The 144179-nt window shown below is 34.0% G+C and overlaps 4 protein-coding genes across 6 annotated transcripts; all 4 read right to left on the bottom strand.

The window, feature by feature from the left end:
* Positions 1 to 22097: 22097 nt before the first annotated feature.
* LOC129951980 (histidine-rich glycoprotein) lies at positions 22098 to 23339 on the bottom strand. The gene has a single exon (XM_056064382.1). The coding sequence runs from the start codon at positions 23337 to 23339 to the stop codon at positions 22527 to 22529; it is 813 nt and encodes a 270-aa protein (XP_055920357.1). The 3' UTR covers positions 22098 to 22526.
* Positions 23340 to 97013: 73674 nt separating this feature from the next.
* On the bottom strand, positions 97014 to 98121 carry LOC129949872 (uncharacterized). Of its 3 annotated transcripts, XR_008782063.1 has the most exons (4): positions 98104 to 98121; positions 97965 to 98033; positions 97408 to 97588; positions 97014 to 97339 (listed from the first exon to the last, which is right to left on the bottom strand). XR_008782063.1 is itself a non-coding variant. In XM_056061566.1 (2 exons), exons 1-2 carry the CDS (start codon positions 97561 to 97563, stop codon positions 97187 to 97189), a joined length of 309 nt encoding a protein of 102 aa, XP_055917541.1. In that variant the 5' UTR covers positions 97564 to 97588; the 3' UTR covers positions 97014 to 97186. The 3 variants fall into 3 exon arrangements, 1 of the variants encoding a protein (XP_055917541.1); XR_008782064.1 differs by lacking the exon at positions 98104 to 98121 and having other exon boundaries at positions 97965 to 98051; XM_056061566.1 differs by lacking the exons at positions 97965 to 98033; positions 98104 to 98121.
* A 7436-nt stretch (positions 98122 to 105557) lies between these two features.
* Positions 105558 to 108200, bottom strand: LOC129949990 (V-type proton ATPase catalytic subunit A-like). The gene is made up of 4 exons (XM_056061747.1): positions 108062 to 108200; positions 107914 to 108005; positions 106156 to 107831; positions 105558 to 106091 (listed from the first exon to the last, which is right to left on the bottom strand). The coding sequence occupies exons 2-4, from the start codon at positions 107987 to 107989 to the stop codon at positions 105999 to 106001; spliced, it is 1845 nt and encodes a 614-aa protein (XP_055917722.1). The 5' UTR covers positions 107990 to 108005; positions 108062 to 108200; the 3' UTR covers positions 105558 to 105998.
* Positions 108201 to 122127: 13927 nt separating this feature from the next.
* LOC129949363 (V-type proton ATPase catalytic subunit A-like) lies at positions 122128 to 135558 on the bottom strand. Its single transcript, XM_056060766.1, has 4 exons — positions 135392 to 135558; positions 124487 to 124578; positions 122729 to 124404; positions 122128 to 122664 (listed from the first exon to the last, which is right to left on the bottom strand). The coding sequence occupies exons 2-4, from the start codon at positions 124560 to 124562 to the stop codon at positions 122572 to 122574; spliced, it is 1845 nt and encodes a 614-aa protein (XP_055916741.1). The 5' UTR covers positions 124563 to 124578; positions 135392 to 135558; the 3' UTR covers positions 122128 to 122571.
* Positions 135559 to 144179: the final 8621 nt, after the last annotated feature.

Raw genomic sequence — 144179 nt, 5'->3', positions numbered from 1 at the left:
CAAAAAAGCCAAAAATTAAAAACTACCACACGTGAAATTTTACAAATAATAATGACAAATTTCCTGCAATTTTTCTAGAAAATTTTCCACTTTCCGTTTTTAGATTTTTATGACTTGCAGCGTTAATTTTGTGTTTGAGTAAGGTGTGTGTGCCTAAATACCTACCCGGAATACCATGTACAGTGTACAGCCCCTATAACAACAGGAAATGTATGTTTTTAGTCCGTATAGTGAACCGCCAAACAATTTTTAGTGGACAGCCAAAATATAAGCGTTCCAATTTTTGCAACACAATAACTCTGACAGGAAGAATGTTTGTTTCTATCTCGAATGCCAATCTATATTGAATATACAAATACCTCGCTATAAAAACCTCCCCTAAACCACCCTCTGGTATACACCATGTTCAGACTTCCCTTCCAATATGGCCGAGAGGCGAACTCGTCTACATCTCTCTATTTGCATATCCGCTATCGAATTAGAGTTTGTAGAACATGATGTAGGGATGTGCAATACAGCAGAGTGGATTAAAAGTTAGCACCAACGAACCATATGTCCTAGCGTGGTCCGGTCCGAATTGGGGGCACCCCCAAAGGGCTAAACACATGGTCGATGTGGTGTAGGTTTGGAGCGAGTAAGGGAAGGGGATTGGAACGAGAGACAGAAAGGGCTAAAAACTCCTAACTATCCATCCGGAATCGGATGCTATGTTTCACAGCGTGCGTTTTGCAGCATCCTGTGTCTGATGCTGGATGTCCTGTGGGATGATGAAAAGAAGGAGGACTTTTTTTCTACCATGTCAAGCGTTGGGGTGTGTTGTTTTTGCATTCTCACTTATATTTCGGATATAGGGGAGAAGTTCTCCCTTTTTTTGTGTGTTTCTTTTGTTTTAATTTGAGATAGAGAGAAAAAGAAGAAAGGACCCAGTGAACATTCCTGATGGTATAACAATGCTCCACGGTTCCCTACAACAACAACAAAACAACCAAACAAGACACACACACAGAGAAAAGAAAAAAAGGATACGAAAACTCGAGATTACTTGAAATTCGTTTTTATGGTTCAACTAGTCTAATTGGATATGTTCGAAGGAAGATGGGAATTATTCCGAAATGCAAACGGAATTTTAGGTTTAGGTACACAAAGTGCAGCGAAGCAATAGTTAGACCGTCCTCCGCCATGCGGCAGTCCGTCACCCAACGCCCAACGCAATTGCCATACCAAGGATTCATAATTGGCGGACGGATGAATATGTGTGTATATTTCTTTCCTGTTTTCTTTTTTTACAGTTTTGGAATCTGGAATTTTTGGTTGAGGATAGGATGAACTATACATAAGAGAAGGATTAGCTAGCTCTAGCCATGGAGCTTGAGATAGAGATAGAGATGGAATGGATAGAGTTATTTTTTTTTCGTTTGATTTCAATATTCAAATGGAAGGGATGCGCGAAGCGTTTTGGAGAGGCTATATATATGCGAGATGGTTTGTAAGAAAAAAAAAGTTGAATTTTGATTGGAAACATGCAAACGTTTTGATCTTTTAGTTGTTTTATTTATTTATTTTTGAAGTTGGATTTCTTAGAATCTAACAAATTTGCACATAGAGAATTTGAAAGGTCAAGACTAAGGGCAGAAAAATGTAACGAATTATTCACATCAGTTGATTGTGTTGGAGAAAGACTTTTAGAAGTTGCTTTTTGTATTTGGTTTGCTAATAGAATAACTTTGATAAATAAATCACGTAACTTGATTTTAACTTTGATTTTAAAGTTCACGGTAAGATTAACCTGACGCGACGCCTTAAACTGTATTATAAATAAATTTTGCAAAAATCACTCCTTAGGTCTCAAACAGAAAAACTTTGGTGTGTTTTGGGAGACTTTTTATTTTCCATGGGTGCAAAATTGTTGGAAATATCCGAAGACAATTCAATGAAAATGTGAGCCCTTAATATTAATATTTAGAACTCGTCCACGGAGTTTAAGAATTTCTTCTCATTCAGTGACGTTTTTCAGATTTTTTCAATATTAAACGTTTTTGAAAAGTGTTGATTTTTCTGCCGTATCTCAAAAAAAAATTGCATGACCCAAAGAAGGTTACAAAGATTGTATGGAAAATTTGCTTTTCAACAAAAGGTCATTAGCATGTTTGAAACTATCTAAGTTTTGATTTGAGGAAATACCTTATGAAGAAAATAATTCAGTAAAGCTTTGAATTTAAACAAATAAAATGAGACAAACAGGAACCGTGGCATCAACACCTCGAAAAAAAGTCTTTTTCAGAAGATCTTAAAAAAAAACTTCTAAGTAAATTTTCGATAGTATTCTGATATTTTTTCATACAAAATTTGTTTTCTTTACCTATAACGTCATTGTCTTGAAAAGTCAGATTTTTTTGGTCACCTTATTTTGAAATAATAACTGAATATCTTAACCTGCTAAAAATATTTCAATTTAATAGAAGTTGTACATTTGTTTTTTTTTTCTAGAAGAAATCTGTTTATTGGATTAAAAAAACAACGTTAACATATTTTTAGAAAACATAATAAAATTGTCAACAAATTATCACAGTCGAAAATTAAGTTTCAAAAAGAGACCGAAATTGATACCTTTCTTCGTTCTTAAAATATTTTAATTTTTCTAAAAAAATTAACTAAAAGTTACCAATAATATTTTGCATATAATATAATTAATTTGATTTCAATATCTGCTTTTGTTCCCGAGATCATAAGTGAAAAACTTAGTGTTAATAATTTTAGTAACACTTTTTAAATGTTCTAAAACTAAAATACAGATTGGATTTTTCTATAAAAATGATCTTACTTTTACAACAATATTTTTCATCGAGAAAACATAGTTTTGAAGTCAAAACTACTCAAATGATTTGTTTGAAAGTCTTTTAATACCTTTTTAGAGACCTTTGAACATCGAGAAATGTCAATATTTTCAATTCAATGGGATGAATTTGCTAGCGTTAATTTAAAGTACAAGATAATAGCGTAACCTATTGTTACGTGATAAGAATTTTACTACTCCGGAATTTGAAAATCTTAGCAATTTTCTTGGTATTCTTACATGGTTTTAAATGTCTTTAAGACTGGTGAACTTGACGACTTCTAAACAGTACAAAAATGAGGCAACAGTGTGTTGAGTATCAGGGTCTACTGACTTACAAATTTTAACCATTCCTGTGTGCAAATAATTGTCAGGGATGGAGGGGACCTACAATTAACTTGAGAAAGCACTTTTTCATGACAAGAATTACTATTCGAAAATTTGTAAATTCCTCGCATAAGTCAATACCAATGAAAATAAACTTTAGATAGCACAGGCAGGAATCAAACCTTAGACCTTTGGCATGACAATCCAACACCCTTTTTTTAAATTCATTTTTATTAATTCATTCTTAAACCTATCTTAAAGTTAGACGAAAATTAGCCTAATTATCCATAACTGACAACTAACTTACTGGTGCCATACGGACACACTAAGTTAAACAATAACACTTAATTCTAATGCTTTTCGGCTCTAAGATCTATTTTATTTCAATTTAAATTTTATTTATTTTTGTATTTATTAGAAAATTTGAAAAAAAAAACTAATATCAAGTTCCTTTTTATTTGTACTTAAAACTGCTTAAAATAAGGTCCTTAATATAAAACTTAAAGCTAACTTAAACTACTATTTCTATTTTGTGCCACCATGCCTATTCTAATTAAAACTAAACCAGAAAACTATAAAAACAAGTTTGTAATCCGACCAAGGCTTAAAACTCCATCCCGACTACCCACTATCAAGTGCCGATTGAATCCACCATAACTGGTTCTTCTGCTTCACCCTACCAGTTCGGTCCCGGTTGGAAACAGCCCTACTGAACCGAAGGAGCTCTGCTCCGCCTTGTGCCATGACGTCCCGATTGTATTGGAGTCGCCTATCCACGGCTTCGTCTAACGTGGTAGATTAGCGGAACTGCCAATCTATCCTGTATCAGACCGCATCTATGTAAAAAGAGGAATGCCTCTATTGGAATGAAGCCACTCAAGCGTGCATTTTCAAAATTATCGTCGTTCGGATAGAACACCGCAAAAATTTAATTGTTGGTCAAAAACATAGCTCTTGCAATGTAACCTCGAACGAATTTCACCACGAAAATGTCAATTCTGTTGATTAGAGCCCCGTTTTATAGGACCTCGTTGGAATAGTAATGCACATAAGAAGATTCGGCTGTTCGATATAAGCCGGTACAGCGTCGTAAACACTGCCGCTCGAACACCCGAAACTTCTCCATCTGGGAAGGGGCAACGTTGAACCACACAGGACAATCATAAACGATCATCGGCCGTATAAGGGCCATGAAGCAAATTACCTTCACTCTGGGGTCAAGCCGACTGCTGTAAAACAGCCGTGTCTGTCGAAATATAAATACTGATCTAACCAGTTACCGAGGTACTTCACCACACTTTTGCTCGCTAATCTCTGCCCGTGAAGATCAACCATGACCATCTTACGCCAATTCTTGCACGTATCCCTCGTGGCCCTAGAATTGTCTTCGATTTCTGGTCATTTATTTTCTGTTTCCAGTCGTCGCAATATCACTGAATCTTATTGAAATTACGCTGCAAGAGAATTCTAATAACATCAACCTTTCAAGCCGTTTGTAAGACAACCAGATTGTTGGTGTAAATGCTGAAGAGAATCGGCGAAGACAATTTATAATTAAGAATGTTGTTGTGCAGCCAGTCCGCAGTGATTACTGTCCTACTCGACTGTCTGTAAGCAGTTTCGAGGGTGATAACCCAATTTATCTGTAACGTTTTATCTGGTGTCGTACAGAAAAAGATCCAAAAATTAGCCGCTTCTTGGATACGATGGATTTTCAATAGCCAGCAAGTCGACGCCATATGCAACAAATTAAAAAGATGATTACCTCTGGGATTACTATGTTGATTTCTCCAATCTTGATGTTTTGCGTTCAAACTACCGCCCAAGATGAAATAGTTTTCTTCCAAGCTCACTTTAAGTTCCCTAAAAAGAATCTCAAGTTCTGAAGCAAAGTAATTAACCTGCGGAGTTCCAGCCGCATAAGCCGCAATCATATGAGATTGAGTGAGAGAGATGATTACAACGCAAACTTCTAGCGTCTTGAGCTTCCGCAATTCATTGTTGTATATGACTTTATAATTAAGTTTTCGTATAAAGAGAACGAAACCGTCCCCTTGAGTGGTGCCGGGCCGGTCTCTTCTTACGATATTGTAATTTTTATGAGTAAATTTGTGTTTGTGGTTAAGCTTAGTTTCGCTAGCCATAAACACATCGAGACTGTAGTCTTTCAACAATTGGAACATTGGCTCTTCGTTCAATCCTAATCAGTGAATTTACATTCACAGCTAGGACACTAAGGCGCGTGTCCGGCAGCGCGCCCATTATGGTCTTAATTGTGCCAGGCTAGGCAACAATGAGTAGAGATGATCTAGCCTTTTGCTTTGCCCTGTATCTGACTTTGCAGCCCTGTTAGTTGACCTTGAATGCTCAACAACAAGGCTACAATGTCAGGCTGCACTTCTGGTGCCTTAGGCACAATGGCTTTTGGTGCAACCGTTGGTGAAGCCTCTCTCGTGATCAAATTTCCTGACACCATTTGGGCGTTGGAAAATTTGCTATTCACGAATTTTTCTTTCGGCTTTTTGAATGGCCTGTTTTTGTTTAATTTTTTAGACCTTAGGGCAACCCCTATAGCTAGCCGGGTGCCCTTGGTTTCCACAAAGGACACACTTAAGCTGGGTCAAATCATCAACACTCTCATTTCCCAGCTTGCATTCTCCCTTGATGTGGGTTTCGAAGCACCTCACGCAGCGCAACTGCATATTGCAGTTGGCTCCGGCATGGCCAAACCTCTGGCACTTCGTACATTGTAAAATGTCGTCGGGCCTTTTCAATGTACGGATTGATAGTCGAGGGATTCGATTTTCCTCACACTTCCAAAACTACTTTGGGGCGACAATGTAACTAGGAGCATTGGCAGCCTATAACTGCCTCGCCTGGACTTCACCGTACTGAAAGGCTTGACCCCGATAAAATCGAGATGTTCAACGGCTTTTTCACTGATCTCAGCTAAAAGCACCTCGGGTTACGTGTAGGAACTTATGCCCTTCAGAAGGGCCGTCTTCTTATATTTTTCGCTTTTAGGCGTAAAGCTGAAGAACTCATCTGTAGCCTTTTAGTAATCCTTTTACTAAGTTGTATTCGTCCAATCAAAAACACTGGACCGAATAATTCTTTTCTTTTTCCTTTAAAAGTTTTATGGCAAATTTGCCCTTAGTGGCCGACTTACATACCTGTTTTGTGTCGTCCAGGTCAACTCTATGGGTCACTCCAACGCCCTTACCATTACGCCACGAGTTCTAGACTTCTAAACAGTGATAATTAGAAATCTCAAAAACTCAGCAGTTACATTCATGTTACATGGTTAAATGTTAAGGGGTATTAGGATAATAAAAAACTAGCAAATTAGTAACTTAAGATTTTATTAATCATCATGAAATAAAAAATATACCAATGCAAATACATTTGGAGGGGGCACGGGTAGGGTAGAATACTCCAGAATGTATAAATACCTGCTTTCTTAAAAGAAAAATAGGTACCAACTTGTTGTTTTTTAAATTTCTTTCTATCTTCTTAATAACTTTAATTTGGACCCTCGAAAAATGTCAATGGACCCTATTGTTTTATGATCGTAACTCCGTTTGGTATTAAGTTAATAAAAAGGCAAAATTGCTGAATTTTAAAGTCTTGTGTGCATCAACAGGTGTGGTTTCTGCCTAATTTTTTCGATATTTTACCGAACAGTATTTTTGGATTTAAAAATCCGATATCTTTCTAAATTTTAAGATCAAATGTAAAACTTAAAAAAAATATGTTTTTGTCAAAAAATTAGGACTGAGTCACAAAAACGTAGATTGGGGCAATTTTTATTGAAAAACGGATTCGCAAACATTCAAAAAAAATTATTTTGGAGTCAGTGTTCTTTTCTTCCAGTTTTTTATGAGCCACGCCTAGTTTCTGAATTTGTTTTATATTGGAAATTGGGACGTGTCAAAAAAGTTGAAAGGTTATTAAAATACCGTCATTTTTTTTTTTAAACGAACAAAACTAACCCCTGTGCCAATTAACATAATTCTTAAAAGAAGGACACGTTAAACATTATCTCTAATTATGTCTTAATAAAAATTAACATCTAGATAGTAAAATAAAATTCCATTTCAGGCAACAGTTTTCTTATTATTTTAATATAATTTCATATTTCAGATATTTCGTTTTTTTCTAAACCACTCGTTGACAAAAAAAAAACATACATACACTTCGTGTCACATGAATAGGGACAAGCTTTTTTTTGACAATATTTCTTAAACCCTTAGGTTTGTTTTAAAAAATTAAAATTCGGAATGAAAGATATACGTATTAAGTTTATATTGAAAACAAACATTTTTTGAACTAAGATGATGAATACAACTTTTACTGGGGTTTACCAAAAAAGGTCATAAAAGGTTCCTGTTTTTTGTGTCACATGGATCTAAATTTACCTGAAAGACCCTTTAAGATAAAGAAAATAACAACAAATGTTATGGTAATCTTATTATTTTGGATATATTGGATGGATCAAAATAATTTTTAGTAATGTGTGCTGCCGGCTGATTTCTGAGTTACTTCAAGTAATCTGTCTTCTATGGGTTCATAGATTGCTGTCAGATAATTGAGCGGAATTTGGTCCTAGGACCGTTTTATGGCTTCATTTGTTAGGAGAATATGAGGGCCATGGTATTAGGTTCACATTTTGCCCAATCAAGGATTTCGTTTTCCGTGCGTTATATTTCTTTGCATTATCTTGTTCTATCTCGTTGTCGTCAACAAACGAAGCAAAAAGTAATGGGCTTAAAATACAGCCCTGTGGAACACCTGCAGTTGTTTAAAACCATTCTGAGAAGTCCGTTCCATCCTATACAGAATATGCACTATATGAAGCAAGATGGATTTTCTAGCAATGCTTGTCAAAGCAAATATTTGATCCATGGTTGAAAAGCCTGACCGAACACCAGCTTGGAACATACTTAAAAGGTTTTTTTCTTCGATCCATTTGGTAAGCCTTACGTATAGAATCGAAGTAATCTGTAGTTTTCGTGAATTGCAAAAATAACTGATTTGCTTAGGTTGTGTGGTACATAAGAATCGCTGTATAATCTGTTGATGTATGATAGAAGGTAATTCTTAAATTGAACTGTGCTATTTTTGTAGAATTCTACTGGAATTCCAGCTATGCCAGGAGCTTTATTGTTTTTCATCTTATGAAGTGAAGAATCGAGTTCGAACAAAGATATTGGACAATCCAGTTCATCAACTACAACTTTGACACAGAAAAAGTAGCGTTTCAGCTAGACACCCAGTTCACGAACGTCATTCCAGAATGTTTTTAAATTTTTGGATTCCGAATTTTGAATAAATTTGAAAAAATCAGGTTTAAGAGTTTACGAGTACTTCTTTCTGAGACCTGTAATATTGTATGATATGATTTTTAAGTTTTTAAATTACAAATATTGTGGCAGACGACAGTTTCCCCTCATTGTGTAACCACCCTTGCTACTTGTCACTTATAGGTGGCGCAGGTTCCGGCTTAAAGTAAAAAGAAAGTAAAAATGGTTGATTTGAAACTAGAGCTAACTTCACAATACTATCGCAAGAAAAAAAGACGATCTGTCACCAAATAGTTGATTGATAAGTATGAATTCTGTTGAAGTTTTGACAACTAACCCTCGCGAGAATTTGTAAGCAGAAGCGTGGTTGTTAATTTACATCTTGTCGCCTTTCACAATGATTTTCGTGTTCGGGTTAATTTCTAGAAGTTTATTTCTATATTGAACTATTGTTTGTCTCTTCTTTCTGTAGATAATAGACTGCTCTCGGAAGACGCTTATCCTTGAATTTTGAAGCAGATTTCGGCAGAAAGAAGTTTGAGGATGACAGTTCCGCGTTGTGCTATCTTGTTGTGGATTTCGCGGGAACATTTAGTTTGAAAATTATCACCTTCCTGTAGCTTAAGAAGCCCCTTGCAAGTCTGTGAATCGAAATGAGTTGCATTGGTTTCTGCGTTTATAGGAAGGTGTTCTACACTTGAACTTTCATTTGCCTTTCGTGAGATGATTTCTAGCTGGTTTTCTATCAGATCACATCTTTCCGTCATCAAATTTAAATTGTGGTTAAGTTGTTCATTGACTGCAACTGTGAAGCCTCGATAAATCGTCTCTTGTAGCGAGATTCTTTAGCTTTTCCGCAAGGATACTATTTAAAATGTTTTTTAATTCGTCGGTAGTTAATTTTCTTACTTCCATTGCTTTATCATTATCAAGGTGAAGTTCCGGTTATATTTCTCTTTTTATGATTATTTTTCAATACCAATACGGTATTGGCGGGATTGGAAATTTGTTCAAAGAGTCTTAAAAAACCTTGTGCATTGTATTTTAACAGATAAGATTTTGTGTTTAGAGTTGAAAAGTGTTTCAAGAAGAGGATTTAATACTTTTTGTTTAAATGTAACTTTTAATTAAAAAAAGGAAAGAAAATATACGAGAGCGACTAAGGCACTTAACTTTCACTTTTGACAGTAGAAATGTCAAAATGTCAATGCCCACCGCCTCTATTGTTGTGCCATATTTTAAGTAAGATATTTTTCTTTTTTAAATCATCATCAAATTAATTTTTTTTTGTTTCATCAGAAATAGGACGACGGTATACCACGCTCAATTTCACCTAATTTTATTTGTTGCAAAATTTAGGCGTTGGCTCTTTAGTGCAGCATTCAATGGTGGTTTTACGTTAATTTTTTAGTTTTGTATATGGTTTGCTTTCTGTATCACATGGGCAACAGTTGATCTAATAGCATTTAACACAGCTTCAGCCTTGAAAACCTTCAATTTGAAGCAGCTCTTACTAACGCCCGCTTTTACTGAAATGATGTGGCTTTCTTGACTCTTCCTTTGTTGTTTTTCCATACCTCTCTGGGTACTTGAGGTAGTTGTATACAACATTTAAACTTCTTCCAATTTTGTCTGGCTATAAAACGGATGGCTTTGCCGAGAACCCGGTAAGCTCAAATTTAGCTGATTTCCACTTAGATACTCGTACTAATCTCCCAAAGAATCATAGCATCCTTTTATCTGATTTAAAAACATGCCAACAGGTCCCTATTCATGTGACACAAAAAACAGATAATTTGTATGCCCTTCTTCGGGAAAACCTGTAAACAACTTTTATTTATTAACTTTATCCAAAATTTTTGTTTGGAATATAAACTTAATACGTACATACCTTATTCCTTTCACATTCGGGTTTTCCAAAAAATTTAAGGGTTTAAGAAAATCGTTAAATAAAAAACAAAAAAAGGTTGTCCCTATTCATGTGACACGAAGTGTATATCTATCCTCATGATGGGGCAAATTTTCTTCTATAAGAGATAAATAATATAGAAAAAAGTAAGTATACTTAGATAAGAAAAAAATTACTTAATTCCTGAATATAAAGCGAAAAAAATGTCTTCTTCTTCTTTCTGATGCTGCTGTTTTCGAAGAGACGTTTCGCTGACGGTCTATCCTCGACTCGTCGTCATCGTCGTTGTAGTCTCCGTCGACGACAACGCCGTTGCTATATTTTTATATTTTTTTCGAGGAACGAATAACCAAGGACAAACCCACAACCCAGGAGAAAAATAAATTTTTCTCTTATCAAATTCACTAAACAAACCATACCAAAACCCAAATGCATGCATATGGATGCTCGAATAAATTTTCAACATCTCATCTCCAGAGCCACACAAAACATATCTTCCCTTCTTAGTTTGTCTGTTTTCCTTCTTTTTTTGTTTTGTTTATGTGTGTTATCCTGCTGTTCCTAACTTAATGCATGATGAGGGTAAAAGGGATTTTCTTGTATAGGGTTACCATCAAAATATTCGTCCTTCCAGGACGAAATGTAAGTTTCTGGAAACTCAATTTGTATGTTCAAGAAAAATATATGGCAACCCTAACATAGACTCTTACTACTAGAAAATCCACACAGAAAAAATACCACATTCCATATCTGGAAATGCACACACATTAACTAAGCGTTAGGACGAGTAGGTCTCATCTCAAAACTAAAAGTCCTCGCTGCGCCATCATCACACCCAGATCTTTAGCAATTCGCTATATCATTACCATTTATACCCATCTCCTAGATAATCCCCATACCTCCATATCCTTCAACCCACTTTCACATCCTCCACCCCCCCCCCTTAACTCGTACTCAAACTACTTCCTCAGCATGATGGCGTATAATTAATTTATCTCAAGTGCCATGAAAAGAAGAAGAAGAAGAAGAAAAAAAGAGACTTCTCTGAAAAACTGTCTGTCGGACTTGTATTCTTGTGGCAGAAAAATTTATAAAAATTTCAGAAGCAAACTTGAAAAGTGCAAGCTATCATTCTTTGGGTGATACTCCTACTCCTGCTCCTTCGAAAGGAACCAAGGATATGATATGTGAGTTGAATATGGTAACAAGGCGGTAGCAGCAACGAAGGTGCCATACAGACGGGCAGCAGGATGATATGGTGTAAAACACTGTGTGTAAGGGATCTTTCAAGAGCAGATTATGAGATGATGAGGGTTCCATCATCACATCACCATCATCCATTCGGAAAGACATTAATTGCTCTGTTACTAGAAATTCAAGTATAATACTTATTCCATGTACACGTATGCACACATTACACACTGTCGACTAAGAATTGAAGATTCCAAAGCGTTTTTCCAACTTCTTCTTTTTTCGTCCTCTTTTTATTTTTTAAATGCCGTAAGTATGTATGGGAACGAAAACGAGTTTAACATAAGATGCACGAGAGTGTTTTTAATTTGCATAAAGTGACTTATTTTCGAAATTAAAGTAAACCCTCAACATGAATTTTGTATAAAAGGAGATATAAGCCAGTCAATTGCATTATGGTGTTTTTGAAGTATTGGATAATCCTCAAAATCGTATAAGAGGCTAGATCTTGACTTCTGGTGGCATTTCGACTTGACTTCTAAGAATTTTTAAACAAAGAAATTGAAAAAGAAAAGACTCAACACGTTTTTGTTTGAAAGTAAACAAAAATTCATGGCACTCAAATCGATTTCAATATTTAAAAACAACAGAAGTCGTTCCACCATTTAGATTCTTTAGCTAGGATGAGATTTTTGACAACTTACTCAGTAATATTAAAAGAAACAGCAACAATTACAAAAATTAATAGAACAGGTCAAAGACATTCTTCACATTCACATTAGACTATTTGGTGGTTATTCATTTTGACAACTCCTAATTTTGTCTCGCTCTTTCTAATTTTGTTTTAAATTCAAAAATGTCTGCCTCACATTTCAGCATTAAGTGACAGCTGTCAAAAAAAACAACTACGAAAAAAAAGTATTGCATGATTAAAAGCCACCATTCTAATAAAACTATAATTAATAACAGGACGTCAAAATGAATCATCACAAAATATTCCAATGCAAAGTTTGTCATTAAACTCAACTTAGGCTAGTCCTTTTGACGTTCAAATATTTTATCCCGATCACACTCGACGAAAGAAAGCGATAGATAAAAAACAATAGTAGTAGTAACTTGCTTTAGTTAGATCTAAAAGCAAGTTTTTCTTCATATCAGAATCTCAACTGTCATTTGTTTTAGAAGACTTTTTAATTTGTAGTATTGGAAAGATTTTTCCTAATAATAACATGACATTTTCTGAGAACAAGGAAACCCTACACAAATGTTTCAATTCAGGATCCAAACCCAAAAAAAAATGTGTCAAATTGCCAACATTTATTTTTGTGTGTGATTCCTGAACGCAGCTTTCCTAATCTATAGAAACACTGGAAAGGAAGACTTTATCCAGCTCTCATTTGTGATAGAGAGTGACAGCTGCCAAATATCAAATACTGCAGATAAATTTAGCAATATTGTATTGTACGACATATTTAAACTTAAAATGAATACAATCAGATCAGGTCCCTTAATGACCATCTGTCAAAAACTTAAATTATATGTGAAATTGTTAAATTTATGAATTCCAATTCTTTTATTTTTATTGTGCCGTTGGGGTGATTTCCTGGCCACGTTAAAGCTTTCATAGTTGCGAAGCACCAACAAGCCTCGGAAACGGACGGATTTACTGTTGACAACAAACGCAAACGAATTAATAACAACGTACTTCGGATATGCACGGGGAATGTAAGGTCCCTTAACATGCCGAAGAATTAGCGGATGCCCTAGACGTAGACCGCTATAAAGCGGACATCACCGTTATCCAGGAAATACGATGGGATGGGCCGGGCAAAAAGAGGATGAAAAACTGCGATATTTACTATGGTGACTGCTACCGCGAAAACCAACAGCGTTTATTCGGATGCGGCTTTGTCATTGCCAGAATTAGGCAAGAAGTCTTGAGCTATAAGTGCATCAATGATCGCCTCATGACCATACGCATCAAGTATAAATTCGGCAACATTAGCATGATGTACGCGCATGCCCACACAAAAGAGAAAGACGACAACACCAAAGATATGTTGTTCGAGCTTCTAAACAAAATGAGCAGTGCTCTAGCTACGATATTAAAATAGTCCTGGGCGATTTTAATGCCAAGCTAAGAAGGGGAGACATCTTTGGTGGAATAATCGTGACGAAAAGCCTGCACGACAACACTTCTGACAACGGATTCAGGCTCATAGATTTTGCTGCGGGGCGAAACGTCATGATAGCCAAAACGAGTTTTCCACACCTCAACATCCACAAAGAGAAACATGGACTTCTCCAGATCAATCTAACGTCAACCAGATTTACAATATTACGATCGACGCCAGACACACTTCTAGCATCATGGATGTCCAAACTTTCCGAGGACCTAACATCGACTCGGAAAACTACCTCGTTGAAGCCAAGGTAGCACTTTGGATTTCCAGACCCAGGGCATAAAAGGGAGGTGCTGGGAGAAGGTACAACGTCAAACGGCTAAAATCGCCAGAGATCGCCAAATCCTTTTCCGGCATAGTTACAAGTAACCTCTTTCGTAGTTCTCTGCCGCAAACACAATGTATCGAAAACCAGTATCAACATTGCCAAGATGCAATCAGAGATGCCGCCTCTGATCATCTGATGTGCTTGGTTTCAAACAGTCACCAACAAGGAACCCTTGATTTGATGAGGAATGTCGGCAAGCAAATGCAGCCAAACAACAGGCACACAAAGCGGCGCTGCATAAAAGGACGAGAGCTGCTCATGAGCTCTATGAGCAGAAGAGTCGAGAGGAACGCCGACTTCTCAGAAGGAAAACAAAGAGGGCATGAGAAGCGTGCGGTCGATGATGTTGAAAGGTTTAAAAGCAGGAATGAAGTTCTAAAGTTTTATGAACGGTGAAACGAAATTCACAGGTACATAAACCTAGAACCGAAGGCTGCAAAGAAAGTGGAAACATCATAGTGGAACCGCAGTAAATGCTGAGGATATAGAACGACCACTGTATAACGGCTATGACGAACCGAATTCCACTGTTAAGCACGATGATCCATTCAACATAGACGACGAAAGCCGACAATCCCGGCCTTCCGACTTAGACGAAGTAAAAATTGCCATATCTAGGCTGAAGTCTAATAAAGCCGGTGGAGTAGATGGCTTAAATGATGAGCTCTTTAAAGCAGTGGAGATAAGTTGGTTAGGAGCATTCACCAAGTTATCTGTAAGATATGGTCGGTAGAAAGCATGCCCGATGGATGGAACCTCAGTATTGTATGCCCGATCCTGAAAGGAAGACCCTCTAAACTGCACCAACTATAGAGGAATCAGTCTACTTAACATCGCCTAAAAAATCTTCTCTGCCGTAATATGTGAACTTCTAAAGCCCATCGTCAACAAGCTGATAGGTCCTTATCACTGACCTTTTGACCAAGAGTCACCATCGAACGACTTAACTTTGATTTAGTCAAGGACTTCGTCTACCTAAGCTCCGCTGTAAACGCAGAAAACAACACCAGCGCTGAGATCAAACGCAGAATAACTCTTGCTTACTGCTGTTTCTTCGGACTAAGAAAGCAATTGAGTGGTAAAGTCCTCCCTCGAGGGACCCAAGTGTTACTATATAAGAGCCTTATCATCCCCGTCCTGCTATACGGTGAAGAAGCATGGACTATGACAAAAGCGGATGAAAGCACCTTGCGTCGCTTCGAGAGAAAAGTTCTTTATTGTGATCTAGGTCCCGTATGCCCAGTAGGGGAGTTTAGGAGAAGATGAAACGACGCGACGAGCTGTACGGGCTGTACAGGGACGTAGACTTAGCCAGAAGCTAGATCACGTAGAGCACATGGAAACCAATGCTCCGACCCGGAAAGTCTTCGAATCCAAACCCACATTACAGAGCAGTAGAGGAAGACCGCGGATCAGCTGACCCAACACATGGAACATGAACTTGAAAGAACCTGAGCATTGATTTTAAGTTGGTTTAATAAAAAACCGATGAATTATTAAAATTATCTATTAAAATTTGTATTTGACAATAATTTTCGACTTCAAAATTTATATTTTTGACTGCTTTTTAAAAAGATAAAAATAGTTTTTATTTCTTGAAATCTATCTCAATTTTTCTATCCATTATCAAATATCAAAATAATTATACCCAGTAAAATCTATCAAACAAATTTTTGAACGCAGCCACTTATTCCAATGTGAAAACTGAACACCACCCATAACAGAAGAAATGTCAACTTTCTATTAAGTTTCTGTCAGATTTTGCTGTAAAATAGGCAGTGTTCACATTGAACTCTTTTTAAGGCTACTCATTTTGATGTCTTATTATTTCATCTTATTTTTTACTTAATAATTGAAAAAAGTAAGTAGGGACAGGATAAAATTATGGTACGTCAAATTGAAGAGCCTCGAAAGAATGGATAGCAAACTCTTTCAAACTGAACATTAATTTGTATTTTGTATTTTGTTGACTCAAAATAAGAGTGTTTTCATTTATCACTTATCACTTACCACTTATCAGAAATTTTGGTAAAATTACATGTTTTTGATTTTTGGAACTTGAAACAATGTTGTTTCTGAATTAGCTCTGCTGTCACTTATATTTGTGCCAAAATACACTTCAAACTTTTCATTATTGTTTGTGACGTGCGTACTGCGTAGAAGGAATATAAATGAAATTAGTAAAACTATTTTCAAGATCGCAAATTTTTACAAATCACTGTCTTTTTAAAAACTAAAAGGGAAATGTAATTGACGTTTAAAAAGCATTTAATCAAAAGAATTCAATTCAGGTAAAAAAATCAATGCAACGTCTCATTTACTTTAATAATTTGTCGTTGAATGCATTCATCTTTTTGACACATAGTAAAAAATGGAGGAACAGCAATATTTTTAGGTGATTTAATGGTCGAGTTCTTCAAGTGAGAAGGTTATTTGTATGTTCGAAATAAAATTAATTAAATATGAATATGTTATTTGAACAATTTAAAAAGTCAAAAATCGGAAGAATGAACTCAATAACTCTCGAGGGTACAAAAAAAATGTTATTCTTGAAAATCTGGGAAGAATAATTTTCAAGAAATCAAACTTAATAATAAAAGAAAAAATACATTTAATGAACCATCTGCTAATTAGTGTGATTTTTAAAATTTCCTCGATGTTTAAAGGCAAAATTTAATTAAAAATTTCAATTCCAATAATTCTCTTCTGAATCCGAGTCTTTTTCTTTGAAAGAAACAAAATTTATTCTCCAAAACTCCACACAAAAATTTGCCACAATTAGTTAGTTATTCGTTGAAATTAAAATTACACAAATATTAATTTCCTCAACTTTTTGTTATTCTACTTTTTCAAACTTAAGGTTATTACGTCCAATCTACAATACCGTAAAAATGCACGTTATTTACATGTGTAGTGTAGTACTTTTTTTAACTTAAATTATTTAACAAGTTCGGTTGTATCCTGAAAACTGGAAGAGTAAGAGGTAAAGTATCTTAAAATTCATATGAACTATACTTACCCGAGTTTACAGTTCCTCGCTCACCCCAAGCGTAATAAAATCACCAAGAGTTATTCATCTTTCGGTTTACCAGTCAAAAGTCATAATTCGTCCATTTTTTTTATATTTTTTTTAAATTTTGTTTCTAGTCCTTTAAAATACATATATTCAGAAAAATTTATAAATAAAAAATGTTTTTCACTCATATTCGTTGGCTGCACAAAGTTTACTCTGGGTACACATTAATGAATGAAATAATATCCTTAAAGGTATATAAAGTTTGTATTCTGAGTGAGAAGGAATAAGAATGACTGCGAGAAAGAGAGAGAAAAAGAGTGTATTAAAAATAAAACAAATCCTTCACAATTTACGTGCTTGACGGGAGTGTGGTGGCGTTAAATTTACACTCGTCAGTGTATTTTTACACTGGTACCTACCCTTAGCTGTTAGTAGGTTAATTATGCCTCGAACCCGCGATTATACATACATCTACCCCTCCCCTACGTACTTGTGATTTCCATCTCTGGAAAACAAATGTTGACAAAAAATTTGGAGGTATATTTAATTTCAAAGAATTTTATGCTTATTCTAGCACTCATTTCTCTATATCCATTAAAATCAGCAGCATCCAGTTCCAGTGTTTGGATTTATGGAATTTTTTGTTCTTTAAAAATAAAAATGGTGGAGAATTTAACTTAACTAAACGCATTCCTCTGAAGAACAGAATACACATATTTTTTGTAAAGAAAACAAAATATTGAAATTCTTTTACAGGATAGTTTTTTTCAGTTGAAATCAAACATTACCTAGAACTGTCAGATCAACTGACATGTAGAACAGTGATGTCCATTTAAAAATATTGAACACTATTTTTTCTATCAAAATTATAAATAAATTTGCTATTAAAATAATGAAATTCTTATATCTGTTTTTTGTTTTCTTTATTGAAGTTTTATTCTATTGAAAGAAACTAACCTAGAGCTGTCAGGGACAACAGTGCTATTAATTTAGTTTTTCAAAATTTTAGATTTTTTTTATTTCTAAAAAATTAAAATTCTTAAAAAGGTTGTTTCTCTCCATTACACAAAAAACCACAGAAACAAACTGACCTAGCTCTACGAAGTCAGCTGTCATAATAAACCATGCTGTCAATTTAAAATTCTTAAAAATACTTTTTTAACAACAAATGTATATTACTTCACTTCTGAGACATTTAAATTCGTATACATTCTTTTTTCAATTGAAACAACACATTGATTTAAATGGAACACAAACAAAATTGAACTGTCAAAACAGCTGTCATAGGGAACAGTGACACAAATATCTTATTCTTATCCCAATTTTATATTTTTTCGACTCTATTCCTGGAATTTTTAATATTTAATATTCAACGTATAAGATGCGAAAACAAAATTAGAATTTAAGATTTTTCCAATTGCAATCTAACATATTAACAAACAAACCTAGGACTGTCAAATAAGCTGTCATAGAAAACATTACAAATTTTTAAAATTACCATTTTTATCGAAGTTTCACATTTCATTACTTCTAAAAATGTTGGACTGTACTCTAGAAAAACTTACTAAATAACAATCAAACCTGAATCTGATTCAAACTGATTGTCTGATTTGAATGCTGTCACAGAGAACAGTGATGCCAATATAGAATTCATAATTTTATATTTCTTCTCTATTTATCCTGGTATTTTCCAACAAAGATCAAAAGGTATTTAATATAAGAGTAAGCTAGGACTGTCAAATCAGCTGCCATAGAGAAGTGTAGTTTCAATATAGAAATAAACTTGAAATTTTCCTTCAAAGCTCAAACAAAATTACAGATAACAAGTCAATTTCATAATCTTAATAAATTAATGCAGGCTATGTTTTTAATTGAAATCAACTTCGACCTGTCAAATCAGGTGTCTTGAAAAACAGTGCTGCTAGTATTAAATTCTGACTGCAATTTTCTTTTACTAAAAACAAACGAATCTCGAGCCAAATAACAAAATTTTGAATGTAATTTTATGTGACATTGTTTCTTATACTGAAATTCCTTTGCAAATCTCAAAAACAAATAATTTTCAACTGTCAAATTTGCTATCATAGAGAATAATACTGCCAAATAGAATTTACCGTGGAATTTTTTTTAAAATGCTTAAATATAATTTAAGATATTATTTAATTTACAAACCAAGAAAATTTTTAGACGCCGATTTTACAATTGAAATCACATACAGAAACAATATAACCAGAACTGTGAGATCAGCTGTCATACAAACCAGTGCTTTAAAGCACGTATTAAAATTAAGTTTTCCATCGAAATTTTATATTAATTTACATTTGAAGTATTGAAGTTCTTATACAGAGTGTTTTTCATGTGAAATCAAACTAACCTCCAACTGTTTGATCAGCTGTCATAGAGAACTGTGCGACGGTATAGAATTCTTATCGTAATTTTATATTACTTCGCTTTTAATGTAGGAACTTCTTTACAAAGATTTGAGATACAAAAAATTTAATTTATTTGTAAAGCTTAATCTATCTATAAAGTTTTTTTCAATTGAAATCAAACACAGAAACCAACAAACCAAGAAATGTCAATTCAACTGTCACAGAAAACGGTATTATAAACTTAAAATTGTTATAAACGGTTTTCATCTAAACTTCATCTTACTTTATTTCAAATATATTGTGTATTATACAATATGTCAAATAAGCTGTCAAATAAGCTGTCAAATCAACTGTCATGAATATAGAACTCTGACCATAATTTTATGTTATTATACTTCTCGTAAGATAATTTCATTAAAAATTCTTTAAAATATATAATGACAATTAATTTAAAAAGCTAAATAAATAAAAACGGGGTGTTTTTTAAATTTAAATCCAACACAAAAACAAACTAACCTAGAACTGTGAAATTAGCTGCCATAGAAATCAGAGCTGTCGATGTAAAATTCAAAAAATAAGTTTGTATATTACTTCAATTCTATAATATTGCAATTCTTAAACAGGGTGATTTTTTAATTTAAATCAAACACAAACACAAACTAACCTCAAACTGTCAAACTAGATGTCATGCAAAACATTTAAAATTCCTAAAAACATCATTTATATCGGAATTTTATATAATTTTGCTTTTAAAATATTGAAATTATGTATGTACAGGTCGTTTGTTTTTAAACAAATCAAATACAAAAATCAACTTTCCTAGAAACGTCAAATCGGTGCCATAAAAAAACAAATTCAGAACTCTTAAATCAGCTGTCAAATAGCACAGTGCTGCATAAATGCAATTTACTCCAAATTTGCTTTCCAAAATTATTTATACAGAACTTTTTTTTGTAATTTTATATTGCTTTGCTTTTATTCTGAGATTTTCTAACATAAGGCATTTTGAAAATAATTTGGAGATAAGATGACAAGTATTTTTTAAAGCTAATAAATATATCGCCAGTGAACCGCACGTGTTCCTTAAATGTCCCTTATGTGATTTTTTTGGTTCTACACACAAACTACACACGAACTGTCAAATCAGGTGTCTTGAAAAACAGTGCTGCTAGTATTAAATTTTGACTGTAATTTTCTTTTAATTCAAAATCAAGCTAAAAACAAACGAATCTCGAGCCAAATAACAAAAATTTATAAACGCCGTTTTTCCAATTGAAATCACATACAGAAACAATATAAACAAAACTGTCAGATCAGCTGTCATAGAAACCAGTGAGTTATAGCACTTATTAAAAAAGTTGGAATCAAACTTACTTTCAACTGTTTGATCAGCTGTCATAGAGAACTATGCGACGGTATAGAATTTTTTATTTTTATATTACCTCGCTTTTAATCCAGGAACTCCTTTACAAAACATTTAATTTATTTTTAAAGCTTTTTTTCAATTGAAATCCAACACAGAAACAAACAAACCAAGAACTGTCAATTCAACTGTCATAGAAAACGGTTCTATAAACTTAAGATTGTTAAAAACGGGGTTTAATCTAACTTTACTTCAAATATATTGTATATCATACAAAATGTTTTTTTACAACTGTCAAATCAGCTGTCACAGAAAACAGTGGTGCCAATATAGAATTCTGACGATAATTTTATGTTATTTCACTTCTTATAAGATAATTTTATTAAAAAGCTTAAAAATGTTTTTAAATATATAATGACAATTAATTTGCCAAGATGAATAAATGAAAGCAGGGTGTTTTGTTTTAAATTTAAATCAATCACAGAAACAAACTAACCTAGAACTGTGAAATCAGTTGCTATAGAAAAAAGAGCTGTTGACGTAAAATTCAAAAAACAAGTTTGTTTATTACCTAAATCAATTCTAAAATATTGCAATTCTTAAACAGGGTGATTTTTTAATTTAAATCAAACACAAACACAAACTAACCTCAAACTGTCAAACTAGATGTCATGCAAAACATTTAAAATTCTTAAAAACATCATTTATATCGGAATTTTATATAACTTTGCTTTTAAAATATTGAAATTATGTATGTACAGGTCGTTTGTTTTTAAACAAATCAAATACAAAAACCAACTTTCCTAGAAACGTCAAATTGGCGTGACATAAAACACAAATTCAGAACTCCTAAATCAGCTGTCAAAGAGCACAGTGCTGCATAAATGCAATTTACTCTAAATTTGCCTTCCAAAATTATTTATACAGGGTGTTTTTTCAATTGAAATCAAACCCAGAAACAAACTACCCTGCAACTGTCAAATCAGCTGTCATAGAGAACAATGCTGTCATTATAGAACTTTCTTTGTAATATTATATTGCTTTGCTTTCATTCTGAGATTTTCTGACACAAGGAATTTTGAAAATAATTTGGAGATAAGATGACAAGTATTTTTTAAAGCTAATAAATATATCGTCAGTTAACCGCACGTGTTCCTTAAATGTCCCTTATGTGATTTTTTTGGTTCTACACACAAAAATTCATCCATTCTATTCTATATTTTTTGTTTTTATTGTTTATGTTGTTTGTGGTTATTAAATAAAACAAATATGTTAAATTCCTTGAGCAGCTTTATTAAAATAATTCAGCCAATACCCAAACCCATGTCCATGTCCCTGTTCCTGGTGTCTTTTTTGCAAGGAAAAAAAAAAGATAAACGATCCATTCTCTGTTGGGGACGTCTAACAAAGCCCCTGGCAGCTGAATCAAGATTATTATTTACGGACTTGGAAAATCCAAGCAAACATCACAAGAACACACATCCACTTTACCCAAAACGAACAGAACCAAAAAATAAAAGGGGGAAAAAATAAACATACAAAGTAGGAAAATATAGAATTTGTACACTGGCAGCTTCGACTACGACTTCGCCTTCGACTTCCACTTCCACGACGACGAACACAACACATTGACTTCCTTCCTGACCATCGCCATCATCATCCTTCCTCGAAACTCGCTCGCCCACAATTTCTATAGTCATATTAATATCCGTGATGTCCTTTTTTATGGGAGCTCTTCTTATGGAACTCATCGCCACCCTTTTTGCCATGCTCTTCCTCGTGGCCCCAGTGCTTCTTTTCTTCGTGCTCAGCCTTGTGTCCTTTGTGGCCGTGATGGTGGTGGCCCTTCTTGGCGTGGCCCTTCTTGCCGTAGTCGTCTTCGTGGTGGGATTTCTTGTGATGACCCTTCTTGTGGCTTCCGCCCTTTTTGTGTTTCTTTTCCTCCTTGTGGGCACCGTGCTTCTCTTCTGAACCTTCATCGTGGCCCTCGTCGTAGAATTTCTTCTCTTTTTTGTCCTCGTTCAGTTTGTGTATATGGTGTTTGCCCTTAATGGAGTGACCCTTCTTGAAAGATCCGTGTTCCTCGAATTCGTGTCCTTTTTCCGCCTTGTCGCCTTTTTTGTGCTTCTTATGGTGACCACCTTCGTTCTTGTGTTTTTTCTCGTATTCATCTTCCTGCTCGTGTTCGCCTTTTTTGCCCTCCTTGTCATGGTGACCCTTCTCACCCTTGGCATGGTGTTCGGACTTCTTTTCGCCCTTCTTTCCCTTCTCACCCTTATGCGAATGATGCTCCTCGTGCTCTTCCTCACCATCACCTTCTTCCCATTCCTTCTCTTCGTCGTCGTGGTCATGCTCGTGTTCATGGTATTTGGAAGCAGCTACTTCTAAATCATGTCCAACCAAAGACGAGGAGTCACCATGGACTGGGTCACATGCCAGTGTGAACAAGTACAAGACACAACACGATATGCAGATCCATGTTAATCGATTTTGTGGCAGCCGCAGTGGTGGCATGTTCGTTGTGCTAATTTCTTTTGGGTACAGACACCGAAGTGCGTGTCGGCGGAGGCTTTTAAACTGAAATTAATGTTACGTCGTCGTCATCGTCGTGGTCTAACGTTGACGTTGACGTCGTCGTCGGTCGTTGGTCTTCGTCGTCATCACCATTGAGGCGGAAGTTAGGTGGTCTAGTTTAAAAAGCAAATCGATGCTAAGTTGTAAAAAGTAAAATTGCTTTAACCGCAAAGGTGTCATAACTTTGTTGCGTTTTAAGCCTAGTCAAGCCACCGAACATAAAAGACTAAGTTTTTAGCGAAAGAAATATACACACTTCAGAGTCAGCGGTGCATAAGTTACTATTGTGTGTTGCAGTTCCGATCAATGAGGCATGTAAGAGTGGTCACTATTAAACGAATGAATGACTTGATGGGGAAATACAATATTTACCTTTCTTTTCAAAGGGTTTCACGGAATTTCGATGTCTTGATTAAAAAAAAATTCTCTCAGTACGTGTCTCGTCTTTTAAAAGTTTAATTTTTGCCATTTTTGCTTTTATCAATAAAACTTACAAAATATTTCAAATTTAAATCAGAAAGATGTGTAAAGGTCTGGAAATGCTTCTCCATACTTAGCGTGGACCGTTTTACAGCATTATTCTCCTCACTAAAGGAAAATATGTGGAAATACTAAGACAAAAACTTCCAGAAAAAACTCACTTACAAATGGTTCTAGGAAGTTATCCTTTAATAGTAATTAGGAAGAGTCCTGAGTCCCACAGACGTTAAGTCTGCTGTAAGGGACCAACAAATCTTAAATTTGTTGATTTGATAGGGTTTGGCTAAGGCTCTTTTATCAAAAGTACGTGCTTTCGGTTTTCAGGAATCCCTGCTTCATTGGATTAGTAATTATCTTTCGAATCGTTCAATACAATTTGTATTGGATGGATTCAAGTCTTAAAACCATAAAATAAATGCTGGTGTGCCCCAGGGCTCTGTTTAATCTCCAACACTCTTTCTCATTTTTAATAATTATCTCCTGTCCGCAACATCTAATCCAATACATTGTTTCGCTGACGATAGTACTCTTAGGTTTTCATATTCGTTTTCAGACTCACATCCCTCTTCTTCGGATGTGGAACTGCAACGACAAAATATGATAAGCTCATTAAATTCCAACCTTAACAGAATTGTTCAATGGGGAATTAAAAACTGCGTGGAATTAAATGCTTCGAAAACGCAATGCTGTCTTCTATCGTTAAAGCAAGATATACCTCATTGCCATTATCCATGTATGGCACTTGCATCTTGTGTGTGTCACCAATCACCTATTGTGGAACGATCACATACGCAATGTCGCCAAAAATGCCACAAGGTGTTTAGGTTTCCTTAGGCGATGCCATAAATGTTTCACACCTTCTGATCTGGCTGTTATCTACAAGACTTACATACGTCCAAAGCTTGAGTATAACTCTCATCTCTTAGCTGGTGCTCCTGCAACTTACTTAAGCCTCTTGGATAGTATTGAAGTTAGCGTATTTAAATAATTGATAGATGATAACATATCATCATAAGTTCATTTAATCCACTTAAACATCGTCGTAAGGTCTCTTGTCTGACCCTTTTTTACCGTTATATTAACGGCTAATGCTCTAGTGAAATAGCCAGTTGCATTTCTCCCCTTAAACAGTTCAACCGTAATACTCGTGCTTCTAGGAATGCTCATCAGTATACCCTCGAGCCCAACTTTGGCCGTACTGTCATGTACAGAGATTCGTTCTTTAGCCGTACTAGCGAATGTGGAATGCTTTGCCACACTCTGTCTTTTCTAATCATTGCAATATTCAGGAATTCAAAACCAATGTACACCGACATTTCCTTTTAAACCCTCTCTCCTCTTCCTAGTGCTCACACTGTGCCTCTGCACAGTCCCCTTAAGTGTGTGTTTATTATAAAAAAATAAGATATCCCTTAATCAGGCCTCTTTCTATTATTCGACTCAATATTTTAATGGATTTCATTAACTTCTTAAGAGGTTAAGAAAAAACTATATTTTTTTACTTATCGGCCGTGTTTTAATCCCTCTGCTCTGCCGAATTTTTTGAGTTGTAGAGTTTTGGGTAGCTAGATCCATTTAAAATTTTAGGAATGTTGGCCGATCTAAAGTTACATTTCCAAGATGTTTTTATCGGTATCCTCTAAATATGGGGCACACACCAATGAAGTGGTAAGTATTTTCTGTCGCATCCTGATTACATAGAGTGCATCGGCCAATTGGAGCCGATGCGAAAAGCTTTAGCATTTAAGTTCAAAAGACCGCACCCTGATTTGAAGATTAAGCTGATCATGTTACAGAATTATTATCTTCGAAGTAATTCGGGACTTCCGCATACAAAAGATTGCAATATTCGTCGTGAAACTGTGACTGCATTGCATTGCTGGTAAAATCGCCCCGATGCTTTTCTACTAGCTTTGTCAGCACCATCTGTGCATTTGATTCCATTCTGAAACTGGAGATTCGGGACGGAAATCAATCTCAGTGAGCCCAGTTGGAAGTTCTAAGTCTGGATCGTTTAGGAATAGTACAAACAGAAGGGCACTTAGTACGTACCCTTGTTTGACTCCTTTGGATGTCTGGAAGAAGCTAGACGTACTAGTTTCATCCCAGACTGTACAATAAACGTATAATAGACACCAGTTTTGTAGAGACACCTATCTTTGATAATTTGTAAAACAGAGCTTCTCTGTTAATGTTGTCGAACGCTGCTGACAAATCTACGAAGAAAGTGTAAAGCTTTTTCTTCTGGCTCAGTTGAAGTAGGACGATACAAGAAAGGTTGTAGAACTCATTAGCCTTGATTTGTATTCCAATGTTCGTTCAATTTCCACCTTTTTCTTTTGATATTTTCCACCATTCTTTTGCCGAATTCACAGATGTAAGTTGTGGAGAGATGTTTGGTAAATATTTATACTGTTTTGACGTAAAGAGAGCCTTATAATTTTTTTTTGCTGCGGCATAATTTTTTCTACTAGCTTCCAGGTTAGGAAGTCTTCAGATGACTTTAATTTTAGAATTAAGGTCAAGTGGTCAGAGTAAGGCTTACAGCCTACACAAAAATCTGCAATTATTCCTACCGAATTGTAAGATGAACAACAATAGTCAATGACTGATGATCCTTTACTCGATACGAATGTGAATTCTCCACTTGTATCACCAAATCTTCTCCCATTAAGAATAAACGCACCAATATCTTCCAGAAACTCAAGAAATGCATTGCAGTTTCTGGCTGCAGTGACTGACTGCTGTGGTACTGTCCCAATATCTACTGAACCCCAAAAACTTTTAAGTATTATTTTTGGTTGAAAAATGCCATATTTGTTAGGATTTCTTAAAATTTCAGTTCTAAAAATAAAAGAAAAGTAAGTAAGAAAGGTTTGGCCGAAACCACCTCACTTGTAATGTAACCTAATATTTAGTTATATTTTTTAGCTTCGTATAAAACCAATTAATAATTTTGAAGCACTCCCTTATTAAGGAGAACTTAAACTTTTTTTTTAAATTTATTTTGAAATATTAAAGATAAGAAAATGTGATATCCTATAATATATATTTTAAGTTTGAAAATTCTAAGGACCGCTTTTTAAAAATACTTTCCTAATTCGAAAATATTTTTCAACCACGAAAACGTTGATTTCAGTTAAAATGATATGTAATAGAACAAAACGAAAAATGTCCTGAACGCTTCCATTAATTTTATTTTTCACCTTTACCACATTTTCACCACAAGAATGATTCAATCTCCTATTAACTTTGTCACATACGTTTTTTAACATTTTGAAAAAAATTTAAAATGTTTGAGTTTGCTTAAGTGAAATGTATCCTGACTTCTTCCCTTAAATGAATTAAGCAGAAAATTGAAGAAAGAATTTGACATTATGTAACTAAGGTGAGAATTCCGAATACTGGGCTCAAAAGTTGTTGCATTTCATGTTAACAGAATTTTTGAGTTCTTTTGTTCTTTGCTTTCATCGGAACTAATAGAGTTTCATAAATTAATTTTTTTTTTTTTATTCGGTCAAAAAAATTCACCACAATAAAAAATACTCGTACTTCCTACTCTATAAATTCTGAATACCAGAATAAAAAATAGGATTATCTGAAGACTCTTGAAACTAAACTCTCAAATCTCGACAAAACCAAGTGGGAGCTCTTCAATTTCGATCTAACAAAAGACCTCATAAAAGCCTCCCCCTCCCCGCCCCTTTTAATAAAGTTTCCAAACAAATGTCACTATAAAAGCCAAACGATAATAAAATAGGAAGCAAAAAAAAAAACAAAACTTCAAAATTCCAAAAAAATACCACTCATCTAAAGCGCTCTGTTTTCCTACAAACTACAAACAAATGTATAACTATAAACATACATACATTCTAACCTATGTATTTATAGGTACCCTTTAAAAAACACTAAAATCCCCTAAAGCCAAATTAAATACCGCAAAAAAGTCAATTAAAATGCATCGGAAAAGTTTGTGCGCCTCCGCACTCGAGAGCGTGAATGCCATTTCCTTTTCTGCGAGCTAAGTTAAATTTCATTTCATTTGATTTCTTTTTTTCAAATTTTGTTTGTTTTTTGTTTTTTGAAATTGTATTTCTATTTTCCGTTCCTTGCCATCATCCATAGAACTTACCGTACCGTACATAGTATAGAGAGGTCTCGAATGAGCAATTGTTACAGATTAATGGTTGTTACTATAACTTTTGGAGTGGAAGCCTCAAGTTGCTCCCGCCAGCATCATCAGCGCCCTCTGCACTATCTACGAGTACAACCTGCCCACCCCGTCAGATAACAGTATATGCATGTTAAATCATTACCACAAAAACCAAATTCATCAGCAAAATCCAATATCCCCATAAGGGGAACGACGACGACGATGATGATGACGGCGGTGCCGGTGCCGTTGCCGCTGCTGATTCCGATGCTGATGACGCTGATGATGGCGACGTCGAATGAAGAGGTTTGAAATGAATAGATGTCTTTGTCTAGATCCGTTTTTTTGGGCAACCATAGTGTTCTCTTTCCATTTTCATCATCATCTCAATTTTAGGGGATGCATTTTGGGAAAGCCTCGCGTTTACACAATTACCATCAACATCATCAGCAAGTTACTTGGTGGATTGTTGGTAGAAAAAGTTTTGGACTTTTTTATATTTTTTGTTATGTTGTTGTTTTTGGAGTTTTTGGGGGTAGATGAAATATTAAACGAGGTGAATTTCAGCAGCATTAAATAGTTTTCATAATTCCTAAACTGTCAAAATCTTGAAAATCCGATATCATTCCAAAAGCCACTTAATCCAAAAATACCTCAAATTTAGAAATCCCTTACCACAGAAAACTCCAAGTTTTTAAAACTTCTAACCCTGAAGTATCCCATAATCATAAAAGTAAAAACAATGTAACACAATAAACCCTAAAACGACAATACAGAAAATTCTGAATTCAAAAAACCAAAAGTCAACAAATTGTAATCCAAGAGACCTCGTGTTTCTGAAAATCTTGAGCAAACAAATATCTCAAAATACAAATCAAAATCACAAATACGAACACAACATAACCAGAAACCCCAAATTTCTAACGCCATACATATAGAGACCCTACCAGAAAACTACAGATCCAGTCAAACACGATCCAGTGATAGAACGAAAAAAGGGTGAAACCCCTAAATCCAAAAGTCTAGTCCCCAAATAGAGAAAAAAAAGAAACTATCGAAAATCTCAGTTTAAAGTATATTTCTTTCTCAAATCTCTTAGGAGAATACCCAAAACCCTACCCTAAAAGAACATAACTAAAAATGTATAAAACAGAAAATAAAGTTAACAGAAAGTGCAAAGCCTGAATTTAAAAATCCCCAAATCCAAGAAGCTTTAAATAAACCCAATACATCTTAAAAAAAAAAAAAAAACACAACAATAAAAATCCCAAAAAATTTAAATCTCTTAGACTATAAATATACCGAATATCTAGAATATAGAAAAACCTAAACCCTATATCTGATTAAGAACAGTCTTAATATTGAAAACCCAAAGTCAAGTAAGCCCCAATTCCAAAAGCTTTAAATTTGTAAGCCCCAGTTTAAGAAAACCCAAGACCCCATTTACGAGAAATCTCAAATGCATAATAATACTAATCCGGAATACCCTAAATCCATCAAAGCTTAAGTTTTGAAAACTCAAATAAAGAAAACCTTAAATCCATAGAATATCAATCTGGAAAACACAACTTAAAAAAAAAAGGAAAAAAAAACAGAAATTCGGAAAACGTCAAACGTCAAACCTAACAAAATCCCAAATTCAGAAAATCGAAACTAAGAAACCAAAAACCAGATAACTTCAAATTTTTAAAACCTCAATAAACTCAAAGCCATTAGGCACAAGTCTATAAAACCCTTCCCTGGAATTGAGTCAGCCCAGAAACCCCTTAAACCCTAAAACTAGAATAGACTGAATAGTAGAAAAACCCAAAGCCACATAAGTTCAGAAATTCACAAATCTAGGAACACGAATTCGGAAGACCCCTTAATCCTTCGGCTCCAAAATCTAAAAATTTAGCACCCCATTTATTTTACTATATTTTTTTCCAAATCTCTAAGAAGAATACCCAAAACCATAAAGCAAGAAAACTAAAAATTTATAAAATAGAAAATATAGTTAACAGAAAGCCAGAATTTAAAAATCCCCAAATCTAGTGAACTTTAAATAAACCCAATAAATCTTAAAATAAAAACCCCAAAAAACTAAAATCTCTTAGACTATTAATATACCGAATACCTAGAATATTTAAAACCTTAATAAACCTAAATCCATTAAGCACAAGTCCATAAAACCCTTAATCTAAAAATTCAACAACCAAATTCCCTGGAATTGAGTCAGCCCAGAAACCCTTTAAACCTTAAACTGAAATACCCTGAATAACAGAAAAACTCGAATCAGAAATTCACAAATCTAGAAACTCGAATTTGGAAGACTTCTTATTCCTTCGACTCCAAAATCTAAAAATTAAACACCCCAAAACCAAAATTTCAAAAAAATCAGAGAATAAAATTATCACAAATCCAGAAAACCCCAAGTCAGAACCTCAAATTACAAAAAAAAGAAACATAAGCACAGAAAATAAAAAATCAAAAAAAAAATAGAACTCAAGTAACCCCCAATTTAAGAAGCCCTCAAATCTAAAAAACCCCAATTCCAAAAAAGTTCCAAAATTCAGAAAACCGAATCTTGAAATTAAATATGAACCAGCAAATATTTAAAACCCTTAATCAAAAAATCTAGATTCCCTGAAAAACCCCAAACCATAAAACAAAAACATCTCTTAAACCGCAAGTTAAGAACAAGATTTCCTACCCGAAACTTTTAAACCCCAAATCTAGGAAGCCCCGAACCAAAAAACTAATAGTTTTGAAAATTATTTAGTGCCACAAAATAGAAGTTCCACCCAATTTAAACATTTGTAGAAGTTTCACTTAAGAGAGACTATATTAAATAGCTTAGCAGATTTAGAGATAACAATTAAGCAGGTATTTCGAGTAACTTTAGCCCCATTTTAGTATTTTTGACTTTCCTAAAAAAGTGGACCATCATTATACCAAGCCCACTGTTTTGGGAGATAAATTACAGCATTTTAAAACTTTTCACATGTGAAGTTTTACTTGTTCCCCTTAAAATTTTATGACCCTACCCTATTTATTAACAAACTAATTAAAAGACAAGATTAAAAAAACACAAAAACTCATAACTTTTGGTGAAATTCACATTAGGTTTATATTCGAAGCACATTTTGATTCTTAAGAGCTGGTCTTGGGTTATACATCTCGAACCTCGAACCTTATCGGCATCGTGGTGTGGAAATCGGTCCCCCAAGAACTGAAGCTGCATGTTCAACGTCTATATACACACACATATAAATACTTATACCTAACTACTGTTAGAGAAACTCTTGAGTGCTTTGCAAATAAATTTCATTCGGTGAAAACTTGCTCCTTCGGAAATCAGAAGTGCATTTCGAAGGGAGTATTGTATACATTCATATATACCAGTTAAGGAGAACAGGCTTATAGCTTTTCACAAATAACTGTATATAGAAATAGTTATAAGGCTATTTGTTCCCATACGTATATAAAGGGGTTAAGACGGAACTGGCATAGCATACGAAAATCGGAAAATAGAATGTGTATAAATTCTCATTAATTCAATTAACACCACCCGACTCCCTGCTCACTTCTTCCTCTTCCTTTAATTTATTTTTTCCTCTTTACTTTTTTAACAACCCTCAAATCGAACTTTTGGGGTTTACAATAATTGCATAGAAATTCGAAAGCGAAGACGTGGAGGCAAGAAGAAAGATTGCATCCAAAAGCGACGAGGAAGAAGAATCGTCATCATCATCCTTCCTCCATACCAATGAGAGGTGATATGAAACCCATCTTCGTCTGCCGCCATACCCCATCAACGATTAGAATTATTGAAAAGGTAAACTCTTTAAATCAGGGCTTGAAATCTCTTCCTTTTAGGTACCTTGCCATATACTCGTCTCTTAGGTACCTTTACCACCTAAACGAGGACAATGTAGTAGCTATTTCACTTGAGAGAAGTGGAGCAGCCAAAGAAAATACTTACATAAAGAGAAAGGAGCTCCCAATGCGAAATAAGAAGCCACATTAAGGACTCTCCAGTTTCTCGTCTCCCTAAATTCACCAAAATCAAAAAAAGGACGAACAAGTAAAAAAAAAAAAAACAAATAAACGAACGTGAAAGGACATACCAAACATTCAATTGAAAGCCACAAAAGCGAAAATCGTAAGCTTTTTTGTCGATAATTTATGGCATTCGACAAGGATCCTTTCTTCCAGCTTTTTTACTAAAAGGAACGACTTACCTCAAGAAGAGGAATAGGGAGAGAGGAAGAGTGGAGTTGAAGTGCAGGTATATGTAGAAAGGTATGATGTCAGGACGAAGGAGTGGTGCTGAATGGCATGGAAACGTATTCAATTTGAGATTTATTATCGACGACTATGTTTGTACCTACATATATTCGTTTGCAGGTAAAGAAAGTAAAAGATATGGAGGCCAACAAGGACGAAAAAGGATTTTCTACCCGTCGTTCGTTTGATATTTTAATGAATGGGGCACTGAGGCGAACGTGCACAGCAGCAGCAGCAGTAGCAGCATAGCACACATTTGAATTTTCGATTCGCAGTTATAGGAGCTTCTGGAGTATAGTTTTTTGAAAAAGCGAGTGTGTGATTTTGTGTGTGAGAAAATTTTCCAAATAGTATAGCAGCCACGTTTTTTAAGATGCAAAGGAACAGGAACAGGAAACAGGATTAAAAAAGAAAATACCATCACACGCATTTATAAGAAATAACATGGAATGTGATTACATTTTTATACATCACACAGACTATTAAGTAGGTAAAAGGAAAAATGCAACCTAAGTTAGAATGAACATCATATGAACATCATCTAGAAAGAATCTCAAGAGATTCAAAAGAAAAAAAAATGAAAAGTCCTTCGAAGTATAAAACGAACCTTATGTCAACCAAAAGAGAAGGAATACGGAGCATTCATAACTCTTGTAATAAATTAAACTTCAAATAACATATTTACCTTTAAATATACATTAGTATAAGTTTGTGAGTAAAAGAGTTTTTTTTAAAGGACTTATGGATGCATTTAACGGTGTTCGGTTTATAGAGAGGAATATGAATTTCTTATTAACATTTATTTACATTTTATGTGGAATAGCGCAAAAGGAAGTTGATTCATGTGTACAGGAATCATTTGATTTAATCAAACATACCTCAAAAGTACTTTTAAGGTAAATTGTCTAATTGAAAAACTGATTCTTGAGAATATTTGTTTTTGTATTAAAATCGGTCCTTCAAACTCATTGCATCTGTTTAAGGGGTACAATATTAAAGCTATGTAATGAGATTTTCCACTATACAAGCAATATTTGTTGGAAAATTAAATTTGTTCGTATTAAAAATAGTGCGAATATAATGTTTAACTATTTTATTCTTTTTGTTGTTATTTGTTTTAAATATCAGCAGAGCCTCTAAGCCGGTCTTTTTACCAATTTTTCTAGAAAAAGACTCGTAAATGAAATCAATTACAGTCACTAGACAGAATGAGAACGATAATTAAATTGAATTAATAACAAAAAGATCAGACTATCCAAAGCTTCATGAGATCTTTTCCAAAGACCCAATTGTACCCAAACTAATTTAACAATTCCTTCATTTTCAAAACACCTAAAAATTAGAAGTTTGGTAAATTTCTTCAAACCATTGTAAATGAAAAATATAACTATCATCATTTTTTTTAGGGTTTCTTCTAGAAATTTAATCGCTCTATCAAAAGCTAAAATTTAGTGCGAAATTTTTCAACAAATGTCGAAAAGACTACAAATTAGAAGAAAAAAACGTATTCATGACAGATGTCAAAATTGTTTAGCAAAAAAGAAATCACGCCACTCAAAAAACAACAAAAACACACCAATAACAAAAAATGATAACCCACTCACCACAACACTCCACAGTGGGTAGGGTACCATTTCATCCTTACTTTCCCTTCTTCCACAGTTGCACAGCCTAGTTTATGTATCAATTACAATTGGAATTGGTGCATTTGCTAATCTGTGTTTCAGCGATTATTTGAATTGAATTTACTGTTTTGCATCACAGGGTCGGATCGGTTCTCGTCACTGCAAAGGCATAAAACTATTCGGTGTTTCAATTCAGTGAATTTTATTTCTCAACTCTATCTGTACTGGTTTTCGGCATTTTTTTATTTTGCATTGACTGGACAATTCAGAGTAGATTATTCTAATATTCGTTATCTAAGGGCAAATTTTTTGTTGGCATCCCCCCCCATACAGCCCAGCTGTTTTGGCACTAAGTGAAACCTAAGAAGGTCATTCTGAATTTTTTATTCATGGGTATAGCTTGATGCCTTTATTCACCCACCACCATGGTCGGCCTCGCCATATACATTTGGAATGATGTTGCTTATCAGCTCTTACCACAATGTGGTCTTTGCACCGATTCCTTTTTTAATTATATGTGGTTTAAATTCTCCGTTAATAAGCAAATCAAGCCCAAATTTAGATGCTTTGTCTGATTCCATCCAAAGAATTGTTTCGTCCTATCCTCGCACTGAAATCGTTGTTACGGGCAAATTCAATGTTCACAATTCTTCATGGCTTCAACACTACACTGTTAGTGTTCTATCTCCTCTAGACACATCTGACCATTGTGTTATATCAGCAAATTTCTGGTGTCAAAACTGTTCAGTTAAAGAAAGAGCTCTTAAGAGAACCGTTTGGCAATATGAGAAAGCCAACTGGGTCTCAATAATTACTTCAGGATCTTTAACTGGTAACTATGCTATCTCGATTCTCGATAGTGACGTTGACGCCAGAGCTGATATGATCACAAGTTTAATTCTAATGGGAATGGGGACTTTTATATCGAACAGAGTTAAAAATATCAGACTCAAGGAAAACACGTGGTTTGGTGGGAGCTGTAAAGAGGTTATTAGGGCCAAAAAGGTAAGTTTCCGTTGCTATAAAGCCAGCCGTACTAAGGAAAGCCGGAAAAAGTTCAAACAAGATAGAAAGGCCTGCAACGCCCATATTCGACTGACCAAATTTTTACATGACCAAAAGTTACGGCAGTAAATACTGCAATGTCCCAAAGGCATTAAAAATATTTGGTCATTTGTAAAAAACATGAGGAATACCTATTCTTCATCGGTTCCCACGCTCGTTGTCAATGACACTCCTTTTGTTAGCTCTTTAGAGAAAGCTAATCTCTTTGCTAAGCAGTTCGCCACCAATTCTACGCTGCAAGTGAGTGTAATGACTCCAATTGTACTTGAGCGAGTTAGTGATTCTATGGGACCAATCTTTTTTCGTACTCGTACTGTGGCAAGAGTCCTTAGAGATCTAAACACACATAAATCCGCTGGTCCGGATGGTATCCCCACTATTGTTCTGAAGAGGTGTTCTTCAACGCTAGCAAAACCACTGCGTAAGCTTTTTCATCTGTCCTACTCTTCAGGTCTCGTTCCGAGCGGATGGAAAACTGCATTTGTCCAGCCTATTCCCAAAAAAGGCGAATCTTTCTCACCCTCTAACTACTCATGGAAACGCTGATTAAATATCAGCTCAAGAAATATCTTGAAGATCGAAAGCTTCTTAATAACCGGCAATACGGCTTTCGTAGCAATAGGTCCACTGGTGATCACATGGTTCATCTCACCGAACAGCAGATCTTTACATCGTTTTGGAGAAAGTAAGATTATTGCGCTTGATATTCCAAAAGCATTTGATAGGGTTTGGCATCAGGCTCTCTTATCGAAAATCCGTGCTTTCGGTTTTCATGAATCCCTGCTTCATTGCATTAGTAATTACCTTTTGGTTCGTTCAATACAAGTAGTATTGGATGGATTGAAGTCTGAAAACTGAAAAATGCTGGTGTGCCCCAGGGCTCTGTTTTATCTCCAACACTCTCTCATTTTTATTAATGATCTCCTGTCTGCAGCATCTAATCCAATACATTGTTTCGCTGACGATAATACTCTTAGCTTTTCATATTCGTTTTCAAAATATGATAAGCTCATTAAATTCCGACCTTAACAACATTGTTCAATGGGGATTAAAAAACCGCGTGGAATTTAATGCTTCGAAAAGCCAATACTGTCTTGTATTGTTAAAGCGAGATATACCCCATTGGCATTATCCATGGATGGCACTTGCATCAATGAGGCTGAACACCTTGATATTCTCAGTATGTGTGTCCCCAACCACCTCTTTTGGAATGATCACATGCGCGATGTCGCCAAAAATGCCGCAAGTTGTTTGGGTTTCCTTAGGCGATGTAAGAAGTATTTCACCCCTTCTGATCTGGCTGTTATCTACAAGATTTACATACGTCCAAAGCTTGAGTATAACTCCCATCTATGGGCTGGTACTCCTGCAACTTACTTAAGCCTCTTGGATAGTATTGAACGTAGAACATTTAAATTGGTAGATGACAATATCATCATAAGTTCATTTACTTCGCTTTAACATCGTCGTAAGGTCTCTTGTCTGACAATTTTTTAACGCTATTTTAACGGCTTATGCTCTAGTGAAATAGCCAGTTGCATTCCTCTCCTTAAACAGTTTAACCATAATACTCGCGCTTCTAGGAATGCTCATCAGTATACCCTCGAGCCCAACTTCGGCCGTACTGTCAAGTACAGAGATTATTTCTTTAGCCGTACCATACGAATGTAGAATGCCTTGCCACAATCTGTCTTTCCCAGCTATTGCAACATTCAGGAATTCAAAATCAATGTGCACCGACATCTCCTTTTAACCCCACTTTCCCTTTCCTAGTCCTCACACTGCGATAGTATGATAAAAAAAATTTAGAGCTGTTATCGACCAGTTATTCAAAGGAACAGCTTTTTCGCACATCCGTAAAACTTATTGCTTGCAATGATCACAGATCCCCAACTCCATATTTGTAAATTAGCTGCTTGCCGAATTTTAAAAGCTAGGTCAACAACTTCAAAAATATTTGGCCTGTTCCAACTCCCGAAGGTAAATTTCAATGCTTCAACATACATATTACGATATTTTGAGTTGGCAAGACAAAATTACTGCGCCAACGATATTAAAATCCATAACCGAAGAAAAGTCAGAATGTTTCTTGAACAAAAAGGAGATGGAAATATAGATGGGATGCGCCTTCCTTGTCACACTCAAGCTATTGAACGGGCAGCAAAAGCTGTGACTGAAGCTTCAGTTACTTTGTGTGATAGCTTAAGCAGACAAGGATTCATCAAAACACAGATGGAAAGCAGAAAATCTATGCCAAAATTCGAAAGCCAAATGGAACTTTGCCCGTTGAGAAATCAAACTTTTTTTTTCTCCATACAAGCTGGCCCGTCCTAGAACACATGCACTCAGCATATTACCTAGATTCTTGAAACCTTGTAGCGTCGAGAAGTATCAAAATTTTCAGTTGAAAATTGGGATTTCATAGCAGGTTTTTACATCTCTCCCGTTATAAAATGTATATCTTCTAACTCAATTTCCTTCCAATCTCAAAAGCCTGTTGTAAAATCTCTCTCTTGGTATTTATATTGTTGCGAATATGACTTAGTCCACCATAAAAATAAACAACACAAACAGATCTTTTTTTCTGAACTCATCAAAAACAACGTTGCTGCGAAGTGTCAGATGAAGGTGAACGGCCGATTAGTTGAGATAGAAAGAGACACCTGTTTATTGCAAAGAAGACGATTGCAGGATTCAAAAGGGAATTTTCGTGGAGACTTCGGAAGGCATAAAAGGCGCGTGTTTCTTTCTGGCAGATCCCTAAGCAGCAACCACACTATCCCAATTTATCCATACAAAAATATACCTCTCGGAAACCAGAGGTTTTGAAATAAAATTTATTTTAAAGCTGCAAATTGTTTTATTTATTTCCAAGGGTTCTTTCTTTCCTCGATTCATACGTTCTCGGCGATTTTTGCTACAATATGTTGGGTCTAGGTGCATATTACTTTAACTTAACGCTGCAACCAAACAAAAAAAAAGTTTCGAATAAAAATATTGAAAAAATAATCAAAAAACCGACTAAACCTCATTTAAAAACCATTTTCTCCTCGAATGCACTTTCTTCTGTCTGTGAAAGTTTTGTAGTTTTGTAAAAATTGTAATGTCATAAGATCCTTTAGTCCTTGCCGTTTAGTATTTTATGTTTTGTTGGTCTTGATTTCTATATTGTACGAGTCTTTTAACATCGTTTTGTTTGTTCCTTTCATCTCTATCGTCTGCCTTGGTAATAAAAAAGGAGAACGACATCAGTATCAAACAAACAAAAATGGTTCCAATTTTTCTGCAACTTATATTTGTGGCCCAAAATGTGTTTTAGTTTCTTTTTTTCCGTCTTCTATATATTTTCATGATAATGTGCCTCATTTCACGATTTTGTTCTTTTTTCTTTAGTTGTTTGTTGAAAGCTTGGAACTGTTTTTGATAGGTTTTTCTTTTTGTGTGTTTTTCAAATATGGGGGTTTTGGTACGTTATTATTTGACTAACTCGTACCACTTCTAACAAAACAATTCCTATTATTATACCCTTTAGCTATTGACTTCATCATCCAGAAGATAGGGGGTGTGTGTTTTAGTTGGGTGGCATTTTGACTATAGCTGGAGTACAATATTCAACTTTGTCCTTCGTTTTAAAGAGCCTCACCCATCATCAGCGTTGTATGGGAAAGCAACCACAGCATCAGGAGGCCGAGGCAGCCAGCCAACAGAAGCAGCAGCGGTATAGTGGCAGCGGCAACTATACAAATATGTGCGGTGTGCGCTTTGTGTGAAAAATGTCCTTGGCGAAATAATATACCTACCTACCCATATCCTCGAAGTCGTACTCCTATACTCGTACCCATACATACATCGAGTCCTTCTTACATAATGCGATGATATTTTTGTAGGCGGATAAATTTTTCATCGAGAGGAAAAATATAGGTTTGTTGTTAAACAAAAAAAAGAAGAGTTTTCTTTTCCAGCACATCTCGAGGATTCCCACTTCGCGTGCATTATTGGTCCTTGAAAGTTGTCGTCCCTCTGCAATATGTGAATTTTCTCATACGTAACTTACATACAAACACCCCCTTACCCTAACTCTTTTGCATTTATGTATGTATGTATATAATAGGGCGGGATGTGTTGACTTTGCGCATTCAATTACATATTTATATGTAAAAAGAAAAAAGAATTCAGATTGCCAAAGTACACATATTTGCGTTATACCATCATTTGTAAGGAGGAAGGATGCGGGACCTCTCACATTGAATGCAATATAATATGCTCTCGAATTCAATCGAATGTGAATATACTTTATAAGGATAAGGAATTTCAATGGTAAAAAGCGCGGAGCTTTTTTTAATGATGTAATTATTTTTGGTTTTTCCTTTTTTTTTGTAGATATGTGGTTGACGTTATATACAAACATATGAAATGGTGTGTCCTTGTCAAATGCACAAGAATCATAAGTTAAACTCTAATTTGAAAAAAGTTAACATTAAGTACCAGGTCTTTATAGTGAGCGACTCCATACAATAAAGTGGCCATGACTTTTGATGAGCAATGAAATTTGCTATTTTAGTTTCCCATATTGGGTTTTTAGAATGTTTTCATTTAAGATTAAGCGACATTCAAAAAGGTTAAAAGGATACAAATTTATCAAGATATTACAAAAAAAAGCTTACTAAAGTGGATGCAAAAGGAGATGGCTGGCAATGAAAACTGCATTGACTGTATCAAGATCACGAGAACCAAGAAGCCACAAAAGGAATATCAGATAAACAAGATATAAGTTATATAACCTTCTAAGGCACTTTATGTTCTGCTTACTGTTGAACTTTTAACCAAATAAATGAAGATAATATGTTACAATAATTCTTCCCTGTCGTCGATTCCTTACCGACTAAACTTACAAGGGTTTTCCAAACGTAACATAGTTTCAAGAAACGTGACATGGATAACTTTTAAACATTAATAATAATCCAAAATGTAAGTTTCAAATTGACGTATTGTCAAATTGGCACTAAGTGTCCCCAAAAGTAACCCTGGTCAGAATCATGAAACGAATTGTTAGAAATTCTAAACACAAGATGTTCTGACCGTTATAAGCAATGAACGTATTCAAAACAAATTAAAAATGAACTAAAACTGAACGCATACAAAGCAAATTATAAACGAAAAGCATTCACCGGAGACTAAAAAGCAAATTTACACGTAGACTAAGAGTGAGTTTACACCGACGGCGAGGTGTGATGATTAAAAACCTACAAGTCTTATAAAATAAGGGTTTCCATTTGGAAGTCACAGATAGTAAGGCGCCAGTTATAGCTATCATTGGCTTTCATCAATGAAAACGAACATTGGAATTTTTTTGACAGATCATTTATAGCGATCTTTGAAAATTTCTGTCAATAGAAATTTCTTGCAGTGAAATAAATCAAATGAATTGTATTTGTTTGTTTCTAGTGTTCTCAATAAATAGATTGCAACAAATGTTAGAAAATAAGAAAAGTGTTTTTACAAAATTATGAACGTACAACAAAGAAGGAAATTATTGTTGCCTTTGGCAATATTCTATGCATTCAAAATTAGAAAAAGTTGCAGTTTTCGAAGACGAATTTACCAAGGACATCCTTTATATCGTGCCCGAAAACTTCACAAAGAATATTTTACATTATTTTTCAGCGTTTAGAAAAATACTCAATGATATTTTACGAATATTTTCGCATGGCTAAAGAACAATTTTAGTTTATTTTAAATGAAGTCCAAGATGATATTGCACCAAAGAATAATCTTTTCCGAAAAACGGTGGACTTTATAAGCTCAATGGAAAAACTTTGCCTCACACTACGGTAAAACAAATTGTAGGCATATTTTGTTAAAGAATATTTAATTTCTTGATTTACTAACAGATTCCTCGCTACTGGAGCCAGTTTTGCTTATTTGTCATTCCGAATTTTGATGGGGAAAACAACTGTTCGAAATTGCATCAATAATCGTCTCAAGAAAATCTTTATGTTTATGTGTCAGAATCCGAAGGAATGGCAAAATATCGCGGATGGCTTTTTAAAAACCTGTAACTTTCTCAATTGCTTAGGAGCACTTGATGGCACGCATATAAGAATTTTCGTTGCACAAAACTCAGGAAGGTTCAATTTTAACTACAAAAAGTGTTTTTCGACAATCTTTTATTGGCCTTGGTGGACGCAAATTACAGATTTGTAAAGGTTAGCATTGGAGCTCATGGGTCAAATTCAGATTTAACAGTATTTTCTTCTTGCTATTTTGAAAATCACGGGATAAGTAACCCAGTTAAACTGAAAGTACCAGCTGATACTCCATTACCGGGAACAACTGAGCCACAACCATATGTACTTGTTGGTGATGAAGCTTTTGGTTTAAGATATAACATGTTTACACCATATCCGGGGACTTCTCTGAGCCAAAAACATCTAATTTATAATTATAGGTATTCAGTATTCATCTATTAGAAAATTATAAATTTGTAGATACAAATTAATTACGTTGTTGTTTTCAGACATTCCAGGGCTAGAAGAATAGTATAGAGCACATTTGGAATCCTTGCCCATACTTGGAGATTTCTCTTAAAACCCTAAACAACAATCAGTTGCGAAGATTTTGATATTGTGCTGTTGCATTTTGCACAATTATTTGCAATCCGAACCCACAGCCTATGAGCATTGCGACTTGCCACTTGTTGATCATGCAACAACCAGCTTCAAGTGCTGTTAACATTAGAAATACATTTTCCAACTGGATTATTAATGAAGGAAACGTACAGTTTCAATACCACAAAATTTTCTAAAAATGAAAAATTCAATCCTTTGCATACATACATATATAAAAATAATACAAAACTAGTAAAACAAAATTAGGAACTTCATTTTCTATAAATTATTATTAAATAAAAAAATCACTTCTTGAGAAAAATACAAAAATATCACAGGGTTTTCAGCTATTGCTCATCTTCCAGAAGCTCTTCAGCCAACAAGTATAAAATTTGTCTATGAAAATTATTTTGTCGTCGTTGGTCGAAATGTTCCACTTGCTGAGCAATGCTCTGGAAAATATCCCCATCGGCTTCTTCTTTTCGCTGTTAGGACCCGCTAAATCGGTTCACCCACGGCAGCATCAGAGTATCGCTTCCTCAGTTTTTTTCTTTTAGAGGTCGAAGCTTCGGAATTTTGAGGACCTGGATTGGAACAAACCGGCAAAGTTTTTCCTGGTTGAAATGCAGCTGAAAAATTTTCTGACAGAAATCTGTCATTGGAATTGAGTGAAATTGAAACACAAATCATTGGAACTATTCGTTCCATTTTTTGACATAAAAGAATCAGCTGTTCAGGAAAATTAATTTCCGTCCGGAAAATATGTAGAAAAATAAATTTTTATAAAAAAATAAATGTGCAACTAAACTTTTGTTCTCAAACAAAATTCTGTGTGTAATTTCCGATCGATTAGTATGTAATTTTCATTTCTAATCAAGGGGAAACACCGTCAAATATCGATTCAAAAAAATTTCCGGATTGATTCCAATGATTGCTATAACTGGCGAAATTTGTTTTTATACCTCCTTTTTGTCATTTTAAGCTCTGTATCAACCCCTTCGGTCTTTGGGGTATCGCTCGTTAGGTTCATTTTAGATTTTTTAGATTAGATTTTGATTTTATTTGATTTATACAATCAATATAATGCAAGGCATTGCCGTCTGCAGTTTAAGATTAAAACGCTTCATTTAAAATTTGAAGTCTATATGTAAGTAATGTTTTGGAATATGCATATAACTTTGTGACATCCATTTCCTCTAGAAGGCGTATGGTTTCAGTACTTGAAAGAAAGTCACTGTCTAGGAAGTCTTCTTATTTCTCTCTAATATCGCACATCGCCCAACAAAATGAAAAACATCCTCGCGCTCTTTCAAGTTCCACAAGTTGCATAGGATCGGTCAGTCTTCGCGGTGAGGAATGTAGTTCAGATTAAGGAATTTTCCTCACGAAATTTGTTCGATTGTATAGTTTTCGTGGAAGTAGTTTCTTTCCTGGAGATCGTTGTCTAGCCTACTGCAAATCATGCGATGCAGTAAGCTTTTGGCTTGCTCCGTGTATTGGCTTCATCCAGACGAGCTATTAGGCGATGTAAAGTTGTAGGTCAACATCAACCTTTTCGGCTAGTTCTATCCAGTCCTTAAACCATCCACTTCCTGATAGGATTGTTTGAAGAACTATTTTTTGGGGAGACGATAACTTGGAATATCCAAAGCTTTGAGGATATAATCAACCTACAGCTTGAGTGTTTTTATAAATAACGTGATAAACCCGTTTCCAAAGTGATCATGTAGTTTGGCGTACCCGAAGGAAGGTGGAACATCCGTTTTATGTAAAATCTGAGCAGTTTTTCAACTTGTTCATATTTTCGACCTCCCTAAGCTTGCGCCGCATAAAACATAATTGATTCCGATACAGCTTCGAAGAGCCTGAATTTACTGATATGCGTATAATGTCCTCATTTTTAAAGCTTTGCTTCCATGCTATGTTTATAGCTGCTTTCAGTTTGTCAGTGAGATGTTTTTCCATGCTCAAATTCTTAGCAAAGTACACTCCTAGATATTTGTATTCTTTCACCAACTCTACTCTTTCACCATTATAGAGCTATTGCTCACTTGCACCCGGTCTTCCTCCGCCATTCTTAAAAACTATCACTTTGGATTTAATTAAATTTACCTTTTGCAATATTCAACAAGTTTATTTATCATTAGCTGATAAGACTGCGATAAGACTGCGGAGCATTCGCAAGCAGAACAATGTCGTCAGCGAAAAGAAGAGCCTTAATTTTAAGTGCAAACAAGCTTGGACTGAGTACACAGCCCTGTATAACTTCTGATTGTGTTTGGAACCATTCTAATAAGCATTGACCATTCCACACTGATGCGTTGGTAGTATTGTATAAATTTTGCAATACTGTACCGAACTTAAGCGACAATCTTATCTGGAAAAGCTTGATAAATAGGGCGTTGCGATCCCCGGTGTCGAAATCAGCTTTGAAATCAACGAAAAATGCAAATAGTTTCTTATTTCTTAATAAAAACGAGTCTGCAATCGAGCGAAGTACAAAAATGTGATCGGTGGTGGAGTATCCCGATCTGAAGCCAGCTTGGAACTCACTAAGCAGATTACTATTAGAATGTATCCATTCATTTAAACGACTGAGCGGAATTGTTGTAAATATCTTATATGACAAGTTCAAAAACGAGATTTTTGTGTAGTTTTCCGGAACTTTAGTGCTTCTCTCTCGTTAATTATAAAAGATCGAAGGTCATTTTGTATTTTCATATTATGAAACATGGGTTTGCGTAAGTTTTTGACTAGATATTTGTTGATAAGCTCCAACATTTCCGAGATAAAGATCAAGCCTCACTTTTCTAAAAACAAATTACACAATAGTTTTCTTTCAAATGTAATAGATTTTAACTTGTAAATCGAGTTTTATTTTAAAAAATACTAAATTAGTTACAATATGAATATATTCAAAAAGAATGGCAACAGCTCTAAAGGAATAACTTTATATGACGTTTATTAATTTTAAAATTAGATAATGGCTGAAACACGAACACGCTTCAGCTTCAGCTTCGCCTGACGTTTACGAGTTCAGCCAAATTAATTCAATGCATACTATCACAATGCAGCTTCGACCTCATGTTTCATTTGACAATCGTTAGTAAAAGAACGTAATATTACGTAATAATGTAACTCCAAACGGAAGCTCTAGTTCAAGTTTGTTGAACACTTGCTTTGTCTGACAGCTCAACAGCTGAAAAAAAAGTCAACAACCTTTTGGAGGGATTCCCATTGGTTATTATAGGCTGTGTTAGCTGCTTTCGCGAAAATGTAATTGTTTCGATTTCAAAACTAATATTTTTTTAAATTGATAAAAAATAACAACAGCTAATGACAGAAATGCCATTTTAGAAATGTCATATTGGAAGTGTCATTCAAAGCAACCTAGAAGCATGCCCAACGTATCGCAGACGAAGCCGAAGCTGAAGCGTGGTTGTGCAAGGTTTGGCCGCCTAGTGACGTGTTTTAAAATCATAGTTTATTTTGACATTTACAGCTGTTTTTTATTTGAATTTTTGTTTGAAAAACAGTATTAATCCGCAGACAAATATTGAAAACTTTTTTAACAAGCAAGTGAGTTTTAACATGTGACACATTGGAACTAAATGTCGGCTTGATGTCTCGATGTTAATTTGAATTGCAGCTTTTTTAAATGTAACATTTTGTATGTTTTTCCTGAAGACTATAAAAAGTTATCAACTCACTTGTAGATTCCTTTCCGATTTTACAGAAACATAAAAATTATATACATTGTGTGTTTTGTATTCAAAGAAAAGGAAAAATCAGTAATCCCAACCACAATCTTTATTTGAATGACCTTTCATGGATGTCCAACTAGATAATCAATTCAATCAATCAGCATTCCCTCAAATCACAAACAATTTTACAGAATTGCTATCCTGTCCCATCAAAATGTCATGTCATCTGTCCAAAAGCCTATCACTCGATGTCCACAGGATATCACCATCCACATATACAAATATACGTACGTATACCAGCACGAGTCGAGCGTAGGGCAGTGTTATGCCTCAATATTCTTCTAAATCCTTGCGTTCAGTATGACGTCCATCATCTAACGTTTACCAAATTTTACTTTACAGGGTGGATCATAAGGAACTTCCTATAATAGTAGGGATAGTAAATTTAATAAATACATTTTTTTTGTGTTTGTTTTAAAATTACAAAATGTGATTTATGGAGATGTATGTCCTTCAAAGGAGTGCCAGCATAGTGACTTACAAAGACGGGCTCTTTCCCGACCGTATTCCACAAAGCTTTGAAGGACATCAGATATAGAAATAATGATTTCTTTAAATTAGGAAAACACTTTTAGCCCACCCTGTATTCGGCTAAGTATGTGTTGAATGTGTATTTGTGGGTATAAATCCTTAACTCTCCAAAAAGGACAATGAATAAATTAACTGCGAAACCAAAAATGAATTTGAATAAACAATTAGTTTGGAAATTGTCCATCATCAATGTTGTACCTATACATGTTTTGTGTTATAGTATATGTATCTACATGTGCAAGTGTGTATGTTTATATGAAAGTGTGTGTGATGCGTAATAAATCGCTTCCGATCTGGAAGAGAAAATCATCATCAGACGCATCAGTGAATGCTATATATCAATCTATAGTTGTCCTGTCCTGTGCTGTCCTGTCCCATAGGAATATACAACATAGAAGGATGAATGCTTCTGTTTAGCAACATATAAACCCAATCAATCACATATTCATCATCTCTAGATTCTATATATACATAGGTATGTATGTGTATAGGGAGAAAGAGGAACCCTACTTCAATGGATTGAATTGATTTTACCGACCAATAAACATTTGAATTTATTATTCTAGTCCAGTTAAGGTTTCCAAGGATATACTCAACTCGTGTACGGTTATTGGACAGGATGCAGTGCGTCGAGTATGATGCCTTATTTTAGAAGGTTATGGTGAATTCTACTTTATTTTCTGTGAGGTTAGTTATGACAAGTTAGTTTTCAAAAATAAGGAGTGTTTTATATTTGGAAACCCATAAGTTGGTCTTAATTTCTTGAGATAATTCTGATAGAATAATAGCAGTTGTTGGAAATGTTCCGTTTGTGTAAATCTAATTGCACTATTTTTATGGGTTTTGATGGTCTTATTTCAGATACGACATTTGAAAACGAGTATTTTTAAAATTTTATCAGAAAGTAAATAAAATTGAAGCTGGGGTTCTAAACTTCAAAACCTTTTTGTCATAACTATGAAACAATACAGTTATAGGTTTCTCAAAAAGTTGACGACTTATAACTTACGAGAATTTCCAAAAGCTTATAGTAAGATACTAAAATTACTTAAATTTGACTAAGATCCATCATCATAAAATTTATTATTAATTTTGACTTGGAAAACACCAAGTTTTCGAGTGTCGAATAAAGTCTTACTTATATTTTGTTTAAATTTTTTTATTTGTGGGTCTGAGAACGACATTTTTAAAACATTTATAAAAATGGTAAGCATATTAATTTCAATATTCAAAGTTAGGTAGAAGACACCCAGAAAATTCAATAGAAAACATAAGTCAAGGCAACAGTTACAATTTAAAACAAATGCTAAAGAAATATTTAACCGAAATCACCCCAAATCGTTATGGAGTTACGGTTCTTAAGATTCTACTTTATTTTCTAACCATCTTTGCATATGAATAAGATTTATCTGCCAAATAATTCTATTTCCAAAAATTTTCATTCCATGCAATTTCTCAAAACACCCAATTTATTTTCAATATTTTTCTTTTTGCTAAAATCGCTAGCGCCTTTTTAATTTCCCATACGAAGTTATTGTAATGGGTCCGATTTGTCGAATTAAAAATTTTGACATTTCTCGACGTTTCCTAAAAACCCTAATCTAACCAAAAAAATTATTACCAAAAATTGGTTTTCGACTAAGAATCTCGTTTACGAATATATTTTGATATAAGACTATTTAATTGTATGTTAAATACTTACTTCCTTAAGATGGCGCTACAGTCCTGTGTGTACTAGGGCCTCACCCAACAAACTTCTCCATCTAGCTCGGTCTCTAGCTAGATGTCTCCAGTTTCACGCTCCAAGTTGGTTGAGGTCACTTTCCACTTGTGCGCGCCACCTGATCCGCGGTCTACCTCTACTGCGCTGTCCGGTAGGTATGGACGAAGCCTTTACGGGCCGGAGCATTGGTTTCCATGCGCTCAACGTGACCCAGCCATTTCAGTCATTCGACTTTTACCCTTCTGGCTAAGTCTACGTCGCTGTACAGCCACTCCCCTTTGATGCATACCGTATACGGGACCGTAGATCACACGAAGAACTTTTCTCTCGAAGCGACCCAAGGTGCTTTCATCCGCTTTTGTCATAGTCCATGCTTCTGCACCGTATAGTAGGACGGGGATGATAAGGGTCATATATAGCAACACTTTGTTCAATCGAGAGAGGACTTTACCAATCAATTGCTTTCTTAGTTCAAAGAAACAGTGGTTAGCAAGAGTTATACTGCGTTTGATCTCAGCGCCGGTGTTGATTTCTGCGTTTACAGATGAGCCTACGTAGACGAAGTCCTTAACTACTTCAAGGTTACGTCTGCCGATGGTGACGTTTTGAAAAAGACATCGGTCAAGTAGGTCCTATCTTGAAGACAGCGTGTACTTTGTTTTGCCCTCATTAACCGTTGAACCGATTTTTGCCGCCTCTGCCTCAATACTCACAAAAGCCCCATTGACATCACGCTGAGTTCTTCCGATTATGTCAATATCATCAGCATATGCTATTAATTGGAAAGACTTTTGAAAGAAAGTGCCTCTAGTGTTAACGTGTGAGCTCTGCACTATTCTTTGTAGCACGATGTTAAAAAAATCGCATGACAGCGCATCATCTTGTCTAAAACTTTTTTTGACATAAAAAGGTTCTGTTAAGTTGTTTCCTGTAGATGCTGTCATATGCGGCCTTGAAATCGATGAAAAGATGGTGGGTGTCGATTTGGTGTTCTTGGGTTTTTTTTAGGATCTGCCGTAATGTGAGTATTTGATCGACTGTGGACTTATCCGGTCTAAAACGACACTAATAAGAACCTATTAGGTTGTTGGCGATGGGCTTTAGACGTTCACATATTACTGCAGAGAAGATTTTATAGGTGATGTTAAATAGACTCATTCCTCTATAGTTCGTGCAGTTTAGAGGGTCTTCTTTTTTCTTCCTAGCCAACTTATCTCCAGCTGCTTTAAAGGGCTCGGAATTCAAGCCATCCACTCCAGCGTCTTTATTAGACTTCAGCCTAGAAATGGCAAACTTTACTTCGTCTAAGTCGGGAGGACGGGATTGTTGGCTTTCGTCGTCTATGTTGAATGGATCATCCTGCCTGACAGCGGAATTCAGTTCGTCATCGCCGTTATACAGTCTGCAGAAGTGGTCCTTTCATATCCTCAGCATTGACTGCGGTTCCACTATGATGTTTCTACTTTCGTCTTTGCACCCTTCGGTTCTAGGTTTATGTACCTGTGAATTTCGTTTCGCCTGTTCATAAAAGGACTTCATTCCTGCTTTTAAACCTCTCAACATCTTCTACCGCATGCTTCTCTTTTTCCTTCTGAAAAGTCGGCGTTCCTCTCACCTCTTCTGGATTTTGCGATCTCTGGCGATTGTAGCCGTTCGATGATGTACCTTCTTCCAGCACCTCCCTGTTTTTTCTAGGGTCTGGAAATCCGAAGTGCTACCTTGGCTACAACGAGGTAGTGGTACTTTTCGATGTTAGCTCGTCGGAAAGTTCATACATCTATGATGCTGGAAGCGTGTCTGGCGTCGATCGCAATATGGTCAATCTAGTTGACGGTTGATTGATCTGGAGAACTCCATATTATTTTGTCGATGTTGAGGTGTGGAAAACGCATACTGGCTACCATGACGTTTCGCCCGCAGCAAAATCTATGAACCTGAATCCGTTGTCGGAAGTGTTGTCGTGCAGGCTGTTCTTCCCGATTATTCCACCAAAGATGTCTTGCCTTCCTAGCTTGGCATTAAAATCGATCAGGACTTTTTATATCGTAGCTAGGACACTGCCCATATGTTTTGCATATCAGGCTAATATTGCCCAATTTAGCCTTGATGCATATGGTCATGAAGCACTAAATGATGCACCTATAGCTCAAGACTTCTTGCCTAAGTCTGCTCCAATGACAAAGCCGCATCCAAATAAGTTGCATAAGCAGTCACCATAGTAAATATCGCAGTTTTTCATCCTTTCTTTTGCCCAGCCCATCTTATCGTATTTCCTGGATGGTGGTAATGTCTGCTTTATAGAAGTTTAGGACCTCCGCTAATTCTTCAGCTGCACGTACACATCCGAAGTTTGTTGTCCTTAATTCGTTTGTGTAGGTTTTAAACATTAAATCCATCCGTATCACAACCTCCAACCTGGAGGGCCATATCCTTAGTATAACTCCAAGGGCGGTTAGCCGGATAAAACTGCTTTTTCTAGGCCTGGGCTCTGAATAATTCGTAGAAGCCCTATGTGTTCAATAAGTAAGTAAGTTCAACCTTACTGAAACTGTAGATACCACCGTTGATTCCATCTCGGGAATTCCTCCGCTGCCGTCTGGATAAGGAGAGGTGCCTTAGTGGAAACACCTGTCTCCCCTCTCTCGTTTGCTGACACCTATGCTAAATAATGTTGGTAATTTCGAAATTTTCAAGAATAATTCAACTGACCACTTTTTTAACACAACACGAAAATCTACAAACTTTTAAGCAAGACAAATCAACAGACGGGATCTGAAGTTATCAGTGTAGTTCACATTCCATCCTCTTTTTTTAAATTAATTTTGTTTCGTAATGCTAAATAGTGTGAAGGCCTTTTAAAATCTGGACACTTTTTATCCCGAATCATTATCGCTTTTAAGTTAAAGCTGTTTTAATGAAATTTTGGAAAACGCCTTATTTTACTCGGGCTTTCAATGTTTTTACCATTTTAAAATAACCAAGTGTCTGTAAAATTAATTTTTTTAAGAAATATTTTTGCTAAGCTGTTATTTAGTGCTTAAAACTTTTATTTCCAAACTTGAACTCAAACTCGAGTTCCGTAAAGACCCTAGAAGTTGCCAATAAAAATGTTAAAGAATTATTGGTTCGCAAGAACTCCCCCAAAGGCTTGTGACCTGATCCAAAAAAAAACATTTCCTTCTAAAAACTTAACTTTTTTAACAACTTAAATAAAGCATCGGAAGTTCAGGAGACATTTTTATCATAAACAGTTGTTTTGATTTTGGCTAGTATATTCCATACTATTGAATCCCACTTCTGAAGCTGTAACTCATAAAGTAATGTAAAACCGAGCGGATTCTAAGATTTAAAAAAACAGAAGGCTATTAAGATAAAGTTCGCTTCGTTTTTCAGCTCCAACCACAACACTGTAAAATTTATTAACAAATTTTAAGTTTTTACAAACCACAAAACTTTCATATTTTTCAAAACAACGTATAGCCATCGTTGTGCCAAAAATTCCGGTGGCAATGTGTTTTTATTGGTAGGCTCTCGTTAATTAAATATGGGCTCCCATATAAACATTGTGGTAGGATTTTATAAACCTCCCCTTTTTAACCTTTTTGGTTCCCCGGTTAAAATAAATTTAAATGCTGCGAAGAGCTGTTGCTGTGGTCCGATATATTGACGTTAAACGATGCCTCTGTGAAAGCTGCGCTGCGGTGTTTATTTTATTAGCATCGCTCTTCTAGCAAAATTTAAAAAGAAGAAGACCTCCAACAATCACGCTCGGGAGCTCTGGAACTAGTTTTCCTTCCATAACCCAAAAACACATCCAATTCCCAAAGGCTATGAAGACGTTATCCTTGCGATTCCTTCGATATACTATATCGTTTAGTTATGGTGTTGCAACTTAGGCAACCAACTGCAACGCAAAGAACCAACCTTTCTTCTCCCAAGGGAATTGAGTACATTTGAAATGCTGCTCTCGTGTTGCTTCAAATTAAACTTCTATGCAAAGTTCATCGCTAACCAAGTTTCATTTCAAGTAATTAAATGTTCTTCGAATGTTAGTTCGTTCGCTCGTTCCTTGATTCTATTCGTTCTTTTTTCTTGTCTTTAAAAACTATGCCGATCGTTTTGCTTAGTTAGACAAGTACCGTACCTAACTTATGCATATGTTGAATCTTTGGAGAAGCCAATTTTGATGCTGATGCAGTTGAAATAGCGAGGCAACAGGCTTTGGGGAGCATCATCACCAAGGTACCATCCAGCCAGCCAGGAGCACTGCACTACACTCTTATTCTATACCAACATCTCGAGTATTCACCTTTCTAGAAATAACTGTGCAAGTTTCTGGTACAAAAATTTATTAACCCCAGCTGAAACTACATTTATGCACCAAAAGGAGAGGAGGAACTTTTTGGCCAGCATCAGAATCTGAAGAAGATTGTTTTGCTAAAGTACTCCTATAGCGTACGTAGAACGAACGTTCCTAGGTATAGTTTTTGGAGTGAAGATACCTGGAATCACGCAATGGAACAGTCTGTTGTTGGCGTAGTCATAAATTATTCCATATACATTTAATGTACGTACCGTACCGTACGTATGTAGGAAGTAGGAACTCTCGTTCTCGAGCGACGTTTATGGTTAACGTCGAACAGTTTTGAAAGTTTTCTTCTTCTGCTTTTTGTTTTTGTTCATCTTATATTTCTATATCTCTCTTCGGTTCGCTTGGAAGAACAGAGAAGAGTTTAAGGTATAGGTACCTATAGAAGAAGATGAACTAAATAATAAAGTGAAACACATGGACAGGGACACGTGTTTAGCAAAGTACCCACATCCTTTTTTTGTTTTTTATTGCAGTAGAAAACAACCTCAAACTATAAGGACAGTACAATAAGGACAAGGAGTTGTGTTGTATCCTAAAATGGGCTGTCATGTTTTGTAAGTTCATGGACATTGAGGCTTCTGCTGGCTATTTGACACCCTACATTTTATGGAAGGATTTGTTTTAAACGAAAAACTAGATTTTTCACAAACATACGAAAAAAATAGTTTTGTTGAAATGAAGTTTATAGATTAAATACACATTTTCAGTCTTATTTAAAAACGCTGTATAGAGCCTACATAAAGTTATGTTATCTCTATAATGCCTCTAAACGCAAAAATGCTATTTATAAAACTTATACAAGGTTGCATAGTCCCATAATAAGCTAAACGCGTTTTGAGGTTGAATAGAGCCTACATAAGGAAATTATTGTTATTATTATTTCGTAAATGTCATTTTGATTTCTCTCCTCTCTTTTTGAAATTAAAATAAAAACAATATTGCCTCTCGAGTTTAGCTTGTGAGCCGAAGAAACGAAGAATCTAAAAAAAATATAGATTTTCGAAAGAGAATATCATACAAATAATTGGAATTATTTTGTTATATTTTAGTTGCTATGACAACTAGCAGATTTTATAGTACTTTTGGCACTTTTTTTGATATAAGCATTGTATAACTAAAATTTATAGCAGATTTTTTTATAAATAGGAATTTTTGCAACGTTACATAGAGCCTACATAAATCCTTATTCACTGTATAACTATTCATCTGTTTAGCGAATTCTATTAAATAAGACTGTTTATGTTTTAAATTTAATTTTTTGAAATAACTAAGTGTAGTTGAAAGTAAAGTCTTACATTTTTTAAGTGACGTAATTGTTTCGGTTATAGTTCTATCGCCTATCATTTTCAAAGCTCTTTTTTGGATCCTGTCCAAAATACTTTAATTTGTTTTAAACGAATGAAAACTTTGTAAATTACAGCCTGATCAGAAGGGGTGAAAAATTTCTTGCACCGTGGGAGAAATCCTAAGTACCTAGAAGCATTTTTGTCAATATCAAAATGTAATCATTCCATAAAAGGTGATCTGTGATACACACACCGAAAACTGATAGTTGAATAGTTTCCTGGATGCAAGGACCACTCATAGATAGCGGCATCGGGGGTGGGTTACGCTTTAACGACATGAGACAGCATTGAGTTTTCGAAGCATTAAATTCTATACCAATTTTTCTAACCCAACGAAGAAGGGATTCATCAATAAGAGAGCTTGGTGCCAAACTCTATTCAATGAATATTGAAATATCAAGTGCAATAATCTTACTTTCTCCAAAACGATGTAAAAATTTGTTCCACTGTTCGGTGAGATAAACCATAAGATCACAAGTGGACCAACCGCTTCGAAAGCCATACTGCCGTTCATTAAGAAACTTTCGTTCTTTAAGATATTTCTTAAGCTGATAATTAATCAGCGTTTTCATGTCCTTGGAAAGAACCGGCTGGACAAATGCAGTTTTCCATCCACTCGGGAAGAGGCCTGTAGAATAGGACAGATGGAAAAGCTTACGCAGTGGTTTTGCGAGCGTTGAAGAACACCTCTTCAGAGTAATAGGGGGAATACTATTCGGGCCAGCGGATTTTTGTATGTCAAGGTCTCTCAGTACTCTTGCAACTGCACGAGTGCGAAAGAAGATTCGTCAAATAGAATCGTTTACGCTCTCAAGAACAGGAGGACTCATGACATTCTCCGGTAGAGTCGAATTAACAGCAAACTGTGCTGCAAGCAAATTGGCTTTATCGATCGAGCTCACATATTGAGTGTCATTTTGGTCAAGCGTTGGAAAAGAGGATGACATGGTGTTTCGTACGTTTTTTACAAATGACCCGGAATTTGTACTACCTTTAAGACATTGTTTCTGGTCATGCAAAAATTTAGTTCGTCGAATGTGGCCGTTACAAGTCTTTCTAGCTTGTTTGAACTTATTCCGGTTTTCCTCAGTGGGGTTGGCTTTATAAATCCGAAAACTTACATCTCTGATCCTAATAACCTCTTTACAGATCGAATCAAACCATGAGTTTGATAAATTTTACCCTATTGGGGACAAAATTTCTCATTCCACAAAGAATTAAATTTGTAACCATATCTACGCTAGAATCTACGTCAATATCGAGGAAGCATAGTGACCAGTTAAAGTTCCTGAAGAATTCATTGAGGCCGTCCCAGTTGGTTTTCTCATATTGCCAAACGGTTCTCATAGGAGTTTTTTCTTTAAATGGTTTTCTTACACATGAGAAATTTGCATTTACGATACAAAGTGTAAAAACTAAAATAATTATAAGACCCCGTGCACACTTGTATCATTTAATAAGCCGCAGGTGGTGACGATTCTGTGCCGCAGTAAACCAGGGCACCGGTTCGGGTTTTTGTTACAGGAATCAATATGCATTTCACGTTTACTTGCAGCAGTGAACGAAACGAGTAATTTTAACAACTTTAATGGCCTTATAATAAAAAAGTAACAAAACAATGAATCATGAATAATGAATAATGAATAATGAATAATGAATAATGAATAATGAATAATGAATAATGAATAATGAATAATGAATAATGAATAATGAATAATGAATAATGAATAATGAATAATGAATAATGAATAATGAATAATGAATAATGAATAATGAATAATGAATAATGAATAATGAATAATGAATAATGAATAATGAATAATGAATAATGAATAATGAATAATGAATAATGAATAATGAATAATGAATAATGAATAATGAATAATGAATAATGAATAATGAATAATGAATAATGAATAATAAATAATGAATGATTCTGCGCAACCGCATTTGTGGCTACGTAGTGATCCTCCAGAAACCACCGAATTTTTTTTCAATGCAGAATGACAGCAGCGTCCAGAATGACAACATCGTAAGCCAAGCACCACTGAATTTATTTGTGAGTACTTTAAGAAGCCACGGGGGCGGTGCATCTGCAATACCGTGCTTTAAAATGACTCAAGTGTATACTAGGGCTAAAACTCTTTCCATTGTGTCATGCATCAACTTCAGTAGTAAAGCAGTGATAGTGATGTGTCAAAAATGCTTCAGTGAGTTAACAACACAGTTGCAGAGCTGGGAATCAGATTTTATGTAAAATCTGACATAAGAAGAGTTGCCAGTTTGACTATTTTAAAAATAAAAAAGTGAGTTTAATGCAATTAGCATTTGCTACCCTGAAGTACACTTAAATTTTAGAAATAACAACCAACAAATATAATAGATATAAATAAAAGCTTTTGCTTTTTTTTCCTAAAAAAAACCCTAAATCATATTTGATAATTCATAAAAAAGTTTGTCACTTGATGCAAAATGTATCATTTTAATTTATTAAACAACGAAAACGATTGACATTTGTTTTGACAGGTATTTGTACGCTTTGGCGGATTTCATGTAGGTCTCTTTTAAGGGGACTCACTTTGACGTTTGATTCAATAGCATAAATTAGACAAACAAGTGTTATCCATATAATTGCTGAAATGTCAAAACAAATCAATTTAGAAGAGACTAATGTTAACACTGCGCCTTATAAAACACAAATGTCAGAGTTTAATTGACGTTTACCGCCATTTGTACAAATTATTTAGCCTTTCGGCAGGGTGATAATTTTTTTTACCGGTTGTTTAAAATCGTGACATTTATTAAAAAAAATAACGTTTTTGTCGTTAAAAAAAGGTGGGATCTGCTATAGTAAAAGTATAACACAATAGAAAAAAGATCTGAAATAAAATGCAGTCCTCTCCTTATGTACACACCTTCATGTGTATATAATTCTTTTCCAGAATCCACAATATCCACGACTATATACCAAAAGGTACTAGGTATATCCCAATTATGGTAACTGCCACAACGCGGAAAGTTTATCATTTTTCCATTTTCTCCTGTGACATTTTCAATGGATTCCAACTTTTTTTGCCAATCTTAAAAAAGTGGCAACAACTTTTCATGAATTTTTGTCTACTTTTTTTGGCTTTTAAATATTTTTATATGTATAAAGCTATTTTAAGCTTTTGGTAAATATAACAAACCCAAGAACCAACGTGAATTGCTATAGAAAGAGGAAGAGAGGAAAATCTTTTAAGTATATTCACTTGGATTTTACACTTTGTAGTTCTTCATTGATGTCAATACCTGAGAATTTAAATATCTTTTTAATTCAGCCTTATGTCAAAATGACAGAAGTGACAACGTAAAAATATGTTTTGACGTTCACAGAGATTCAAAGTTCTGTTGACAAAAACAAAATGACAAATGACAATGACAAAACGTTGACAAGAGCTCCTGCAAATGTTGCTTCCGTCACTTACGTTGTTTTGTCTAAAGTAAGATATGTAACGCAACATAATCATTAGATTCTATTTTTTCGTTCTGGAGTACTAAAACCGATGCGGCTTTTTAAGAGAATCAAGAGAAGAAAAAATAAACTAGTAAATACAAAATTTGTACCAAAAAGTTGCGACTTTAAAATTGAATGTATTAATCAAGTGACACGCAGTGTTTATTCTACTGACTGACGACGGAAACGGTGGCGAGCGAATGGATTTTCACGCGAAGCAAAATTTAATGAAACTCAAATGTATCTCACAGTTAGTTGGCTATAGTACGAATCGTATACGGATTGAGTTCGAGTTTGAAAAGAAGAAAAATTTCAAAGAGGTGGTGAGGATGGAGATGAGGATGAAGATGAGGATGAGGATGAGGATGAGGACAAGGATATAGAAGATTTCCCTCCTTTAGAGAGTGCATAAATTTGAATGTGTAAAATTATTGACAAAAGAAAAGCAACTTTGTGTCTCACTCTTCTCACCCTGTAATGTATTCCCTATACCCTGGATAGCCTCTTATCCTATTCCTAGCCCAATATATGACTCAAAACCAAGGATATAGTAAATATAGCAAAGTAAAGGATACGAAACGATATGAAACAAGACAAATGGAATGCGAATTTAAAAAAAAAAAATTGTTTTTGAATCCAAAAGTAACACATCGTTATATCCTGGGAACTGAGACTGAGACTGGGACAACCAACCGCACCATAACAGCACCACCGTGTCGTCGCCACCGCACCACAACTGCATCACTACACTAGAGGATTTACTATTTTTTAGCCGTTGTGGTGTTTGTTGGTTATACACGGAACACGAGTTGTGTTGCATAAAGAAGGTGCGAGCAGAAGAGGATTTAGATTCTAGAATCTTTGCGTCATCCTCGTTACTGCATATATAGAAATGTCCTTGCAAATGGAAAATACGAATATGTGGTGAAGAAATTTACTGATGCAAAAGTTGTTTCAATATTTTTGTTCCTTCTATTTTTTGTATTTTTTTTTTTAAACCAAAATGCATCTGAGATATCAACGAATTCATACATTTATTATTTTTGAATGAGAAATAGAAATGTTTACTCCAGAATATACGCGGCATAAATCATCATCGTTTTCGAACTTGTAATTGAGTTCGGTAGGATGGGAGTTGACTTCAAGCTTACCAGAGTTACTCTTTTTTGTGATAACACATTTTTAACAACAATTAAAGTTTTTTGAAAATTCTTAAATTTAAATTTTTCACAGTTCCTAAATTTGTGTGTGTTAAAAAATTCCAGAAATTCAAATAAAATTGTTTCAAATCTTTAAAAATTAAATAGTTACTTTTGTTCATAATTTTCAGGACTTCTATTTAAGAAACGAAAGCTTAAAGCAAAAAATAATCTTATGAAAGTTGTTAATGAAATTTAACTTTAAAAATAAAACTATAAAGTATTAGTGCACATTTTTGCTTCTTTCACTAATAATGATCTGGTCACCCTAATTACAAATAAGAAGGAATTCGAAGCCGCCTTGGTTTAATAAAAAGCTAAGTAACTTAAGCAATAAAAAAACAAGGCTTATAAACGTTTAAATAAAGATGAACTACAAAATATTCATATCCAATTGGAACGAGAATTCGATGTACTTGACAAATTTGTGTTTCAAAATCATATTTTATCAAAAAAAAATAGTTAGTTATTCCGGTCACACACCAAGAATAAAAAAAATTCGATTGGTATTCCCAGGTGTATGAATTACCTTGGGTCAACATGTTCAAATGCATCTTTGCTATTTTGAATCTATTCGTAGTTACGCTAACTCGAAAGTAAGTTCAGCATGGACAGCCGAATATTTGTCTTTTGAATGTAAGACAGATATTGATTGTTGTTTAGAATTAAATATTTCTAAAATATTTCTTGAGTTTAAATGATGACAATAAACCAGGTCCAAACGGAATTCCACCTATTGTTCTTAAAAAATGTTCTTCTTCTCTAGCTAAACCGCTTTTCTTAATTTTTAATAGCTCCTTGAAGAACGGCTAATTTCTTCCATCATGGTCGAAACAGCAAATATCCAAATATTTGTATATTGTGGTGTATTTCAAAACTTTTCGAGAAATCGATATATGAAAAACTAACATTTTTAGTTAAGGAACACGTTTCACCGCTGCAACATGGTTTCGTTGCAGGAAGATCAACAACGACAAATATTTCTATTTTCTCCAATTCTAATTTAAATAATGTCGATGAAGGACATCAAATTGATGTAATTTATGCCGATTTTTCAAAGGCACTTGATAGAGTAAGTCACTCAATTTTAATTAAGAAATTGAAAAACTTTGGATTTCATTCTAAGTTTTTGAAATGGTTGGAATCTTATCTTAAGGGTCGAGTTCAATTTATTTGCCTTGAAGAAGTTCCCTCAAAATCAATTTTGGTTTCATCTGGTGTGCCCCAAGGTAGCCACCTTGGACCCCTTCTTTTTCTAATTATTATAAATGACTTACCTTGTTTTTCCTCAATTCTAGTCAACTTCTTTTTGCCGATGACTTAAAGTTTTTTCTTTGCATAAAATCTATTAATGACTGTCATCTCTTACAAGACGATATTTCGAAACTATTCCAATGGTGCACGAAAAACCAATTTTATTTAAATGTCGCTAAATGTCAATGTTTTTCTTCTTCCTGCAGAAATCATCTTTGAATACAAAATTCAGAATCAAGTTCTAGAAAGAGTTAGAGAAAAGAAAGATCTTGGTGTAGTTTTTGGCCCTAAACTTAACTTTGTTAAGCACATTGAATTTAGTGTAACCAAAGCAAATTCCAGGTTCGGTTTTATCAAACGCAATAGCATAGACTTTAAAGACCCTTTTACTCTCAAATCGCTTTTACCTCATATGTAAGACCAATCTTGGAATACTGTTGTGTAATTTGGAACCCTTTTTAAAACATTCAATCTAAAAGAATTGAAATGGTCCAAAACAAATTAACAAGTTTCACTATTCAAAAATTTAGGTGGATCATCGAAACTCAATCATACAAAACTAGATGAAAACTTTTAGCTATTCAATCACTTGAAAACAGACGTAAAATGTTTTCTGTGATGTTTATAAGTGATATTTTATCATATCATATTAAGTGCCCTATCAAGGTCCCTAGAGTCGAAATAAAAGATTTTTAGAAAGATGTCTGTGCGTGCGTGTGGTACGTACGTTTGTGACGTTTTTTTCGTTGTCCATAGCTCAAGAACCAGAAGAGATATCGACTTCAATTAAATTTTGTTATGCAGATAAAAAAGCTGAAAGATGCAGAAAGGGCTCTCAGGACCATTGCGTGAGAGGTTTTTTTTACCATAGCAATTAAAAATAAAAGGTGAACATTTTGGTTAACCCTAAATATCTTACGAACCAATAACGCTGGAGACTTGAATTAAATTTTATATAATACTAGCTGACCCAACAAACGTTGTCTTGTCATTTTAATAATTTGCTAGAAATAAATAACGAACTTCTTTTAAGTGTGGAAGGAGGTGCTTTATAAGTGGGAAAGGCCGGGAAACATGTAGCCAGCACTATAGCGAATAGTAAGCGGACATGTTTAGCTGTACAGTTCAACCCTGCTTCAACTCTGCTACTGTTGTCCATTCATTTGACGTATATCTTGAAATGATAATAGGCCGGTGATATTAACAAATAACAGTCGAAGATAGAAGCTCTCTGCAAATAATGACGCCAAGTTATTTGTTTTGAATAAACCGGGACATGCCTCAACCGGTATACCTATGTGAAAAAGCTTCGTACTTCTGAATAGATTACACAATTCAAAAAATTCAGTGAGTTTAGTTTTTGCTGGATTAATAGCTCGATCAAACGCTTTCAAGATGGATGGCTGGATGCATAGCGATGGACGATTCAGATTGCCGCATGGGCCATGAATCATGTTTGTTGTAACAATATCTACTGATCAATGGAAGGATCTGGAATTTTCGCAGAAATTAAACTGTCGATTTCCGCAGGACGTATTTGATCGACTAACCAAACCAAAATGTGAGCATGCGGTAATCTCCGTTTTTACCATTCAACTCTATACATCCTGCTGGATGTGGGACCGAATACATGTAATTTTGTAATGAAATTTATCAAGACTTCAATTTTTGTCTGAATACACGTACTGTAATGTCATGACGATGTATTGCATTTTGCCAGGCAAAAGTAAAGATGTAATTTCCTATCATTTCGGATTACACGTGAACGTGATAAAAAAACACGGCCGTCCATATAATACGTAAGTCAGAGCACCCTGGACATATTCTTGCATATGGCGTGGACTGCCTACGTATGATGGTGGTTGATTGACAGAGTTACCGAATTGAGCGTCCTCGGCGTTGGTGATGATAGCGTCTCGTAAGTAAATATATTCTTCAGCACGCACCTATTTTTAAATTAAATTTCAAGTATCGTAATCGTTCGCTCTCTATCTTTACTTACCTGTCGACCATTAATTGCTGAGAAAGCTCACCACATCGTAGAATAATATTTTTACATTGCTCTATACCTCTCCCATTTATATACCACATCGTTACACACTTACAATTAGTTAAATATTTATTTCTAGCAATTATTTATATGAAAAAACAACGTTTGTCGGGTCAGCTAGTAGGAATAAAAAAAATAGATAAAAACCTATTCTCAGACCTACCGAATGTATATGCTAAATTTCATTGAAATTGGTTAAGCCGTTTCGGAGGAGTATGGCAACTAACACTGTGACAGGAAAATTTTATATATTAGATTGTTTTTAACATCCAGTAAACTTTTGAAAAAAATCAAATTGACAGTTTTCTTACAAAAAATAAAAACCTAGCAAAAAAACAATATTAAAACTTCAAAAATTAAAAATATTGCCTTCAAACTCTTTTTTATTTCACAGAAAATATTGTTTCGATATTCAGCAGTTTTTTGTTTTAAATCCAACGGTCTGTTTTTTCAAAACAAAAATAAAATCTACGAGAAATAATACTCAAGTTTGGTAAAAATTGATGTTCGTTTCTTGATATTTCTCAAATTAATTTAATTCATCCAATTTGTAAGAATTTAAAAAAAAATGTAACTAAAATTGTTTAACATTTGTTTTCCACTAAAAATCTATTTAACAAAACTAGATTTTCAAACTAAACTATTTCTTTATATGAAAAATTTTGTTGGTAATTTTAATTTTTTTTAAAATAATTAAACTAACAACAATTTTAACCCAACCCTACAAACTTTTAAGCAAGACAAATCGACAGACGGGATGGGAATATTATCAGTATGTATCGCATTCCAGTCTCTTTTTATTTTCTTTTTACTTCTCGATATTCAATAATAGCAAGAAAATGAACAAGACCAGAGCGAAACGTCAAAACGCGACATATGTTTCCTTAATGTTGGTATGTTGTCTGAAGTGTCATCCATTTTATTTTTATAGCAGGCTAGTAGGGACTTGTGAAAATGCATTGATGAAACATTTTTTTTTATAGAAAACAAAATAAGGGAAAAGTGTCGCAATGCAGAAAAAGATGCTTAGCTTTATAGACGTCAATTCGAAATTGTAACAGGTAAACAAATTCAACATATTTTTGTTAATTTAGTTTTAATTATGGAACTTTTCAGTAAAATTAAAATTTATACACAAATATAAGAGCTATTTTTATAAATACTCGTGAATGTATTGGATTGAATTATATGAAAAACACACGAGAAAACTGAACTGTCAAAAGTTTTAGAACTTACCATTTGTCTTTTTCATTTCACACGAAACAAACTTGAAGTCAGTTGTGATTAGCTCATTATGTGGTTTTCTTTTTAAGGTCGGAGCAGAGCGGTGAGTAGAGTACTGAACCGAGCACTGAGCTAAGTCTGAGCACATCGAGTACGCTCTGGATAAATTTTGATCAGAGCTATCCGACTTATTTTTGAATCATAATGGAGAAATTAACCGTCGTTAGCTTAACAATTTTCCATCTGTCTCTTTCCCACCACACGAAACAAACGTGAAGTCTGCAACGCTCAGCTTTTTATTCCAAGTATCTATCAAATCATGACTTTTACATTTAACAATTACTTCCTGTGAGAAAAGTATATTATAAAATCTTGTAGACAAAGTTGAAGAAAGAAATTTAGGTTATTAGTAAAAAAAGGTCTGTTTGTGAACTTCTCAATACTGTAAACTGTATTTTCCGAAAGTAATGTTGCCTAATTGCACAAAACTTAACCTAAAACCTTACTTATTGTCACAAATCATTTTAATCGCTATTTTTTTAATGCTGTAAAAGGGGCTTGAGTAAGTTGCTTTCATTTTTTTATACCCCTTATTGACATAGTGGGGGACTCATATCATTAAAGTTAACTTTAAGATTCAAAGACGAACATCTATTAAAGTTGACCAATACCGAAAATCGTCAATGTTCATCTACTCACAGATTGTTTTAACAAGCGTTTGTAACATATTTTTAAACCATTCCCCCATATAAAAGCATTTTAAGAAATCATAATAAACTCTTATGACCCATAACCCAGAAACTACGAGTAACTACTACAGTACATTGCTGTAAAATTTCATATCCTTTAAAAACAAGAAACTATAAAAATGTGATACATGTTTTAACCCAAACGAAAAGCCATCAACATCATTTGTGTCCTAAAACAGCAGTCTCAAAACAGCAGTCTTAAAACAGATTATACCAAAACCAAGGCACCTGCTTTAAAAAACAACAATCAGTTTTATTATCGATCTATCAATACTCCATTGGAACGAGTAAGTACTTAGAAATCATTGATAAGAAGTTAAATTTTGATGTGACAGTTGTTTGCTTCTCTTTAGAATTACTTGCCATAGAGAGAACATAACAGCTGGACTAATAACATTGAGATTATATTTTCAATCCAACTACTTCATCTCATTCTTAGGAAAATAAAAGAAAGAATAAAAGAAAAATAACAAAAATAGAAAAAAGCAGAAAAACATAAAGGCTCGCAGAAAGTCTCCAATTGACCATTAAACCATAAAATCGGTCTCATACAATGATAATGAAAATAATAATCCACTTTGCCAACTGGAAGGACATACAGAACAGGACGAGAATCCACGTATCAAATAATATAAAGTCTATTACAGCAATTGCTATCATAATGGGGTTAGGTCCAGGAAAGATAGTTTCTTCCCTCTGAACTAACGCTATATATATGTATGTTCCCTTGCTGGAAGCTGAATCCTTTTTTTTTAGTTCTTTCTTTTTAATGTCCTCGAAAAAGAGCTTTGTGTGTTGTTCGACAAACATTTTTAGGGCGATGACAAAAGATTGCCATTGCTCGTTGTTCGTTGTTCGGCCAGTAAGCGAGCGGTGCGGAGCTCCCGTTGCCGTCATCCTCAATTTTATTTTGCTGGAAAATTGTTATCCTTCCATTTTGATGGTGGAAGCAATCGCAGTGGCATTGGCGGTATAAGCAAAAGCAGCAGTGGCTTGGCTATGTCTTTTCTTTTCATCCGGAAAGGATATAATCCGTTTTAAGTTTGATATCGTCTTTTATGAGCGGGCGTGCTGGCGCTGGCGCTGGCGATAGCTCTGGCAAAGATACAGATACAGATATTCACCCAGACCCAACGACGAAACGAACGACAAATCCTGCTGTTCTTTGGTGGTTCTTTTTATCTACTTTTTTGTTTTGCTTTATATGAAGCTACTCCCTTTTCGTCCTTTTTTCTTTTTTTGTACTAAATTTTTCACAATAGTTTCATATCCTCGTAGTTATATATGACTGATGCAAAAGCTGCGGCAGCTACAACGCCAAACTAAACCAAGCCAAGCTAACGTCAATGAGCTTATAGCTCGAGCCCCATACCTACTGATAATGTCTTAAAGAAGAACCATGCGATGGATTTCATACATATTGCACAAAATATTGTGCAGAATCCTTGAAAATTGTCGTTTGTCGTTTGTTGCTTTTTCTTCATCTTCATCGCTCTCTATGAAAAAGGATTAGTGACGTTTTCGTAAACTGTTATTATCTATACGGTGTCCTGATTCCAGCATCATATAACCCCCTCAAAAACTGAGCGACGACGTGGACGACGACGATGAGGACGAAGATGACGATGACGTTAAGCTAAGAGGATGTTCTTGTATTTTCAGTTCAATCCCATGTTACAAAATTAGATATAACCAGCGATTTTGATAATGTACCGCTACAATTAAATAACATCAACAACAACTGCTGCACCGTTCTGCTACTTCTACAACAAAAGAAAAGATAGGAGAGGAAAGTTAAGCAGTATTGTTGCAACTAAGGTCGTTTTTGCCAACAATACGTCGCTCCTAGCATCTTTTTCGTCGCCTTCAGTGTGTATAACTGGATATAAAGAAAGGATGAGACATCGTACAGAAAAAATGAAACTCAAAAACATTTTTATGATACGAAAATTCCATACTCTCCAATTTGGGTGAAGAAATTAATTGGAAAAAATGCGATGAAGAGAAGAAATCCTTTTTCGTTTGCAAACATTTTTTCTTCATTTTCTTTCGTTTCGTTGTTACATAATAAATATGTTGTTCATGTCATAAAATATTATGATTCATAGGAATTAAGAATCAGTGTTATAAAGAGATTTTATATAGTGTAAAAAACAAGTTATCCTTAAGGATTTCTGTGGACGAGGCAAACGTGTTACTAAAGTCTTTTTATTTAGTGGTTTATATTTTTATAAGCTTGTTACCGAAAAACACAGTAAAAAATGTATGAAAAGACACAAATCTACACTAAATTCGTTCATCAAAATGTCAGCTGCATATGACTTTTTTTTTGCAGTTCCAAGTGGACTTCTAGAATCTTCAACTATATCACACGTGCACATATTACGCGTGCTATTTCGGTGCAGAGTTTTGTTTCAATCAATAAGTAAGTTAAGTAAAGGTTATTTATACAAGTTTTGACAGTTCCCTTATCGTCAAAATTAAAGTTTTAAAGTCTTCCACATTCCCCATACGAATTTTGATTTCGATCTATCGACCCTGCATATAAATGAGCCTACTAAAGTAACTTCAATTTCATGAACGACGACTGGCCAAATCTACGAACATACCCCAATATGTCACACACTTATCCGATAGAAAAACCTAAAAAAGAGGCTGGGATGCGACCCACACTGATAACTTCACATTACGTCTGTCGATTTGTCTTGCTTAAAAGCTTATAGGTTTTCGTGTTGTTTTCAAAAGACAGCTAGCCAGACTTAAAGATTTTATAAAATACTTTTCTCACAGGGAGTAATTGTTAAATGTAAAAGTCATGATTTAATAGATAGTTGTACCGAGCAAATGGAGTAAAAAGCTGAGCGTTGCAGACTACACGTTTGTGGAAAAGAGACAGATGGAAATTATGATTCAAAAATAAGTGGGATAGCTCTGATCAAAACTTTGCCTAGAGCGTACTCGATGTGCTGTGCTCAGACTTAACTCAGTGCTCTGTTTAGTATTCTGCTCACTGCTCTGCTCCGAGCTTAAGCCTAGTACATACTTGTGAACCATCTCGTGAACCCATACAAATTTCAGTTTTTGGTTCACCCGTGAACTTGCTCGTGAAGCTGAGTGGAGAACAAAGTGGAGAGTTTTCGTTCACGGGCAATTCACGTGCAAAATGTACGGGAACTGTTGGTGAAGCTTTGACATTTGGTTTGTTCAAGTATGTTCTAGGCTTAAGCCTAGTACATACTTGTGAACCATCTCGTGAACCCATACAAATTTCAGTTTTTGGTTCACTCGTGAACTTGCTTGTGAAGCTGAGTGGAGAACAAAGTGGAGAGTTTTCGTTCACGGGCAATTCACGTGCAAAATGTACGGGAACTGTTGGTGAAGCTTTGACATTTGGTTTGTTCATGTTCACAACGTGTACTCACAAGTGTGTACCAGTGAGCAATGTCAAAAGTTCACTTTCTCCACTGGCGAACGTTCACTTCACGAGGAAGTATGTACTAGGCTTTAAGCCTAGTACATACTTGTGAACCATCTCGTGAACCCATACAAATTTCAGTTTTTGGTTCACCCGTGAACTTGCTCGTGAAGCTGAGTGGAGAACAAAGTGGAGAGTTTTCGTTCACGGGCAATTCACGTGCAAAATGTACGGGAACTGTTGGTGAAGCTTTGACATTTGGTTTGTTCATGTTCACAACGTGTACTCACAAGTGTGTACCAGTGAGCAATGTCAAAAGTTCACTTTCTCCACTGGCGAACGTTCACTTCACGAGGAAGTATGTACTAGGCTTTAAGCCTAGTACATACTTGTGAACCATCTCGTGAACCCATACAAATTTCAGTTTTTGGTTCACCCGTGAACTTGCTCGTGAAGCTGAGTGGAGAACAAAGTGGAGAGTTTTCGTTCACGGGCAATTCACGTGCAAAATGTACGGGAACTGTTGGTGAAGCTTTGACATTTGGTTTGTTCAAGTATGTTCTAGGCTTAAGCCTAGTACATACTTGTGAACCATCTCGTGAACCCATACAAATTTCAGTTTTTGGTTCACTCGTGAACTTGCTTGTGAAGCTGAGTGGAGAACAAAGTGGAGAGTTTTCGTTCACGGGCAATTCACGTGCAAAATGTACGGGAACTGTTGGTGAAGCTTTGACATTTGGTTTGTTCATGTTCACAACGTGTACTCACAAGTGTGTACCAGTGAGCAATGTCAAAAGTTCACTTTCTCCACTGGCGAACGTTCACTTCACGAGGAAGTATGTACTAGGCTTTAAGCCTAGTACATACTTGTGAACCATCTCGTGAACCCATACAAATTTCAGTTTTTGGTTCACCCGTGAACTTGCTCGTGAAGCTGAGTGGAGAACAAAGTGGAGAGTTTTCGTTCACGGGCAATTCACGTGCAAAATGTACGGGAACTGTTGGTGAAGCTTTGACATTTGGTTTGTTCATGTTCACAACGTGTACTCACAAGTGTGTACCAGTGAGCAATGTCAAAAGTTCACTTTCTCCACTGGCGAACGTTCACTTCACGAGGAAGTATGTACTAGGCTTTAAGCCTAGTACATACTTGTGAACCATCTCGTGAACCCATACAAATTTCAGTTTTTGGTTCACCCGTGAACTTGCTCGTGAAGCTGAGTGGAGAACAAAGTGGAGAGTTTTCGTTCACGGGCAATTCACGTGCAAAATGTACGGGAACTGTTGGTGAAGCTTTGACATTTGGTTTGTTCATGTTCACAACGTGTACTTACAAGTGTGTATCAGTGAGCAATGTCAAAAGTTCACTTTCTCCACTGGCGAACGTTCACTTCACGAGGAAGTATGTACTAGGCTTTAAAAAGAAAACCACATGATTAGCTGAGCGCAAATGACTTCAAGTTTGTGAAATGAAAGAGACAAATTGTATGTTTTAAAGCTTTTGACAGTTCAGTTTTCTCCTGTGTTTTTCCTAAAATTCAATCATATAGATGTACTTATTTTATTTACGAGTGTTTATAAAAATAGCTCTTATATTTGTGTATACATTTTAATTCTACTGAAAAATTCCATAATTAAAACTAAATTAACAAATTATGTTGAATTGTTCACCTGTCACACACTAATTTCGAATTGACGTCTTTAAACCTAAGCATCTTTTTTGGCATTGCAAAACTTTTCCCTTATTTTGTTTTCTATAAAGAAAAAACGTTTCAAATTGCATTTTCACTAGTCCCTAGTTTACTATAAAAATGTATGACACTTCAGACAACACCAAAATTAAGAAAACATATGTCGCGTTTTGACGTTTCGCTCTGGTCTTGTTCATTTTCTCGCTAGTATTGAATATCGAGAAGAAAATAGAAAATAAAAATAATAGACAAATGCTTGTGTTCAGCATTCAACTGGTCTGCTCAGTTTTTTTTATTCTGAACTCATAGAGCACGCTCTGAAGTCTGAACAAGCTCAGAAAGTCAGAACACTATCAAAACGATAAAAGATACACAAATTTGAAGCTGTTATGGCTGAATCATGGTTGAATCACAAACACGCTTCAGCTTCGGATTCGTCTGCGTAACGGTGGTCTGCTTCAAGGTTGCTCTTAATGACATTTCTATTATTTCATCCCTCCAAAAAGCAACTGTTTTTACAGCTGTTGAGCTGTCAGATAAAGCAAATGTTGAGATAATTTAACTAGAGCTTCCGTTTGGAGTCACATTACATTACATTACGTTCTTTTCCTTACGATTGTCAAACGGATGGCTTACCACGTAAACGTCAGGTGAATCCGAAGCTGAAGCGTGTTTGTGATTCAGCCATGATTCAGCCATTACAGCTTCAAATTTGTGTATCTTTTATGGTTTTGATAGTGTTCTGACTTTCTGAGCTTGTTCAGACTTCAGAGCGTGCTCTATGAGTTCAGAATAAAATAACTAAGCAGACCAGTTGAATGCTGAACACAAGCATTTGACATGTGAAATTAAGTGCTGAAACTCATACACGCTTCAGCTTCAGCTTCGTCTGCGTTACGTAAGGCCTGCTTCGAGGTTGCTTTGAATGACATTTCTATTATTTCATCCCTCCAAATAGCAAATGTTTCGTTTGTTGACATTTTTTTGTACAGCTGATGAGCTTTCAGACAAAGCAAATGTTCAGATAATTGAACTAGAGCTTCCGTTTGGAGTCACATTACGTTACATTACGTTCTTTTCCTTACGATTGTCAAACGAAACGTGAGGTTGAAGCTTCATTGTGATAGCATGCATTAAATTTCTATGACTGAACTCGTAAACTTCAGGCGAAGACGAAGCTGAAGCGTGTTTGTTATTCAGCCATAAAGAATTAAAATCAAACAATTAAAATGGCACAAGAAAATAGTCGGGCTAGTGCTGAAGGTAAGTTTATGTAATAAATAACAAACGAAATAAATTTGTAAGCCTTGTTTTTTTCAGCAGGAGGCTTGAAATGGACGAGAAATATAACTGTCCTTCTTCAAAAAACAAATCGAATGCTTGTTTGATTATAATTAGTCTTCCCATTTTAATTTAAGCTTTGAATCTTATTTCTTGTTTCTGAAGAAAATGACCAATAAATTAAAATGTCAAATAGTGACAGCTCAAATGTTCAGGTGTGTTTCAAAGATAATTCTGAACGCGCTTTGTTGAGTGGATGTTTAGAGCATTCTCGATATGCTGGGACTCTATTCAGAGCTCTATTCGGAGTTAAAAAAGAAAAACGCCTTTTATCTGACCTTTCCTCAAAAGTCACGGGTTTGAGATTTATGAATCAATTCAAAGTAATGTAGGACAATATTGTCTTCTGATTTTTAAGAACCGCTTAAAAATGTTAACACCATCACTCTGTGTATTAACAATTTTTGTTTACCTAAAATAAACCTTTGTTTTTCAAAGAACTTTCTGTCTAACAGGTGTTTCAGTATATTCAATATTTTTGACAATAAATCTATGTTTTCTTTCACAAAATCTTAGCCCTAATTCAATTTCATCAAGATTATATTTAGGTACAATAAAATTTAATAAACGAAAACTCCGCAAAAAGTTCCTTATCATATTTCGTGTGGATAGAAGTGTACATTCCCCAGGTGTGGTTTGGTTGCATTGAATTCGTTAATAAACAAAAGTACGTGACACCACACAAAATATAACAAACATGACCTCAAAGCATTCCTATTTCCCATAATAAACACACTACAGACTCCACAAATTATAAGGGAAAAAAAGAAGGAATTCCCCAGCATAGAAAAATAAGAAGCACCAAAGCAGAGCTGCAAATCCAAAAACTCCGCAACTCGAACTCGAAAACTCTTGAAAACTCAAACAAAAGATTCTCATTCAATTTCTGAATTTATCGTATATGCGAATACGATACGAGAACGAATTATTATTTTCGCGCTCGTCGTCTTTATGGGAAATTATTATTTTTATTATCCTTGGTTCGCGTGCTTTGCGTGTGGGATACCGTTTGATCATTGCGAACTTTCAAATGGAACATCCAGAAACAGCAGCTCCACTGCCATCTGGGTTATCCCTATGGGCTTCTCAAGACACGTACCTTACCTACTCCTTCAGTATACGTAGGTACCATCTAACTGTACATATGTACATACAACAAGGATTGTTGCTGCCTTGTTCTCTCGTCTTGAGGTTGTTGGTTAATACACAACCTTACCTTGTTCTATTTTGATGGCTTGGAACTCTTTTTCCTTTCCCTATTTTAAGGATAAATTCCTTTTAGCGTCGCAGAATTCTGAATTCGCATCCTGGTCCTGGATGAGAAGTGTAGTGCAAATATACGCCCTGGCATGTGTTAACTGTACTTAACAGCGAGAGTGTAAACTTCTTATACAAAAAGGACGACTAAAAAGTCCTATATCCTGGCAAACACCTACAACACCACGGAATGATGTCGATGTACGCGTTATACGCGCTATGTATGTAAGTTGGAAGCATGGAGTGCATATCCGGCGGAATGAACAGGATTTGCATTTGGGTGATTATACTATTTGAGATTAATTGTGAAGGAATGTTTTGGTGCAGCGCGGGACTCATGTCAATTGTTTAATAGAGCTCATTCTCTCTTTTTTCTTCTAAATACTTATGCTCTGTGTTCTATATATCAAGAATTTATCCTTAAATCCATCCAAAATACCGACCCGACCGACATCCTTGCCTTGTGCGGTGATGCCAAATCTCATATATTTGTGTATGACTATGAATGTGCAAGGAGTAGGTTAGGTATGTTGTCGTGGTTTAAGGATTTGTTTTGTAGTTATTGGAACGCATGCATGGAAAATGTTGTGTTCTCAAGATGAAGTGAAACTGCATAAGAATTTTCTTTAAGCGTCATCGTCGTCGTCGTCGAGAAAAGTTTTGGTTTTACTGTATGAACAATTGGGGTATAGGTATAAAACTATATTCGTATTTATACGAATACAAACTAAAGGAATTTGAATAAGGATTCTATATACTCACATGACACAGATGTTGTAGTTCGCAGAGTTCAAGGGAGTTCTTTTCTAAGCTTCAGGGTTTTGATTGTAGAAGAAAAATCAGACAAATTATGGATTTAGGAAATAAAAACATATAATGCTTCTTTATCCTAAAGCTATGTTTTACGGTGTTGTAGTGTGTAAAAAATTTAAAAAGGGACATGTTTAGAAAGAACGAAAGCTAGATCACAGCTGGGAGCATATTTACATGAAAGAATCTACACGAAAATGTTCATTCATATATCTAAGGATTTGATTCAAAAGTGCCGAAAAGTACTGGTGTTGTGAATTCAACAGTTCATACTTTTGAGATTGAACTACATCGTTCTACAGAGATTTTTTATTTCTCGTTGTAAAGGGTTTTGGTAGTACTCGTGGCATGATGGTTAGTGCGTTGGACTGTCATGCAAGGGGTCTTGGGTTCAATCCCTGCCTGTGCCACCTTAATTTAAAAAAAAATTAATTTGCGCGGGTACTGCCTCTTGCGAGGAATTGACAAATCCTTCAAGAATAAATCTTGTCATGAAAAAGTGCTTTCTCAAATTAGCCGTTCGGATTCGGCCTAAAATTGTAGGTCCCTTCCATTCCTGACAACAGTACTCGCACACAGGAATGGTTGAGAGTTGTAAGTCAATAGGCCCTGGTTCACAACGGACTGTTGCGCCACCCCATTTGATTTTATTTGTAAAGGGTCCGAATTGTCAGATTGAAAATTTTGACATATCTTGAGCTTTCAATAAATCTACATCCACAGTTTTTAGAGAAATCTCTAACACTTTTCTTGTCAGCGATATCAAAATGTATGTTATACATTTTAAGGCCATGCCATTTTACAAATACAAACAATAGACAACTAAATGTGTCACTTCGAATATTTCATGAACAATAAGTGACATTACCTCTACAATAGTTGTATTCGAAGAAAAATGACGTATTTAACACCCCTGGTAATTTATAGAAACCTCGAATTGAAAGTTTATTTGTGGGGTTTTCCATGGGTAAGATAAATTAATTTATTCTTGATCATGATCTGTAAAAATTTCCAGTGTTCTTGCATTCCATAGGACAAAATGAATTGATTTATTTTTTTATTGAGATAAAAGCTGAAGATCTAGATTTTTCCACAAATTTACGCCTCTTTGCATTAGCTGCAAATTTTACAGCTCTACTAGACTCGTACACGAAGTAACGCAAATACAATGACAACAAAAAAACAATTGCAATCGTGTTCCATGTGTCATGAAAAAAAACTATTTTTAAAGAAAATTTTAATTTACCCAAGGTATTCTCAGAAATATAAACAGAAATTCTTTTTCTCTCAGAAATCTGAGAACAGCTCTGTCAATCCCTCTGAGAAAACTCTTAGAAATGTTAGAAATATAAACTGCCCAACTATTTGCATCTTCATAAAGTTTGTTCATATTTCATCAAACCAGCATTTTAAATCAGAAACTTAAACCAACATTCACCCACCGAAAATGCGACTGTAGCTGTGATTCTTATGTCAGAACAGTCATCTTTAAATTAAAGTGTCAAATTTATTTAATGCGTTTTTTACTTCAGAATTATAAAAACTAAGCTGTCACCTGTCACCATTTTTAGACATCAAATGACTGTGTTCACCATTAAGCTTTATTTGCTCATTATCATTTAATTCATCCAAAGCCTTACGATTCAGTTGTCTTTTTTTTAATGTTCAGCTCAATCAGTATTATATATTTTATTATATATTTTTATGTATTTTTGTCAGAAATTTTAATACCGGGCCAGTTCTAATTTTTTTTAATTTTTCAATCCAAAAATATTAAATTAATGTGGTCTTAAAACTTATTTTTCAGGATTCCTGAATCCATATTAGCAAAAATAAGTCATACGAAGAAATCACTGTAAACATACCCTTAAATTGGTGTATTCTTTGGCATCACTTTTTGTTCGATGAATTTAAATAGCTTTCAAATTTCAAATCATCGGCAACAATCTTCACTTTAATTTTATTAACTCTCTTTCTAATTTCTATAATTTCTATTTAGTTTCTTTCTTTATGATTATAATATTTCCTATTTTTGTTATAAGACAAAACATAAAAAACAAAAAAATGGTGTAAAGACGGACGTAAATAATGATGCAAACGTGGATAAATTTTGTCGTCTCTTATCGAACTAGTTTAAAGGGCCTTGCAGATGAGAGTAAATAACGAATGGACGAACAAACATGATTTTAAACATTTCAAAAAGCCAATTTCAAACAAAAACAAATTTAAATTGTTAAGAAACCAATTGAAACTTATGTTACGATAATAAAATGTACATTTTCTTCTCTAAAACAAGACAAAATTGTAAAAACAATTTGGTAGAAACAAATTGCAGTGTGATTGATACGAACTGTCAAACTCTATTCGCGTTCCACATACTATCCACACTGCAACGAATAAATTGTTCGCACTCAACTCAACCTCAAAATTTTACCACTCTTGTTTTTTTTGTTGAAAAGGGTAGTTATAGATTGACAAATCGTCGCTGTATACGAATAGAAATAAAACTCATGTGTAAGAAAACTGAAAATATGCGAATATCCACAGTTCACAGTTCGAAGCTCATTTGCAAGAAGACAGGTGCGTCAACCCTAGTTGTCAATTTAAACAAGGTTCTTTTTTAATATAAAGCAGATCATTCATGAGCTTAAGGCCTTTTCACATAAGAGCAATTAACGACAAACTAATTAACGAATATGCGTCCATTATGACATTTCTTTCTCGTTGCGCTAACATTTTATTCGTTGAAGTGTGGATTGTATGTGGATCGCGAATGAAGTGTTTCATGTGTGTGTTTGCAATCATAAGGCTACGTTCAGACGACCATATTTTTCTCGTATACCGTAAACGGGATTTTATCGGATAAAGTAGTGGCAGCAAGTGTTATATTTGTGCGTTCACCCGAAGCCCATGCGGGAATATAACGTATTCGTTAAATAATTTTGTCCGTATACCGTACGAACTTGTCACTAGTATACGATAAATCTCGAATTTATTTTATCGTATCCATGATTAGAAGCGCTTGTCTTTATATTGTGTAGTTCACACAAACAAAGTTTTATCGAATTCGTTCATTACGTCGTGTTTTTTCGAATTATTACTACGTGGATCCATGATGACGATGGTCGGTTGACTGCCTAAAGTGCTGTGTCCCCTGCCGCGCCTCAAAACCCGTACGTTAAAAATCAATTCGAATATGTCTCGTGTGAAACGCCCGCCGTCTCGTATTCGATAAAACCGCATACGTAAAAAAATCGAATCGAATAGTCGCCGTCTGAACGTAGCCTAAGATGTCAATAAAATCGAACATTCTAGAACTAATAATTTGTTCGTTATTTTCAAAAGTTAACTTACAAACCTATTAGTTTTTAAATTCTTACGTGACTTTGCAGTGAATTTTTCGATGTTAATAACATCTCCTATTCCATAACTAAAATTGTTCCCATATTAGTTTGAGATTTAGAACTCATCGCAGAAGCTGGTTTTTGATGAAAGTTAAGGTCAGTTTCCTACTTTAAAGCGCAGTTTTATGTGAGAGACGTAAAAATGGTTCTAAATTTCTACACACTATTAAAGCCTGATTAAATAGAGCGTGGTCCAGCGGGAAGGTCTTAATGCGCAACTGCCCTTCATGTTCTGATACCTCAAACAGAACTCGGTAAGCTTTCGGCGTACTGTTTATTTATTTTTTTCCTTTGCTTTTGTAATTTTACTGCCCTAAAAAAAGTCAGTGTTCTTTTTAAACACCAACATTTAGGAAGTTTTTGAGCAGCAACAAAATGAGCAGGAGCACTAGTGAAGATGATGCCCTTCTTCCCCTTTCATTTGTATTCTTTCCGTTTTGACGACCTTAAATTGACTGTCACATTCCATTTTTAACCGCTGGCCTTGACGGAGTTTTGTTTAAAGTAATAATTCTGTAGAAAGCAGGATACACGACGGACAAAATTGTTTCCTGCCTCACCGGACTGCGCCCTGCTTGACCTGTTAAACACGTTAACGGACAATTTCATTACTTTTAAATTTGTATATGATCTTGCAGTGAAATTTTCGATATTAATATTATCTCAAATTTGGCAATTAAGATTTTTCTCATATCAGGTTAATAAATAGAATTTATTGCTAAAAATGATTTCTGATCAGATCGTTATATTCGTAGAAGATGCTTTTTGGCTTATTTTTCAACATTTGGACTAAAACTTATCAACAGGACTGCAAATAGGTAATGATCCTTTGGGAAGGACGATAATAGCAGCTGTAAAGTGGGAAAACGGCCAATAAAAAACCTATGTTCATGTATTAATTTTATGTTATGTTGAAATTGTTGAACTCAAAAAAAAATAAATGACAGCCAATTTGACAGCTGTAATTGTAACAATATGGCCGCTATTGACTGTCAAAAAGCAAAAATTAAGAAGTTTTTCAACTTAAATCAACCTTTAACTTGAATTAGAGATTCAAATTTAACAACTGGACCTTATTCTATTCAACCAGAAACTTAACCTTAACTATTTCAAATTTATTACGTACAAAATTAAGGCCCAAATATTTTCTGTTAAAATTAATTACATTTGTTTCTATACAATAGTTTGGCCCCATACTTAGTGTTTGAATTGTTTAAAACTTAAATTTATACAAATATAACTCCTTTGAGTGACATATTGCCATCATTTAAAGCCACATGACTCAAAACCACATTCAAAATGCTACCATGACTGCAAACTCAAAATCAAGTCATATAATCAAGCATCACGTCACGTGCGTAACTATACACAATACCATCTACCATACCATTCCCTTATATCTACAAATGAAACAACACTAACCGCAAATTAACGTTATATGAATAAATAGAGTGATGCCAATTAGTTATCTGGGTTCTGATGGAACTTGGAAGGAATAGAAGGAATTTCTTCAAGCTCGAGGTACGTTTCCTTTATTTCTCTCTCTTATGATGGCTGATGGTGGTGGTTTGCAACTTTTCATACACGAGTTACATTACAACAAAATTGTAATTTATATTAATAATATAAAGTTATACGAAGAAAGAAAAGGCATTCGAAGATTCACAATACTTAGATGAAAGTGAAAAATGACGAGCCTCTCATTATTTAATTTTAGGAGGTGGTGATGGTGAGGTGGCATGGCAGTTCGTAAGGGTATGCGGTATCATTGGTATAAGGGATAGGGGTGGATATGAGGTAACTATATTCCAAATGCACAGACAGAACAGGTTGATGAATCTCAATTTCAAAACATACCCGGAAGCAACGCGAAATGGCATACCAACTCGAGAAGCAGAACCAGAACCTTAACATCATCATTAGATAGCTCCAACACAACTCATCACCAAACCAACCAAAAGTTCTAACCAAACAAAATAATGTACAGTAATTTTTAGGATATAAGTCGAGATTTAGCTCCGCACAAAATATCACATCCGGTTTAGCTGCGGGTGAATCTCTTAAATCCTGCGATTCTGGATCCTGGATCCTTTCGAGATGTCTTAAATAATGATGGTGGAGTGTGTGTTGGTATTTTGTCTATAGTGACTTGCCAAAACAATATACTAAAGTGTTATTTTTCGTCTTATTTATTTGGGATTATTTCCTTTCATTCTAGATACATATATCGCCAAAGAGCTGTGTTGAGTAGTGTAGGGATCCGAATATGTACATACATAATATTGGGGTTAGTCCTTGTTACTGTTAATTAAAACCTTGAAGGCATAAGGCACCGCACCGGTGCCGCGGCTTCTCAATGGAGGCGCTTATAAGCTCCAACGACACCTGTAGTTATTTTCCATTAATTTTGCAAGGATTCACATTCGAGTGTGTGTTATAATATTTATAACCTTTTGTAGCTCTAAACATTGTATAACGGGTAAGCAAAGCAAAGGTATCTAGATTATTCTCATCTTTATATAGATGAAGGGTATAGAAATTTAAGATGATAAACGGCTTAGTTTGGGGGGAATAATTAATAAGCGTTGTAATTCCATGCGGGATCAAGTGTGATGGGGTTCTATTCTGTTTTGGGTTCTGTATTATACCTATACAAGAAAATTACAAATATGATCCTTTTTTTGGAGAGGATTACATCGCATGTAAAGGTTATATCATCATAATTTAGCTTATTTAGCTATTAGAAGTTTAAATAGGAATATTTTGTTTTGATGGGTTTGGTCTTTATTTTCACACACGCATTTAATTAGGTATCTAATTAGATGTGTATTATATATTTTAGGAGCTTAGGATGTAGGGAGTTAAATAAACTATAAGGACATGGAGTTCTCGGAGTTCTGGTGAGGGCATTTTAATTTCTTTAAGTTTTGTCTTATTCCTACGAAAGAAAAACAAGTTTTAGGTCAATTATTTCTTCTTTTGAAGTTGGCAGCACTGGAATTTGACATCTGTCAAACTGAGTTGTCATTTAAAGGGTTATAAAAGCAATGGAATGTATGATATTTACGACAATGAAACGATTAGCAAACGAACAACCCGTTAAAAATAGTAAAACTTACTAAAAAAAATTCGTGTGGTTAAATATTAGAGGAGAATAGGAGGGTTAATGATGTGTTAAGCCCTGGGCATCATCCAAGCTTTAACTAGTGCACGTGTTGCTGATGATCCTAATTTATCGATTTCGCGGAGTGTGAGCATCATGAAAAGAAGGAGGGGTTAAAAGGAGGTGTACAGTGGTCTTAATTTTATGAACATTTCAAAGCCAAGTAAGTGTAAAGCGTGATTATTAAATCCATATTCGCTTAGTACAGTTAAACAACGAATCTCTCTACCTTACAGTACGGTCGAAGCTGCGCTCAAAGGCAACTAGCTATTTCACTAAAGCATATTCCGTTTAAATAAAGGTTAAAAAGGGTAAAGCACGAAACTTTACGAGGGTATTTCAGTGACGTTATTGAGTTAAAGATGTTTTTGTCGCCAATTATTTTTAAAGCTTTTCGTTGAATGCTGGTGGTGTTCAAATGGTAGACATGTGGATTCAAGAGGACACAAGCGTCCACAAGTTTTACTCAAAACCCACTTCTATCTATCCACTTCTACTCTCACCTCCCCGTGGTGAACATCGCATGCCTAGTACCGCAACTGGAGATTGGGTTGTTGGGGCAGCAACCTATGCAAACGAATTAAGGACAACGAATTTCGAATATGCACCTGGAATGTTAGGTCCCTTAACAGACCACATGCGGCCGAAGACTTAGCGGAGGCCCTAGACTGCTATAAAGCAGACATCACCACCATCCAGGAAATACGATGGGATGGGCCGGGCAAAAAGAGGATGAAAAACTGCGATATTTACTATGGTGACTGCTTCCACGAAAACCAACAGCGATTATTCGGATGCGACTTCGTCATTGGAGCCAGACTTAGGCAAGAAGTCTTGAGCTATAGGCGCATCAAAAAGCGCCTCATGACCATACGCATCAAGGCTTAATTCGGCAACATTTGCCTGATATGCGCGCACGCCCCCACAGAAGAGAAAGACGACAACACCAAAGATATGTTCTTCGAGCTCCTAGACAATACATATGAGCAGTGCCCTAGCTACGATATTAAAATAGTCCCGGGCGATTTTATTGCCAAGCTAGGAAGGGAAGACATCTTTGGTGGAATAATCGGGAAGAACAGCCTGCACCACAACACTTCCGACAATGGATTCAGGCTCATAGATTTTGATGCAAAACGTCATGGTAGCCAGTACGCGTTTTACACACCTCAACATCCACAAAGAGGAACATGGACTTCTCCAGATCAATCTACCGCCAACCAGATTGACCATATTGCGATCGTCGCCAGACATGCTTCCAACATTATGGATGTCCGAACTTTCCGAGGAGCTAACATCGACTCGGACCACTACCTCGTTGTAGCCAAAGTAACACTTCGGATTTCCAGACCCAAGGCAAAACAGGCAGGTGCTGGTAGAAGGTACAACGTGGAACGGCTGCAATTGCAAGGGGTCGACAAATCCTTTTCCGATCGAGTTACAAGTAACCTCTCTCGAAGTTCTTTGCCACCAACAAAATGTATCGAAAACAAGTGGCAACATTGCCAAGATACAATCAGAGAAACCGCCTCTGAGGTGCTGGGTTTCAATCATCTACCAACAAGGAACCCCTGGTTTGATGAGGAATGTCGGTATGCAAATGCAGCCAAACATCAGGCACTCAAAGTGGAGCTGCATAAAAGGACGAGAGCTGCTCATGAGCTCTATGAGCAGAAAACGAACGCCTACTTCTCAGAAGGAAAAAGAGAGGGCATGAGAAGAGTGCGGGCGAAGATATTGAGAGGTTTAAAAGCAGGAATGAAGTTCGAAAGTTTTATGAACAGGTGAAACGAAATGCACAGGTACATAAACCTAGAACCGAAGGCTGCAAAGATGAAAGTGGAAACATCATAGTGGATGTTTTATTCAATGCTGAGGATATGGAAGGACCACTGTATAACAAGGACGACGAACTGAATTCCGCTGTTAGGCACGATGATCCATTCAAGATAGACGACGAAAGCCAACAATCTCGTCCTCCCTAATTAGACGAATTAAAGATTGCCACATCTAGGCTCAAGTCTAATAAAGCCGCTGGAGCGGATGGCTTGAATGCCGAGCTCATTAAAGCAGCTGGAGATAAGTTGGTTAGGAGCATGCACCAACTTATCTGTAAGATATGGTCGGAAGAAAGCATGCCCGATTGTTGGAACCTCAGTATTGTTTGTTGTATTTTTGGCATCCCTGCCAAACTCGTCCGTTTGTGCAGAATGACCATGGAGAATTCACGCTGCTCCATGAAGGTTGGAAACGTGCTGTCGTCAAGAAAGGACATACAACACCGACGTCTTGGTCAAAATGTCACCATCGACAAACGGAACTTTGAGGTAGTCAAGGACTTTGTCTACCTAAGCTCCGCTGTAAACGCAGAAAACAACACCAACGCTGAGATCAAACGCAGAATAACTCTTCCTAACCGCAGTTTCTTTGGGCTAAGAAAGCAATTGAGTGGTAAAGTCCTCTCTCGAGGGACCAAAATGTCGCTATATAAGACCCCGTCCTGCTATACGGTGCAGAAGCATGGACTATGACAAAAGCGGATGAAAGCACCTTGGGTCGCTTCTTGAGAAAAGTTCTTTGTGTGATCTACGGTCTCGTATGCATCGAAGGTTAGTGGAATAGAAGATGGAACGACGAGCTGTACGGGCTGTACAGCGACGTAGACTTAGCCAGAAGGGTAAAAGTCCAACGACTAAGATTAAAAATATTTAAGATATGTGATAAGTATTTAAAAATGTTTAAATTTGTTCGCATATATATTTTAAAAACCTCTATGAGTAATGTGGTCTTTTCAGGCTTTAACCTATTTGAGGTCCCAACACGTGAACTCGTGCGGCATCGTTCGATGATTATTTACTTATCCAATTGCTGGCTGGTGACTCTTTTAATTCAATAAACGAGAGATATTATCCTTACTTAAAAGGGTGAGGATGTGTAAAAGCATGTGTGCTGAAACTGTAAGAGATATTTAAAGGGCAAACAAAAATCGTGGAGCTATAATCCACACCAATAGGTTTTATGTTGTTGCTTATAATTTTCTTAAATGTTAGCACGTATTAATACAAATTTGAGTACTTGCTCAAAATTCGATTTTTGAGAGTAGGTTCTCTGCATTTGAGTTTTGATGTTAAGTCTGTTTTAGGCAGTCCGTCATCCTTTCATCTTCAAAATCTAGTTCGTACAAAATAATCCTTATTTAGATTATAATTTTCTTAAACAAACAGAAGTTTTATGTTCCCTTATACTCAAAAAAATGAGAACTTGCTTCAAACTTTACTTTTCAAAAGAAATTCATTTAAGTATGTGTTTCTAATACAATTCTAGAATAACAAAATTCTCAAACTTAAACCACTTATATTTTAGCATGAGCATTTGCTCTGAGAAAGTGCTCCATCTAATCATTGCTTCATTTTTACTTTTATTTAAACTATTGAAATCTTCTTTGGAAAACATGTGACTTAATTTCATAAACAAAGTGATCTACTTATTTAGGATAAATTTAATTTGTATTTACAAAGATTTTCAAGGCATCTGATCAGCTTTTTATATTGAGTACTTGTTCTGGGAAACTACTTGTTTTTGTTTATGTGGCCTAGTGAGTCCCACTCGTCTGTTCTTTTTTAATTATTAGCACGTTCTCAAAAAGGAAGGGTCTATGTACATTGATTTTGAACTCTGGAACAAAGCATTTTACATTCGTGTAACACGGCTCAAGAACTAATATCTGTATTTCAAGTACAGCAAAAGTTGAGATCAAAGGTTAAATTGATGGACATTCCTAGATGCGCAAGTATTAAAGTATTTTAGTGGAGGGATGAAAATGGGTTTTTTCAGAGGTTTTAATATAAAAATGTAGCAAAGAGTTACTCAAGAAACGTTACGACTTTCTTTAAGTGGCGTAAATGAGTCAATGATTTTAATACAGATCAATATTTTAAAGATTTTCAAGTTTTTGGTAAAATTATTTTTTTAAGAAAATTTGAAGCTGAAAGTTTGTCTGGAACTGAAAATCTGACGGAAATACATTTTTTGGGTTTCAAGCAATTTTCCGCTTGATAAATTGTGTGTCTTCATGCAATTTTTAAATTTTTATTCAATTTTACACTTTTAACGTCTGAATAACTTGACTTGCCCTTAAAATAAATATATCTACGTACTTTCACGCAAACATTATTATATTATGCCTCAACTTGCAAGTATAAAAATTAATTTAAATATTAACAACTATGTGAGCCGCCTTTTTATTTTTTTTTTGTTGTTGCTTGCTTAAAATTGGCAAATATGCTCTCACGCGCGCACTAGTGCTTATTTAAGTAGATATTAATCCATGGACAGGACATGTAACTTAAATTATAAACTTTTTTTTAATTCTTCGTCCTGCTGATGGTGCTGCTCCTGATGATGATGATGATGATGATGATGTTGATCATCGACGGGCGGTAGCAGCGGTGGCTGGCCAGCGGCAAGCGTGTCGGAACGATGTTGCTTTTGTTGTTCGTTCAGTTGGCTCCCAATTAAATATACGCGCACGTTGTCAGAAATAATTGATTTTTCATCGATGATGGGCTTGTAATTGCAAAGATGGAAATTATATTAAAAAAAAGGAAAGAAAGAACGAACCATGTTTACTTAAACATTAATTTGTATATTTTAAATTTAAGTTTTGTAAATTAAAGTGTTGGTGTGTTGTTTCACGGATTCTGTTTTTTGGCTCAATGTTTGTGAAAAGAAGAGCATTTCCATTAAGAAGTTTCATTTTGAATAGCGAGATATTTTGGCAGCGTTAACGTTTGAAGCTGTCATATTTTGTCATTTCACAATTAGAAAGAACGTTATTTCTCAAAAATTAAAAGAAAAGCCCTTCAACAACGGAGTAAAATAGGTAACATTAGCCACAAGAATGATGACAAGAAATGTCCAGTGTTATTTCTTTAAGAGGTGATCACAATTAGCAGCCGATGTCTTATGATTTAACTTACTTAGACGTTTTTGTTTGGGACTTTGTGAAAGATAGGATCCATTCTAATGAGGCATTAGCATCGAACAATAGATTCAAGACCTTAAAGATGGAATTCGTAAGGTCAACGATAACATGCTCTTTCAATTCAAATCTTGCAACCGTCACCGAGGCTGATATTTATTTACAATTAAGTAAATATTCATTAATATCTCTTGTAAAACAATGTTTTTTCTTGATATCTAAATGTAAACTCTTACTAAAACAAGTATTAGTTCGAAATTATTGTATTTTTCAAGTTATGACATTTCTTAGGAAAATAGAATCTTTAAAATTTGTTTATGATTTTGTGACTTAAAATGTTGTATATTTAAACGAAAATTTCACAAACTTCTTGATTTAAATAATTTTCATTACCATTCAATATTGTTTAAATTTTTGGGTTTTGTAACTAACAGACTATAAAATGCAGATCATTTGTAGAAAAGAGTAGGTTGCCACTTGCGACTTGTATTCAAATTTTTGATCGATAAATGATTTGAATATTTTTTGAGATGCAAGAAATAAGAAAAAAGAGTTTTGAAACTAAGGAAAAAATGTTTAAGAATATACATGTAAAAAAAGGATCAAAACTAGTGGATGTATGGTCTTCGAATTATCAATGAAACCAGCTGGGCGGATAAGGAAGGCGAACTTACTTTTGTCGGCAATCAGGGTAGTTCAATTATTGATTACAGCCTTATTAGTGGTAATAAGAACGACCGAATAATTGAGTTCAAAGTTTAAAATGTTCCCTTTTTGGATAACTTTCAATTAGTTGCGACTTGTGGACTTTCAATGGCAACTGAGGGCTCAAACCCTATGCGACTCATACCTAACCTTAGGTGGAACCAACAAAATAGAGCTCAATACAAAATAAATCTTAACTTCTTCTCTCCTAAGTTATCAGCAATATAACCTGAGTCAGATAAAAGAGGTCATGAAGCATCATATCCTTAAACGTTATGCAATATCAGGAAAGCACAAGATAGCTTTATAGAGCCCTGGTTTGATCTAGAGTGTAAAAAGGGCAGAAAATTATCATTTGGATGGTTAAGAGCTTATCGTCGCTCAAGCCATCATCACTTTAAAAGACAATATCTTCAAGCAAACACCTATTGTGTTTTTTTGTGTTCACAAAAGGAAACAAAATACTTTGAGACAGAAGCTAGACGGTTATCAAATTGTATGAATTCGAAGGACTTTTGGAAGTTTGTGAACAATTTGAATGGTAAAACCTTTAAAATCCACCCCAAGTTAAGCCCCTTGCTTTTGTCAAACCATTTAAAAAATTTGCTAAACCCAATTCATGACGGAAATAACTTTCATTTTGCACATCCGGATATTTATAATGAAGTTTTGGACACAGATATAACCAACGAAGAAGTAGATGCAGCAATTAAAAAATGAAAGATGGAAAAGCGGCAGGCTCCAATGGGATACCAGTGGATTTTTTTAAGTATGAAACTGTTGAGTTAATAAATAAGCTTACTGCTGTTTACAACAAGGTGTTGGAAACACGTTTGATTTTTTCAAGAATTTAAGGAATCAATCATTTTTTCGATCCACAAAAAAGAAGCTGGTCTGAAATGTCGAACTATCGATTCATCTCCTTTTTTTATTTTCGTGTTATAAAATATTTACAGTTGTTCTGCAAGCACGGCTTAGTAAATGGATTGAAGAAAATAAGCTGTTGAAAGAATACCAGGCAGGCTTTATATCCGGTTACTCAACAGTCGATCATATCTTTGTTCTAAAAAGCATTGCGGATTCATTTATAATAAGATGGAAGAAGTTATTCGCACTTTCCGTGGATTTTAAGTCTGCATTTGACACAGTGAATCGGCAAGCTCTTTTCTATATGCTCTTTAGTATGGTAATGTCGTTAAAATTTCGAAGAGTCCTGCAAAGCCTGTATATGGATACTAATGCAGCAGTTCGGAATGGTACAGAAAGGTGGGATTGGCTTAGAACTGAATCACGCGTTAAACAAGGTTGTGCGATGAGTCCAAGCCTGTTCGCTCTATTTATCGAAGACTTAGTCGATTTCTTACCTGCTGGTATCGAACACGCGGGAGAATTAATTAAAGCACTCTTGTTTGCGGATGACTACAGCTTATGATAAACCGAATTTTTGAGTACTGTAAAATATGGAACCTAATAGTAAACATGGAAAAGTCCAAGATCATGATTTTCAAGAATGGAGGAGGTAGAAACTGCCTTAGTGAAAAATGGAACTACAATGGTGAAAATATAGAGATTGTCAAGGAGTTCAAATACCTTGGAGTGATTTTGACAAAAAAATTAAATATGGAAACGCATCTGGTCAAAAGCCGCCATCAGCGCATCTTAGAGTAGGTGTTTTTCAAACAGAAATATCGCACACAGCAGTAAGAACATTGTTTTTAAGGCAATAGCAGAATCGATCTTATTCTATGCACCTCAAGTATGTTGAGCGAAGCAATATGAATATGTGGACAAATTGTTACGCTTCTACGTTAAAAGGATCTTCCAGCTGCCACAAAATTTTCCGAACTATTTAGTTATGTTGGAAACGGGACTGCAGCCACTCTTTGTACGAACACTACGAATACAGATTGATTATGTGCTCAAAATCATGAATATGGATAATTACCGGTTACCGAAGATAGTTGCACTTCAAACTATTCGAAAGTGGTCGGGATGGTATGCAGAATGGATGAAACTTGCTAGGAAGAGTCACATGGACCTTAACATAGATATCTTTGATTACAATCAATGGAAAGAATCACTGTACCACTTAATTGCAAAAGTGGATGATATCTTATGGGAAAAATGCCTTAATGAAGCAACTGAGTCTCTGCACAGAGCAATTTACAGTCAACATAATCACAATTTGGAGGCGAAGAACTATTTCCGGGATGAATAAAGCGTAGATGAGATTTCGATGATGGTAAAGCTGCGTGATGAACTCGTACCTCTTAACTTTATTCCACATAGGGAGGATTTACCGATATTATGCTATTTGTGTAATCTACAAGTGAGAGAAGATGTACCATTGTTGAACGAAGTCGACGTTAGAAAACTATATATGTACTGCAAACTAGCTCTAAATTATAGGGGGAGAATTTTTAATAAGAGTTTCTGAAGATAATATTTAATTTTATAAGTAAACTATTAAAATAAAAAATTTAAATCATGTACCTAATTCGTTTATTTATAAATTATATTTCATAAAAAATAAGTTTCCAATTTATGTTTTGTCAACTAGGCAGACTGCAGAATCCCATGCTTTTTTTGATTTTTGTAAACAATGTAAATTATTTAAAAATCTATCTATCTAATCTAATCTAAGAACTCATATAAACAAATCATTTAATCTTTCAAACAAAATTGAGTATTATAAGCTAAACAAATAACCGACCACTATATGTCCCTGTGATGTTATTCATTTTGTTTTCTTTTAGTCGAAAACACAAAATATGTTATCAGTAATGCACAATAATCATCTTTCAAAATTTTCTCCGTCTACAGTTCAATAAAATTAAATTTAATTCATAAATACAAAGCATTGGTTGTTCTATAGATATATAGCAAAAACGATCTCTTTGTTTTTGTTTATTACCATATAAACAAAATAAAGAAACCCTTGACGCGCACTCCATCTGAATTTCTGGGAATTCCATATTATGTGTTTCAGTTATTAATGAAAATGATAACAAAACACAAATTACCTACACTTCCATACAAATCAATCAAAATAATTAAAGATGGAAAGTATCACAAAACGTAAGGTATGTAACACGTACAAATGCGCAATTTATTAAAATTCTAAGACTTGTTGGGCGATATGACATTTTTCATATATTTTGGCGTTATTTTATTGAGCAATATAAGACCAAAAGCCTCTTATTTTGGAATTACAGAAAACCCAAACATGACATTTCTAATTTGCGCGATTTGGTTTTGAACGAAAAGACATGACGGTAAACATACTAGTTCAAACAAAATTGTTTAAGTTTTTTTTGATTGATAATAATAATTATTTATTTTGTCTTTCAGTTCATGCCTAGCCCGGCAAAATCCTCATTCAAACCCTCCAAGTGGGTGCCAGGCGGGCAATGATCACCACAGTAGTCCTGTGCGTTTTTGGCAGGATGGTGATTAGCTAAGGTTGAGTTGGATCGCTGAATTGTTGTAACTCCTCAATAGTGCAACGTTCGGAAACCCAATTTAATCATAGTTTAGAGGTTCCTAATTTCAGTGGTGGTGTGAGCGTACTAGTACGAAAACCGTGCCGAAGAATGAAAGGCTGGGGGATAAACCAGCCGTTAACGAGCTCTTTCGGATGCTGTGGCAAGGTCCGTCATATTTCTGCCTTACCCCGGCAAGCGGCTCTGCCGGGGCTGACCGTCTTTCCGCTTTACTCGTGGGAATACAATGAAAAAATTTAAAAATAAACAAACAAACAAAACAATTATAAAGCAAAAAAATCGCACCAAGGCTGCCAATGCGGTCACATCACCTGAAAAGGCTGTCGAGCCAAATCAGGTGTGTGAACGTGTTGTCAACCCTGTGGTTGCAACTAGTGGCGAGAGTCCTTCTCCCTCTACTAGCCGCAACATATACTTAAAGGAATTACCCGTCAGTGGAACAGCTGTGACGCTCGGCAGTCCCAATGGCGGAAATTCCACACCCCACCTCTTCCCCGCTCCTGCTAGGACGTCGCAAGCGACCCCAAAAAGGGACACCCCATCCGGAGAGACAAAATCTGCGACATGTGGAATTGACTCAAAGGGTGAGGGCACACCCGGATTGGCATCGGTAGCGATTAAATCTGAAGGTGGACCCACATCTGTGACACACGGACATAGTTCTGGGCCGGCCAAAAAGAAGTCCAAGAAGTCACAGGCCAATCGAGACCAACGCAATGCCGAAAGGATTCTAGCCGCAGTCGGTGTCATACCGGCGGCGGAAAGAACCCCAGAGCAAACGCGTAAACTCGAGTGGGCTAGTGGCTTTCTTAGCAAAAAAGCTAAACCGACCTGCGGCGACTCAACGTCAAAGCGAGATAGGTCTTTCGAGGGTGACAAGCCCGAACCAAAAAGGCAGAAGGTGCTTTCCAACAGCACATCAGCCGTCAACAAAGATCTCTCCTTCAGCGACGCGCTCAAAGGTAAGATCATTGCCGCGGTCATTGACAGGAGTCATGTGGATGGTAACATCTCTCATGATCATTGGGCAGAGGTCAAGGCTCACCTCGGTTTCAGATTTTTATCTGTTATCGAGGAAAATCCGGGGCCTCTCCCAGACACAGCCGATGCAGGATGGTACCAAAATCGTATCAAACTCATCGCCTGTGGTGATCAGAGATCTTTCGATCTATACAGGGCTGCTGTCAATGGCTTGCCAGAAGTCTGGCCGGGTGCCAAGCTCGAGGTTGTTGCAAGGGAGAATATTCCTTGCCGGCCAAGAGCACGTATAATGGTCCCGGCTCTTCACAACTGTCCAGACATGATCATGAAACTGATCAAAACAAGTAATCCGGACCTGCCTACTCACGACTGGAAAGTACCAAAGGTTGAGAAGGAGACAGTGGGTCACTATAGATCGGCTCTCGTGCTGATCAATAGGGAATCACTGGCTCCACTGGCTGCTACCAAAGGCGTGATTAGGTATGGTTTCGATGAAATCATGATGCGTATATATAAAAAAGATGAAGATACGCTAAACACGCCCCCCACAGAAGCCTCTTCAGCGGAGGGAAGCGATTCATTGGCAACGAAAATGGAGGTCGATGCAACACCAAAAGTGGAACCATCGACATCCACTGCCCCAAATAAGCCATCCGACGTGGAGGCTAAAACTAAAGTCGACAGTAACTCCGACATGGAGACTGAAGACGCCACCTTAGGCATCACCCAGAGTGAGGAAGACCTGCTTAGGTCCTCCTCAGACGAGGAAAACACCGACAAAACAGTGGTGGAGGTTGATCTGACTAATAGTAGCAATGCTGCGATTAGTACAGATTAATCTCCATCACGCCATCATGGCCACGAACAACCTGATACTCCGACTGCATATGAACAAGGAAGACATCGTCTTAATACAGGAGCCGTGGGTCTCAAACTCCATCATCAGAGGTCTCAGGACTCCTGGCTATAAAATATTATATGCATCGGAGAAAGGTGAACCAAGGTCATGCATGTTAGTAAAAAATGACTTAAACATATTTTTATTCCCCAATTACAGCGACAAGGACACCACCACCGCTGTCCTAACAACAGATAAAGCCACCTACTGGCTCATATCCTCCTACCTTGGCCACGACAGCCCAATTCCAGGAAACACCTTGAGGAAGGCAATTGCGGACGCGCAATCGAAAAAAGTTGGTCTCCTAATTGGTTCAGACGCTAACGCCCATCACACGGTATGGGGTAGCTCTGATATAAATGAGAGAGGTGAGTACTTATTTGATTATTTACTAAGCACTAACCTACTCATAAGTAATATTGGTAATGAACCCACATTTGTAACCAAGAATAGGAAAGAGGTACTTGATATTAAACTTACCTCTGACTCGATCCACAATATGATTTCAAACTGGCATGTCTCAAAAGAGAATTCCTTCTATGACCACAAATACATTCAGTTTGAGCTCAAAGATGTAGCAAATACATCTACGGGATTTCGAAATCACCGGAATACCAACTGGGAGCGTTATAGGGAGGTACTAGCACAACTGCTTAATCATAACCTTCTTAAAAGCTCCTCCAGTCAAGATGAACTAGACCTTTCTGTAAATCATCTCACCGAAGCCTTAAATGAATCAATGAGATCTTCATGCCCTGTAACCATTTTAAAGGGTAAAAAGAAACCTCATTGGTGGCATAAAGAATTAGAACCATTCAGAAAGAGCTGTCGTAAACTCTTCAACAGATCTAAGTACACTAGATCTCCTTCTGACTGGGACTTATACAAACAAGCTCTAAAGCAATATAAAAAGAATTAAGAAAGAGTAAGAGGTCTTCTTGGAGAAATTTTTGTGGTAAAATAGAAAATACTTCAGAAGCCCCAAGACTCAGGAAAATTCTCTCAAAAAGTCCAACAACAAGCTTCTACAAGCGATTTAGTTGATCTAATAACGCGGGAAAAACTGCAATGGGCCATAGACAGCTTTGATCCATATAAATCTCCAGGACCAGATGGAATCATTCCGGCCGAACTACAAAAATGCTCAGACATGATTATTCCACCATTGGAAATCATTCTGACAAGCTGTGTAAGGTTGAGATATATTCCCAAAGCCTGGAGAATGGCAAAAGTAGTCTTCATTCCCAAAGCAGGGAAACCCTCACACGTTAACCCTAAAGATCTACGACCAATCAGCCTATCATCCTTCCTTCTTAAAACCTTGGAAAGATTGATTGAAATTTATATCAGACATAATTTAAAACCATGTCTCATTTCCACAGCTAAACATGCTTACTCTAAGGGAAAATCAGTAGAATCAGCACTTCACTCACTGGTACGTACTATTGAACATTCCCTCGAATACAAAGAATATAACCTGGTAGCGTTCCTAGATATTGAAGGAGCTTTCAACAACGTCAGTTACCAGGCGATCACAACAGCAATGGATAAGCTGACATTAGAGAAGTCACTCATAGATCTTATAAGTCTCATGCTCAAAAGCAGGACAATAATTTCTAACATGAGAAGTTTTACTACCACCAGATCGGTGAATCGAGGCACTCCCCAAGGTGGAGTCCTTTCGCCTCTTTTATGGAACATGGTAGTAAACGACTTACTTACAACATTGGAAACAGAAGGTTTCAAGGTGATTGCCTACGCTGATGACGTTGCGATATCCGTATCTGGGAAGCACCCCCAAGTTCTCTCGGAACTCCTACAAAATGCCCTAAACAGGCTAACTAAATGGGCTAATCAATGTGGATTGGACGTCAACCCACACAAAACAGAATTAATACTCTTCTCGAGAAGATATAGAATTCCTCAGATTAGCCCACCAAAGATTAAAGGAATACCATTAAGCTTTTCCGACCAAGCTAAATATTTGGGCCTCATTTTAGACAAAAAACTAAATTGGAAGGCAAATATTGATGAAAGAGTCAAAAAGGCTACTGTAGCGCTTTTTACTTGTAAAAAGGCCATAGGATCAAAATGGGGCTTCTCCCCAAAAATAACCCACTGGCTATACACTTCGGTAATCAGGCCGATACTCATTTATGGAGCCGTAGTATGGTGGACTGCACTGGATAAGATGGTAAATCTAAATAAACTCATTAAAGTCCAGCGGTCAGCAGGTATGTGCATCACAGGAGCACTTCGCACAACACCAACCGCAGCACTGGAAGTGCTTTTAAACCTAACGCCACTTGACATCTTCTCTAAAAAGGTGGCTGCCAACTCATGTGTAAGGCTTAGAGCCACCTCTCAATGGACCAGTAACAATACTGGACATACAACCATTCTAGACAATTTCAGATCTATCCCAGATCGCTTAGACTATACCACCCCAAAAATGGTATTTGGTAAAAGATTCCATGTGTCCATCCCTTCAAGATCCTCCTGGGAAGAAGAGGGACCCCTGGAAGACGATGCGGTACACTTCTACACTGACGGTTCAAAGACCGATCACGGAGTTGGAAGTGGTATCTTTTCAGAACAACTGAATCTCAGTCTATCCTATAGACTTCCCAATCAATGTAGTGTATTCCAGGCAGAAGTAATGGCGATTAAAGAAGCACTATCCTGGCTCAAAGAAAACGTTATATCTTGTAAGGATATACGAATCTTCTCGGACAGCCAAGCCGCTCTTAAATCTCTCGCGTCTGTCTCCACAAACTCTCGAACAGTCCACGATTGTCAATCATCTCTGAAGGAGATGACGGAACAGTTTAACATTCACCTCATTTGGGTGCCGGGCCACAGAGACATTCCGGGAAATTGCAAAGCCGATGAGCTCGCCAAAAACGGAACACTTCTGCCTTATGTTAGACAAAAACATAATATAGGAACACCACTTGCTACATGCAAATATCTTCTCAAGCAATATGCTTTAGAAACAACAAATACTAGATGGTCACAAAGTACCACCTGCCTGGCAACCAAGCAAATATGGCCAAGTATTGACTTAAAACGGTCAAAAGGCTTGATATCACTAAGCAGACAAAGTATAAGCTCTACAATTGGAGTAATAACGGGACACTGCCTCATAGGTAGACATGCTCTGAGGCTAGGGGTCTACACAAATGACTTCTGTAGAAGCTGCATGGACGAGGAGGAAGAGGAAACAGTCCAACACCTTCTATGTACATGTCCAGCACTCTCCATTAGAAGGAATTACTTTCTCGGTAATCCCTTCTTCGATAATACCAGTGAACTGGCAAATATTGACACAAAACGTCTCTCTAACTTTATTAAAAGCACAAAATGGTTTGTTTAAATTCATTACTCTCCCATGAGTAACCTCATTAGTGGTATCACAATGGACCCTTGAGGTCTACGTGTGTCAATGATATCTAGACAGCCACTCTAACCTAACCTAACCTAACAGTTCATGCCTATTTCTAATTCTGAATAACTTCAAACAAATTGTCTAACGGTATTTATTTGAAGGCGATATTTCTGATAGTTCATGAGATGTGTGGTACGTACGCCTATACAGGCATCTCTCTAAAACCGAATGATTAAGGTTCTAGAACCGAAATTTTGAAAAAAGACGTAAATAAAATTAATAAAATGGACGACTTGGACTGCAAGGAGTCTGTTTAAAAAAGCACCTATATAAGATTTAAAAATATAATTGTTAAATAAGTTTGTCTTAAGAGATATTTTATTTTCATATTAGAACAACCAGGATGGAAAATAAATTATCTGAAGATAAGAAAGAGGCAGAACATGTATGTTTAAATTGTAAAGCGATCGCTTATTGGTTGTGTACTTAGGTAGGTGTCTAAAACGGATAAAGAATAGTTAATTGGCGTTCTCAGCTTTATGCATATAGATAGATAAAGACATGTTTTGATGATAATGAAGGAATGCTATTGGTGGTAGGAGGCGCTTACTACAATCTAATCACATTCCTTCTTTCCTACAAGTTTTCAGCGCAAACATGGAGTTATTACGTTCAGTTTATTTTTTTCGTTAAATTTTGAAAGAAACAAGCATACGAACAAGTACAAGAAATTGTAATTCATGTGTTGTTTACAGTGAGGCTCTTGCGCGTTTTGGATTTTAGTTATGAAGTGACACGTAAGCAATAGTTGTACGGAACACCTATACAGGTATAATGTGTAAACATACGTTGAAAAAGTGATTATAATACAAAATACATATACTCTTTCTTGTCCGTTTCTTTAACTTGTATTAGGTATTTATTCTTTAACCTTAGTCTTAAATGATAATATTTTAAAATCATAGATACAAAGGTACCAAGATAATACTTCTTGATAGACACTTTAAAATAGATTGTTGATTAAACATATCAAATACGTTAATCCGATTTACAATAGATATAGTTATAAAAATATATAAATGTGTACCAAATGAATCAACTTGGATAAAGATAGGAATGTATAACTAAAATGTTGTCAAAATAATGCGCTCTTTCGGGCGTATGCTTAGGATTTGATCTGGTGAGATTGGAGGGAGTTACATTTAATGCAGTCAAAATAATTTAAGAAAAAACTATTTTAAGATTCAATATTTTTCCTGAAAAATAAATTTGTCTTCAAAAATTTAAATGCCATTTTATAAATCGAAAAATCCTTGATTTTCAATTTTTTTTTGAAAATCGTTCGAGCGCTAGATCGCTTGTTCAAGCCCAACTCGGGCAAAAGTTCTTCAAAAATTAAATTGAACATAAAAAGCGATTAAGCACCACTAAATGAGTCTGATGATTGGGTTAGTCCCCGTGAAATAGCTATATAACTCCAGCCTATGAACTTGGTGGTAGCACACACAAGTTGTTGTTGTTGTTCTAAATTTTCAATTTTAAATTCGACAAGCAGCTGCCTTAAACTGCGAGTATAAAATTTCATACAAAAACCATCTATCGGTTTGTTATTGAAAAAATCGAAATTTCGTTTTTTGACCAAAAAATTGTATGGGGGCTACTGTTAGTTTTGATATTAAAAAAAAACTAACGCGAATCTGATTAAAACCTTAACTTTCAAGTTTGAACCCAATCGACCCAATGGTGTAGGCTGTAGGAGCGTGGACAGACAGACCAAACCGACCGGACGGAATCGCGGGACCCACTTTTTTCGACATGTCTATCATCGTGTTTGATTAAAATCTCGAGTTCGAAATTTTGCACGATTGCAAAACTTACCAGATAGCTCCTATATGTCGCAAGTAAAAATAAGAGGCTGGCAAAGCACACTCATAACTTCCCATCGTGTGTTCGGTTATAAAATTTGTTAGGTGAATTATTCTTACAAATTTTAAAATTACTAACAATATTTTAATGTTTTAGTTTGAAAATCTAGCTTTTTTAAATAGATTTTTAGTCGAAAACAAATGTTTACTAATTTTAGTAGCATTTCTTAAATTTTAACAAATTGGATGAATTAAATTAATTTGAGAAATGTGAAGAACCGAACATCAATTTTTACCAAATTTGCGTTCTATTTTTTGTAGATTTTATTTTTTTATGAAAAAATGGACTGTTGGATTTTAATAAAAAAAACTACTGAATATCGAAAACAATATTTTCTGTGAAATAAAAAGAGTTTGAAGACAATATTTTTAACTTTTGAACAGCTATTTGAGTGAAAGTACATTTTTACCAAGTTTTGTTAAATTTTCTTTAAAGTTTTTATTTTTTGTACAAAAAAATGTTAACAGAATTTTTCTTTATATTTTACTGAATATTTACAACAGTAATTTTTAAAAGATAAAAAGTAGTTTAAAGCTAACATATCAACGTTTTGAAAAGATATTTGAGTTGAAAATCAATTTTTAGAAACTTTTGTTAATTTTTTTGTTTAGATTTTTATTTTTTGTAAGAAAACTGTCAATTCGATTTTTCCCAAAATGTTTCCAAATGTTGAAAACAATATTTATTTTAAGTTAAAACTAGTTTAAAGCCAAAATCTTAAATTCTTGAAAAGATATTTAAGTCGAAAATCAATTTGTACCAACTTTTCTTTTAAGTTTTCTATTTTTAGTTAAAAAAAAAACTGTCAATTCGATTGCTCTTAAAATTTGTCCGAATGGTGAAAACAATATTTCTCATAAGTTAAAATTAATTGGAAGCCATAATCTAACATTTTTTAAAAGAATTTGAGTCGAAAATCAATTTTAACCAGGTTTGAAAAATGTTTTTTTAGGTTTTTAATTTTATAAAAAAAAACTGCCAATTCGATGTTTCTCAAAATTTTACCAGCCTTATTTTTCGTGGCACAAAATTGTTTTGAAGATAAAATCCTTGTGTATTCGTAAAATTTTGTAGGTGCCAAATTTTGTTTTCAGTTCTTCTGATTTATAAAAAACCGTTAGTTGGATTTTTTCTAAAAATATACTTGTTTAGTACGACGTTACAATATATTATATAAAATTTAATTCAAGTATCTACATTTTTGGTTCGTGACAAATTTAGGTTTAACCAAAACTTGCACCTTTTATGAAACTGCTGTGGTAAAAAAAACCGCCCACGCAATTTTCTTGAGAGCCCCTTCTGCACCTTTCTGTCTTCTTATCTGTATTCTTGAGCTATGGACAACGAAAAAAACTTCGCGAACGTACGAACGTACGTACACACTTACGCACATATGTACATCTTTCTAAAAATCTTTTATTTCGACTCAAGGGATCTTGAAACGTCGAGAAATGTAAAAAAATTTCAATTTGACAAATCGGAGCCATTACAATAATTTCCTATGGGAAGTTAACAAAACCATTTTAAAGATGAATGTTCGTCTAATTTGTGAAGAAAAATTGTGTTCAATATGTACAAAACTCAGCCTTTAAGGTTAATAAACTATGAGAATTTAAAACAACATTTTTAATGTTTCTTAGACGTCTTACCTTCTTAAATTGAAACCTATTTTTTAAGCTAAATTCTGAAATTTGTTTAAATTGCTCGAAAACTGTTGAACAATATAAGCAAACATTAAAAACCTTCTCCAAGAAATGCCTCAGTGAATTTTGTAAAAATTAGCTAGCCCAAAAAATAATAAGAAAATAAATAGTATCACAAAAATAACAACTTTTAAATGCAAAAATTGTTCTTTTTCCTGCCAATACTCTGAATGTTTTTTTTTTTGAAATTATTGCAATTGAAATGAATTATGTCTGATTGTTTCTTTCTTTTTATATTAATTTATTCTTTATTGATATAAAAGTATGTAAAAAGACAAGTATTTACTTATATGAAGTTGCGTACATTTTTCTATACACTACACTTCAATTGAATATTCAAGTCAAGTACATACTTTAGATGAAACAAAAACTCATTATCAGTGAAATTCATTATCTAAGTTCAAGTGTCACAGTTGATTTTGTATAATTTAATGATATTTTTACGTTCATAATATTATACGTATTCCAAAATGTCTTTATATTAAGTTAACGACGTTGTATGCCATTTTTCCAATGAAAATTACACAAAAAAAAACACAATTCTCTTATAGAAAGTCCGAACATTTTAATGAAATCACTTATTTCTTTTTTAAGATTAGATTTTCAAAAATAAAAATACAAAAATTAAGCACATAAATTTATTAGTTTACTATCAGGTCTCTGCCTCTTTATGTGCTTTATTCTTGACTTATTTATGTACCTATAGATACTTATTAATAATTCCTATCCTTTTTGTGAGCATTGATCTCGACATGCCTGAGCTTCTTCCTTTGGTTTTGCAAATCTTCAGCGGTTATGATAGCTTGACATTTGTGAGCGTAAATATGGCAGCGAGTATTGCCACAGCATTGATCTGAACTTTGACACTAAAGTAATACAAAATTAAATTATTTTAAATTAAATAAGATACAATAATATTTTTGTTGTTACTTACATCATCTCCATGTTTACCACAAGTTGCCTTAGCAAGACCGCTGGGGCTTGCTGGTCTGCTGCTAAGCCTGGTGTTCTGTTCAGCAACAGTGGTGCGTGCCAAAACAGTGGTGATGGCTAATAAAGCAATCAACACAAAAAGACAAGTCCTCGACATTTTGTTGAATATTTTTTTTTGTTTTCTGGAAATTATAAAAAAAATATATACAAAAAATCAATCACAATTCAATTTGGTTTTGAAAATCAAGGCAAACAAACAGTTTCCTGAGAAAAAAAAAGTCTACAAACGTGCAGTCTAGAATTTTAAATAGGTTTTGTTATAAATGACAATTATTTAGTCAAAGGTATGCACATAGCTACATAAGCAGGTACACTAAATTCAAGCTTCACAAGTCAAGGTGAGACTTATTTTTATATTTGTTTGCCTGCACTTTTGTTTTGAAGTGTGTCATAATAAACTCGTTTGTTTTTAAAAATAGATTAAAACAAGACTTAAATCCGAAATTCATTCTTAATCAAATCACCATTCTGTAGAACTTTAAATGACCACCAACTTACTTGTTTTAAATTTAAATTAAACACTTCTCGTCTCGGAGTTTCGTTCAAGACTGAATGTTTAAATCTTAGCTATGAATAAATATAAACCGTTTTTTGGTTTTTTTTTATTTTTATAATAAAGTGAATCATAAATCAATACGTTTTCATTTTCAGTGTCGCCAACATTAAAGTGAATCACATATTGAATAATAGTAACAACAACAATTAAAACAGTGCGCAAACAGATAATAAAGAGTAATATTATGTACGAGTACTAATAAACAATTTATATGGGAAGACATTGTTTTTGAGATTTGATTGAGTTTTGTATACAGTTCGGTTGACTTAATTAGACGCATTAAACAAAAGCTGTTTTGATTGAATTTCTTTTTGTAGGTTTTGATGTGATTCATAATTTCACTAAGAACTTATGTGTTACCGTTTAAGGAAATACAATTATAAAATTATATTTGTTTACAAAAGAACAGATACGATACAATCCACTTGAGAGGAAAACCAGATTAATTAAAATGTATTTTCATATCTGAGGTTTTTTGACTTAAATTTGGTAAAATTCAGTTTAGAAAGAATATATCATGTATTTTGTACTTACTTTTATTCAATTAATATTCATTACTTAAGGGGGTCATCCCATGTGACGGCCTGTATTGTAAGGAATTTTTAGGATTTTTTTTTTTACGACCAGTAAATAGATACAACTTTATTAAGTTTATTATCATTTATTAACATACTTCGACAGTATAAATAAAAAAATTGAATTAAAAACATTTTAAAGAACACGAGTTACACCGGTATCAACAACTCCACCTCGAAAAAATGGACTCGCACTTCCTCCACGATTCCGGCTGATTGGCTTATTTAAAACAAAAAAAGTAAACGGCGTTTTAATCTGTGAGCCTAAATCCATGGAATGAACTATAATCAAATGAATATACCAAAAATTGGACTTTTGGGACACATTTGCGTTTTTTGCGTTTTGTTTTTTTTTTTTGTTTTTGCTTTACAAAAAATCGAAATATTTACAATTTTTGCTTGTCGATATTTCATTCCATGGGTTTACATGTGCTGAATCCAACCCATCAAATTTCAAGTGATTTGGTCAAGCCGTTTGGAGATACGATGGAGGAAAGTTTGAAAAACACAGTTTTGAGAAAAACTCGTTTAAAGTTTCAAGTCCTCTTAACTATGAATATATCAACTTACCTTTCAATCGGCGATGCCTGGTCCATAGAGTATTCCTTCCTCTTGTTCTTGAAACTCTTTTAAAGCAGATTGTTCCGCTTTTGAATCAATTCTGGTTTGTTTAAACGCATCACTTACGCGCCACTTAGAACGTGAGATTCGCTTTTCATCACGTCTCTCAACATAAGTATGGGCTTCGCGGTCTGAAGGGCATCCCATAACCGACATTACTTTCGAAATACCTCCAAAACCTTCATTAAAAATGATAACTGAAAAGTAGCTAGCAATTTCAACTATCTTGGAGCCAGAATAGAGATGCTTAGGAGCAAAAGTCAACGAATTGAAAGATTAGTTGTTGTTTTGTATCTCTGCTCCTAAACAACGAATTAATAGTTCATCTTTCGATAAATCTTTGAAAACGGGTTTGATAGCTACTTGAACTTCTGGTATTAAAGGTGGTTTATCATGATGAAATTGGTCGAGCTCATTCTTAGCTTCAGCTTGACGCCATTTACACCAACTGTCTGTGCCTTCGACGTCGAATAGCTAATCCGTAGAATTTCGTTATTTCCTGAATAACTTTATCAGTAAGTTTACCTTTTCCACCGATTCCTTTATTTGTTTTATCTTTTTTAACAGCCCAAAGTCGTGTTCCATCCTCTTTTCTACGTGGCCCACACATTCTTTTTTTATTACTACAATATCTCCATACGGTTTACTGTCGCCGATGTATGTAATATACTTTACCCCATATTTTTCCATGGATTTCAAAAACATTTGCGTGAAAGCACTTATTTCCATTTTACCGGAACTTCCGGTATGGTTTATGGTGCATTCATCTACATGACATGCGTTTCATACCACCTTTCGTACTCTAAAGGATCCGCTGTTTTTTTACTTTTCCACTTATTACATGCACCACAAAAACTACTCATAATATCTAAGACTTTCCCGGTGTACTTTCCAATCAATGTAGAAGCTCCAAATAGAGATGTAAAGCCTCTTTTCTTCCAGGTACCATCACCAGACGCAGTCAATTCATCCTTTGGTTTTCCTGCTTCTTCATTCAAAGTTTTTTCTTGCGTGACAGCGAATGATAATAAAGTTTCACACAGTGAAGATGTGGCAATATGAATGTTTTTCAGTAGTGCAGTATAAGTCGAATTTCCAATACCCGAACACATGTCCATGAAGCTGCAGAAAAGATTTATTCCTTCGTGACCAACTCCTAATAATCGCATCACAAATGCAAATCGGCGATTAACTTCAAACGCATTCTCAATCAACGGACCCGAGTTTATTATTGTCTGTTAACCCTCGAAAACTTGATTGGGAAATAGATACATCGCTTTTACAAGGTTTGCATATAACCTTTTCAGAAATCGCAGCAAACACAGAAACAAACTCCAAAATGCAATACGCGAAATTCGAAGCGATGGGAACCTTCATGTTCTTGCAATTTTTAAGTTTTTTTGCAGAAGCTGAAGTAAATTCCGTTTCATTTTGAGTGGTAAAACGATTTCCACAAAATTTTCTTTTTTAACTACGACTAGGATGAACATTTCCACTCGAACTTCCTTTACGTCCACTCATTATGTAAAAGAGTAATTTTGAGTTGTTGCACTCTTCGACGTTGAACCAAGACTAAAATAACTTAAAATAACTTAAAAATATTTAACAACGGTAAAATATTTAACAACTATAGAAATTCCCGTTTAAGCCTATGAAACTGTATGAACGTACATACATACCTATATTCATATGGTATAAAGCCGACCGCACACAATGTCGACTGCCAACTCAGCGCTCTGAACAGCTGATTATTCTAACTGCTGTATCTTTAAAACGACTTCGAATTTTGAAAAATCCCTTTACTACCGTATTCTACACATATTAAAATAGCAATTTATAAAAAAAAATCGATTTTTTGAACCCATCTAATTGGATGACCCCCTTAAGCTAAGTAAAAAAAACTTTATTGCTCTTAAGCTAGTTGAACTGTAACTAAAACTTGCGTTTATATAATATAACATTGAATTCACTGCAAGCAACATTAAAAAGTGATTGGCAAAATGATGAGGATTAGTAAGTTAATATCATATTAACAAGCAATTGTTTGGTGAACTTTAAGCTGTTGCTGAAATGTTGTTACTTTAGTTTAATTAAATAAAATGCTCGGGTTGCACGAACTTGCACAGGATCTATGTATCGAAATAGGGTTTTCAAGACCTTAAATTCCATTTGATTTCCCAAAAAAATGTTAATTTTTTCAAATTTTTATTTCAAAATCGTTACATAATTTTGTTATTCAGTTTTTAAAAGCTCATATACATTTTGAATTTCAATTTCGTAAAAAACTAAAGACCCGATTTTGAGACATCGAATTTACTAAAAAATGTTTAGTATTTTTTTAAAAGCCGGAAAACAAAAATTTTATATTTTTAATCATTAAATATTATTGAGACAGTATAAAAGCTTGTCAAAAAAAATATTGAAATCGATTGAATAATTCTTGAGAAAAACTAAAACTTAAACTTCTGGAGTAATAAAAAAATGTTTTTTTTTTGTTCAAAAAAGCAAAACTTAGTAAACACAATTTAGAGACAATTTTATTCTAAGAAATTTAGTTTTAGATTTTTGACCAAAACATTTGTATGGGGATTACTGCTTTCTTAAGTATAAGAAAAAATTTAAAAAAAAACACGTAACTCGAATCGACTAAAAACCTTAATTTCCAAATGTTAAATTAAACTACCAATGGCTTGGGATGCAGGAACCAGAACAGACGAACAAAATCGGGGGACTCACATTTTTTGGACTTCTCTACCATTATAATTGTATGTTCGATTTCATAGCCTTACTGCCATTATCACGGAGGTGGATGTAAACGAGATTAACTCATAATGACAAGGAAGGATAGTGCACAGTGATTTCAAAGAAGGCGTGAATGTTAAACTAAAGAAATAATAATAAATCTCATTCAAAATATTTGTTTTAATCACTTTTGGGAAAGTTGTAACTGAGCACAAATTATCAATGCAAGAAAGAACACTTGTTTTTTCAATTTTCAATATTTTTTACCCGATATTTTCAATAAAATACTGCCTAATTGAACCTCCATTAATGTAAACTTTCGGATACCTAAAATTTATTATTTTTAGAAAAATAACTCATTAAGTGGAAAAATAACAGTTCGCTGAACACTTGATGAAAGTTCTAGAGTCGTTTAGTTGATTCGTTTAGTAAAAAGATTCTGAAATATTGGTGTTTCTCTTAAACGGATCTTACTGTATGAAAAATCTTTTAAATATTTGGAAGTTTGGCGATTTAAATTGATCACTTAAACAGGGGGGTTTTGGAATGAATTAAAACGAATGAAGTTTACGAAATTTTATTAAAAAGAAATTCAAAACAAGTGTAACATTTTTAATGTACCATTTTAGTAATAAGTTAAAATTTGTGAATGGAGGATGTATAACCTTTATATTTAAAAAGGTTGCCATTTAAATTACGGATTTTCCCACTTCGAAGTAAAACAGCTTAAAACAAAAATACCAATTTTTTTTTTTCGATAATATAAGGTTTTTAAATAAAAGGTTAGAAAGAATGTGTTTAAAAACATTACCTACATTTTAAGGGTAAGGTTTTTTTTCATAAAATTAAAAAGAGGCTGGGATGCGACCCACACTGATAACTTCCCATCCCATCTGTCGATTTGTCTTGCTTAAAAGTTTGTCTATATGTATCAATTTTTACCAAATTTGCGTACTATTTTTTGTAGATTTTATTTTTTATAAAAAACGAACTGTTGGATTTTTATATAAAAATTACTGAATATCGAAAACAATATTTTCTGTGAAATAAAATAAGTTTCAAGCCAATATTTTTAAGTTTTGAAAAGTTATTTGAGTAGAAAGTAAATTTTTACGAAGTTTTAGTATTGTTTTTTTTTTTTTAAAGTTTCATTTTTTGTAAAAAAACTGTCAATTCGATTTTTTAAAAATTTTACCAAATGTTGAAAACAATATTTCTTATGAGATAAAATTACTTTAAAGCCAATATTCAAAACTTTTAAAGAGATATTTGAGTCGAAAATCAATTTTTACCAACTTTTATACATTTTTTTTAGGTTTTTATTTTTTGTAAAAAAACTGTCAATTCGATTTTTTTCAAACTTTAACTGAATGTTGACAACAAGATTTTTTGAAAGATAAAAGTAAATTAAAGCCAATATCTCAAAGTTTTGAAGAGATATTTGAGTCGAAAATCAATTTTTACCAACTTTTATAATTTTTTTTTAGGTTTTTATTTTTTATAAAAAAAACTGTCAGTTAGATTTTTCTCAAAATTTTATCAGATGTCAAAAACATTATTCTTCGTCGCACAAAATTGTTTTAGAGATGAAATCATATTTCAGTCGTAAAATTTTGGAAGTGAGACATTTTTTTTCAGTTTTATTGATTTAAAAAAAAAAAACGTTATATTGATTTTTTTCAAAAAATAAACCTGTTTGGTATCACGTTACAATCCATTTTATAAAATTTAATTCAAGTCTCTAGCGTTTTTGGTTCGTAAGATATTTAGGGTTAACCAAAATTTTCACCTTTTTTTCAAACTGCTATGCTAAAAAAACCACCCACGCAATTTTCTTGAGAGCCCTTTCTGCATCTTTCTGTCTTATTATCTGTATAACAAAATTTATTTGAAGTCGATATCTCTTCTGGTTCTTGGGCTATGGACGACGAAAAAAACGTCGCGAACGTATGGAGGTACAAACGTACGTACACACGCACGCACAGACATCTTTCTAAAAATCTTTTATTTCGACTCTATGGACCTTGAAACATCGAGAAATGTCAAAATTTTCAATTTGACAAATCGGACCCATTACAATAAGTTCCTATGGGAAGTTAAAAATGTTGACTTGGTTTTTAAATATCAAGTTTTTAATGATCAACACTACAACTTGTTCAGAAAAAAATACTTAGTTTGATTCGTTAGATCTTCAGAAAATTTAATTTAAAAATAAAATAACAGTTCTATTAAGAGTTCTCTTTCGGAGGAATACAAACTTATATTTCTTATATTGAGACAAGTTCAGAAACAAAATTGACAATGTATTTGTCAGTTTAAAAAATTGTAAATTTGATTCGTCTTAAAAAAAGGAAAAGGCAACTAACGCAAATTAGCTTAAAATCAATATTTTTAAATTTGAGTTCAATCGACCTAATGGCTTAAGTTGTAGAACCGAGGCTAGATAGACAAATTCAATCGACGGACCAACTCTTTTTCACGTTCAAGACCATGGTAATGTCATGTTTGATTAAAATCTCCTCTTCGAAAATATTTAGGAATTTAATGCTTGTCGCAAATAGAAACACTTTGATCCGTTAATATTTACAAGAAATAAATGCTTCTGCAATTTTTGCTTCCTAAGTTTGTGTAAGATCTGATTAATCAATTTTTACCAACTTCTGTCATTTATTTTTAAGTTTTTTTTGAAGAAAACTGTCAAAAATGTTATTCCTCGTTGCATAAAATTATTTTGGATACAATCATTTTTTGTTCGTAAGACATTCGAGGTGATAACTATTTTTTTCCAGTTTTTTTGATTTATAAAAAAAAATCATTAATGTTATTGGCTCGTGACATATTTTGGGTTAGCAAAATTTTTCTTTTTTTAAATTGATATGGTAAAAATTCAGCCACTTAGTTTTTTTGGGAGTCCTTTCTTCATTTTTCGGTGCTATCACCTGTATACAAAAACTTAAGTGGCATTTTTTTGAAGTGAAAATGCCCACTTAAGTGAAAGAAGCACTGAGATTTTACATCTCATCTTAAGCAGGTTTAACTGTATCAAAGACCCCTTTTTATTTAAAAACAACCTTTGAATAGCCTAAAAAATCATTTAAAACCATTATAATTTCAGACGTTGAAACTGTACTTTGAGTACGTAACTAGACCTCTTTGCAAGGCTTAAGCTTTTTCAGAAAAACGATTGAATTTCAAATTAAAAACGTTTGCGTCGTACAAAAAATTTAATGTGTAAAACAAGTAAATAGGTAATAAGTAACTACCAATGGAAACATTGTTTTTGCAAAGATTAGTAACTGGTCTAGCCCACTCTAACTTTCAAATACCAACTTTCTTAATTTTTAATTGTTGGAACAGTTGTAATGGTTGAATTTGTTGACTGTCAGCATTCATATTGCTAATTTTTAAATCAATATTTTAGTTATTATTATGTAGAACTTTTCCAGTATCAGTTTTAAGTTCAGTTTCAATTATCCGAATTTTTAGAATATGTCGCCTAAAATGTTTGAATATGTTTTGTAATCCTCTAAAAAGAGTTTCGGCATAGTTGAAATACTCAACATTGAACATAACACAAAAAAAAACAACTGCAACACATTTCAATATTTCGAAAACGATTTATTTAAATTTAATTAAGTTATTTTCGCCTTTCTTCAGATTTTTTTTAAAAAGTGACTTTTAAACATTCACAAAAATGTATAAACAAGACTAAAAGAAAAAAATATGTTTTATTTTTTATATATTTCTGTGCATTTAATACTGAGCAACATTTATACTTTTTCTTCTTCATTTGGAAGGACATTTTTTGTGACGGAAACGAAAATAGATTTTTAAAAAAACACAAAAAAAACATGCGGCTGCTACTTATTCAGGAATTAAAATAATCATGCAAACCAACAGAGGGACAATTCAGACATTATTTAATTTACATATTGTTTTTATGTTTCTTTCTATAAGATTTAGACATCTTGATTTGTTTTAATTACTATTTAACAAGCTACAATTAACAACGATAGGATTATGTAGATAGAAACAGATTTAATCTTCCAAGTTCCTAAAGGCTTGTTGCAGATCTGCGTATAGTTGATCGAAGTCGGCCTTGATCTTAGCTTCACCATCCTTAACGGGGTCCTTCAAAAAAAAAGAGAAGTCTTGGAATGCTTACCAAAAAATATCAGCTCAAAATAAACTTTACCTTGAATTTCATTGAAGAAAGTTGGTACATAATGTTACCCATGGCTTCCCTGATCACGTTCCACGTGATCTTGTTCTCGGATTGAGCTGTTGATTCAACCGAGTGACGGGCCATATCGTAGAAGGCAATGATATTCCTCAACATACCGACGGTCTTGTAGAAGGGACAGAAACGATCATACGACGAGTAGGAGTTCTGTTGCAGGAAATCGTCCTTGAGCAGCTTGGCTACTTCGAGAGTGATCTTGTCGGTTTCGGCCAAAGAAGCCTTACCGACAAGCTGTACAATTTCAGAAAGATCTTCTTCTTCCTGGAGAATTTCCTTGACCTTAGTCCTAAGAGGGACGAATTCAGCAAAGTTCTTGTCGTAGTAATCATCTAGAGCACGCATGTATTTACTGTACGAGATGAGCCAGTTGATGGAGGGGAAATGTTTGCGTTGGGCTAGTTTCTTGTCCAAACCCCAGAACACTTGGACAATACCAAGGGTGGCCGATGTGACGGGATCAGAGAAATCACCACCAGGAGGTGATACAGCACCGACAATGGACACGGAACCCTCATGTTCGGGGTTACCCAAGCACTTAACGCGTCCGGCACGTTCGTAGAAGGAGGCCAAACGGGCACCCAAGTAGGCTGGGTAACCGGAATCGGCAGGCATTTCAGCGAGACGACCAGAGATTTCACGAAGCGCCTCAGCCCAACGAGAGGTCGAATCAGCCATCATGGATACGTTGTAACCCATATCACGGAAGTATTCGGAGAGGGTGATACCAGTGTAGATGGAAGCTTCACGAGCAGCCACAGGCATGTTGGAGGTGTTGGCGACCAAAGCGGTACGCTTCATGATGGACTCAGTGACACCATCGATTTCAACAGACAGCTCGGGGAAATCTCCCAATACTTCAGCCATCTCGTTACCACGTTCACCACAACCGACGTAGATGATGACATCGGAGTTGGAGTACTTGGACAAAGCTTGTGAGATGACAGTCTTACCACAACCGAAAGCTCCGGGAATGGCAGTGGTACCTCCTTGCACACAAGGGAACAGTGAATCCAATACACGTTGACCAGTCAACAATGGGTGGTTGGCGGGCAATTTTTCTGTGACTGGACGGGGCTGACGCACGGGCCACACTTGCAACATGCTGTGCTTGGTAACTTCGCCATCGAATTCGGTCTCCAAGATAATATCATCGACGTGGTAGTTTCCTACGGGAGCAATGTAACGAACTGTACCCTTGGCACGTGGTCCAACAATCATCTTGTGCTTGACGAGGGTGTTCTCGTGCACCAAACCGTACAAGTCTCCTCCGGTGATGTGTGAGCCAACTTTAACGTTGAGTGGGTTGAATTCCCATGCAACTGTGCGTGACAGAGCAGGAACGTTCACACCCTTGGGAATGTAAATGGAGCTGGTAAGCTCGTTAATATCCTTCAATGGACGTTGGATACCGTCGAAAATGTTTCCCATAATACCGGGACCCAATTCAACTGAAAGAGGTTTGCCAGTTCTCAAAACGGGATCACCAACTGTTACTCCAGATGTCTCTTCGTATACTTGAATGGTAGCCATGTCACCTTCAAGACGAATGATTTCTCCCACAAGTTCGAAGTAACCGACACGAACCAACTCGTACATAGCGGATCCGGACATAGCTTCAGCTGTTACGACTGTACAAAAAAGTCAAGATAAAAATATAAGTAAATTCTGTAGTTCTGGATTTTGATAAGATATGCGTAAGTGTTGACTTACCAGGACCGGAAACAGCAAAGACACGTCCGTAGACGGACTCGGAATCTTCATCTTCAAAGCACTTAAGGTTCGACATTATGTTTTTGGTTTAGCTGAAAAGAAATAAATGAGAAATTAGTTAGGTTTTTTCGCTTTTGACCAATCTTACAGAGGAAGTTTTTGAAATTAGATCTTTTTGCAAGAAGATCATTAGGTGCACGCCCTCAAGACAAATTAAGCCTCTTTTGTAAAAATTTAAATTTAAAATTTTGTTTATGAAAACTGTCAAAAAATAACTCATTTGATATTATATTTGTATATGAAAACTATAGTACTCTCATGAGCAAAATTTTCTAGGGCAACAGGATGCCGAGCTATTGGCGCTAGTATCGAAATTGGAGACATTTCGGGGACATAAGCAGCCAGCAGAATAAGGGAGATAATTATTTTTCCACAGACGTTCCACCAAAAATATGTAGATGCTGCCCTATTCGACTTCCACCATGAGAGTACTATGGTTTTCATATACAAAGATATTATGCACCTAAGCAAAATTACTTGAGCATTCATTTTATCTTAAAACTATACATCCGGAGGTTGACGAAAATCGCTTAGTCGTACTTCCATAACTCGAACTCCCTTAAGTCGAATTTCTCTATATCTCAAAATTTTAAAGAGACCTTTGATTTTTCAACATTATTTTCATGAATTTTTCATAATTCGAACTTCTGTAGTTCGAATTTCTCTATAGATCGATTTTTTTAGATTCTGTTTGATGCCAAATAGTCTCGAACTTTTTCTCCTATTGGGGAAATCCCATTTTATTTAACCTCTTATTAGAAATTTACTAAGGCTAGTATAATTATTTTAGAAGTTTTTTCAGTCTACTGTGATTAATTTCTGTTGTTTTGTTTGAAGAAGTGGGATGGCTATTCAGAGTTTGTATGCTTTTCTTTTGAACTTCGGTTTTGAACGGGTTAACTAGTTTTTATGCCCGAAAGTTCCTAGATTTGTCTATTTTTTTAGTTGGAAAAGCAGAAATTCACGAATTTCAGCAAGAAAATTAAACCATCTTACTTTTGAATAAAAGCTAAGAGCCATAAATGAAGTTGAGAGTGGTGTCAAAAAGAAAATCGTAGCCATAAAATATGGGCTACCGCAAAGTACAATTTCCTCCATATTCAAGAACAGAGAAAAAACAAAACAAAATGCTGAAACTTCACGAAACGAAAAATCCTCAATGAGAAAAACCTCTAAATATATGATCGTGTTGACAATTCTGTCTCCAAATGGTTTACGGAAGCCAGGAATGAACACCTTCTAATTTCAGGGACAATTATAAAGAAGAAGGCTAAAAGATTTGCAATTGAAATAGGAGAAACTGATTTTGCTGCAAGTACAGGTTGGCTTGATAAATTCAAAAAAAAAGTAGGGTCGACGTGAAAACAAATGTTTACAATATTTTTTTTGTTTCAATTAGAAATGGCATTGTTGAAAGAACACTATCTGAAGAGAGTGCCTCGATTAATCAAGAAGACTGCGAGCATTGGAAACAAAATGTTCTACCAAAACTAATCGAGGGTTACAGTGAAGATGACATCTTCAATGCCGACGAACCTGGGCTTTTGTATAAATGCCTTCCAAATAAAACATTGGCTTTTAAAGGGTGAGAAATGTCACGGTGGTAAACATAGTAAAGAACGGGTAACATGTATGATTGCAGCAAATATGAGTGGAAGAGAAAAACTTAAAATTCTTTTGATCGGCTAAAGCAAAAAGCCACGATGTTTACAAGGAGTAAAGTCCTTACCTGTAAAGTACCGAGGAAACAAAAAGTCGTGGATGGTAACGTACTTTTTTGAAGATTGGGTTAAGAGGGTATTTTTTAATCAAAAACGAAAAATCTTTCTTTTTGTTGACAAATGCAGAGCCCATAGATCACTAACAAACTCAAAGTCTATTAAGCTTGTTTTTTTCCACTAAACATGACATCCGCCTTACAGCCAATGGATTAAGGTGTTATACAGAATTTGAGGTGCTTCTACAGAAAAAGAATCATCAGCAAAATACTTTCCTCGCTAGAGGAGGGGAATGTTAGTCCAAAAATTACCTTACTGGACTGTATACAAAAAGGCTGTATTATAAAGGCTGGATTTAGCAAACTTTCTCAATGGGATGAAGAAGACGATTTAAGTTTGGCAGAGCTAAGAGAAATTCACACAAACTTTGGTGAACTAATAAATTAGTTCAGAGAAATGCAAGAGAATTTTTCGAGTACACAAAATACACAAGGCATAATATGCAGTCTTCCAAAGTACATTAACTTGGATAGTAAAATTATTGTTATCAGTGACGATGAAGTTGATGCTGATGCAGATCCAGATGAAGGCTTAACTGTGCGGCCGAAAGAAGCTAAGGTCCACGAAGCCTTGGAAACAATACGTGATGCTCTTCTTACAAAAACAACACGCCAGATCGTTTTTTCAACGTAATTAGCGAGATTAAAATTTTTTATAAATTAAAATGCAATGAAAAAAAAACGCCAACGAATGATTACTGATTTTTTTAAAGCTTCTGTTAACCAGAAACCATTTTGTTTTCTTAAATCATATTCCATTTAATAAAATAAAAAACAATTAATTTACCTAACTTTTGTCCAATTTCTTTAAATCGAAGTTTGTATAACTCGAATTTTTTTTCATTCATTTTGAGAGTTCGACTTATGGAAGTTCCACTGTATCCTAGTTTTGTAAGTCATTTTAAAGCCTAAAGCCTAGTACGCTGCTGATGCGAAACGAAATTTTTCGGTGGTCTCCAAGTGTAGAGCGAAATTAAAACGAAAACCACAACGGAAAAATATTTGCGTAGAGTTCTGTCATTTTTTTTTCTTTTGTTTATTTTTTGAAAGTTTTGTACTAGATTTCTTAGTACAATTCTCCAATCTTTTCGTTCTCAATTTAATTTCCCGGCATATTAATTGCTTGCGAAATTTTGACGTTTAAATTATTCAGTGAAAAAAATTGTTTACAAATTAAAATTGAAAAAAAATTGTTTACTTGTGACTTTCGATGTTTTGATTTGGATTTGTCTTTGATTTAAAATTTAATAAAATGGATTTTTCTAATGTCTTCCAACATTACATTCCTGAATCGGAAACTCAGGATGTTATTGGTGATGTGCAAGAAATAATGAAGACAATCAGTGAACTTCAACTTCCAAAAAAAGCCGAAAAAAAATTGATTTCTCTTCGGAGGAAAAAAAGAAACTGGCCTCGTTGGTCGAAGCCAGTGAAGCTATTTGGAAGTTTGATAGGCTTCACAAAAATAATTCAGCCGTTGCGAGCCTCTGGAGTAATATAGCTGCAGAAATGAAAAAACAGGTACTGACTAGCTCAATAAAATATTAATAAATAGAATTCCGTATGTAAGCTTTTTTTTATTTCAGTTGAATTATTGCAGTCCAATGTGGCGTTCCTTACGTAATAGAATGCGCTACCACGTCACAGGCAGGAGTTTCAGATCAAGGCGCGACATTACAGGAAGAATCCCAGGAGATAGGCTGGGAATTCAATTTTTTTGACAGCTGACAGAACTCTCCACAAATATTGTTCCGCTGTGGTGTTCGTTTTCATTTTGCTCTGCACTTGGAGACCGCCGAAAAAATTCGATTCACTTAAGCTGCGTACTAGGCTTAAATCGATAATAGTTAACTTAATTTCACTGTTCTTTATTTCGATTTATTTTAAAACTTCTCAAAATCATTGAAGCGAAATTGAAAGCATATTTTTTGAATCATTAAAAACAAATTTCAAATTGAAACTAGGCAAATATCAGCTTAGATTTTTGATCCAATATTTCACTAAAAAGGTGGAATGTCCAAAAAAATCAAAATTTCCAAGGCAAAATTTGAAATTGAAATCAATTGTTTTCTGAAATCTTTTTTATTTGAATTTTTATTAAAAACTTAAATTGATGAAAAAGCAAACAGATTTGAGAAAAATGTTTCTTTCTATTATTTTGAAAAAAAAAAATGGAAGTAAAATTTAAAAAGACATTTTGAAAATATTAACTTCTTTAAACAATAATTAAAACAAAGAATAGTTTGAATGGAACCATTCTAAAAATTTAACTCTTGTTTGTGTTGTTTAAGTTTGAAGGCCGTTTTACAAATGATTTTCAGTTTGCATTAACTTCCGAATTTATTTTACTGTAATCGATACAATTTGTCAAATTGAAAATGTTATCATTTCTGGACTTATTTAAGAATCTAAAACCGTAGCTTTAGGAGCGATTTTTGTATGTCCGTATTTTGAGACTACCTTTTTTCACAAGCCATATCTCAAGAAATAGCAGAGATATTGACTTCAAATTAATTAAGTTATATAAATAATAAAATCAATATATACAGTGAGGACTTTTAAAAAATAAGAATTACATCTTGTATAATTTTTAAAAACATAAAATCGACAGTTTTTTCCCAAAGTATACTAAATACTTTTAAAAAAGAAATATTTGACTGTTAACAGTCGAATTGTTTTTTCCTGAACACCGTTTTTTTTAATAAATATGATTTAAAATTGAACCAACATAAAAGTGTTCATATATGCATTTCGACCTGATGTAATGGTTGGGCTCATCAGAACATCACCATTACACCTTGCCTTGACACATATTTTCCCGAATAAATCGAGATTCCGAGCTACATAGAGCAACTGCGAATTTTTAAAATTATCCGCAAATAATAGACCATTTGTAAAATTCAAGTGTAATTGTGATTCATTTATGAAAATCAAAAACAACAATGGACCAAGATGGCTCCCTTGTGGAACACCAGATGGTACATATATTGTTTTTGTTGACAGCGAGTTCAAAATTTTCACAATTTGTTTTCTATTAACCAAATAGCTTAAAATCCACTTGAGAAAAGTTGAATGAAAACCGAATCTATTGAGTTTTTGAACAAGAAGTGGTATACAAATACTATCCAACTATCCAGATTCCAAGGCATTTGACAAATGTTGAGTAAAAAGCGACAAATTAGTTGCAGTAGATCTACCACTCACGAATTCATGTTGACATGGGGAAATAAGTTCCTTAACATGAAAATAAATTTTGTTTTTCACATTCAACTCAAAAAGATTCGGTATTTGGTGATTGTACGATAATTCTCAATTTTATGTTTTTGACCTGACTTAATTGGTGGGATTTATAAACGAAAACTTCCAGTCATCTAAAAAAAACTCCCTTAGAAAGAGACAAATTGTAAATAATTTGAAGAGGTTCAACTGGAGAAAAACATTTTTTAATTAAATAGGACGGAATACCATCCGGAATTAATATTTAAAATACCTTCCTTAACATCTTCTAATGACAAAAAAAGAAGCCCTATATCCAAGTTGGAAACAGATAGGGATATTTTAAACTTTCTGGAATAATTACAGGTGAATGATTCACATAAACATTCTCAAAAAATGGAGCGAAAAAATCACATGTTGTATTTAAATCTGAAGAATATTGATCATTATGCTCCATATTATTGAAAATAGAAGAGTGCTGCTTCGAAGAAATTTATGAAAGCCCAAGTCAAGATTTTGGGTCTCTTGATATCGTTTGAGGCATTTTTTGGAATTCTTATTTTTTAATAATTTATCTTAGTGCAGTTTAAAGTTGAAACAACGTTTACAATTCTCGAACTATCAAATCTTTAGAACAACGAAATCTTTGTTAAATAAAACTAAATTAAAAACTTCAAAATATCATTCTTAAAAAACTGTACCAGTGTGAAAGTTTTTATCACATCTGTGTAAATATAATTGGGAAAAAAGATATTTAAGTCAAATAAGACACAAATATTAAAAAACTTGAAACAAATAAATTGAAATCATGTGTTTTCTCATAGTTTTTCGACATTTTTCGTCATTTTTTATCAATAATTGTATGGAAAGAATTGTATAATTTACTAAGAAGAAATAGAAAGTCAAAATATCGTTATTTTCAAAAACAAAAAGTCACTAAAAACTTTAAAACTAACAATAAGTGCGTTTTTCTGGAATTCCATATATAGTACAGTAAGAAATTGCCAACAAAACGATCCGCACTAGCCAGATTTTTGTATTTAAAAATTGGTACAACTGAAAGAAGATCTGTCAGAATAATAATAAAAAACACACAAATAGAAGAAAGTTTTGTGAAAATCAAAAATTAAAATTAACTTAGCAAAAAAAACTAACTAAAACTAATCAAATGGACAATTTTCAAGAAAAAATGGTAAAAAACATCTGGAAATTGAGATTCTATAAAAAAAAAGTTCATTTAACAATTGATTCAAGGAGGGGGTTTGTTCGTAGACTAATACATTAACATGTGGTGTTGAAGCAAACTTGAAGCTCCCCTCAATTCTTTATATAACTGAATAAAGTTCAAATGAGCTTGATTCGACTCGAATCCCATCGGGGATCGGAAAACATCAAAACACTATTAGAATTTAAGAAAATGCTGTCAAACTTAATCATTTTTAAATCTTCTTGTGCGGTGGAAAAAGATTTAAAACATTTTTAGAAAGATGTCTGTGCGTGCGTGTTTTTGTACGTTCGTACGTCCGTTCGTCCGTATCTCCGTATGTCCGTACGTTCGCGACGTTTTTTTCTTCTTCCAAAGCTCAAGAACCAGAAGAGATATCAATTTCATATAAATTTTGTTATACAGATAATAAGGCAGAAAGATGCAGAAAGGGCTCTCAAGAAAATTGCATGGGTGGTTTTTTAAACATAGCAGTTTGAAAAAAGGTGAACATTTTGGTTAACCCTAAATATCTTACGAACGAAAAACGCTAGAGACTTCAATTAAATTTTATATAATATATTGTAACGTGATAAAAAACAGGTATATTTAAAAAAAAAAAAAAATCAATATAACGGCTTTTTTTATTAATCAATAAAACTGAAAAAAAAATTTGTCAACTCCAAAATTTTACGACTGAAATATGATTTCATCTCTAAAACAATTTTGTGCAGCGAAGAATAATGTTTTTGACATCTGATAAAATTTTGAGAAAAATTGTATTGACAGTTTTTTTTATAAAAATAAAAATCTAAAAAAACATTACTCAAAGTTGGTAAAAATTGAATATCGATTCAAATATCTTTTCAAAAACTTGAAATTTAAGCTTCAAACTTATTTTATCTTATAAGATATATTGTTTTCAACATTCTATGTTGAGAAAAATCGAATTGACAGTTTTCTTACAAACAATAAAAACATAAAAAAATTAATAAAAGTTGGTAAAAATTGATTTTCGACTAAATATGTAAATATCTTTTCAAAATTTGAGATAGTGGCTTTAATTCACCTTTATCTATCAAAAAATACCGAAAAACCGAAAAAAAGTTGGTAAAAAATGATTACAAAAAATTAAAAACCTAATAAAAATTTAACAAAAGTTTGTAAAAATTGATTTTCGACTCAAATATCTTCTCAAAAATTTGAGATTATAGCTTCTAACTAATTTTTACTTATAAGAAATATTGTTTTCAACATTAGGACCAATTTTAAGAAAAAATCAGATTGACAGTTTTTTTACAAAAAATAAAAACCTAAAAAAAATGTATAAAAGTTTGTGAAAATTGATTTTCGACTCAAATATCTTTTCAAAACTTTGAGATAATAGCTTCAAACTAATTTTATCTTATAAGAAATATTGTTTTTAACATTTGATAAAATTTTGAAAAAAATCGAATTGACAATTTTCTTACAAAAATAGCTTTTCAAAAATTGTAGATATTGGCTTAAAACTACTTTTATCTTTCAAAAAATATTGTTTTCAACATTCAGTAAAATTTTGAAAAAATCGAAATGACAGTTTTTGTATAAAAAATTAAAAACCTATACAAAAGTCGGTAAAAATTGATTTTCGACTCAAATATCTTTCAAAAATATTGGCTTCAAACTTATTTTATATCACAGAAAATATTGTTTTCGATACTCAGTAATTTTTATATAAAAATCCAACAGTCGGTTTTTTCATAAAAAATATAAAATGTACAAAAAATAGTACGGAAAATTTTTAAAAATTGATACGAGTAAAAATAGACAAAGTTTTAAGCAAGACAAATCGACAGACAAGATGGGAAGTTATCAGTGTGGGTCGCATCCCAGCCTCTTTTTAATTTACCAATTTAGTGATTTCTTAACTAAAAAAAAAATAGTGAATGTAGGATGTATAACCTTTATATTTAAAAATGTTGCCATTCAAATTACGGATTTTCCCACTTCGAAGTAAAACAGCTTAAAACAAAAATATCAATTTATTTTTTTTTTTGATAATATAAGGTTTGTAAATAAGAGGTTAGAAAGAATATGTTTAAAAATAGTACCTACATTTTAAGGGTAAGGTTTATTTTCATAAAATTAAAAATGTTAACCTGGTTTTTAAATATCAAGTTTTTAATGGTCAAATATTATTTAGGCAACACTAGAACTTGTTCAGAAAAAAATACTTAGTTTGATTCGTTAGTTCTTCAGAAAATTTAATTCAAAAATAAAATAACGGTTCTATTAAGAGTTCTCTTCCGGAGGAATACAAACTTATATTTCTTATATTGAATCAAGTTCAGAAACAAAATTGACAATGTATCAGGCCCTTTAAAATAAATGTAAATTTGATAGGGACTACTAACATTTTTCGTCTTAAAAAAAGGAAAAAGCAACTAACGCAAATTAGCTTAAAATCAATATTTTTAAGGTTGAGTTCTATTGACCTAATGGCTTAAATTGTAGAACCGAGGCAAGATAGACAAAGAGAATCGACGGACAATTTTCACGTTCTAAACCATCGTAATCTCGTCTTCGAAAATATTTAGGAATGCAATGCTTGTCGCAAATAGAAACACTTTGGCTTTGAAGATCTATTAAAATTTACAAGAAATAAATGCTTCTGCAATTTTTGCTTCCTAAGTTGGTGTAAGATCTAATTAATCAATTTTTTTACCAACTTCTGTCATTTTTTTTTTTTTTTTTATAATAAACACACACTCAAGGGGATATTACTACCCTTATTATGCAGATGCACAGTGTGAGCACTAGGAAGAGGAGAGAGGGTTTAAAAGGAGATGTCGGTGCACATTGGTTTTGAATTCCTGAATATTGCAATGACTAGGAAAGACAGAGTGTGGTAAGGCATTCCACATTCGCGTAGTACGGCTAAAGAACGAATCTCTGTATTTGACAGTACGACCGAAGTTGGGCTCGAGGGTATACTGATGAGCATTCCTAGAAGCGCGAGTATTACGGTTGAACTTTTTAAGGGGAGGAATGCAACTGGCTATTTCACTAGAGCATAAGCCGTTAAAATAACGGTAAAAAAGGGTCAGACAAGAGACCTTACGACGATGTTAAAGCGAAGTAAATGACCTTATGATGATATTGTCATCTATCAATTTAAATGCTCTACGTTCAATACTATCCAAGAGGCTTAAGTAAGTTGCAGGAGCACCAGCCCATAGATGGGAGTTATACTCAAGCTTTGGACGTATGTAAATCTTGTAGATAACAGCCAGATCAGAAGGGGTGAAATACTTCTTACATCGCCTAAGGAAACCCAAACACCTTGCGGCATTTTTGGCGACATCGCGTATGTGATCATTCCACAAGAGGTGGTTGGTGACACACATACTGAGAATATCGATTGTTCAGTCTCATTGATGCAAGTGCCATCCATGGATAATGGCAATGGGGGTATATCTAGCTTTAACGATACAAGACAGCATTGGCTTTTCGAAGCATTAAATTCCACACGGTTTTTTAATCCCCATTGAACAATGTTGTTAAGGTCGGAATTTAATGAGCTAATCATATTTTGTTGTTGTCTGATAACGAATATGAAAAGCTAAGAGTATTATCGTCAGCGAAACAATGTATTGGATTAGATGTTGCAGACAGGAGATCATTAATAAAATTAAGAAGAGTGTTGGAGATAAAACAGAGCCCTGGGGCACACCAGCATTTTTCAGTTTTCAGACTTCAATCCATCCAATACTACTTGTATTGAACGATCCAAAAGGTATTTACTAATCCAATGAAGCAGGGATTCATGCAAACCGAAAGCACGGATTTTCGATAAGAGAGCCTGATGCCAAACCCTATCAAATGCTTTTGGAATATCAAGCGCAATGATCTTACTTTCTCCAAAACAATGTAAAGATTTGCTGTTCGGTGAGATGAACCATAATATGATCACCAGTGGACCTATTGCTACGAAAGCCGTATTGCTGGTCATTAAGAAGCTTTCGATCTTCAAGATATTTCTTGAGCTGATAATTAATCAGCGTTTCCATGAGTAGTTAGAGGGTGAGAAAGATTCGCCTTTTTTGGGAATAGGCTGGTCAAATACAGTTTTTCATCCTCTCGGAACGAGACCTGAAGAGTAGGACAGATGAAAAAGCTTACGCAGTGGTTTTGCCAGCGTTGAAGAACACCTCTTCAGAACAATAGTGGGGATACCATCCGGACCAGCGGATTTATGTGTGTTTAGATCTCTAAGGACTCTTGCCACAGTACGATTAGGAAAGAAAGGCTTTCCTTAGTACGGTTGGCTTTATAGCAACGGAAACTTACCTTTTTGGCTCTAATAACCTCTTTACAGCTCGCACCAAACCAATGTGTTTTCCTTGGGTCTGATATTTTTAACTCTGTTCGATATAAAAGTCCCCATTCCCATTAGAATTAAACTTGTGATCATATCAGCTCTGGCGTCAACGTCACTATCGAGAATCGAGATAGTATAGTTACCAGTTAAAGATCCTGAAGTAATTATTGAGACCCAGTTGGCTTTCTCGTATTGCCGAACGGTTCTCTTAAGAGCTCTTTCTTTAACTGAACAGTTTTGACACGAGAAATTTGCTGATATAACACAATGGTCAGATGTGCCTAGAGGAGATAGAACACTAACAGTGTACTTATCAGGGTCAGAGGTAAGAAACAAGTCAAGAGTGTTTTCTGCTCGACCTTCAACGTCCGATATTCGGGTGGGCTCGTTGACAAGCTGAGTTAGGTGGTTCAACTCAGCGAAGATTTCTGCACACACTCCATCGGGTGTTGTCTGGCCTGAATGTTGAAGCCATGAAGAATTGTGTACATTGAAATCGCCCGTAACAACGATTTCAGTGCGAGGATAGGACGAAACAATTCTTTGGATGGAATCAGACAAAGCATCAAATTCACGAGAAGTTGATACTCTGTCTAAATTTGGGCTTCGATAAAGGAAGCAGTAGTGAATTATTTGCTTATTCACGGAGAATTTAAACCACATATAATTAAAAAAGGAATTGGTGCAAAGACCATATTGTGGTAAGAGCTGATAAGCAACATCATTCCTAATGTATATGGCGAGGCCATGGTGGGAAAAGAATAAAGGCACCAAGCTATACCCATGAATAAAAAATTCAGCAGGATCGGAATCCTCACCTACTTGGGTTTCACTTATAGCCAAAACAGCTGGCCTGTATGAAACAGTATGGCGGTATGCTAACAAAAAATTTGCCCTTAGCCCACGAATATTACAATAATCTACTCTGAATTGTCCAGTCATTGCAAAATAAAAAAATGTCTAAGACCAATACAGATAGAGATGAAAAATAAAATTCACTGAATTGAAACACAGAATAATTATCAATACCCTTCACTGCTAGTGTTATGCCTTAGCAGTGACGAGAACCGATCCGACCCTGTGATGCAAAACAGTAAATTTAATTCAAATAATCTGCTGAAACACAGATTAGCAAATGCACCAATTCCAATTGTAATTGATACATAAACTAGGCTGTGCAACTGTGGAAGAAGGGGAAAGTAAGGATGGGATGGTACCCACTTTGAAGTGTTGTGGTGAGTGGCTTATCATTTTTTGTTGTTGGTGTTTTTTTTGTTGTTTTTTGAGTGGCGTGATTTTTATGTTATTTTATTATTATTTATGTTTAAATTTTTTTTTTTGTAATAAAATTTAAAATTTAATTTTTGTGAAAATTTTAACAGATATCAAAAATGTTATTCCTCGTTGCATAAAATTATTTTGGATAAAATCATTTTGTTGTTCGTAAAACATTCGAGGTGATAATTATTTTTTTTTCAGTTTTTTTTTTCGATTTATAAAAAAATCATTAATGTTATTGGCTCTTGAGATATTTTGGGTTAACAAAATTTTTCTCTTTTTTGGGAGTCCTTTCTTCATTTTTCGGTGTTATCATCTGTCTTACAGAAAATTAAATTATTGAAAAAAGTAAGCATCACGTCTTATTCATTATTTTAACAACAACAAAAAAACACTATTCGGCAGCTCAAATAAAACGTAAACAATTATTTAAAAAAATACTTATACAGCTGTTTGTTGATGCGTTGTTTTGGAGTTCAACTTTTAGTGAAGTAGGAATAAAAACCGTCCCAAAAGTTACGCATGATTTTGCCGTCATTTGTGTTGCAATTTGTTAGATAATCTTAAAATGGCACAGTTTTAAAAATTGACTGTTTAAGTTATAACGATCGTGGTTTTTCAACCACCCGATACTCTCACGAATTTTATTTGCATTGACATTTGGAATTATTTTTGGAAACTTCAGTAACTGGTCGTCGTCCATAGCTCAAGAGTCAGAAGAGATATCGAGTTGAAATAAATTTTTGTATACAGATAATAAGGCAGAAAGGGCTCTCAAGAAAATTGTGTGCGCGTTTTTTTACCACAGCAGTTTAAAAAAAGGTTGAACATTTTGGTTAACTCTTAATATCTTTCGAACCGAAAACGCTATAAATTGAAGAAAAGTTGGTAAGAATTGAATTTCGACTCAAATATATTTTCAAAGATTTAAGATTATGGCTTCCAACTAATTTAAATATATGAAAAATATTGTTTTCAATATACGGACAAATTTTGAGAAAAATGGAGTTGACAGTTTGGTAAAAATTTACTTACGACTCAAAAAGCTCTCAAATATTAAAAATATTGTCTACAAGCTCTTTTTATTTCACAGGAAATATTGTTTTTGATATTCAGTATTTTTTTAATAAAAATCTAACAGTCCGTTTTTTATAAAAAAAAGTACGCAAATTTGGTAAAAATTGATGTTCGGTTCTTGATATCTCTCAAATTAATTTCGTTCATCCAATTTGTAAAAAAATTCGCATGTTTTGAACACTTGAACATAAGTATTTTTCAATTTCCCAGAAACACAGCTAAAAATGAAGTATGTACATTTTTCAATGAAAAACTTACTTTGATGAAAAATGTGTTTTATTCATATCGTTAAACTCGTTGAAGTGAAATTACACCAATTTTTAAGGAAGATTCTAAAAAATATAGTACTTATAATATTTTTATCGTAAACTTAATTCTTGATCTTATATTGGAATATTACGGTTTTTGAAGAAGTTCAAAGGTAAAGCCCTCACCAATCAATAATTTTTGGAAAAAGTGGAACTGGCAGGTTTGGAAACGCCTCTTCTTTTAAGTGAATTTTACTAATACTAGATTTCTTTAAATCTGTAAAAGACTTAAAAACACTTAAAACAAATATGTTTTCGATGCCTCTCTTCGTAGTGTAAGTTTTTAAAGAAAGAACTGTTATTCAAACAACAACATTTTACCCGAGAAAACTATAAATATGAATAAAAATGTTTAAATAATTATAAAATTTAATGTTTAGTTTCATTCCCTTAGTATTTTTAAAGCCATCTTCGACAAAATAAGATAAAAATACGTATACGTTCACGTGTTTTACTTTAAATATAACATCTAAGTGAAAACCGAACTAAATAGTTAATTGTTTAAAGAAAGCAATATTTCGTATTTTTTAAGAAAGTTCATAAAATCAATTTAACAACTGACAGTTTAAGGTTAGTGAAAATACAGCTATTTTAAAAAGTCACAAAATATTTTTCTCTTGTATAATGCTCCAAATTAGTGACAATTATCTGTCAGCTGTCAAACTTTCCCTTTAGAGTTCCATAACACTTTACACTTTATTTTGGTCAAATAAAAATGTTATCATTAATTTTAGGACACTCTTTGCATGTTGTATGCAAACGGTAGCTAGAATATAATCGAATTTGATGTCCAGCTCTAATCATAAACATTTCTTAAAATTATAGAAGAGATATTTTTCTACTTTTCTGTAGTTCTTACGAAATACTTTAATTTTTCATAAAAAAAATAATTCCACCATCAATTAAAAGGTCAAAAAACAACTGCAACACATTTCAATATTTCGAAAACGATTTATTTAAATTTAATTAAGTTATTTTCGCCTTTCTTCAAATTTTTTTTAAAAAGTGACTTTTAAACATTCACAAAAATGTATAAACAAGACTAAAAGAAAAAAATATGTTTTTACTTTTTATATATTTCTGTGCATTTAATACTGAGCAACATTTATACTTTTTCTTTCTTCATTTGGAAGGACATTTTTTGTGACGGAAACGAAAATAGATTTTTAAAAAAACACAAAAAAAAACATGCGGCTGCTACTTATTCAGGAATTAAAATAATCATGCAAACCAACAGAGGGACAATTCAGACATTATTTAATTTACATATTGTTTTTATGTTTCTTTCTATAAGATTTAGGCATCTTGATTTGTTTTAATTACTATTTAACAAGCTACAATTAACAACGATAGGATTATGTAGATAGAAACAGAATTAATCTTCCAAGTTCCTAAAGGCTTGTTGCAGATCTTCGTATAGTTGATCGAAGTCGGCCTTGATCTTAGCTTCACCATCCTTAACGGGGTCCTTCAAAAAAAAAGAGAAGTCTTAGAATGCTTACCAAAAAATATCAGCTCAAAATAAACTTTACCTTGAATTTCATTGAAGAAAGTTGGTACATAATGTTACCCATGGCTTCCCTGATCACGTTCCACGTGATCTTGTTCTCGGATTGAGCTGTTGATTCAACCGAGTGACGGGCCATATCGTAGAAGGCAATGATATTCCTCAACATACCGACGGTCTTGTAGAAGGGACAGAAACGATCATACGACGAGTAGGAGTTCTGTTGCAGGAAATCGTCCTTGAGCAGCTTGGCTACTTCGAGAGTGATCTTATCGGTTTCGGCCAAAGAAGCCTTACCGACAAGCTGTACAATTTCGGAAAGATCTTCTTCTTCCTGGAGAATTTCCTTGACCTTAGTCCTAAGAGGGACGAATTCAGCAAAGTTCTTGTCGTAGAAATCATCTAGAGCACGCATGTATTTACTGTACGAGATGAGCCAGTTGATGGAGGGGAAATGTTTGCGTTGAGCCAATTTTTTGTCCAAACCCCAGAACACTTGGACAATACCAAGGGTGGCCGATGTGACGGGATCAGAGAAATCACCACCAGGAGGTGATACAGCACCGACAATGGACACGGAACCCTCACGTTCGGGGTTACCCAAGCACTTAACACGTCCGGCACGTTCGTAGAAGGAGGCCAAACGGGCACCCAAGTAGGCTGGATAACCGGAATCGGCAGGCATTTCAGCGAGACGACCAGAGATTTCACGAAGCGCCTCAGCCCAACGAGAGGTCGAATCAGCCATCATGGATACGTTGTAACCCATATCACGGAAGTATTCGGAGAGGGTGATACCAGTGTAGATGGAAGCTTCACGAGCAGCCACAGGCATGTTGGAGGTGTTGGCGACCAAAGCGGTACGCTTCATGATGGACTCAGTGACACCATCGATTTCAACAGACAGCTCGGGGAAATCTCCCAATACTTCAGCCATCTCGTTACCACGTTCACCACAACCGACGTAGATGATGACATCGGAGTTGGAGTACTTGGACAAAGCTTGTGAGATGACAGTCTTACCACAACCGAAAGCTCCGGGAATGGCAGTGGTACCTCCTTGCACACAAGGGAACAGTGAATCCAATACACGTTGACCAGTCAACAATGGGTGGTTGGCGGGCAATTTTTCTGTGACTGGACGGGGCTGACGCACGGGCCACACTTGCAACATGCTGTGTTTGGTGACTTCACCATCGAATTCGGTCTCCAAGATAATATCATCGACGTGGTAGTTACCTACTGGAGCAATGTAACGAACTGTACCCTTGGCACGTGGTCCAACAATCATCTTGTGCTTGACGAGGGTGTTCTCGTGCACCAAACCGTACAAGTCTCCTCCGGTGATGTGTGAGCCAACTTTAACGTTGAGTGGGTTGAATTCCCATGCAACTGTACGTGACAGAGCAGGAACGTTCACACCCTTGGGAATGTAAATGGAGCTGGTAAGCTCGTTAATATCCTTCAATGGACGTTGGATACCGTCGAAAATGCTTCCCATAATACCGGGACCCAATTCAACTGAAAGAGGTTTGCCAGTTCTCAAAACGGGATCACCAACTGTTACTCCAGATGTCTCTTCGTATACTTGAATGGTAGCCATGTCACCTTCAAGACGAATGATTTCTCCCACAAGTTCGAAGTAACCGACACGAACCAACTCGTACATAGCGGATCCGGACATAGCTTCAGCTGTTACGACTGTACAAAAAAGTCAAGATAAAAATATAAGTAAATTCTGTAGTTCTGGATTTTGATAAGATATGCGTAAGTGTTGACTTACCAGGACCGGAAACAGCAAAGACACGTCCGTAGACGGACTCGGAATCTTCATCTTCAAAGCACTTAAGGTTCGACATTATGTTTTTGGTTTAGCTGAAAAGAAATAAATGAGAAATTAGTTAGGTTTTTTCGCTTTTGACCAATCTTACAGAGGAAGTTTTTGAAATTAGATCTTTTTGCAAGAAGATCATTAGGTGCACGCCCTCAAGACAAATTAAGCCTCTTTTGTAAAAATTTAAATTTAAAATTTTGTTTATGAAAACTGTCAAAAAATAACTCATTTGATATTATATTTGTATATGAAAACTATAGTACTCTCATGAGCAAAATTTTCTAGGGCAACAGGATGCCGAGCTATTGGCGCTAGTATCGAAATTGGAGACATTTCGGGGACATAAGCAGCCAGCAGAATAAGGGAGATAATTATTTTTCCACAGACGTTCCACAAAAAATATGTAGATGCTGCCCTATTCGACTTCCACCATGAGAGTACTATGGTTTTCATATACAAAGATATTATGCACCTAAGCAAAATTACTTGAGCATTCATTTTATCTTAAAACTATACATCCGGAGGTTGACGAAAATCGCTTAGTCGTACTTCCATAACTCGAACTCCCTTAAGTCGAATTTCTCTATATCTCAAAATTTTAAAGAGACCTTTGATTTTTCAACATTATTTTCATGAATTTTTCATAATTCGAACTTCTGTAGGTCGAATTTCTCTATAGATCGATTTTTTTAGATTCTGTTTGATGCCAAATAGTCTCGAACTTTTTCTCCTATTGGGGAAATCCCATTTTATTTAACCTCTTATTAGAAATTTACTAAGGCTAGTATAATTATTTTAGAAGTTTTTTCAGTCTACTGTGATTAATTTCTGTTGTTTTGTTTGAAGAAGTGGGATGGCTATTCAGAGTTTGTATGCTTTTCTTTTGAACTTCGGTTTTGAACGGGTTAACTAGTTTTTATGCCCGAAAGTTCCTAGATTTGTCTATTTTTTTAGTTGGAAAAGCAGAAATTCACGAATTTCAGCAAGAAAATTAAACCATCTTACTTTTGAATAAAAGCTAAGAGCCATAAATGAAGTTGAGAGTGGTGTCAAAAAGAAAATCGTAGCCATAAAATATGGGCTACCGCAAAGTACAATTTCCTCCATATTCAAGAACAGAGAAAAAACAAAACAAAATGCTGAAACTTCACGAAACGAAAAATCCTCAATGAGAAAAACCTCTAAATATATGATCGTGTTGACAATTCTGTCTCCAAATGGTTTACGGAAGCCAGGAATGAACACCTTCTAATTTCAGGGACAATTATAAAGAAGAAGGCTAAAAGATTTGCAATTGAAATAGGAGAAACTGATTTTGCTGCAAGTACAGGTTGGCTTGATAAATTCAAAAAAAAAGTAGGGTCGACGTGAAAACAAATGTTTACAATATTTTTTTTGTTTCAATTAGAAATGGCATTGTTGAAAGAACACTATCTGAAGAGAGTGCCTCGATTAATCAAGAAGACTGCGAGCATTGGAAACAAAATGTTCTACCAAAACTAATCGAGGGTTACAGTGAAGATGACATCTTCAATGCCGACGAACCTGGGCTTTTGTATAAATGCCTTCCAAATAAAACATTGGCTTTTAAAGGGTGAGAAATGTCACGGTGGTAAACATAGTAAAGAACGGGTAACATGTATGATTGCAGCAAATATGAGTGGAAGAGAAAAACTTAAAATTCTTTTGATCGGCTAAAGCAAAAAGCCACGATGTTTACAAGGAGTAAAGTCCTTACCTGTAAAGTACCGAGGAAACAAAAAGTCGTGGATGGTAACGTACTTTTTTGAAGATTGGGTTAAGAGGGTATTTTTTAATCAAAAACGAAAAATCTTTCTTTTTGTTGACAAATGCAGAGCCCATAGATCACTAACAAACTCAAAGTCTATTAAGCTTGTTTTTTTCCACTAAACATGACATCCGCCTTACAGCCAATGGATTAAGGTGTTATACAGAATTTGAGGTGCTTCTACAGAAAAAGAATCATCAGCAAAATACTTTCCTCGCTAGAGGAGGGGAATGTTAGTCCAAAAATTACCTTACTGGACTGTATACAAAACGTTTCAATGTCTTGGAATTGTGATGTAAAGAGCTCCACAATACGAAATTCATTTATAAAGGCTGGATTTAGCAAACTTTCTCAATGGGATGAAGAAGACGGTTTAAGTTTGGCAGAGCTAAGAGAAATTCACACAAACTTTGGTGAACTAATAAATTAGTTCAGAGAAATGCAAGAGAATTTTTCGAGTATACAAAATACACAAGGCATAATATGCAGTCTTCCAAAGTACATTAACTTGGATAGTAAAATTATTGTTATCAGTGACGATGAAGTTGATGCTGATGCAGATCCAGATGAAGGCTTAACTGTGCGGCCGAAAGAAGCTAAGGTCCACGAAGCCTTGGAAACAATACGTGATGCTCTTCTTACAAAAACAACACGCCAGATCGTTTTTTCAACGTAATTAGCGAGATTAAATTTTTTTATAAATTAAAATGCAATGAAAAAAAAAAACGCCAACGAATGATTACTGATTTTTTTAAAGCTTCTGTTAACCAGAAACCATTTTGTTTTCTTAAATCATATTCCATTTAATAAAATAAAAAACAATTAATTTACCTAACTTTTGTCCAATTTCTTTAAATCGAAGTTTGTATAACTCGAATTTTTTTTCATTCATTTTGAGAGTTCGACTTATGGAAGTTCCACTGTATCTTAGTTTTGTAAGTCATTTTAAAGCCTAAAGCCTAGTACGCTGCTGATGCGAAACGAAATTTTTCGGTGGTCTCCAAGTGTAGAGCGAAATTAAAACGAAAACCACAACGGAAAAATATTTGCGTAGAGTTCTGTCATTTTTTTTCTTTTGTTTATTTTTTGAAAGTTTTGTACTAGATTTCTTAGTACAATTCTCCAATCTTTTCGTTCTCAATTTAATTTCCCGGCATATTAATTGCTTGCGAAATTTTGACGTTTAAATTATTCAGTGAAAAAAATTGTTTACAAATTAAAATTGAAAAAAAATTGTTTACTTGTGACTTTCGATGTTTTGATTTGGATTTGTCTTTGATTTAAAATTTAATAAAATGGATTTTTCTAATGTCTTCCAACATTACATTCCTGAATCGGAAACTCAGGATGTTATTGGTGATGTGCAAGAAATAATGAAGACAATCAGTGAACTTCAACTTCCAAAAAAAGCCGAAAAAAAATTGATTTCTCTTCGGAGGAAAAAAAGAAACTGGCCTCGTTGGTCGAAGCCAGTGAAGCTATTTGGAAGTTTGATAGGCTTCACAAAAATAATTCAGCCGTTGCGAGCCTCTGGAGTAATATAGCTGCAGAAATGAAAAAACAGGTACTGACTAGCTCAATAAAATATTAATAAATAGAATTCCGTATGTAAGCTTTTTTTTATTTCAGTTGAATTATTGCAGTCCAATGTGGCGTTCCTTACGTAATAGAATGCGCTACCACGTCACAGGCAGGAGTTTCAGATCAAGGCGCGACATTACAGGAAGAATCCCAGGAGATAGGCTGGGAATTCAATTTTTTTGACAGCTGACAGAACTCTCCACAAATATTGTTCCGCTGTGGTGTTCGTTTTCATTTTGCTCTGCACTTGGAGACCGCCGAAAAAATTCGTTTCACTTAAGCTGCGTACTAGGCTTAAATCGATAATAGTTAACTTAATTTCACTGTTCTTTATTTCGATTTATTTTAAAACTTCTCAAAATCATTGAAGCGAAATTGAAAGCATATTTTTTGAATCATTAAAAACAAATTTCAAATTGAAACTAGGCAAATATCAGCTTAGATTTTTGATCCAATATTTCACTAAAAAGGTGGAATGTCCAAAAAAATCAAAATTTCCAAGGCAAAATTTGAAATTGAAATCAATTGTTTTCTGAAATCTTTTTTATTTGAATTTTTATTCAAAACTTAAATTGATGAAAAAGCAAACAGATTTGAGAAAAATGTTTCTTTCTATTATTTTGAAAAAAAAAAAATGGAAGTAAAATTTAAAAAGACATTTTGAAAATATTAACTTCTTTAAACAATAATTAAAACAAAGAATAGTTTCAATGGAACCATTCTAAAAATTTAACTCTTGTTTGTGTTGTTTAAGTTTGAAGGCCGTTTTACAAATGATTTTCAGTTTGCATTAACTTCCCAATTTATTTTACTGTAATCGATACAATTTGTCAAATTGAAAATGTTATCATTTCTGGACTTATTTAAGAATCTAAAACCGTAGCTTTAGGAGCGATTTTTGTATGTCCGTATTTTGAGACTACCTTTTTTCACAAGCCATATCTCAAGAAATAGCAGAGATATTGACTTCAAATTAATTAAGTTATATAAATAATAAAATCAATATATACAGTGAGGACTTTTAAAAAATAAGAATTACATCTTGTATAATTTTTAAAAACATAAAATCGACAGTTTTTTCCCAAAGTATACTAAATACTTTTAAAAAAGAAATATTTGACTGTTAACAGTCGAATTGTTTTTTCCTGAACACCGTTTTTTTTAATAAATATGATTTAAAATTGAACCAACATAAAAGTGTTCATATATGCATTTCGACCTGATGTAATGGTTGGGCTCATCAGAACATCACCATTACACCTTGCCTTGACACATATTTTCCCGAATAAATCGAGATTCCGAGCTACATAGAGCAACTGCGAATTTTTAAAATTATCCGCAAATAATAGACCATTTGTAAAATTCAAGTGTAATTGTGATTCATTTATGAAAATCAAAAACAACAATGGACCAAGATGGCTCCCTTGTGGAACACCAGATGGTACATATATTGTTTTTGTTGACAGCGAGTTCAAAATTTTCACAATTTGTTTTCTATTAACCAAATAGCTTAAAATCCACTTGAGAAAAGTTGAATGAAAACCGAATCTATTGAGTTTTTGAACAAGAAGTGGTATACAAATACTATCCAACTATCCAGATTCCAAGGCATTTGACAAATGTTGAGTAAAAAGCGACAAATTAGTTGCAGTAGATCTACCACTCACGAATTCATGTTGACATGGGGAAATAAGTTCCTTAACATGAAAATAAATTTTGTTTTTCACATTCAACTCAAAAAGATTCGGTATTTGGTGATTGTACGATAATTCTCAATTTTATGTTTTTGACCTGACTTAATTGGTGGGATTTATAAACGAAAACTTCCAGTCATCTAAAAAAAACTCCCTTAGAAAGAGACAAATTGTAAATAATTTGAAGAGGTTCAACTGGAGAAAAACATTTTTTAATTAAATAGGACGGAATACCATCCGGAATTAATATTTAAAATACCTTCCTTAACATCTTCTAATGACAAAAAAAGAAGCCCTATATCCAAGTTGGAAACAGATAGGGATATTTTAAACTTTCTGGAATAATTACAGGTGAATGATTCACATAAACATTCTCAAAAAATGGAGCGAAAAAATCACATGTTGTATTTAAATCTGAAGAATATTGATCATTATGCTCCATATTATTGAAAATAGAAGAGTGCTGCTTCGAAGAAATTTATGAAAGCCCAAGTCAAGATTTTGGGTCTCTTGATATCGTTTGAGGCATTTTTTGGAATTCTTATTTTTTAATAATTTATCTTAGTGCAGTTTAAAGTTGAAACAACGTTTACAATTCTCGAACTATCAAATCTTTAGAACAACGAAATCTTTGTTAAATAAAACTAAATTAAAAACTTCAAAATATCATTCTTAAAAAACTGTACCAGTGTGAAAGTTTTTATCACATCTGTGTAAATATAATTGGGAAAAAAGATATTTAAGTCAAATAAGACACAAATATTAAAAAACTTGAAACAAATAAATTGAAATCATGTGTTTTCTCATAGTTTTTCGACATTTTTCGTCATTTTTTATCAATAATTGTATGGAAAGAATTGTATAATTTACTAAGAAGAAATAGAAAGTCAAAATATCGTTATTTTCAAAAACAAAAAGTCACTAAAAACTTTAAAACTAACAATAAGTGCGTTTTTCTGGAATTCCATATATAGTACAGTAAGAAATTGCCAACAAAACGATCCGCACTAGCCAGATTTTTGTATTTAAAAATTGGTACAACTGAAAGAAGATCTGTCAGAATAATAATAAAAAACACACAAATAGAAGAAAGTTTTGTGAAAATCAAAAGTTAAAATTAACTTAGCAAAAAAAAACTAACTAAAACTTATCAAATGGACAATTTTCAAGAAAAAATGGTAAAAAACATCTGGAAATTGAGATTCTATAAAAAAAAGTTCATTTAACAATTGATTCAAGGAGGGGGTTTGTTCGTAGACTAATACATTAACATGTGGTGTTGAAGCGAGCTTGAAGCTGGCCTTAATTCTTTTTATACCTGAATAGAGTTCAAATGAGCTTGATTCGACTCGAATCCCATCGGAGATCGATGTCGAGTCAAAATTTGTGAAGAAAAACCTGTATGGAAAGTTGGTTTTACAGATATTGCATTATGGTCTGTTTATTTGCATGTTTGTAAACAAAAAATATTGTTTTATTTTAATCAAACTACAAAAAACAAAATGGTCATGGAGTAGGTAGCATATTCTTATATGGTGCTGAACTTAACAGTTCTTCATTGTATAAAACGAATCAAACTATCTTACTTGCACTTCACACATCGAAAACATCGAAACACTATTTGCATTTTAGAAAGTGCTGTCAAACTTAATCATTTTTAAATCTTCTTTTGCGGTGGAAATGATTTATTTAATCTAAACTAGGGTTTATACCTTTGGTGGAAACATAATAGCAAAACTTATTTATCTTTGCTCTTGTTTTTTTTCTTGCAAAATAAGCCCAGTTAGTCCATTTTCACGAACACAACTAAATCATATCAACAGTAATTCCCAATGGAAAACACACATGATTCCAAATACACAACTACTCAACGAACACAGCCGTCGAGATACAAATGTCAATCGTACCAACATTCGAGAACGAAATATTGAATAAATGCCAAAAACCCATCCATAGTAAGATTCTACTCGAACTTTTATCGGTGTTATTCATACTATGGATATTGTTTTTGTTATTCGATGGATTTTCCAACAAAACACGGGTAATGTTTAAAAAAAAAACGAAAAAAACATGTTTATTCAATAAAAATTAATACAGCTTGAAAATTCTGCATTTCAATATTATGGTTAATTAATATTCTTTATTAGTAGTACCCGTGGCATGATGGTTAGTGCGTTGGACTGTCATGCCAGAGGTCTTGGGTTCGATCCCTGCCTATGCCATCTAAAGTCTTTTCACGGGTACTGCCTCTTGCGAGGAATTGACAAATTCTCCAAGAGTAACTCTTGTCATGAAAAAGTGCTTTCTCAAATTAGCCGTTCGGATTCGGCATATAAACTGTAGGTCCCCTCCATTGCTGACAACATTACTCGCACACAGGAATGGTTAAAAGTTGTAAGTCACTAGGCCCTGGTTCTCAAAGGACTGTTGCGCCACCCAATTTATTATTTAATATTCTTTATTAACTTCCCATAGGAAGTTATTGTAATGGGTCCGATTTGTCAAATTGAAAACTTTGACATTTCTCGACGTTTCAAGGTCCCTAGAGTCGAAATAAAAGATTTTTAGAAAGATGTCTGTGCGTGCGTGTGTACGTACGTTTGTACGTCCGTACGTCCGTACGTTCGCGACGTTTTTTTCGTTGTCGATAGCTCAAGAACCAGAAGAGATATCGACTTCAAATAAATTTTGTTATACAGATAATAAGGCAGAAAGATGCAGAAAGGGCTCTCAAGAAAATTGCGTGGGTGGTTTTTTTACTATAGCAGTTTGAAAAAAATGGTGAAAATTTTGGTTAACCCTAAATATCTTACGAACCAAAAACGCTAGAGACTTGAATTAAATTTTATATAATATATTGTAACGTGATACCAAACAGGTATATTTTTTGAAAAAAATCAATATAACGGTTTTTTTTTTTAAATCAATAAAACTGAAAAAAAAAATTTGTCACCTCCAAAATTTTACGACTGAAATATGATTTTATCTCTAAAACAATTTTGTGCAACGAAGAATAATGTTTTTGATATCTGATGAAATTTTGAGAAAAATCTAATTGACAGTTTTTTTATAAAAAATTAAAATCTAAAAAAAAACATTACTCAAAGTTCGTAAAAATTGAATATCGATTCAAATATCTTTTCAAAAACTTGAAATTAAGGCTTCAATTTTATTTTATCTTATAAGAAATATTGTTTTCAACATTCTGAAAAATTTTGAGAAAAATCGAATTTACAGTTTTTTTTACAAAAAATAAAAACCTAAAAAAAAAATTTATAAAAGTTGGTAAAAATTGATTTTCGACTCGAATATCTTTTCAAAACTTTGAGATATTGGCTTTTATTTACTTTTATCTTTCAAAAAATCTTGTTGTCAACATTCAGTTAAAGTTTTAAAAAAATCGAATTGACATTTTTTTTACATAAAATAAAAACCTAAAAAAAAAAATGTATAAAAGTTGGTAAAAATTGATTTTCGACTCAAATATCTTTTCAAAACTTTGAGATATTGGCTTTAATTATCTTTTATCTTTCAAAAAATCTTGTTTTCAACATACAATTAAAGTTTGAAAAAAATCAAATTGATAGTTTTTTTACAAAAAATAAAAACCTAAAAAAAATAATTTATAAAAGTTGGTAAAAATTGATTTTGGACTCAAATATCTTTTCAAAACTTTGAGATATTGGCTTTAATTATCTTTTATCTTTCAAAAAATCTTGCTGTCAACATTCAATTAAAGTTTGAAAAAATCAAATTGACAGTTTTTTTACAAAAAATGAAAACCTAAAAAAAATGTATAAAAGTTGGTAAAAATTTATTTTCGACTCAAATATCTCTTTAAAAATTTTTAGTATTGGCTTTAAAGTAATTTTTTCTCATAAGAAATATTGTTGGTAAAATTTTTAAAAAATCGAATTGACAGTTTTTTTTTACAAAAAATAAAACTCTAAAATAAAAACAATACTAAAACTTGGTAAAAATTTACTTTCGGCTCAAATAGCTTTTCAAAACTTAAAAATATTGGCTTGAAACTTATTTTATTTCACAAAAAATATTGTTTTCGATATTCAGTAATTTTAATATAAAAATCCAACAGTCCGTTTTTTCATATAAAAAATAAAATCTACAAAAAGAGTACGCAAATTTGGTAAAAATTGATACGAGTACATATAGACAAACTTTTAAGCAAGACAAATCGACAGACGGGATGGGAAGTTATCAGTGTGGGTCGCATCCCAGCCTCTTTTTTCAAAAATCTTTTCTGACAGAATTTTTAACATCACATTATTTTTTCAATGCAAAATGGTAGTAAACAGAATTTTAACATACAGTAAGTGTAATAATCCATACATAATTTCGACCACAACCCATTTTTGTAGATATACTGTCAAAACGAGGCTTTTAACTTCTATTTTTTATTATACCTCTTATATTTAGTTTGTGAAATTTTTACTTTTGGACCAAATATATTATTATTATTGAAGATTGTTGTATGTTGAATTGTTAACTGATTAACTTTTTACTAAGTTAAGTTGCTAAATCTTAAAAACCTGATAGATTTGATGGAGGTATCTAACTACTCAAATCAAGAGCTTAGAAAATGATTAGCAATTTGTAGCGAGAAAGAGTTAAATTTGTCAGACAACTTGTATTTTTTAGTTAAAAAAATGTCCAATTTGATTTGTGTTGACTTTTTAAAGTTCATTAAATTGGAAATATCAACAAAGTCTACAGTCATTCATAACAATTAGTTAATTACATAATTTTCGGTACATTGCGATACTAGATTAAGCGAACACGTACCTTACCTACAATGGGTACCAATTTTTGGAATTAACGAAAAAAATCAAAACTACAAAAATATTTAAAACTAAATTTTGTAGATTTTTAAATAATATTTTAAATGCGTTGCCGTACTTTTGTAAATTATTTAAGAAAATTTTGTAGTTCCCAAACCAATTAATAAAAAAGGAACATAAATTTCTAACTAAGCTCAATAAAATGATTGAAGAAACTCCCATCACCGCCCTTGACAGTAGCTAACGCAGTTACCTATATCAGAAACTTTTAAACTTAACCATAGTTAAAAGATAAAAGTAATTTTGCAAGCGAAAAAACGCGTAGTAGTTCAAAAAATCATCACAAGACTTAGAAAAAATCATCACAAGGCTACTTAAAGAAAATTTAATTGAACTAAAGAGACGCATTTTAATCCAATTTTTAACTGCGAATTAAAATGAAACCTTATTATTTCTAACATTCCTTGAAACCTATGTAGGTATATAATATATTTTATTTTTGTAAATTGATATTAAGTATATATTTCATTCAATATGCTGTTGCTGTCATATCGTTAAAGAGCACATGACAGACGAATTTCTCTCTCGTGTGTGGCTCACTTCAGCTTAATGGAAAGCTATTCTCCATTTCCAAAAAGATTGAGCTTTTAAATCACAAGACCTATCTGCAGGTCAGCTGACACAGAATGTAAAATTTTTCATTTTCAGACATTTTTAATCATTTAATTTTGATTGAAATTACAAATTTTATACCCAAATTCTTATCAAATTCACTTTGAACAAATAAATTCCACCTCAAATAAGTCGGGAATAAACGATCTCAAATAGAAAAAACATCAATCGGCAACTAAAACACACAAAAACTTTTATTCAAGACCACGTCTACTTCTCCTACATCCATCAACCCCAAAAAATGTAAAAAATGCTTAATTATATGCAAATCATTTTACGATATTGAATTCAAATTATAAACACTATTTTTATGTATTACCGTTTGTTCTGTGTGTTTTGTAATTAATTCCGTACAATTGAATTAATATCAATCCAATTAAATGTGTGATAAAAATGCTGAGGAGTGTGTTTTTTTATCGATAAGTATGCACTTGAAACGTATTAAACGTTGCGTTTCACCAGCAGAACAAAACCTACTAAAAGCGAAGAGAGATAAAATAGGCGGTGGGAACCATTGGACTCCAGTTTGTATGGAGAAGTTCCAGTAGTTCCAGTAATTTGTTCTTCCAGTTCCATAGTGGGGGCTTTTATCAATTTCAAAGCGATCGTGTGTGTATGTGCTTTGGAGCTTTTTGGGGTTCAAGTTGAGCTTTGAGGTTCGTTAAGTTGCGATCGTGATTTGTTGTTAAGGTGGATACAACAGGTGGTTTTTAAAAGTAAACATGTAGATACAAATACATGAAATATTTTGTTTTAAAGTGAAATGTGGGAATTTATAAAACTTTATAAACAATTCTATTTAAAAAATATAAAAAAGAGAAACAAATTTTTATAATTCAGGGCACAGAATTTAAAATATAAAAGCATAAAATAAACTTAATAAACGGAAAGCAAAATACGAAAAGTTAAAAAATGGCATTAAATTGAAAACAAATTTAGAAAAACAGTAGCATAATAAAAAAGACCCATACTTATAAGTGCTTAAAAGTGTGTAGGTTTTTTTGTTGGTTAAAAAAGTTGTCAGTTGAATTATTCTTACAAATTTTAAAATTACCAACAATATTTTTCATATAAAGAAATAGTTTAGTTTGAAAATCTAGTTTTGTTAAATAGATTTTTAGTCTAAAACAAATGTTTACCAATTTAAGTAGCATTTCTTAAATTTTAACAAATTGGATGAATTAAATTAATTTGAGACATATCAAGAACTGAACATTAATTTGTATCAAATTTGCGTACTATTTTTTGTAGATTTTATTTTTGTATGAAAAAACGGACTATTGGATTTTTATAAAAAGAATTACTTAACTACTTATCGAAAACAAAATTTTATGTAAAATAAAACGAGTTTGTAGACAAAATTTTAAATTTTTAAAAGCTTTTTGAGTCGTTAGTAAATTTTTACAAAGTTTAAGTATTGTTTTTTTTTTTGTTAGGTTTTAAGTTTTTTGTAAAAAAATAGATTTGCCTCAAAATTTTACTGAGTGTTGAAAACTATATTTTTTTAAAAGATAAAAGTAGTTTAAAGCTAATTTCTCAAAATTTGAAAAAATATTTGAGTCTTAAATCAATTTTTACCAACTTGTGTTAAATTTTGTTTTAAGTTTTTATTTTTTGTAAAAAAACTGTTAATTCGATTTTTCTCAAAATTTTACTGAAAGTTAAAAACAATATTTTTTAAAGGATAAAATTAGTTTAAGGCCATAATATCAAGTTTTTGAAAAGATATTTGAGTCGAAATTCAATTTTTATCAACTTTGAGTAAAGTTTTTTTTAAGTTTTCATTTTTTATAAAAAAAACTGTCAATTCGATTTTTCTCAAAATTTTACCAGATGTTAAACACTTTATTTTTCGTGGCACAAAGTTGTTTTGGAGGTAAAATCATTTTGTATTAGTAAAATGTTCGAGGTGACAATTTTGTATATATATTAATTATATATTATATTTATAAAAAAGCCTGGTAATTGGATTTGTTTCAAAAAATATATTTGTTTGGTATCACGTTACAATATGTTATATAGAATTTAATATAAGTCTCTAGCGCTTTTGGTTCATAAAATATTTAGGGTTAACCAAAATGTTCACCTTTATTTACTTGCGACTTATAGGAACTATATGGCAAGTTTTGCATTCTTGCAAAATTTCGAACTCGAGATTTTAATCAAACATGATATTACGATGGTAGAGAAGTCGAAAAAAGTGGGTCCCGCGATTCCGTCCGGTCGGTTTTGTCTGTCTGTCCACGCTCCTACAGCCTAAACCATCATTGGGTCGATTGATTTCAACCTTGAAAGTTAAGGTTTTGAGCAGATTCGCGTTAAGAGTTTTTTTCAAGATCAAAAAAAATTGTTTTGGTCAAAAACGATAATTTGAATTTTCTCAAAAACGAACCGATAGATTTTTTTTAAATTTTCTCTAAAATTGTATTTTTTAACTTGGCTTGTTTTTATAAGAAAAACATATTTTTGTATTGCTCAGGAAAGGTACCACTCATAGGACCGTTATTTTGTTTTTTAATTTTCTCAGCAACTTATTTACTGACTTCAATAATTTTTTTTATCAATAAGCTCTTATATTGCTTTAACAATATTTGATTATCAAAAATTAAATTTTTATTGTTTGGATTTTTAAAAAAATATTTTTTTTTCTTTTAAAAATTCTATATCTCAAAAACGGGTCAACATTTATTTACGAAATTCAAATGTAATTCTTATATTTACAATGACTTAACAACTGAATACCAAAAATATTTTTAGAACAAAATTGAAAAAATGTATATACATATATAAAATTAGTTTAAAAAAAAAACAAAAAAAAAATTGAAAAATCAAGGGTTTTTTGGTTTATAATATGATATTTAAATTTTTGAAGACAAACTTATTTTTCGGGTAAAATTTTGAATCTTAAAATAGTTTTTTTTTTAATTATTTTAACTGTGCATAGGCCCGAAAGAGCGCATTATTTTGACAAAATTGTAATTACATAACTATCTTTAATCCAAATTAATGCATTTGGTACATATTTATATGATATATATATAATCCACAATCTATTTTAAAGTTTCTATCAAGAGGTATTATCTTGGTACCTTTGTATATATGATTTTAAAATATTATTCCTTACGAATAAGGTTCTTTCCCACATATTTTCTTGCTTTTGCCTATATAAAAGAATAAATACTTAATACAATTTTAAGAAACGGGCCAGAAAGAGTATATGTATTTTCTATTAGCATCACTTTTTCAACGTATTTACACATTATTCCTATATAGTTCTTATTCGTATGCTTGTTTCTTTGAAAATTTAACAAACGAAATAAACTCAACGTAATAACTCCATGATTGCGCTAAAAACTTGTAGGAAAGAAGGAATGTGATTGGATTGTTGTTAGTACCTTCTACCTACCAACAACATTCCTTCATTATCATTATAAACATGTCTTTATCTATCTATCTGCATAAAACTGAGCACGCCAATGAACTATTCCTTATTCATTTTGGCACCTACCTAACTACACAACTAATAGGCGATCGCTTTACAATCTAAACACACATGTTCTTCCTCTTTCTTATCTTCATATAATTTATTTTCCATCCTGTTTCTTCCCATATGAAATTAAAATAAAGCTATGCAAAGGAAAACGCTTTGAACGAACAAGTTGAATACACAAACAATTGTTTTCGTAAAGTATGCTTACAAGTATTTTTCATTTCCGGGATGAAATGTCCTAGAATGAGTTGTGTCTTGGAATGAATAGGTTTTTTTGACCAGTCAAAAGGTATTTACATATTTGAAAAAAAAATTATTTAACTTTTAACAGACTCTTTGCATACAGGAGCAAGTTCGTGCGACCCAGTCGTGCATTTTATTTAAACTGCTATGGTAAAAAAACCATCCATGCAATTTTCTTGAGAGCCCTTTTAGCATCTTTCTGCCTTTTTTCTGTATAACGAAATTTTTTTAAAGTCGATATCTCTTCTGGTTCTTGAGCTATGGACAACGAAAAAAAACGTCACGATCGTACAGCCACACGCACGCACAGACATCTTTCTAAAAATCTTTTATTTCGACTCTAGGGACCTTGAGACGTCGAGAAATGTCAACAATTTTCAGTTTGACAAATCGGACCCATTAAAATAACTTTCTATGTTAAGTTAATAATATTTTTTTGAAAAACTTAATCAGAAATCGGTTTATTACTTCTATAAAAAAACTAACAAAAAATAACAGTTCTTTGGGGGGATAGCAATACACAAATTTTTTTTATTGAAAGAAGCTTAGTTTTTGAGAGAAGAAGAAAGAAATAAGTCGAATTTTCAATTTTTGGTCAACTGCTTTTATTTTCTGTCTTAAAAAAAATGAAAAAAGGCTCCCAACGCGAATCGGCTAAAAGCCCTAATTTCCAAGTTTGAACTCAATGGATTCAAGGGTTTGGGCTATAGGGGCTACCTAATCCAAATAACATCTTTTTCAGCTTCTCGAACATCGTAATGTCATGTTTGACTAAAATCTCAGGTTTGAGTTTTTTAGGAATGCAAAACGTGCCACACACATAGTTCCTATATTTATGTTATACATATTAAATAGAAGACCATAAATTAAATAAATAATTTAATTAAAATAATTAAATAAAAAATTAACAGATATGTTAAAGTAAAGCGAAATAATTTATAACAAAATCAAATAAAATAAAATAGAGTTAAGTAAGAAACTAATGAAAGTAAAGAAAATATTGCAAAATTTGATACAATAAGACATAAAAACCAACAGAAATTTAAAAAATACAATTAATAAAGAAATAAAAAACAGATGAAAATATAAATTCATATAAAATCGAGTTAAAAATAAGTAAGATAAGATATGAAGATAAGAAATTAAGAAATATAAAATATGGATAAGATAAATACAATAAAATATTTATTCTGCTGAAACAAATGACTTGGATGTTTCTAAAAAAAATACCTAATGTTTTTTTTTGTATAAAATGAAATAGTTTTGAAATTAATTAAATTTATTTAATCTCGAGATTAACATTATTCCAGGTGACAAAATTCTCTTCCTCACTTATTATTATCTTTATTATTTCAACATATAAATACAAATGTTTTAACATAAAAGATTAACGAGCATGGCTTTAAAGCCGTCTGCCGATTATATCTAAAATTATAACATTCAAATTTACATTTCTAAATTTTAAACACAGCAAGAAAATTGAAAATGAAAAAGTGTAGTACAATAAATATAATTTTATAATATCATTAGATTTTAAGACTTTATTTTGATCAGATCTAACTAAAACGAATAGAAACTAATATAAATATTTTGCAAATTAAATTAAAAAAAAAAAGAAAAATAAAGATGGGATTTTAGTTAAGCTAAAACAAAATAATAGATTGATTGTAAAGACATTAACTTAAGTATTTCTGTAAGCCATAGCTTTAGTAATAAACCGGATAAGAACTTTCCAACCACACTCACCATTTAGAATTGTGTAACTCTCTTCTCGAGAAAAATGGTTTTTCTAAAGTAAAATCGTCGAATTTCTTGGAGTATTGGACATCTGGCTAGGAAGTGATAAACGTTTTCGATTTAATTAAGGTTGCAAAGATTACAATTATGATTTATATCAACCCCATGAGATCTGTAATTTAGCTCTAGCATTTCTGTTAGGATCTTTAATATGAAACTCATCTCGTTAACTGTGAATTCTTTTCGAAAATAATTAGCTTCCGCCAAACAATGATTCAGTTGCCATATATCGTTCTTTACATGGACTCTTTAGCACGGTTCAGAGAATTTTTAAATATTTTTTCGTCAATTGATGAGATGCAGGCATAGAATTCATCCTTCCATGAACCAAAGTTATTCAAGGCTAAATGTCGTATTATATTTAGCAGCCAATTCTTACCATTCTTTGAACGGCGTGTAACAACGCTGAAGTGCAATCTTGAGTACTTTTCTTTGAAGGTTCTTATCACATCTCTTTGAAACTTTGACAATATAGTCCGCATTTGCCTTAAGGTTTTTTAAGAAAATTGCAGGTAGTCTAAATTCGACATATATTGCATAGTTAGGTGTGTTTAAAAGGACCTTAAATACACGTTTGAAGAAATATCTCTGGATAAAGTCTTCACACACTTCGTAACCAAACACTTCATTAGCATAACAGAGTGAACTTTTAATTGTTGCATCAAATACTTTGAATTTTACCATCGATCGGTTCAATGCATTTGTTATTAAAAAAACTTGAACTTGAAATGCAGTTATTGGCTGATTTCGCAACTAATGTCTTATCTTTTATATGAGGTCCGATGTTTAAATTGTGTGTTATTGTAAAACCTAAGTATTTAAATTGTTTAACTACTTCTATACTTTCACCATTAAGGTTAACTATGATTACAAGATCTAAAAACCATAATCTTCGACTTTGAAGCATTAATTTGAAGGTCGCAAGAGTTACAATACTGGTTAAGTTTGTTAATTTGCAGTTGTAGAGTTACCGGATTATCAGTAACAATGACAAGGTCATCCGCATATAAAAGCACCTTAATAAGTTAAAATAAAAATAATATACACCCCCTGGAACACTGTCTCCAATGTCTTTAATAAAAAGTGAGAAAAGCAAAGGACTCGAAATGCAACCTTGCGGGACACCCACTTCTGTCTTAAATTGCTGCAAATAGGTTCTACCATTAGAAACTACCGCTGTTGTATTTAAAAGAAGTTTCGTATATATTCTTATTTTGTTGATAATCGAACACCTGCTAGTTTGAAAAGTAATAGTTTTCTGTTTATAGTATCAAAGGCAGCATTAAAATCTCCAAAAAGAGCATAGAGATTAGATTTCTTATCCAAAAAACGTTTAGCGACGTTAGTTAGAGTACAAATTTGATCAATTGTAGAGAGGTTAGCTTGAAACCCAGCCTCAAAACAACTTATTTTGTTGTTTGTTTAACCCAAGGTACAAGTCTAAGATATAGCATATGAGTAAATAGTTTTCGTAATGGATTGAGAACAGAGATATGTACTTCTGTAGTTTTCGGGGAGATTAGGATTTCCTTTTTCATAGATAGCTAAAATGGATGACTCTTTGAAATTCTTTGGTATTTCTTCGTTGTTAAACGCTCGGTTAAGTAAGAACAATATATGTATGTTCCAAAAATTGTGATACATATGAGATATTACAAAAGAAATTAACGTACGGATGCACTGACGTACGAACATATGCACATACGCACATAGCCATCTCTCTTGTAATCTTTTACTTGAAATAATAAATATGATTTAAAATCATGAAAATAATATTTTTATTTTTAAAATCATTAAATGAAAATAAAAATAAAAATGAACCAGCATAGTGTTCAAATATGCGTTTCGCCCCGGTGCAATGGTTGGGCTCATCAGAAGATGACCATTGCACTTTGTCTTGACGCATATTTTCTCGAATAAATCGAGATTCCATATAATATGAGCTACAAAGAGCTACTGCGAATTATATGGTTGCTACAAGTCTTCATAGAAGATAAATTGTAGCTGTTTTTATTTCCTTGCTAAGGGATTTAAGAAGATGAAATGTTAACAGTCGAACTGTTTGTTCCGAACACCAATTATTTTAATAAATATGATTTAAAATCATGAAAATAATATTTTTATTTTTAAAATCATTAAATGAAAATAAAAATAAAAATGAACCAGCATAGTGTTCAAATATGCGTTTCGCCCCGCACGTCGAGAGATTTCTACACTTTTAATTCGACTTAATAAAATAAAATTCGCTAAAATAATATAATAAATTCAAAAGAACTAAAGCAAAGTAACAGAAACAACACTATTAGAAAGCTACATTATCACTTAGTAACATAGGCTATATTTAGTACTAGATTACTATGGAAATCTTTAGAAATTCCTATTAAAACCAACCGAAGGCGTACAAAAATTGGGCAGAAAATTACTTTCACCGCATACGCTGCAAAGAGTATTAATAATAGGACAGCAAATATTGTACAACTTATTAAAAAAAGGAATAGATTTAGGTTATTGTGGATAAGAACCAGAAATACTTTTTATCTATCAGAAGTTAAAGTTCTTAATAATTTAATAAAATTTTCTACTCAAGAGCACAAAAATAAAAAGTGGAACGCTAGGCTACAAACATTAGATAAAGCCAGTAAGCCATTTTGGAACCTTGTCAAAATAGTTAAGAAAAAAACAGTCAGATTCCAGCGTTAAAAACTGGAAACTCAGTTCTATTGACAAATCTTGAAAAAGCAAACGCTTTGGCTCATGAATTTTTTGAAAACCATCAATTAGGTAACAACGTTTCGAGCAGTAGTTCTACTGAAATTGCTGTAGAGCAATCAATGGAAATTATAAGATCTCAACAATTACAATTAAGCGAAGATACAATTACAGTACAGGATGTAAAAACTGTACTTGGTAGCCTTAAAAATTCGAAGAGTCCAGGACTCGATGGTTTGAAAAATATAATGTTAAAAAAACTGAACAGAACAGGTATAAAATTTTTACAAGTCATTTTTTCTGCTTGCTTTAAAATAGGTTATTTTCCAAGGCAATGGAAAATAGCAAAAATAATTCCCATTCAAAAACCTGGAAAAAACCCTTCTATAAGTTCTAGCTATAGACCTATTAGTTTACTCAGTTCTCTGAGTAAAGGTCTTGAGAAACTCATAAAAAATAAAATAGCTTTGCATTTGAACGAGCATAATATCCTTCCAGCGGAACAATTTGGTTTTAGAAGTTGTCATAGCACAGTGCATCAAGTGCATCGAATAACGAATGACATAAAAAGTAATTTTGCAGTAGGGAAAAGCACTGGTCTGGTCTTATTAGATGTAGAGAAGGCTTTTTACATTGTGTGGCATAAAGGCCTTCTCCACAAACTCTTAGTTCTGGATTTTCCAATTTTTATTATAAAAATGATAAATTCCTTTTTAGCTGAAAGATTTTTTAAAGTATCAGTAAACGGTTCCTACTCTGATCTATATGAAATCCTTGCAGGTATACCACAAGGATCAGTTCTTGGTCCTGTTTTGTATACCATATTTACTTATGATTTCCCGACGTTAACAAACTGCAAATCAGCTAT

The sequence above is a fragment of the Eupeodes corollae genome, chromosome 3 (genome assembly GCF_945859685.1).
Source record: "Eupeodes corollae chromosome 3, idEupCoro1.1, whole genome shotgun sequence".
Taxonomy (NCBI): domain Eukaryota; kingdom Metazoa; phylum Arthropoda; class Insecta; order Diptera; family Syrphidae; genus Eupeodes; species Eupeodes corollae.
Note: the sequence above shows the minus strand (reverse complement) of the source record. Positions and strands in the feature narration are given on the sequence as shown.

Coding starts and splice junctions, on each gene's coding strand:
- LOC129951980 (XM_056064382.1), bottom strand. CDS start 23,339: ATGCCACCACTGCGGCTGCCACAAAATCGATTAACATGGATCTGCATA.
- LOC129949872 (XM_056061566.1), bottom strand. CDS start 97,563: ATGTCGAGGACTTGTCTTTTTGTGTTGATTGCTTTATTAGCCATCACC. Junction 97,340..97,407: donor GTGGTAAACATGGAGATGAT/GTAAGTAACAAC, acceptor GTATTACTTTAG/TGTCAAAGTTCAGATCAATG.
- LOC129949990 (XM_056061747.1), bottom strand. CDS start 107,989: ATGTCGAACCTTAAGTGCTTTGAAGATGAAGATTCCGAGTCCGTCTAC. Junction 107,832..107,913: donor CTTTGCTGTTTCCGGTCCTG/GTAAGTCAACAC, acceptor TTTTTTGTACAG/TCGTAACAGCTGAAGCTATG. Junction 106,092..106,155: donor TTTCTTCAATGAAATTCAAG/GTAAAGTTTATT, acceptor TTTTTTTTGAAG/GACCCCGTTAAGGATGGTGA.
- LOC129949363 (XM_056060766.1), bottom strand. CDS start 124,562: ATGTCGAACCTTAAGTGCTTTGAAGATGAAGATTCCGAGTCCGTCTAC. Junction 124,405..124,486: donor CTTTGCTGTTTCCGGTCCTG/GTAAGTCAACAC, acceptor TTTTTTGTACAG/TCGTAACAGCTGAAGCTATG. Junction 122,665..122,728: donor TTTCTTCAATGAAATTCAAG/GTAAAGTTTATT, acceptor TTTTTTTTGAAG/GACCCCGTTAAGGATGGTGA.